Source organism: Dermacentor albipictus, chromosome 7, assembly GCF_038994185.2.
Source record: "Dermacentor albipictus isolate Rhodes 1998 colony chromosome 7, USDA_Dalb.pri_finalv2, whole genome shotgun sequence".
In the NCBI taxonomy this organism is placed as follows: Eukaryota; Metazoa; Arthropoda; class Arachnida; order Ixodida; family Ixodidae; genus Dermacentor; species Dermacentor albipictus.
In genome coordinates, this window is record NC_091827.1 from 38,835,375 (window position 1) to 38,979,065 (window position 143,691).

The 143,691-nt window shown below is 47.1% G+C and overlaps 4 protein-coding genes and 1 long non-coding RNA gene across 25 annotated transcripts in view; 3 read left to right on the top strand and 2 right to left on the bottom strand.

The window, feature by feature from the left end:
• The first annotated feature begins 5,942 nt into the window (after positions 1 to 5,942).
• On the top strand, positions 5,943 to 106,271 carry LOC135905663 (uncharacterized). Of its 16 annotated transcripts, XM_065436614.2 has the most exons (11): positions 6,710 to 6,762; positions 10,625 to 10,712; positions 67,869 to 67,966; positions 68,302 to 68,692; positions 70,517 to 70,799; positions 73,691 to 73,808; positions 79,535 to 79,809; positions 80,836 to 81,110; positions 85,489 to 85,581; positions 88,358 to 88,632; positions 105,910 to 106,270. In XM_065436614.2, exons 7-11 carry the CDS (start codon positions 79,799 to 79,801, stop codon positions 106,141 to 106,143), a joined length of 888 nt encoding a protein of 295 aa, XP_065292686.1. In that variant the 5' UTR covers positions 6,710 to 6,762; positions 10,625 to 10,712; positions 67,869 to 67,966; positions 68,302 to 68,692; positions 70,517 to 70,799; positions 73,691 to 73,808; positions 79,535 to 79,798; the 3' UTR covers positions 106,144 to 106,270. The 16 variants fall into 16 exon arrangements, 14 of the variants coding, with proteins under 14 accessions (XP_070378018.1, XP_070378025.1, XP_065292686.1 ...); XM_070521919.1 differs by lacking the exons at positions 80,836 to 81,110; positions 88,358 to 88,632; positions 105,910 to 106,270 and adding exons at positions 52,767 to 55,051; positions 55,102 to 56,626 and having other exon boundaries at positions 85,489 to 88,338; XM_070521918.1 differs by lacking the exons at positions 6,710 to 6,762; positions 80,836 to 81,110; positions 88,358 to 88,632; positions 105,910 to 106,270 and adding exons at positions 6,770 to 7,252; positions 52,767 to 55,051; positions 55,102 to 56,626 and having other exon boundaries at positions 85,489 to 88,338.
• On the bottom strand, positions 35,402 to 46,083 carry LOC135905662 (uncharacterized). 4 transcript variants are annotated; one of them, XR_011507385.1, is made up of 9 exons: positions 44,847 to 46,083; positions 43,852 to 44,193; positions 41,907 to 43,197; positions 40,912 to 41,253; positions 39,916 to 40,257; positions 38,920 to 39,261; positions 37,314 to 37,490; positions 36,983 to 37,239; positions 35,402 to 35,643 (listed from the first exon to the last, which is right to left on the bottom strand). XR_011507385.1 is itself a non-coding variant. In XM_070521915.1 (9 exons), the coding sequence occupies exons 4-9, from the start codon at positions 42,096 to 42,098 to the stop codon at positions 37,126 to 37,128; spliced, it is 1,509 nt and encodes a 502-aa protein (XP_070378016.1). In that variant the 5' UTR covers positions 42,099 to 43,197; positions 43,852 to 44,193; positions 44,847 to 45,135; positions 45,796 to 46,083; the 3' UTR covers positions 35,402 to 37,125. The 4 variants fall into 4 exon arrangements, 3 of the variants coding, with proteins under 3 accessions (XP_070378016.1, XP_070378015.1, XP_070378017.1); XM_070521915.1 differs by having other exon boundaries at positions 35,402 to 37,239; positions 44,847 to 45,135; positions 45,796 to 46,083; XM_070521914.1 differs by having other exon boundaries at positions 35,402 to 37,239; positions 41,907 to 42,195; positions 42,856 to 43,197.
• LOC135905664 (uncharacterized) lies at positions 46,117 to 50,713 on the bottom strand. Of its 3 annotated transcripts, none has more exons than XR_011507135.1 (3): positions 50,630 to 50,713; positions 47,740 to 49,969; positions 46,117 to 47,079 (listed from the first exon to the last, which is right to left on the bottom strand). It is a non-coding gene; the product is annotated as an uncharacterized lncRNA (long non-coding RNA). The 3 variants fall into 3 exon arrangements; XR_010565443.2 differs by lacking the exon at positions 50,630 to 50,713 and having other exon boundaries at positions 47,740 to 49,020; positions 49,681 to 50,617; XR_011507136.1 differs by lacking the exon at positions 50,630 to 50,713 and having other exon boundaries at positions 47,740 to 48,081; positions 48,735 to 50,617.
• Positions 106,272 to 110,621: 4,350 nt separating the features above from the next.
• Positions 110,622 to 115,923, top strand: LOC135905661 (alpha-ketoglutarate-dependent dioxygenase alkB homolog 4). The gene has a single exon (XM_065436608.2). It carries the CDS (start codon positions 111,273 to 111,275, stop codon positions 112,242 to 112,244), a length of 972 nt encoding a protein of 323 aa, XP_065292680.1. The 5' UTR covers positions 110,622 to 111,272; the 3' UTR covers positions 112,245 to 115,923.
• An 11,804-nt stretch (positions 115,924 to 127,727) lies between these two features.
• The window catches only part of LOC135905660 (protein phosphatase 1 regulatory subunit 37-like), a 431,344-nt gene continuing 415,380 nt past the window's right edge, over positions 127,728 to 143,691 (top strand). Inside the window, exon 1 of the mRNA XM_065436606.2 lies at positions 127,728 to 128,984. Coding sequence (XP_065292678.1) covers positions 128,747 to 128,984 — 238 coding nt within the window. The 5' untranslated portion in view covers positions 127,728 to 128,746. The remainder of the gene's footprint in view (positions 128,985 to 143,691) is intronic.

Sequence of the window (143,691 nt, forward strand, 5' to 3'; positions counted from 1 at the left end):
AGGTTCATTATGCCCTTCTCACAAGGTCTGATTTCGCTTGCTTGCATACGCCCTTTGCTTTTGCAAGGCGATTTCGCAAATGTAAAGTCGCAAAAAATATCGCACCATGTGAATCTGCGCCTCTGGTGCCAGCAGCCGAAACTCGATCGTGTATCGTTTATGAATTAGCGCTCGCCAGCAATAAAATTCCTCGGCATAAACTATTGCTCATCACACGTGCCAGTGTTATCCTGAGCATGCTAAATGATAAAGCTACAATAAGCAGTCGTCTAATCAGCACAGTCGTGAAAAATGTACTTTATATGTTGAGCAGCTGACCCGACCATAAGCGCTGGCCTCGCACAAGCTGCAAAACGCGCACGTGTAGCACGATTCGCAATACAAACCCTTCTCACAAATATGATGACAGAAGCTGACTTGCTTTACTCTCCTCACAGCTGCGATCTATTTCTTTTGCCGTTCTAGTTCGTAAGGCCTGCCAGTGGCGTAGCTAGGTCGTCTGGCACTTTAGTCTGGCATAAAACCCCTTAAACTTCGTAAAGTAGCGACACTCTCCTCCTCCGCCTTCACTCCTCCTTGTTCCTCCTCTCCTAAATTTCACGCTCCCTCCTCGACCGTGGCGCCGCCTCCACTGCTCGAGCGTAGCAACGGTGCCAGCATGCGATCCTCGCCACTCCGTAGACGCCTCACGAGCAAAAATGGCGCTGGTGCACGGCGCGAGGGCCCACGTGATGCTATTAGGCCAATAGCGACGCGACGTCGGCCTAGGCCAGAGCGCGCGAGGAGGAGGCGGTATTCTTCAAAGCGTGGCAGTACTTTACGAAGTTTAAAGGGCTTTAGTCTGGCAGCCGGGGCCCATAGGTATTCGTCACCCCTCACCCCCCGGGTGTAGCCAGGAAGGCAAGGATATCGAAAGTTTCCGGGGAGTGGGGGGAAAGTGATGTTTCAGCACCAGCGCAGCTGCCTTGGAGCCCCCCCCCCCCACCCCTCCCTCCTTTTCGCTTTCGTTTTCAGAGATAGCTAGTGTAGCAGGTATACAGGCTGTTTTACTTTCTGCACCAAACAATTAACACTGTGTTGCACTGGTGTGTTGCACTGGGTGTTGCACTGATAACTTGTGATAAGCCGCATAAGCGCATTTGTACATCTGCTGTTAGGCTGTATAAGGCTTGGCAGCCAATACAGATAAAGCTTTAATTAGCGACTTTAGAGGCAATATATTGCATTTGCAAAATTGAAGCCCGGCAGTCATATATGTTACCCAACAAAAACTTCACAAAAATCGACGTAGGTACTACGGCGTGCAGTATTTTGGCTGTCGTCAGGCCAACCCAAGCGAAAATTAAATTAATTAGCCGTGTCAGGGACTTTGATCTCTCCACCCTATCAGAAAACGCCGCCTGCTTCCTTGCTGCGCGGGCGCCAATGCTATGACAATCACGAGTTCTGTTCATTATGATCCATAAAGCCTTTTTTATTAGCTGCTATTGGCGAACGTGCTCATCCGAGCTGCGGTACCGCCACAAAATTGGAAACGGAAAAGAGCACGCTCCGCGTCCCTTCCTGGTGTCACCACGCAAAAAACGAGAAGGCCGCGATGAAGCCCGTGCCAACGAAAGCTTGTTTGTCTGCAATGGAGAGGAGATCGACGTCACTGGTGTACTATTTCATATTTCTTTCGGTACTGCTCGAGTTACTGTATATGCTACCCTACCTTTGGTGGCATACAGTAACTTTAGGTAATGCAATACGGGGACGCCCTCAGTGCCAACGTACTGCAGGCTCTACCAAGACGATTTTGTTCAGAGAAGTTTTTGTTGAGTTAGTAATATGACTTTGGGTCCTCAATTCCCCAATTGCAATGTTCCCTCTATAATTGCTTATTCAGCAGTCATTTAAGATATCCTTATTAGTTATCGGCAATATTTTTCACGATACCGAGTTCCTAGTGGTCACTGACACATATCCTGGTAGAATATCGGGAGATATCCTCACAAAATTCCCCTTTTTGAAAAAATCAGTGCAGCTGAAACAGGACACTGCATTTCTGACACGAAGTCACACAACAATAGGAGGAGGTGGAAGAGGAGGAAAAGAAGGAAGGAAAGGTAGCAAAGTTAACCCGACGCAGGTCCGGTTTGCTACCCTACACCTGCAGGAGAAGGGGTTTAAGGGGAGACAAGGAGAGGAAGAGATAAGGTACTATCAGTGTGAATACGTGTGGTTGTCCATACCTTAACGCCTATAATCGGTCACTGAGGCCGGTAGATTTCATGAAACGTAGCAATGCCCGCGTCGTTTTGTAAGCCTGCGACGCGTGGGGCCAGGGTTCTCTGAAAATAGTCTACTATCTAATCGGTTTAACAACTCTCCGAAGAACGTCGCGTTCGACCTCATAGAGGCTACAAAAACGCAACACGAGCTCGATCGTTTCTTCACATTTGCACGAGACACAAATCGGTGTCTCGGTCATTCCAACAAGGAATGAGTAGGCTTTCGTAAAAGTCACCCCTAACCGGAGGCTGCTCAGTAAAGTTGCATCACGGCCGGAGAAGGTCGATGGAATCTGCAGTTTCTATGTAGGATATCCAGGCGGTGGAGACGGTGGTTGGAGAAAATCGGGGTGTTCCACCAAGTTTCAGTCTTGATTTGAGCACGTAAACGACCCCTCGCAGCGTTTGTCCTTGATAATGGTATAGGAAGTATCAGGGTGTCTTCGTGGACTGAGTGGCATCATCAGCAAGGTCATTTCTTACCAAGTAGGTTATAAAGTCCTTGTTTCCGACGTTTCCGACGATGCCACAGTGTCCCGGAAGCCATTGGAAGATGATGTCATGTCCCGTTATGAGGGCTTGATGGAGAACCTCTCTGGTCTCAAACACTAGTTTTTCATGGGTCTTTCGTCGTAAGGCTGACTGCAGACTGTGAAAGGCTGCATTGGAGTCGCAAAAAAAACGACCCACTTTCGAGGTTTGGCTTTTGTGATGCATTTAACAGCGGCACGTAGAGCGGCAAGTTGTTGCCATAGAAGTCGTTATATGGGACACTTTGAATGTGATTGTAGTAAGGCCGGGATGATAACGCCTGTGAAGCTGTTGGCTGTGACAGATCAATCGGTGTAAATGTGCGTTCTTTAATTGTTGCTATGCCTGCGAACTGACGTAGAGCCACTGTTGATTGACGGGTATTCTTCGTAATTTCCGGAATCCTGAGGCATACTTGTGGCTGTCGTAGACACCAGAAGGGTAACAGTGCATGGTCTTGCTGCTGGTGTAGTTCCGACGGAAGGTAGCCTTGATGTGTTGCAACAAGTTTAGAAAATGGGGCTTCCTTGTGCAGTCAAAGCAGCAATATAGTGACTGGGTAGGCGAATGTCGAATGTGTGCTCTAAGGTCATTCGTTATATACATTGGAACCAAGTAGTCTCTAGCAATCCTCAGTGGCGCAGCAACAGGGGGGGCCGGGGGCCCCGGGTGCACGGGACAAGGAGGGGGGGGGGGGTTGTCATATACGTCTGAAGACACCCGAAAATTGTCGATATCCTCTCCTTCCTCGACTACACCCGAGGGGGGGGGGGGTGACAGAAGAGCTAAGGGCCCCGGGTGCCAGACGACCTAGCTACGCCACTGGCAATCATGATTGTTGCGTGAATGGAGGGGCATCGTGGTAGTCCAAGACATATGTCCGTAGAGGCTGGCCTTGCAAAATTTCGAGGGTACGAATGTTTGTTTTACATGTGTTTGCCAAAACCGGCAAGATGTACCCTAAAAATCCCAGAAACAGCGCTCTGTGCAACCGCAACCATCGAGCGTCTGCGAGCGCCGTTGATGGCAGCGCCGCGACAGCGAAGCATGGCTGCTCCGGACACGGTCGCTGCGGCTTCGGAACTTTTGACCAAGACTGTACCTACGTTGGATTGAGAGCTACAGAGAATTTACGAGAAACTGGAGGCTGAATTTTTTTTTTCGTGTTGCCGCGACGCGTAGATGGACGGACGTCGACAAACGCCGCAGAGTATAGCTACATACAACTTCGCTATAAAATGGCAATAAATTCCTTCGTTTCACAACGAAGCTGTTTATGGCTACGCTTCCGTGCATTTTTCGTCTGCGTGTGCAAAAATGGCTTTGGCTTAGCTAAGGTTAAGCCCAGGATGCGAAGCATACTAGCCTTTATTTTAGTTGTTGAACCACTGTTTAGCCTGGTGAACTGCTGTTGCTTGGCTATATTTGGTTCGGCTAGACGAAGAAACAACTCATGCGTTACTCTGCTTCGCCTTCAAGAGTGGAACGCGACAGCGTTCCACTCTTGAAGCACTATCCCAAAGATAGTGTAACACCGGGCCGACCAGCGGCGGAGGTTAAGCAGGCTTCAAGCACTCCGCCAACCTTGGGTCCAAATAGAGCACGTATCAGTCATTAAGCTATAATAAAAATGGCTGTGGCTTAGGTAAGGTTAAGCCCAGGATGCGAAGCATACTAGCCTTTATTTTAGTTATTGAACCACTGTTTAGCCTGGTGAACTGCTGTTGCTTGGCTATATTTGGTTCGGCTAGACGAAGAAACAACTCATGCAATACTGCTTCGCCTTCAAGAGTGGAACGCGACAGCGTTCCCGTCGACCCGCCAAGGGGTGTAAGACAATGGGCTACAGGGCAGCGACTACGCGCCCCGCATTGGACGCGGTGAGCGTCGAGCAAAGCAGCGTTCGGCGCGGCAACGAAATGTGCGCCTGAGCAAGAGACGCACGCCGTAGAAACAGCTCGTTTCTAAGGCAACACCGCATTCACTAGAGGCGCTTTTATACCGCTTTGAAGCATCGTACTCGTGGCTCAGTGGTAGCGTCTCCGTCCCACACTCCGGAGACCCTGGTTCGATTCCCACCCAGCCCGTCTTGCAAGAGTTGAGCCAAAGCCACTTCTCCTCTGTCGTGACGTCACGGTGTCACGTGGTTTCATGGCGACACCGCCGCGCCTGAGGAGCTGGGTTGAGCCCTCGTAATATGCTTCGCATAAAACATAAACTACGCTTTGACCTACGTCGGCCATGTCTACGTTCGCACCGCTCTCCTTTTATCAGCGTTCCAAACGCTTGCGTGTCTACTTTCATTTCCTTCCCCTCTCTCTTGGTGGTGGCCCTAGTCGGGACGGCGTGAATATATACAAAGATCACAGTAAATGAGTTCGCCCATCCCTGTATCACGCCCAAATTTATGCTGATGCCAATTCCAATTTCATGTTGGCCACCCCAACCCTTTTTGTAAAGACATATATGTATTCATGTGGGAAATGCGTCAAGTTTTTTGGCGTTACAGACACGATTTGGTACCTTTATTCGAAATTCTATCACCTCTGTGTGGCATGCTGAACAACTTTGCAGGTCATCCTCCCACAGAGTGGAATGGTTCATTTTAAATACGAAGCATTTCTTGGCGACAATTTGCCACTTCGACAGTGTCCATCTAGCCGGCTACATCTTGGTTCTCTCATGGTCGTTTCGTTAACTTGGGTACCAAAATTGGCATAGTAGAGAGAGAGAGAGCAAATGATAAATGAAAGGTAGGGAGGTTAATCAGGACTGAGCCTGGTTGGCATAGTAATATGACAAGGATCATGACATGTTTGTCATGTAGGTCATATGAAACAGCCGCCTACGTCTTGGTGCTGTATGGTCATGCCGTTAACTTCGTCACTTGCAAGTTTGTACACGTGCTAGATTTGTACCAAGGCCACTGTCACTGAAGGAATATTTAGCGCCAGCAAACAAGGACGGAAGGGAGACGAAACCACAATGCGTCTTCCTTCTGTCCTTGTTCACTGGCGCTATAAATATGCTTTCAGTTTACCAACACGCCCAACAAATGGCAACACACTGTCACTGTCGTTTTTTTCACTGTCGCCTTTTAAGTGTGAGCTCGTATCAGTGCTGTGGAGGGACTACGTTGAAAAGACTGAGTAAGTCTCCTGTCACTACGGCAAAGTTGACGTCGGCGATCACGAACGCCCGTCTGTGCAAGCGCCAGAGTCCGACGTCTAGCATTATTAACCAGCGTCCATACGATGCGATAGCAGTGTTATTCACTGCGTGGATGTGGACTTGCTGCGTTGGTGATCTGCGGCTTTGGCGGGAACAGCCAAAGCCACTTAGAAAAAAAAAAATGTGGCTTTGGAACAGCTCGGCTCCGGTGTCGAGTGTTGCGACAAACGCCAGCCGCGTCGCAGCAACGCAAAGATGATGATGATAGTGGACTAAAGGAAGGAAAGACCTCTCGTTCTACAACCCGTGAGGGAGCACGGCCAATGGCACGGCGGAGCGTCGAGAACTCTCGCCTCACATCACACGTGTGCAGAACAAACGCTCAAGTCCACCAATCGCAGTCGCGGCGCTGTCTCGCGCCGCGTTCGATGCAACGATGGTTCTGTGTTCTATGGCCGGCCACGAAGCGTTCGATCCGCGTTTGATGAAACGCTAGCGCGCGTTCGATGTAGCGTCGACGAGGAGGTGGGTGCCGGCGGTCGACTATAAATAGGCGGCTTGCACGAGGGCCCATGTCGCACTCCGCCGTTAGCTACTGGCCGGTGCGTTTCCCATCCACGAACCTGCGTGCAACGACTTGCCTGTTAGCGAAAGCGGCGGTGGTTCCAGCACAACTGCCGTGGCGAGTCTCAAGGTGCGCTGCGGGACTGTGAAGGCGATTGGTGAAGGCCATGGTGAAGGCGAATGGTTGGTGATCACCGTCGCCAGCGTCTCCAGTGCCCTGCAGGTAAGGCGGTCGACTGTTTCTTGGTCTCCTAGCATGTCCTAGCTCTGAAACTCCCGCCGCCGCGATAGGTAGGGGCGCCGCAGACGAGCAGTCGCACATGCGGTCAGCGATCGAGTACTGCAAGCCGATCGAGACTCGATCGTCTCGTCGGCACCCGCTATTGCGTACCATGTCTGTGTACTGTGGGAGGCGTTGCAAGAACAGCTCGCGTAAAATTGGGAGCTGGCTCTCTTTTACACACCCAGTAACTGACGCAACCGCCGAGAAGCTGTTGGAGCCTACTCTGTTGCGATCGCTCGAGGCGCTGCAGGACCGTGTGTTCGTCGTATGTCGTGACATAGCCGCTAGCAAGTCGTCTATGGCATATCGGCGATGCCGGAGGGTTTGCGACGACGACGTGCGAGTACTTTGCCGTCTGTAAAGTGATGCACCGGAGCTGAAAACGGGCCTCTACATGCATAAAGCAAACTCGGGGATCCTAGGAAAGCTGGTAAGCTGAATCTCTGCAGCGATGACAGGAGACGCAATTGTGGCGTCGTCTCTGTCAGTAGGGGTAGGAGTAGCGTCGTTCGTGGCTAGTGTTCGAAAATGGAACGCAATCAAAACATAAACGAACGTTTAAAGCTTAAGAAAGAACTACGCGCGGAATTATGGCGTCTATTATAGTTAGTGTACTAGCTCATTGTCAATATATCTTACCTACGAAGGTGAAACTACAAATATACCACGCCATTTCTCTTTCTCGCATAAGTTACTGCAGTTTAGTTTGGGCTACAACATCAAAAGCTAATATATGAAAACTTTAAAAGTTACAGAAGAAAGTCATAAGGAATGTAGCTAATCTAGATTACCTCTCCTCAACGCAACTTATGTGTTGGGATTATAACATTATTAAAGTAGAAAACGTGTGTTTTTCGCATTCTGCGATGCTGTTACTTCTGTTCTGATTCTTTTAAACAATTTATTAAAGATACTGCACATCTAACTACCATGGTTACTTCAAGATCAAGAAGCACTTATATCTGGCTTGTTCAAAGATTTTGCAATAATTCTAAATTCCAAACGTTGTAATACAATTTGACAGTAATTCTCAATAAATACAGCCATGTAAGCAACTTCTCACTAAAAGAACTGCGGTTCTTTTTTGTAAATATTAAATAATTTTGCCGTCATGAGACATCGAAAAATTTCTTTTTTTCTGCTTTCACGTTTCTGACTTTATTATACCTTGTATAAACCAATATACATAGCAAGAAAATCAACATTGTATAAGCATTTCATTTCTATGATATTTCGTTCTTTTGGATCATGTACTGACATATGTCATTTCTTATTTCATTTATTTAGTGTATTTGTATTAGGAAATGGTAGAAAAAACATCATTTTACAGTATTATGTATTATAGTTTTTAGTTATTCTTGTTGTTGTCCCAACTGCCTTCTAATACCCGTGCCACATGAGCGAGGTTAATGCCATCAAAAGTGTAAGACCTTAAGTTTTTCAATGCCATTATATTTCGGTCACTGCCCACGTGCATACATTAAATGTCGAGATGGCAATACCTGCAGTGAAACGCTTAGGCTTGCTTGCCAATCGCAATACAACAAAAACAGCTATTTGGAGAGCAAATGTTTAAGAAATGGCGTGAGAAACATTAACAGGCTTATTTTATGTGGTTTACTTCAGGAATGCCATTGTTGCACCCAGCTGTAAACTGTTTGAAGCCGAAGCTAGCTGAACGGCCGGTAGATAGCTTAGATCAAAATTGGGAAAATGATGTGTTCACAGCTTCAAAGCTTTCAAGCAGCGATCCTGAAGACTTCGACCATGTGCTCCACTTTGTAGCAGCGTATGTGCTTCTTCAAGCCAAACATCGTCGAGGAATTCGAAGGCTTCAGTACGTGGCCAACAAGGCAAGGAGTCGCCGCTGTGCAATCGAACAGCTTCTCCTGACTAACGCGCTCAGGATTAGTGCTGTAGCCGTGCATAGTGGCAAGATTGCCTACTAATTTCTACGAAAATAAAGAGGTCCTTTTAAATAGAGTGAGGAATATATTAGTTGCTTTTATCTACAAGTTTGTTTAATATCGTCGGAATGTGGTCACCACGACCACAGCACGGACATTGGAAATGAGAGTATGCATTCGATGGGTGAGTTGTAATTAATTATAAGAATGCACTACGCCACGAAAAAAGAGATTTCTTTAAAAAGAAAGTAAGCAATATATTGATTGTTCTTAACTGATAATTTGTTTAGTCTCGTCAGAATATGGAGACATTGGGAAAGAGACTACGCATTTGGTGGCCAAGTGAGTTAATGACAACACACTATGTAGCGATTGGCGTTAATCTTTAATCCCACTAAGCATGTCCATGTGGCACACTGCGAATGCCATTAAAGTTTAAGGAATCGGCAAGTTATGTCATTTTGGTGCCCGTGTGGCACAGGTATAAAGCATTCATTGGCCTAGTCGAGCTGCCCATAACAGCTTTTAGCCAATGAACCTCTCCAAAATATTTTCTTTTGGTGAAATAAAATTTGATTAATTGATTGATTGATTGATTGATTGATTGATTGATTGATTGATTGATTCATGTCCTGGGTCACACCAGTTGGGTGCTCGGTTTAACGGAGGGAAACAATACATGTTTTGACAGTGGTAGCTGTGGTGGCCCTGTCGGACAACCACTTTGGTTTGAGCAGGAGGCAATGACCCGTCATTGCAGTGACAATGAAGTGATAGAGAAATGCTACGAAAGCATGACCAACCTTTGCAGCAATATCGTTCATTCCCCGCTGCGAGGGAGTGAGTAAATTATGACTCAAGTGTTCACAAAAGCATTGTCTCATGTCTACATCAAATTGCTTACCATGCTGAAAAACTTTCGCAGGGAACTTTTAATGCCGGAATAGACCTCCCCGTGTGTCGGTTTAAGACTACTTGGCTTAATCAGTTGTTTGTAATTCTGATGTAATGTATTGCAGTATGTATAGTTTTAATATTTAATATTGTGCTAAAGTATCACTGGTAGAAAAATTTTTGTAGTTTTTCCACCATGCCAAATTGGAAGAGTTCTTTCTCTCGGACATGAAGCCGAGGATAAGGTGGAGCCTCTGTAATCGACTTGACACCGTAATAACAGCATAACAAAGGAATGGACATAGAAAAATCGGTTTGAAGATAACTTGCCACAGTGAAATTCCAATCAGCTATAGAAAACAACGGCTAGCTATACACTGAGTCTGCCAACCGTTGATTTAACGAAGAACAAATTGCACTTTTGAGTGACTCATGGGGTAATGAGGGCGGGTGGGTTTAGCGCGAACTCATCCATTGCCTGTACCATTTTAGTGTTGTTTTGGTGAGGTAAGTCCTTTCTCGTCCTACTAAAATATAATATGTTAGGTGTGCCTTTAATATAAGGTGCTCGACAATAACAGCCAGATGGAGGTTTCCAATTTTGTGTCATGCCATTTGTATCTGCATATTAATTTATGCACTCTGGAGGTTGTCTAATACAATAAAACCAACCTGACTGTACAAATAATTATAGGCTATTTGAATCACGGAATTCAGATATCTGCGCTGCGCAGAAGTATTAATGTCCTGTTTTCCTACATTCCTACATTGACCCCCTTACTTTCTGGACCTACTACAGGTGCCTCGTCTTATTCTCGGTTGCTCACTCAAAGCAAATGCTAAAGCTTAACTGTGGCCTGTTTGCTTGTTCCCTTTATTTGTTGGGAGTCAACTTTGTGCTTAAACTCTCAAAATTTCGAATAGTGCTTTACTAGAGAGGGTGTATCCTAACATGCATGTCGTCGTAACGTAAGCATTTATAACTTTCTCTGCTTTGCCAGCCATGATGTTGGAGTCTCTCCTCCAGGACATGGAGGCGACAAGGATCCTGGTGGTGTTATCCCTCCCGGCCTCGCAAACTTCTACACGGTCAGTGCTTCCTTAACTAAAAAAAAAGAAAGAAAAAACATGGCTAAGTGTTTATAAGCCCGTTTGTGTCCTGGTATGAAGCTTGCCAGTGCCGTCAGCACACTGGCTGAGCTTGCAAAGAGGGGATCAGCTAGCGGAGTGATGCGAAGTACGACTGTTGTTGTGCGTCGGTGCCGTTGCGATCCTTTTCCTGGAAAGAGATGGAGAAAGAACACAATTTATTAAAGTACAGCCTCAAATGCAGAACTGTTGTATTGAGTGTCATGGCCTATGCGGTCTCGCCCTGAAAACCTTTCTCAGATAAAGAACATTGGCTAAGAGTTAGTGCAAACAATAAAATCTAGATCTTGAGCACGCACCTTCTTGAATAAAACTGATTGCATACGAAGGTGCATTATTAGGCATGGAGACAAACATGTGGCACATTTTGTAATTTATTGCACTGGTACTGTGAACAAAATTTAAATTAACATAAAAATGAGAAACACTCCAAATTTGCTTGGTGTCAAGGTTTCACAAAAGAATGACAGACACAGTTGCAAAGTATTAAAAGCTTTGCAACTGTCCATCCACATTCACCGGCGCCATCAGTATTTCGCTGTCATCTTGGCCATTTGTCCACAGTGACGCTTAAGTTCTAGGCAGTTTGTAGATACGATGCAGGAACACTTCTAATATAATGTCGTTTTCGTGTGAAAAATGAGCAGGCAGACCTAAATTTAGAACTCGGATCTGCTCTTTAGTTGTGCTCACACAGTTAGTCGTCTGGAAGCTTTTTAAACACTTGCACCAACCTCTCGATGGTGACATTCCTGTCAGTTTGCAAGTTCACAAACTTGTAAAAGAAAGCTTGCACCTTCTAAGTCTGTCATTTTTTTCTCTGCAAACGCTTTTACCATGTCGCAGTCTTGCAGTTTTCCAGCTGCCGAATGTGTCCGACTGAAACTGATCTGAGGCATTTGTAGAACTAAAGAATTTGCAGGGCGTATTTGACTATTAGGGTGCTAGCTCCGTGTGTGATCCATTCTAGAATGCTTACCTTACACTGTTTTTTGTTTTACTCTTTTTACTATTCATGATACTGCCACCAAGTGATAGCCTGCTACACTAAGGAGTTGTGTCTCCATCTTGTCCGTCTTGCAGTGTCCTGTTAATTTTAAGTGTTTATTTCTATATGATGTTGCATTGTCATAAGGTTGAGGTGATGTCACGCTTGATTCTAACTTTTTGAATGCTACATATTATTTAGACACCTAATACACTTTTCAATAGTTTGCCTGACTTTCTCTTCCCATCACATAAGCGGTTTACTCTTTCCACTTCAATTTTCTAGCCGAGTTTCTCATATGTCTAGCTGTATGACATCTACCAGCTCCTTGGAATCCATGACTGCCGTAGAAAGTGCATTTATTTATTTATTTTTCTAGGCTTTCGGCCATATCAGCTAAATACTTTTTATTGGTTTTGGTTATTATGCCACTGTTGCCTTCTGTCTTATGTTGGCATACTTGTCAAAGATTAAGGTGACGTGTGGAGGTTGAACAATCACAGGCTGGTGTCTGTGACTAAATAAAAACTGCAGGGGCAAATAAGAAAGGCGCAAAATTACAACATGCAAACAGTCTCTGCTTAAGCAGGCATGTCCATGGAGCGCTGCCAGGAACCATTAACACAATGGCTGGCTGGCTACAATAAATTACAGTGGCTTGTTTTTCCGGCGCCGCGTCATCAGATTGGCGACACCGCATGACCGAGTCCAGCCATGCCATTGTCACAGCAGCGACTCGTCCAAGACTGAGTGTGAGAGGGCCTAACATATACCGACTGGTGTACCGCGGGTGTAGGTGTAATACAAAAGGTTTATGGGCCGAGGGGCTCAACACACAGTGAGGAGAGTGTGGAGCACACACATTGTCTTTATCTCATTCGGCTTCTTGTCGCATATGAAACTTAGATCTCAACAAAACAATACGTACAACACTTGGACATATAAGAGAAGGCTCCGTTCACCCATCCTAACCGTCCGTGCATACACGATATAGTTCGCTATCCTACGTCTCCATTTTCACTTGATAGGCAACTATCACATGCCCAGTCTTGTGGCGGTGCATTCACGGTACAAAGGCTCTGTACGGGTATGTCGACTGCCCACGCCCTGGCACCAGGTAGGCACGGCTACTCCTCTGTGCGCTCGAGGGTTGTGGCAGACGAAATGCTCCGCTGGCTTTTGCCAGCGCAATTGTGCCGAAGGCAGTGCTGGCAGCCTGAGGCGGGACCACAGGCGTGGCCAATAGGGTAGACCGTCAGCCACCGGAGCCGTTCTCTGGTCCCGTGGTACCTGGACAGCTGCCCAAGCGGACCGTCAGCCATTCGTGTATGTGCTGAGACAGCTTAAACGCGAGGCTTGCCGTCCGAAGCGATCGTGCATTATAATATGTTGGCATGATCCCCCTCTTCACAAGCTTTTTATGTGCAGAATGAAATAGTAAAAGTGGCTTACTTGCCCTAGCTTCATAACATCAGAAGGTTTTGTTATCGGTGAGCACAAATATGATTCCAAGGAATCTAATCCTCCCATCACATGGCGTTTCAAAGGTCACTTCTAGTGGGTTAAGACAGTCACGAATAGCGGTAAAAATGGGAGCACATTCATTAGTAAAACAAGCGGATGTACAGTCAGTAAGAACTAAAAGGTCGTCAACATATCTGAAAACTTTTACAACCTTAGATTTGTGAAGGCGCTCTGACAGGTCTCTGTCCAGTTTGGCTAAAAGCACATTACCTAGCAATGGTGCTAGGCAAGAACCCATACATACTCCGTTTTTGCAGATACAGGGTACCTTTGTTTTCGATAAACGTAGACCACAAATAAAACCTAAGCAATTCTAAAAAATTCTCAATGGATGTACCTGCTTCCGTAATAAACCTAATGGCACCATATGTATCGATGCAACTGTCAATACAGGTTAATAATTCTGATTGTGGCAGAGAATAATAGAGGTCTTTAACATCTGCGGAGAAGGCCTTGTGCGCACACTTCCAGTAGCTAAATGTGGGGCCATTAGCAGTTTTTTCCTGATTTGGGAGGTCAACGAACGGTATATTGAGGTGACTTTGATACAATATTTTTATGGTTTCCCTTATTTTTTGTCTGTAGTCGCAGCCTGCGAGTGTTATTTACGCGATCATGTTTTAATTCAGCGCATGCATAGAAATGAATATAGTGTCACATAGTATCGACGGTGAAAAAAATCGCGACCCTTCCAGATTGAACAGCGAAGCTGTGTTAGTTACACCGAGTTCAAGTGGTATTGGTGTTACAGCATGCAAATCAATTTAGGTAAGCAGTGTATATTGTGAATATTTTGTTTCACCATTATTTCACCTCATTTTTGCTTTTGTGTGCTTCGCGTGGTGAGCATGCTTTTGAAGTGCTTTTTCTTGCGGTTCTCCTAGCGTTTCTTTTTTTGTTTGTTTTTTCACGTGAGGCAGATCCTACGACAATGAGCCCGTTCACGAGCCAACTCTCACTGTAGGCAGCTTCTTCCTCATGAGTATGCACTACTCGTGGTCTTCCAATAGTTTTAGCTGGGATGGAGTGTGCGGAACCACTAATCCAAAGCTCCGTATATTGGTCACAAGGCCCACCATTGGAGATGCGGACACTGCAATCTTTTTGTCGATTGGTTGGATTGGTCTGACGATTGATGTGGCTGCCGGCACTCCTTGTGCCAGCAAGAAGTGGCGGCAGCCTCGCGCATCGTGTATCGATCGCTGGGCACTGTTCTGTGGCTGGAAACCACCAGCATAACATTAGTTTCTTTTGCGGCAGTGTGCAATCAATCGTCGACAAATTCGCTGCTGATCTGGCTCGATCGCCGAAAATGCACCGTGAGACAACCATTTAAGATTTGCATACATAAAGGTCTATTCGATTCAGCCAAGTTTCTCTGCACCTATTCACGGTGCGCTGCGCCTGGACCCTAGATTCCCCGAGGTGCAGCGGTGCACCCTGCACCCCCATGCTCGTTTGAACGGGGTGCAAAGCAAGGTGCCGCCACGGTGCAGTGCACCCTTGAACCTTGCAGCGAATGGGTGCAGCCCGGCACACCATAACTGGCACATGGGTACCCCCTGCACCTTTTCGTTTGTAACGCCGTTTACCTTTTTCTGAATCGAACAAACCTTAAAATAGCATTCTCACAGAGAGAAAGGGGTGACTCCAACCCCTTTCCCCCGGTTGAGCTCTTCTTTCCCTCTCCCACTAGGTCACGTGGCCCCTTCTTAGCGAAGTCCGACAACGATGGCACAGTGTCCGCATAAACAGCTTCTCTGTAAAAACACAGCAGCAAAACTATCAATAGCCTAACTAACCTATTATTGTGCAAACCTCTGCTCACGAAATCAAGTTACACTCAAACCACAACGATAGTGGTGAACAGGAGTGGCGCTTGTTGAAATCTGATCAACAGATCAAGCACGTTGGCTTTTATACATCACTCGTGGAAGGTTCTAGTGCAATCGCTCATGCCCATGTAGTTTGCAGAAACTACTATACAAGTCATGTCGCACATGCTATCTGATAATACAAGGTTCAGCGAGGACGTACACAACACGTAGTATGAACTATAACATTCGCGTATGCAGGCGCGTCTTGCGCCAAGCGATAGTGTTTAACATTAGTTGTAGCCGATGAACAGCGGTCACCGTGAGAGAAAGACGAACGAGCACACGTGCCATTCGCAACCGCAAGTCGAGTCGGTAACGGAATTACACAGCTCCCGCTGTGCCTAGCCTACAGCCAGTACCATATTTGAGTTGCGAAGAGGCACAAGAAAAAAAAATAATGCTACTAAGGGCCTTGCCTTCACGAGTCACTGCCTTCACGATCACAACCATAAAGTCCATGTCCCTCACCAAAACACTGCAACACACTTGCACTCTTTCCTGCCCGAAACCAGCCTCGACTGGAACAATCTTCCCGCCTCATTAGTTAACATTACCAACTGTGACCATTTTTGTGAAGCTCTTTCCAGCGAAATTTAACGCATTCCAACATTTTTTTTCTTCTCTATGTTGGTTGGAAACTTCATCTTTACTGTCTCAATCGGTTGCAATGGTACGTTCTTGCCGTAATAATTGTACAAGCCGTGCATGACAGTGTGAATTTTTGTTATTAGAAATTACATTCATTCCCATTTTTCGAAATTTTTGATTGTGTATGTGCAAATAACTGAACTTATGTTGAATGATTGACCCCCTCCTCTCTATAATGCTTGTATGCCTTGAGGGTACAATAAACAAATCAATAAATAAATAAACAAGCCTAAAAAAAAAAAAAACTTGCACACTGAAACAGCCTCCATCAGTAACTGCACGAACGCGACAATCCGAAACGTTAACCGACGTTCATGCCGCACAAATCATGCAACATGATTTCCAGAAAAGTAGGAACCCTTCAATCATGTAATAAAATCACTTACCGAACCGAAATAAAGCAACGTTGTTGCTGCGGTTCTTGCAAACACGATCCGATGCCTTCCACTCGAAAGCTCGTATCACTTTAGGTAAGCGGTCAGCGCGCACTGACCGCCGCCACCATTGCCAAAAGCTTAAAAATTGGCAAAAAGAAAAAAAAAAGGAGCACGAAGCGGCTTCGTTGCATGTGGCGCCACCTTCGCTGCTGGCGCTTGAAGGAAGGAAGAAAAGAAACTTCATTTTTCAAAAGAAAAGTTAGTCCAGGGCTCCACTGGTGCGAGCCATGCCTCCCACTCACTGCCTACTTAACATAAGTAAATGTGCGGTTATGTATGGGCTAGTAATATGTGAAGGCCTTTGCAGGCACTCCCATGTGATACGTTGTAGTGTCGGTCTGTTAGAACACCATGGACAGACGTCTAGAAAACTAGTTGGGTTTATTTTGCTGAGTTGATGCAGGTTGGGGAAGCTGCTTCTTTGAATGCATCGCCAGTCCCTACTCTGCTTTCTGTGAAGGGTCTTGTGTGGATGACCGTACTCTCTGCGTTCCTCCCGCTGTTGTAGAAGAATGTTACGAGTGCTCGGAAGAAGTCCCGCACTCTGCTCGGCCGCAGCTCGGTTGTTGAATCCTCTAGCTATACGGTCTGCCGCAATGTTACCCTCCAAGCCCTTGTGAGCCGGACACCAAATAATGTTGTGTTCTGTCAAGGTTTGTACAACAATTCTGCGTACCATTTTGGGTATCATCCCTTTGAGATACAGGCGACATGCTGTCTGCTAGTCGGAGAATATGACTGCCGATTTGTTTTTGTTTCGCGTCTGCAAAGGCCATGGCTATTGCAGCTGCTTCGGCCGCATTCGTGGACCGAGTTACAACTGTGGTCGTTATGACACTGAGCACTTGCTGGTGAACAAGTTGGTTATTCATGATACATGAACCACGTAAGCCTACGTGATCGCCTTGTGTTTCCTTCCTTCGTCCGTTGTTTTATTTGGTGCCTTCGTTGTAATCGATATGACACGTTTTTGAGTGACTGCTAGCATGTGAGTCTCTCTACTGGCTCTGCTAGCGTCTGTGTAGTACCCGGTAGAACCTTTCCCAAAACGATTCCGCAGGGTTGCAGCTCGTGCTCGTCTTCTACCTGCATAGTACATCGGGTGCATATTCTTTGGTATCAATGCCACCGTGATATGAGATCTCGTGTCCCTGTCCAGTAACACTGTATCTCATCGCCGTATAGCGGTTGTGGCATGAAGCCCAGCTTTTCTAGAAGTGCATGTCCCTGGTTTGTTGAGCAGAGCTGCTCTCCTTGAGCTATGAGGACAGCGCTCGTGTATTCTTCAAAGGTGCTGTAGATGCCTATTTTCCCAACTTCAACGCTTAGCCTCCCCGAAAATGCTAACAACGATGTTAGCATTTCGGGGAGGCTAAGCGTTGCCTTGAAGGCTTTCCTTATAATTGTATTAGCTTGTTTCATCTCCTGGTTTGTTAGTGCTTCGTATGGGAGCGTTAAAAAAAAATTAAATTATGGGGTTTTACGTGCCAAAACCACTTTCTGATTATGAGGCACGCCGTAGTGGAGGACTCCGGAAATTTCGACCACCTGGGGTTCTTTAACGTGCACCTAAATCTAAGTACACGGGTGTTTTCGCATTTCGCCCCCATCGAAATGCGAACCATAGCCACTGAGCAACCACGGCGGGTGGTATTTGAGTGTGTACGTATCCCTGCTAATTATAAAGGCATGGACCAGCCTGATCGTTTCTACTTCAGTTAACCCATCTTTACTGCTGAATATGCTTCTTATCGTACGGGCTACGTTTCCTGCGATTGCTCTCAACTTTTGGATGGTGGGTGTGGTGCCTCCATTCTGTTGTACTCACATTCCCAGAATGTGCAGTATTTTCACCTCCCTGACGGAACGTTCATCCAGATGTATCGTTATTGGTACAATATCGTTTTTTCTCATGTATTTAGCTCTAATTTTGATCAGCTCGGTCTTCTCAGGGGAACATTTCATCCCTGCTCCGTCCGTGAAAGCCAGTATCTTGTCCAGTGCTCTCTGGAGTGTGTCCTGTTTTTCTGCGTATGACCCTCTTCGTGTCCAAAGGGTTATGTCGTCCACGTAAATAGGGACGCCTAAATCTGGGTCCTGCTGTAGTTCAATGGCGAACTTACGCATGCCCACATTGAAGAGGATAGGAGAAAGTATAGCTCCTTGCGGGGTGCCTCTATTTGGGAGGTTGAAAGTGTCGGACCGAGTCGATCGCAAACCTATTGTCGTGGTTCGGTACGTCGGCAAGGACCTAACGTACGCGTATATGTGGCGACCACAGTTTACGGACTCCAGGCCTTCCATGATCGAGTCATGGGAGATTGTATCAAAAGCTTTCTTGATATCAAGCGCCAGTATAAAATTATCACTCGAGCCTCTGATCGGGTGCAGGACATCATACTTCAGAAGGAGGAACACGTCCTGAACTGATGCGTGTGGCCTGAAGCCGAACATGTTGCTGAGTAGAAGAAGTTTTTCCATCTCTACATAGTTGGACACTCTGGTTAAGATCACTTTTATGCGAAGCATATTACGAGAGCTCAACCCAGCTCCTCAGGCGCGGCGGTGTCGCCTTCAATACCACGTGACACCGTGACGTCACGACAGAGGAGAAGTGGCTTTGGCTCAACTCTTGCAAGATGGGCTGGGTGGGAATCGAACCAGGGTCTCCGGAGTGTGAGACGCAGACGCTACCACTGAGCCACGAGTATTTTTTTTTTATTACGATGCTTCAAAGCGGTACAAAAGCGCCTCTAGTGAATGCGGTGTTGCCTTAGAAACGAGCTGTTTCTAAGGCTCAGGCGTGCGTCGCTTGCTCAGGCGCACATTTCGTTGCCGCGCCGAACGCTTGGTTGCTCGACGCTCACCGCGTCCAACGCGGGGCGCGTAGTCGCTGCGCCGTAGCCCATTGTCTTACGCCCTTTGGCGGGTCGACGGGAACGCTGTCGCGTTCTACTCTTGAAGGCGAAGCAGAGTAACGCACGAGTTGTTTCTTCGTCTAGCCGAACCAAATATAGCCAAGCAACAGCAGTTCACCAGGCTAAACAGTGGTTCAACAACTAAAATAAAGGCTAGTATGCTTCGCATCCTGGGCTTAACCTTAGCTAAGCCACAGCCATTTTTTTCAAACAACTTTCCCACGCGTGATATCAGCGAAATCGGTCTTAGGTTCTGAATGTCCCTGGATTTACCTGGCTTGGGTATTAGGGTGATATTGGACTCATTCCATTCTATTGGGAGTTCTCCGCCCTTGCATTATTGCAAGGGCGGAGAATTATTACCTCCGCATTATTGGTAATGGCCTTCGCATTGGTAACCTGCCAATAGCCAGAGCAGAGATCTAGAGATGAGAAGTATTCAACAGCTTGCAGACAGTCAAGAGCATCGTTGATCCGAGGCTGCGATAATCGATACAAAACCGAATACTGCCATCTTTTTTACACACTAGAACGACAGGTGACGACCAAGGGCTTTGAGAAGGCTGAATGACACCATGCTGCAGCATGTCGTCCACTTGTTCTGTGATAACTTGGTGCTCTTCTGCGGCAACGCGATACACACGCTGTCAAAAGGGGGCAAGGGAACCTTGTCGATAGCATGAGAGACACGTGTCGTGCGACCCAAGGATGGTTCATTGCAGTCGAACGAAGAAACGGTCATTCAGTAGAGTAAGAAGTTGGGTGCGATGAGACGGCGGAAGGTTTGCGGTGATGGCGTTGTCGAAAACTGCCGAAGGCAGTGTTGATGAGATGGAAGTTATGGCATTCAGATGTAAACAGGTGGCGCCATCGTCAACGCCAAGGTCTTCAATACACGTGACAGCTTGCATGAATCCTAAGGTCTCACTGCACGCTATGGTCTCTGGATACTGGTGCGGATTCAGATGGGGATCAAAGCAGATTCAGACCTAACAGCGAGGACGGCGAATGGAGAAATAAGTCCTTGCGGTGAGCAAGCATGTCAGATTGCATAAGCGCCACAGTTGAATCATGCACGACAGTACATGACAAGGTTACAAGCACCAACGTCTCTTGAGGTATATCAGTACCGTTAGCCACGAAGACTTTGCGAACACTGAGGTCGGCGCCGACCGATGGCGAGTCATAGCAGCAAGTAGTCAACATAGGAGAGCGGTGCTGTCAAAAGAGCTGGCGGGCGAATGGGGGCAAGTGTGTCAGATATTTGGGCACGGATGGCTTGTTGCACTGCCGGAGACAGTGTTGGGGCAGGTTCCTGGCTCGGAAGGAGCAGCGACAGCTGGCGGGCCACTTCCTCACGAATGAAATTCTTGAGCTAAAGGACGAGAGCAGAAGGATTAGTATGGCGAGTGGCAAGTGCAATGGCTGAGACCAAGTCAGCCTGTGGGACGTTTTGGCAGGCGATGTTACGTTGGCGGCGCAATTCGTAGAAACTCTGACACATGTTGAAGAGTACGGCGACGCTGGTTGGGCTCTTGGCCAGCAGCATTGGAAACTCGTTATCAATACCCTTCAGAATATGGTTGATGTTCTCGTCCTCCGCCATAGTTGGATTAACACGCCTGCAAAGATCCAAGACGTCCTCGATATAGCTGGGGAAAGTTTCGCCCAGTTGCTGTGCTCGCTGGCGTAGACGCTGTTTGGCACGTAACGTGCGGACAGTGAGGCACCAACCACGCCGGTCAAATGTGTCTTGAATGTGGACCAACTCGAAATGTCAGATTCGTAATTCTTAAAGCAAAAATTTGTGAAGTCAGCAAGGTAAAAGATGACATCATTCAGTTCACACTGGTTGTCCCACTTATTGTGAGTGCTTACGTGTTCATAGGAAGACAGCCAGTCTTCCACGTCATGTTCTCCGGTCCCGCAAGAGATGGCTACGTCGCGCTGACGGAGAGCGACAGGGGCAGCCATTGGTGCAGTCGGTGCGGAGGTCGCATCAGTCATGGTGTTGGTGGGCAACGTACAATTGCAAAGCTCCAGGGTGACTTGAGGGATTCCAGCAATCTCCACCAAATTTAATGGTGTTTAATTAAAACTGAGAAGCACCAAATCAACAGCAGCCTAGCAGCAATGAACAGCCCGAGCTCTCATGCAAATCGCAGCACAGATCGTCATCTCCGAGCTGCTATCGGAAACGCGAGGTGCGTCTGCTTCATTACAGTAGTAAAGAATTTGCAGGGTGTACTTGACAAGTAAGGGTGGTAGCTCCGTGAACTATGCATTTTAGAATGCTTTCCGTACCTTGTTTTTTGCTTTATTCGTTTTACTATATGTGATACTACCACCAAGGTAGTATGCGATACTAACAAGTGATAGCCTGCTACATTAAGGAGTTCTGTCTCCATCTTGTCTGTCTTGCAGTGGCATGTTAATTTTAAGTTTTTATTTCTATATGGTGTGGCCTTCTCACAAGGTCCAGGTGGTTTCATGCTTGATTCTAACTTTTTGAATTCTTTATATTATTTAGACACCTAATTACATTTTTCTATAGTTTGCCTGACTTACTTGTTCCATCACATAAGTGGTTTATGCTTTCCACTCCAATTTTCTTGCCCCATTTTTCATACCTCTGTCTGCGTGACATCTACCAGCTCCTTGGAATCCATGACTGCTGTAGAAAGAGCATTTATTTATTTTTCTAGGCTTTCAGCCATATCAGCTGAACAACTTTTTTTTTCATTTTTAAATATTATGCCGCTGTTGCTTTCCGTCTTGCATCAGCATAGTTCCCAAAGTTTAAGGTGACGTGTGGAGGTGGAAGAATCGCAAGCCGGTGTTCGTGGCTAAAGAGAAGCCACAAGCGCAAGTATTACTGGAACGAAATTACAGCATGCGCGCAATCTCTACTTAAGCAGGGTTTCGACCATATTGAGCCATATAGGCCATATGTTCCATATAGCGCTACCAGGAACCATCAACACAGTGGCTGGCTGGCTAGAATAAATTCCGGTGGCTCATTTTTCCAGCACCGCATCATCAGATTGGTGACACCACATGACTGAGTCAAGCCATGCCAGTGTCATAGCAGCGACCCGACCAAGACCTGAGTGTGAGGGCGTCACACATACTGACTTGCGTACCGCAGATGTCTCTTCTTTGCTACGAACGTCAATCTTCAAGGTTTTCTCAATGTGAGATGACACGAAAGGGGCCTTCATAGGAAGGAGTCAATGGTGGCTTGACAGTCGTGTCGCAGAGAGACGTGCATGGTTGTGTCCATTGTCAGGAAACTAAACACGGGCTACCTGCGTGCGATATGTGAGGCTGTGCGGTCGAGAAGCCTGACCATGCCGTTGCTCTGCGGGTGGTAAGCAGTGGTGTTATGAAGGCACGTGCCAAAACCCTGCCAGAGCAGAAAAAAGTGAGTTCTCGAATCGTCGGCCTCGGTGAGTACTTATGCACGAAGGGCAACCGTAGGAACCCACGTAGGAACGAAATACTCACGCTCCCTGCGCTAACGACATTACGATCTGGCCAACCCAGGGATCCGACGAGGCCAACCAGGATACTCTCAATCAAGCTGTTCATGTCGCGTAAAACTATGCAGTCGAAGGCAGCCTTTCCTGTGCAGCTGGAAAATCCAAATTGCTCGTTGTGCACAGGCGGCGCTGCAGAGCCGACGAATCCCCTAATATTTCCCTCTTTTTACATGGCACTCCTATCCCTCACGTAGCTAGACTCCGTAGCTTGGGCCTCCACATTCCGTCTGATGGCAAAACCACGCACACTACCATCCTTCTAGGTCAGCAGATAGCACAAGTTACACATATGATAAATCGCATCACTAATCATAGAAGGGGCCTTTGTGAGAAAGATGTCCTCCACATAGTACAGGCTCTGATAATCAGCCAGCTCACCTATCACCTCCCTTATCATAATCTTGGCCTCATTCAGACTCGGAAGATGGAGGCACTTCTACGGGAGGCAGTGAAGGCGGCTCTGGGGCTGCCTCCACATGCTTCCAAACAACGGCTTCTTCTGCTTGGTATCCACAACACCGTAGGCGAGCTTCTCGAGGCTCATCGCAATGGTCGGTTCCAATGTCTCAGGCACAACCGTCAGTGCTGTGCTAGTCTGTCATTTTGGCTACCCTGTCCTTTAGGTACCACACACATCCCAAAACATTGCGTCGCTCCTGCTTTACGCGCTAGCTTCCAGGTAGCTCCAATTCCATGCAATATGCATCCTGAGCAACCCGCCGGCCGTAGACGCACCCGAACTCAGGCCCTGGCACGCATTGTTGGAGATGGCACCACAATGACACCAATTTTGTACACTCACGCGGCCCGCCACTCAGGGAAGTGTGCCATGTGTTCAGCTGCAATTCACAACACAGAAGCGGTTAGTATGTTTACCAGAGTTCCTAGAATGGATAGCTGCTCGGCAGAGGAGGGAGATATCGCCTTGGGCATTGTCTTCGCCTCAACCATTCCCGCACATGACATCGCCGTCACCGTAGTGACGGACTCTGAGCCTGCGTCTGGATCTTCGTGCAAGGACTTGTGCTGCACGCACACACGCACACACACACACACCGAATCTTCTCCTGTGTGCCCTCTACTGCGTTATGCGTGTGCTTATCGTCTGGACTCCTGGACACGCCTCTCTCCATGGTAATGAACGCGTTAATGCGGTAGCTCGAGGCCTGACCGGCAGGGCACCATCGGAAGAGCTGTCCAACCCAGACGACGCACCGGCAGAGCTCCTACACTACACTGCGACACTCGAGTACTACCCCCAAGGTTTGTCATAACTATCCCTCGTCAGTCTGATTAATAGGGCAGATGCCACTGCCTGGCAACTGCAGACAAATTCCTTTCCTTGTCTTCACATGCCACATATATTTCATCCCAGCCTATGCCTTTCCTATTGCCCCTACAGTGAGGCCAAACCCACGGCGTACCACTTCTTGTGGGATTGCCCTAGCCCTTCTGCTGTTGTGGGAGTCTGCGCTGCTCAGTACAAGCTGGCAGGAACAGCAACTACTGATTCAGTGGGCTCGCGAAGTAGCACATGGCAATGGAGCCTTGGACTGATGACGGTCCCACTCAACGAGGAAAACTTCCTACTTGTTTACCAAATAGCAGTTCATTCTCTCTCTCTTCCGCCACTGCTTCGGCCATGATGTCTTGTAGCGGCATCGCCATAAGCCATCTTGAGTACCAGTAGACATATGTGATGAGGTACCTGAAACCTTGGCACAGTGGAAGACACCCCACCAAGTATAAGTGTACGTGATTGAAACGTCTATCTGGTGGGTGAACCGGCTGCACTGCTGAACGCATGTGCCAGGTCACTTTCACGGCTTGGCAGGCATGGTAGCTTCTTCCCTGGCTTTGAACATCTTCGTTGATCCCTGGCCAGAGGAAGCAGTCTCTGATAAGCCTCTTGTGTCGCTCTGATGCCGGGACAGCTTAGCCCGTACAGCGAAGCGAATGTTGGCCGCCGAAACTGATAGCACGAACGAGCGAGGAGCTGCGTGCGATGTGTCGCACATGACCAATGTTGTTGTGTAGGGAAGGGGCACCTCTGCAAGCTGGAGCAGCGAGTCTTTTTTCCGAAATGAATGCAGCTCGGGGTCGCTTTGCTGGGCGGAGCTTGGCTGCATCTTTCGTTAAAATATTGCATGCTCTCTCATTCGATCACTGATGCAGTGGCCCATTTGCCCAATGTAGCACTTGCCATAGCTGAGCAGAATCAGGTAAACCACTGCAGTGGAGCAATGCACGTAAAGTTTAACATGCTGTACTTTACACCTGTTCGTAGTGCCACCAATGATTCGGGCTCAGAGATAGGCCAGCTTGTTCGGGGTAGAGAAGACAACAGGTACTCCATTCCTGTTCACCACCTTCTTGAGATTTTCGCCAACCCTGTGGAAGTACAGGACCACTTGTGTCTATTTTGGAGCGCTACGCTCCAGTTCATCGCGCTCTTTAGGCTTTTCGTTGCCTTTCAGCTTCTGGAGCAAAGTTCCCCCACTGAAGTCAACACCAACCGAGGGTTGGTGGCTTTTAAAAGCCGCTCAATCTCATTGTCAAAACTCGTCTTGATCCAATGGCGACACGATTTCTTAAGTGCAGACCCCAAGCAGGTTGTTGCAATCCCTTGTTTTACAATTTTCGAGTGGGCAGAATTGTATACTGGTAACAGTTCTTTTTTAGCACGTGGTGAATAGTGCCAACAAACATGTCTTAAAAGCTTCATATTTAAATCTAAAAACTGCAGCATGTTCTCAACCGGAATCTCTATGGGTAAAAGACAGGCCCTTGCCGTGAAGTTTAAAAAAGCTCTCCACCGTCATGAATTGCTTCCGAAAAGCGGACTTTGCCGGGGATATCAGTGATGCGGAGTATCGCGAAGCTACTGCCGATGGAGCCATTACAGAACTTTGGTCTACGGTGCGTGTTGATGACGGTGACGCAGAGGGGCTTCAAGAATTCTTGCACGCCGACAATGCAGTCGCGACAAACGAAGAATTGACTGACGAGGCGATCGTTGCAGCAGTCACCGGCGCGGAAGACGATGACATCATTGACGACGAAGATGAACCGGAACCTGTACAAGTTGTGTCTCAACAGGAGGCCTCAAGAATTATTGATTCCCTGCGGGACTTAATTTTTGCAAAAAACCTTTCGCTCGGGCATGTTCAACATTTGGATGCCCTCCAGAAAGACATCGGCAAGATTGCCGCGAAGCAGTCGAAACTCGCCGATTACGGGTTTGTTTCAGCAAAGAAGTGAGAAGTGCAAGCTATTTTGCCCTCATTAAATGCTCTTAGGTATTCATGTTTTCTTTGTTTTTTTTGGGGGGGAGGGGGGGGGGGCTAAGGGATTTTCAAGCTGAGAGGCAGCCGCGGCAACCTTCTCGTATTGTTTACAAGGCCCCTTTCGGGACCACCAAAACGATGCCTCGGCAGGGCTGGCATGTCACTTGCCGTCTGTGACCCCTCTTTGCAGTTGTTATGCTTTTTTTCGTGCAACCCATTTATAACAATTATCGGTTATAACAATGAAATTTTCATGGCACTTGAACATTGTTATAAGTGGACTCGACTGTATCCGCATGCAACCAACCGTGCCTTGTAGCGCTCTAGGTCACCATTTTCGTCGTACTTCTTGCGGAACACCCACTTGCATTTTACGACTTGTCCATCTTTCAGTCTGGCACTAGCTCCCCATGTATTGAAGCTTCGGGGCTGTCCAGTTCACTCTGTATAGCTGCTTTTCATTCCTCCTTGTCTTGTGGAGATAAGGCTTCGTGTAGAGTTTCTGGATCTCTTTGGCTGTTTTGCTTGGCTATGCAGCAGCCGTGACATTCACTTTGACATGGTTTCTTGTTTGCTAGTCTTTCCCACCATCTTAGTGCCTGTGTACCACTATCTGTCACACTGGACAGTCACTGCATAGCTCCTTTGTCCTGTGTAGTTGCCTCGTCTTCATCAGCTGATGAGCCAACTTCTTCAGCATAGTTGTAATCAGTATCATTATGATCTGAACTGCCAACATCATGTGGCTTGCTCAAGCTTTCAACTTGTAACGTTATTGTGCAATAAGTGTTGCTATGTGCTTCAGTCTTGTTACTTGCAATTTGGGTAAGCTTGACATAAAAATTGTAACAGCACAAACAAATGCAACCACAAAGTAACAAGGGCGAGACACAAGCGCTGACTGTCAACTAAAAGTTAGTTGACAGTCAACGCTTGTGTCTTGTCCTTGTTACTTTGTGGTGGCATTTGTTTGCGCTGTTACAATTCTTATGTCAAGTATGCATCAACTCGCCCAGAAAGAAGTTTTAATTGGGTAAGCTTGCATGGGAAGAACTCTTCTTCAAATGTAACGTCCCGACTTACAAAGAAGTGATCTTCCTTCTGGTTCCACAGCTTGTACCCCTTCACTCCCTCCGGGTAGCCGACCAGTATGCACTCTTCTGCTTTCGGGTCCAACTTGCTCCCCTTGCACCGTCTATTTCGCACACTCCATGCTCTGCACCAGAACACTCTTAAGTGGTCCAATTTCACTTCTCCCCCTGTCCGCAGATCTGGTGACTCTCCTCCAACCGCCTTCAATGGGCACTTGTTTCTGATATGCCTTGCAGTGACGACGGGGTCAGCCCAGAGCCTTTCTGGTGACACCTGATTCAAAGAGAAGGCACCTTGTCATGTCAAGCAATGTTTGGTTCATTCTCTCTGCGACTCCATTCTGCTCAGGCGTGCCAGGAAGGGTCAGCTGTTGCCTTATGCCATGCTTGGCCAGGTACATTGAACTCTTGCTTCTGTACTCTCCTCCATTGTCACTACGCAAGGTCTTCACCTTTGTGTTGTGCAGATTTTCTGCCATGCGTGAGTACTTTTCAAACTTCGGAAGCACTTCGCTTTTGGCCTTCATGGGGTACACCGCAGTATATCTTGAGTAGTTGTCTGCGAAGGTTACGAAGTAACTGGAGCCCCGTTTAGTCGTTGGTGTGATCTTTCCAACCTGATCTGAATGCTCCGGTGGAATCTTAGCCCGTGTTGCCTCGCCCTTTGGGAAATTGGGTTTGCCTTAGCTTTCACATTTCACATGTGTCACATTTGTCCTTCACAGGGTCTTCAATAGCTCTGCACAGGCGTCGAACAGCATCCTGGTTAAGGTGGCCTAGTTGTCTGCTACATGCTCTTTTGTCTTTGCCATCTTCGTCAACATTATTTCTTTGACATAATACAGTCTTCCTTCTTGAGTTGCAGTAAGGATCAGCTCACCAGTGTCCTTTGTAACTTCGGCTTTGCCCCCGGTGAACATCACTTGCAAACCTCACTCTTCAATTCTTCCGACTGATAGTAGGTTGCCATTCAAGTCGGGCACATAAAGGACATATAGCATGATGAATGACCCACCGCACTCTTCAGATAGTTGAATCTGAACCCTTCCTTTCCCCATGACACTCATGGATTCTTTGTTTGCAGTTTCTACTCCTGACTCGCATGACTTGAAGTCGGTGACCTTCGCCTTGTGTGATGTCATGTGATCTGCAGCACCGCTATCAAGATGCCACACATGAGGAGGCGCTGTTCTCACATTTTTGGTAGGGTGCCTTGATGCGCACGCCTTCTCGGAGGGTGGAGTCATTCTGTGAAGGGGTCAGTGCCGCCTTCCGACCGCCGGCTGCCATTGCACTCCCCACATTTCGTTATGGTCGTTTGAGAGAGACATGTGCACGCTGTTTTCTGGTCCGAAATGCCCGGGTGTTGCGTGCCCCAGTGCACGAACCACTCATGAAACGATTTCCTAAAAAATCGAAAAGACGACTGCTCTGATCTGGTTAAGGTCAAGCGTGACAAGTGGCAACCCACGGACCGGTCGTGTGTGTGCAGCGTAAGTTATGCCATTTCTGCATTCGTAGTTATTCGTTCGTTTGTGTGCTTTTTCCCATAGCGTGTTCGTCTTGTATTCTTGATATCTGGCACATATGCATGCGTGTGTAACTCATTTATTTCTGATAACACAAAATGATTTCTTTTTAACCGCTTGTTGCACACCGGCTGCAAGAGCGTCAAAATGTACAGTACGCGTACGTTGTGCACTCTTTGTGACCGGCGCCTTGTACAATTTGATTTTGTAATAAGCTGGAAGAGCATACGCATGGCGCAGTAGAAGGTAAAGTGAGCTTTAAGCTTGCCTTTCACGTAATCACATACAGATCGTGTTGACATGTTTTCCCGGCGTTATTCTTGTGCCGCTGTCCAACTCGGCAGTACTTGGTGTCTGTGCATGTGTGTGTTCATGCGTGTGTTAGTGTCACATGGATTCTCTGGAACACATGCTGATATCAAGTTATGCAAGAGTAAGGCTACACATTCACCTTCGCCAGCTCGAAGCTGCGAGAATTAGTGGGCATGGAAGAAAGACATGTGCTGCAGTTAATTTGCAGTGAGTTGTAGCACTTGTTGTTTTTGAAATCCTTAATGTTCTCGACCAAATAAACAACCTATCACATCGAAAATTGCTATCTATTGAACGCACTTTTTCTCAGTGTTGAGAAGCTGTATGGTTACTTTATTTTAGCAGCATCGATGACCGATTTATAGCAATTACCAGTTGACAATATATTCGTGCAGAAAATATGCTAAACAGGGCTTTATAGTCAATTACTACGTGAGAGTCGTGATTTAGTGCTATATAAGCCAAATGTAAGGCACCAAATAATCTGGTATGCATTCAATATTTTGTTTACCCTCATCGGCATATTTACAGTAAAGTAAAAGTATTCAAAACAAAATTATATATAACTATGGAAGCACTGCTACACAGAATACGGCCACAAAATAAATAAAACGTTCAATGAAAGCGCATCCCATATACTTAAGCTAAACATAAAAATGCGCCAGAAATGGTTAATTTAGTAGTATTAGTATGTAATATCCCACAGAACAAATATAAATTACGTTTTGAACTACAATGAAGCAATAAAAGCGGCCCGGACGTATAGGCTTCGTAGTTATCGCGCTCGACTGCTGATCCTGAGGATGTGGGAGCCACCCAGCCGTGGCGGCCAAGTTTCTATAGAGGTTTCTATAGAGTTTCTATAGAGTTCAGTATCGGTGCATGTTAATAAAACATCAGGTGGTCGAAATATCCGATGCCCTCTCCCACGGATCCATCACACCCGATGCTACAAAATCACAAAGAAAGGTCGTGGATGGGATATTGGTTGAAATATGTGATGTTAAAAAATTCGCAAATGTCAGCACAGGTAACACAGACACAAACAGGTAAGACAGACAGGTAACACAGACACAAATGAAAAGCTGCCACATTCAAACAAGATTTAAAAGTAGGGTGTGCGATGACAATTATTTTTTTGTCCCGTGGCAGCACGCGGTTTGTTGAACAAATTCTGGTTTCAGCTGGCAGCCAAACAGTCTTTGCGCTTTGGTTAAAGGCACGAAACTCACACACAGACACAGCAAAAGACGGCGGGACTTGTGCCCGTGTATGTTTCGTGCCCTTAACCAAGGTGAACAGTCACCAGCTAGCCCAACAAGACGTTCTTTAAGGTCTGCGCGGCTGGCGTGGACGGCAGTTTTCTGCTGCCAGCAAGTCCAGTTGGAAATTCCGCTTTAAAAATAAAAATGACAGCATATTAAATTGATACCTTCACAATGCTGATGCGAAAATTTCGTGTTCTCGACATATCATTAAAGCAGCACACGCTATCAAAGCGAACTGTACATGCAGCTGTGTGATGGCCGTTGACTGCCTACGGAGAAGGCATCGTAATGGCAGACACTGTAGCAGACGATGCGGTTGTCTTCACCCTGCGTGGTGGCGGAGGGGAGCGCGTGCATCGAGGCACCTGTATTTTTGGCACATAAAGCTATCTGTGTTGCAATCTTTGCCTGTGACGAGTTTCTCTTCTTCTGGTCATCCCCTTCATCTTGAAACTGGTCACAGTCTCTGGCTTTATGACCAGTTTTGCCACAAGCAAAGCATCGCACCTTCTTTTGCATACTTGAGGTGCATTGAAGAAACTTCTCGTCCTTTTTGACAGTGAGTTGATGATGCACCTTCTCATTGAGTTGCTTGCTCGCAGTCCTTAATCTAGCTTTAGTGATCAGGGCCCTTGTTTGACTCTCTTCGTCACGACGCGGCTTTCTCTTTTCTTTGATCAGCAGCCTTGTCTTCACTGCTTTGGTCGTGAGGGTTTGTTCGTCTTGCTCCAAATTCAGAATGAGCGGTTCGTATGTGTCGGGAAGCCCCATTAGCATCACTAATGCAACCTCTCTGTAAATGCAGTGAGACACTGATGGTGCCAACGAATGTGGATAGACAGTTAGAAAGCTTTTATTACTTCGCAACAGTGTTGTCATTATTTGTGACAAACATGAACATGAACGTTTTATTTTATTTATTTGACAACTTCCTATGTAGCACCATTAATCTTCCTAGGTAATCTTGCATCGACTCGCCTCTATTTTTGAAAAAATTGCGGATCAGCTGGAGTATTGCATATGCAAGAACCTAAACTTTGAGTGCATTTCCTGCAGCGCATTCCAGGTTTCTTTTGCAGTTTTGCAAGCCCCGATGTCATCCAGGTAGTTGCCCTCGACGATAAGGAACAGAAAGGCCAGGGCCTTGTTTTCAGTCTGCTTTTCTCGCTCGTTCATTTCTCTATTCAAGAATCCAGGGTTGATCGCTTCCCAGCATGCCTTCTGTACGAGAGCTGCTCTTGCCCTTATCGACCATGTGTGATAGTTATCTGATGACAACTTCGGCATTCTATACTTGTCTAATGCCGACATGTTCACTGATCCTCGAACACAAGAGGGACAATGCACTTCTTTTTCGCAGCTGTTTCTCAATTAGCGTACGTGAAAACTATTTGTCGGTCACTTCTTCCGGAAAAATTTCGCCACCAGTATCCACTGAAAAGATTTTGTCAGTCACTTCTTCCTGACAGTTTTGCCGTACTCATGCCAGACGTGTCCAAGTGCCTTCCGTACACATCCAACATGGAGCCTGCAGCAACGCCGGTGTTGTGTGACGGTCCATCTTTCTCATGAAAAAATATGCACTTCTCACGTTTCTTCACGGGCAGACACCGCTTGTCAGTCACTTCTTCCCGACAGTTTCACGATGCTCACGCCTGTCTAAACTTCTGAAGACATCGGCATGACGTAGTGAAGGCGGTGTAGCTTGACGTTTTCTGCTTCAACGTGGTCGCACTTTTTCATCACTCAACCAAGGCAATCTGTCTTTCTTTCGAAAAGTGGTTGATGCGTCGTTCTGGGCCCATAACCTGTGTTGGTTTTGTTAAGTACGCAGGGTGGCCAGATTTTTATGGTCACGGATTGAGTGGATTTGGCACAAAGCCAATGATACGACACACAATTGTCAAGCCTCCGTTTTGTTTAATAGCACAGGGAAAAATAAATTAGAGGGAGAAAACAAGAGTGCCTTTGAAAAAAATTTGGAGGATGCTTAAGCTTCGCCTTTAAGGGCAGAATTCGACAGCGTTCAAAGACCATTTACTGCTTTTAATGTTTCCCGGCAGCTGCAGGTTATGTAACTGTAACATTTATCGGGAAACGCTGGCTGCGAACACTATGCACGAAGGCAAGCTTCCTGGTAGAAACACGGCCTCTTGCGTGGATCGATCTCCTGTTATTGTTTCGCACTTTTAATATTTCAGTCTGAGTAGAGCTAACATAAAGGGCTTGCACTGTCAATGTTTTTTCTCATTACATTTGTTTGTGGGCTGCCCTTCTCAAAATTCCAAGGAATAACTTTGTAAAGAATGAAAGACAAGGTATGAGCAACTTTGGTGGTAGACAATTGGTTACAGGGATTTCAGGGATTTTTCGCTCATGGCCAACGTCGCCGACACCGACTTTTCTGTGATACGAGCTCCATAACGCTTTTGCGTTAAAACGTGAAATGGCGACGGCGCATCAAAGGATAATGCCGCCATCTCGTGACTGGCCATTACATTACTGACAAAGGTTGCCTGTGGCACTTTCTCGTGCCGCCTCGCCCACCTTGACGAGCTCGGTGCTACTATTATAAAGAAAGCCCACCGTGAAGTGGCGGTCAGCCACCGCGGTAGGCAGTAGGCCACTGTATGTTGCCTGGCATGTCACTCACTGCTAAGGTAAGCGCATTGGCTGAGCCGGCCAAGATGGCGTCGTCCAAGGGTGTGCAGTAAAGCACAACCTTTGTGAGCTTGCGCCTTGTTGACTTGGTTGATGACGAGAAACTTTGTTGACTTTGTTTGATGTCAAGAGATCTAGAAAGAACACTATTAAAGCACAGCCTCAAATATAGAACTACTGTTTTGGAAGTGTCATTGCCTATGCAATGTCGCCCTGAAGCACTTTTTCAAATAAAAAAAAAACATTAGCTAAGAGTTAGTGCAAATACAAATCTTGAGCACCCACTTTCTTCACACATGCTCGTTACATACGAAGGTGAATTATCAGGCATGGAGATGAACATGAAGAGCATTTTCTAATTTATTACGCTGGTACTGTGAAAAAAATTTAACATAAATATGAGAGACATTCTTCTTTATGCCATTGTTTCACAAAAGAATGACAAACACTGTTGCGAAGTATGAAAAGCTTTCTAACTGCCCATCCACATTTGTTGGCGCCATCAGTATCTCACTGTTGTCTTGTTAGGCATTTATCCACAGTGCACACTTACGTTTGAGGCAGAACTCGGATCCGCTATCTACTTAGTTTGCTCACGAAGTTAGTCTGGAAGCTTTTTAAGCACTTGCATCAATATCTTAATAGCAAAATACCTGTCACTTCACATCTTCACAAACTCATCAAAGAAAGCTTGCGCTTCTTAGATTTTTCCTTCCTCTGTGACGCTTCTTGCGACGGTTCTTGAAGTGGATAGAAACTCATCACTGTATACTTTTTGCTTATGTGACTTAAGATAACTAGCATTCAAAGGACGTCGAAAGAAGTTGAAGTAAGAAATAGAATAGAATACCATAACACCTGAGCTTTTCTAACAGTGCCAAGGGACAGATGATGCCGAATGCCTCCTTTATATCGAGAAAAATTCCGATAACAATCATTTGATGGGTAAGTGCAGAGTTAATAGTTTGTGGAGTCGGGACAGCAGTAGATCGGGAGCTTCGTGGGACAAAACCGTGCTGCTCATGCAAATGGTGTTAATTTTGCTGAGGAAACCATTCAGTTGTTGCACGAATAATTTTTTGAAGTTATTGTTTATAATGCTTAAATGGATCTAGGCCTGTAGCTACTGGGATCATTGAGGTTGCCGCCTCTGTATGCAGGATAGGGATTGGTGCTTAACGAATGGGTAAATAAATGGCATTGTGGAGTACTCAAAGTATCTGAATGATCTTTCAGTACCTTAGCTAGTATGCCGTCAATTCCTGTAGCTTTCTTCACCTGTAGCCTACCTACAGCAGACTCTTGTGTTACGATCTGAAAACCAGACCTCTTTTCATTCCTTTCGACATCAATGGTGGGCTGTGCAGCACTAAATTGTTGCGTAACATTTTCACCAACAGTAGGAAAGTAATGATTAAAACCATTAGTAAGGCTAGTTATATTGTCTAGATGATTTTTTCTTACCGAATCCCGTGATTTCAATTACAATCTGCCATATTTGTTTTGTATCGCAACAAGTAATAAGACCAGTATAATCTGCCTTTTTGGATTTACGCATCTTTCTGATGGACTGATTTCTGTAATACGTAAATAGCTTTAGTCATATGTGTTGTTCCAGCTTATTGTACTAGTGGTTGTAGTAGTAGTAGTCTCTTCTTCAGCAGTGCAAGAATAGCCAGAGTTATCCAAGGACATATGGCATGGTCATATTTATGTTCTGTGCACGTATAACTGTCCAATTGCATCGGTGATGCTGCGAATAATTTTTTCACATTTTACTTGAACATCGTCATTATACAGTGCTTCCAACAAGGTGCATTTCACAAGGGTACATATTTGCAAATGGTTAACTCGCATGCGATATGTCAGGCTCTAGTTTTGAGCAGGATGCAAGTATAATCGTGGCAAGAAAAGTGGGGCAGTGATCAGCAATGGCGAAATCGTAAACTCCAGCTTTTCCAGAATTTAAGGACTGCAAAAGGAACACGTAATCGTGACATTGTTCTTTTGATAGATGAATATTAAAATAACCACACACACTATTGGAACCATTGAATTTTTCATTGCAGATATAAAATCAACGCATGAGTGTTGGGGGTGGTATGCACCAAACATGACGTGACAATCAAGGGTTGCAAAAGTGAAAAAGTGTTTTTCAGCAGGTCGTTGAGTGCTGGAGATGTCCATTAGGCATTGAAAATATAGCGCCTTCCTGATAAACAGAGCTACTCCACCGCAACGTGTCGCATGCACTGTGACAGTAATACGTATTCAGATATATTACTGTGATTATCTTTTCTTACCTATGTTTCCGTTATTGCAATGATGTCGTACTTAAACCAACATTGTGACAGGTAAATCAGCAGTTGGCCAAATTTTTCTTTATGCTGCGGTTATTACACTCAAATAATGGTACATTTTCATGTTTGCGCCATGCTTTTTTACCTCTGCATCGCTAATGATTTCACTCAGTTATTGTACTAGGCCCAGTCAGCTTGAGTAAAGCAACAGCGGACCGAGGACGACGCCAGAGCCCAAGAGGTCGTATCAGACTTTTATTTTAAAAATTTAACACCAGTTGTTTGGGCTGCCACGCTCACGGCGAACTCCGCGGCCAGGATCCTGGCCGTTACTAGTTCTGACGGGAACTTTATCTTTAATTTTGCTAGAAGTTTTCGAACAAAGTCTTGGCAGTTGTTGCTCAACAGATTGTAACTGCCAAGGTCCTTCATTTGGTCCATGGCTGCATTCACATTTCTTCTGGTGATTTGGTAGTGTCCTGCTACCACCTGCAAAGAAAGAACAAGAGAGTGCGTGATTCAACATTGCGTTTGTACTTTTAGGAAAATCACAGAAGCTACTACAGTCATATCGAATGCAACATGTAGTGAATTAAGATGCCTGGATTATTTCATCAAAAGTGAGGTTATGCTTCAGTACCTCCTAAAGGCGATCTTGTTCGCCTTGATCCTGTAATTTTGCCGAGTTGACGCGCCATTGTACAGGAATGCACAATCTACACTCAATTGCGAATGTTGGCAAAATTTCAAGTACAAATCTAGGGACGTCGTCGGAGTAGCTGGGCTGTAATTATGGCAGCAATCCGTCTCCATATCAATAAGCATTGCTATTCCTACCCAACAAGAAAACCCGTCCATCACGTAAGATGAAATGCTATGAAGAAGTTAATGTATAAAAAATTCACCTATGATTATCATACCCCCTAATGCGAAATTTATGCGCAGCTTAATTATTGAATTTGGTCAGAACAGCAGGACGCTCTCTCCATGGCGGATGCTGAGCTTCTGCTCGTGCCGCTTGTTTAGCAGCAGCGGTAGCATTCTCTAGCGCATGCACACTGATTCGCCGCCACGGAGCATGCCTCCCGTGGCACTCCCCCTTCCTTCTCACCCTTTGGCCATACTCTTTTCCTCCACTTTCCTCCTAGCGCTTGAGCTGCGGGTTTCATCGGTGAATTCAATTGTTGCTCCGTTTTCGCGCTTGTAAACCTTCTAGAAAATAAAAATATACTCTGTCGAACTGCTAATACAACTTTTCCCATTTATTTCTCCTTTAGCTACTTATAGGCGACAGTTCAAATGTCTTGCTATGCCCATGCACACAGAATTAGCCATATGGAATCAAAGGAATGGTTTGGTTCGCATTTCCGCGATTTGAGATTGAAGCACATGAAGCTTTGCCGACGGCTCTCGTTTCTGAATGTCGCAAGGCATTCGGGCGCTGTCTGGGTCACTCGGATGCCAAGGCCTATGGAGAGCTTTGAAGGAAGCTCGATTCACTTTTCGCCACTAGGCATTCGAGTAGAAAGACGGCGGCCTTTGTGCAGCTCAGGGTGCGTGGCCATTTAACCGAAAAACAAGAGCAAACCAACTATGAACACGGTAGCTCGGAATTGCAAAGAAAGAAAGACACCAACATGCACTGAAAAGGAAAGTTTGGAGAGCTGCTTCGTCCCGTCGGTGACCCATATTGTGACCCATATTGGGTCACCGTCTGAGGGGAAAAAAAAGAGGGAGAAAGAAAAGCATGTCCAATAATTTACCTCCATAAATGGAACTAGAAAGCTACACATGGAAACAAGCGGCACTTGCATGCCTGCACGAATACCTGCACGTTCGCCGCCATTATCTGGGAATCTCGTTGCCAGCTCCTGATCCCCTGTGGCTCCGTCACGTCCTGCCTCGCAAATCTCCACCCGGTCTGTGCTCCCTCCGTAGAAAAAGCCGGCGGCAAAGTGCCGACATGCCCGCTCATGTGACCTTGTCGGCGTTCACCGCCATTATCTGGGAATCTCGTCGCCAGCTTCTGATCCCCTGTGGCTCCGTCACGTCCTGCCTCCTAAATCTCCACCCGGTCTGTGCTCCCTCCGTAGAAAAAGCCGGCGGCAAAGTGCCGATATGCAGGCTCATGTGACCTTGTCGGCGTTCGCCGCCATTACCTGGGAATCTCGTTGCGAGCTCCTGATCCCCTGTGGCTCCGTCACGTCCTGCCTCGCAAATCTCCACCCAGTCTGTTCTCCCTCCGTAAAAGAAGCCGGCGGCAAAGTGCCGGTACGCCCGCAAATGTGACCTTGTCGGCGTTCGCCGCCATTATCTGGGAATCTCGTCGCCAGCTCCTGATAGCAAAGTACAAATAGATTATTTTATCACTGTATCCTGCAACTGCTTGTGATTGGGCCTTATAATAATCACTTGTTTTGTTTTGTAGCAATAGTCTTTTTTTTTGGCAGTGCAACCATAGCCTCAGTTATCCAAGGACGCATGGCGTGGTCTTATTTTTAATTGCATTGGTGATGCTGTAAATTATACAGTGCTGCGAACATTTTGCACAGTGCTTCGAACAAGGTTAATTTCTGCAGGGTACATACAGGGTACGTACTTGCGAATAGTTTACGCGTATGCAATTTCTCAGCATCTACTTTTGAGCAGGGTGCAAGTATGATCGTGGCAAGAAAAGCCAGGCAGTGATCAGAAATGGCCAAATCATAGGCTCCACCTTCCACATTTGTGTCGAATCAAGTGTCACAGAACATTCCAAGAAACGTGTGTGTTTGGATATAAATTTCTAGGATTGAAAGACTGCAAAAAGAACACAATCATGACATTGGTTTTTCGAAAGGTCAATGTTAAAATCACCACAGATGATTATTTGAGAATGTGAGGCTACACAAGCAACCATTGTGTTTTCCATGACGGATATAAAATCATCAACGCAAGAGTGTTGGGGGCGGTATACTACACCAAACATCACACCAGAAACAAGGGTTGGAAAAGGTGTTTCAGCAGGTTGTTGAGTGCTCGAGATGCCCATTAGGCATTGAAAATATAGCGCCTTCCTGATAAATAGAGCTACTCCACCGTAACGGGTCGCATGCACTATGACAGCATACATGACAGCATACACCAAACATCACACCACAATCAAGGGTTGAAGATCCATTAGGCATTGAAAATATAGTGCCTTCCTGATAAAAGGATTCTTTTACTATTTGGAAGTTGCGGAAATGGAGTATTAGAGTGAATATTTAGTATTAGATGGTCGATAATGCTGGATAAGTAATGGATGAAACAGGCATAATCGGGAAGATTGGTTAAGATGAAATCGAGAATGTTTAAAGCATTGGGGGTGATTTTTGTGCCTTGCGTAGCTAATCGAGTTCAAGAAAATGAAGTAGAAATATCCAAGAATTCTTTTGAATAAAAAAGTAAAATAAGTCAGGCAGATTATTGTTCCAAACTATATTAGGAAACTTAAAGTCGCCAAAAAAGAAAAGAGGTGAAGAAAACTTTGTCAAAATAGGAGCGAATTGCGTCATGACACGTAGTGTGTCCGTTGTGCGCGCCTCCACCTCCACTCTGAGAACTAGCCCAGCTGCAAGTGCATAATCGTAAACCGCATAAAGAACAAGAAAAGTATGCTTTTTAACATGCTTCGTGATATTGAGATGACCAGTCGTTTTCCTCCGTATGGAAATATTTTTCTTCACACATGTCCCCTAATCCATCACAAAATTGCGCACAGATGCTTATAGTGAAAACACGTACCTTAGATGCCACTGCCTTCAGTGCAGCGGCCTTGTTTATGGCCACTTGGGTGGCGCATGCAACATAAATGAGGAGCAGCGCTCCATGGGCCGTCGGGTGGTTGTCCGCGTCGACAACGGGGAGCGCGCTTAAGGCTACGTCCCCGATGTGGTAAACGGTCGCCTCCTCGAGTGCGCGGATCGCCGTTCCCCGCCACCCTCCACGTATGTTCCGGACAAACTTTTTAGCCTCCTGGGTGGCCATCGCCTTCAGTGCTGCGGCCACGATGAGGACTACGGTCCAACCAAAACTGCCATGGCAGTAAGAAATACATTTGGATACCGTAGGCGGCGCGACCGCAATCTGGGAACGAGAACCAAGAAAAACGTAAATAGTAAAGGAATTAAGAGACTTATTAAATAGAAAACCACGCAAAACATTGGTGTAGAGAGCAAGTTTCATGCGGCAGGTCTGACCAATGCGCCAAAAAGAAAGGCAGTGCAGAAAAATAAATACCATCACCATGTATTTATTACCACGTAATTTACAGAGGTAATAATGAAAATATTGAATTCTATTCCTGTGCAAATTCGACCAAGTGTTGTAAAACAATACTAACACAACAGTAAGCTTGACATATTCAGGTTGAAGATTGTATTAACACAGCAAGCCGGGCGAGTTGGTGACTGAACACATTCCTATGGGTGTACAGCGCAACCTGGACGAAGGACAAAACGAAGTGCATGATACGAGTGTAGACTGACAATTAGTTTCTTTTTTTCAAACAACTGACGTAGTGTGTCCGTTGTGCGCGCCTCCACCTCCACTCTGAGAACTAGCCCAGCTGCAAGTGCATAATCGTAAACCGCATAAAGAACAAGAAAAGTATGCTTTTTAACATGCTTCGTGATATTGAGATGACCAGTCGTTTTCCTCCGTATGGAAATATTTTTCTTCACACATGTCCCCTAATCCATCACAAAATTGCGCACAGATGCTTATAGTGAAAACACGTACCTTAGATGCCACTGCCTTCAGTGCAGCGGCCTTGTTTATGGCCACTTGGGTGGCGCATGCAACATAAATGAGGAGCAGCGCTCCATGGGCCGTCGGGTGGTTGTCCGCGTCGACAACGGGGAGCGCGCTTAAGGCTACGTCCCCGATGTGGTAAACGGTCGCCTCCTCGAGTGCGCGGATCGCCGTTCCCCGCCACCCTCCACGTATGTTCCGGACAAACTTTTTAGCCTCCTGGGTGGCCATCGCCTTCAGTGCTGCGGCCACGATGAGGACTACGGTCCAACCAAAACTGCCATGGCAGTAAGAAATACATTTGGATACCGTAGGCGGCGCAACCGCAATCTGGGAACGAGAACCAAGAAAAACGTAAATAGTAAAGGAATTAAGAGACTTATTAAATAGAAAACCACGCAAAACATTGGTGTAGAGAGCAAGTTTCATGCGGCAGGTCTGACCAATGCGCCAAAAAGAAAGGCAGTGCACAAAAATAAATACCATCACCATGTATTTATTACCACGTAATTTACAGAGGTAATAATGAAAATATTGAATTCTATTCCTGTGCAAATTCGACCAAGTGTTGTAAAACAATACTAACACAACGGTAAGCTTGACATATTCAGGTTGAAGATTGTATTAACACAGCAAGCCGGGCGAGTTGGTGACTGAACACATTCCTATGGGTGTACAGCGCAACCCGGACGAAGGACAAAACGAAGTGCATGATACGAGTGCAGACTGACAATTAGTTTCTTTTTTTCAAACAACTGACGTAGTGTGTCCGTTGTGCGCGCCTCCACCTCCACTCTGAGAACTAGCCCAGCTGCAAGTGCATAATCGTAAACCGCATAAAGAACAAGAAAAGTATGCTTTTTAACATGCTTCGTGATATTGAGATGACCAGTCGTTTTCCTCCGTATGGAAATATTTTTCTTCACACATGTCCCCTAATCCATCACAAAATTGCGCACAGATGCTTATAGTGAAAACACGTACCTTAGATGCCACTGCCTTCAGTGCAGCGGCCTTGTTTATGGCCACTTGGGTGGCGCATGCAACATAAATGAGGAGCAGCGCTCCATGGGCCGTCGGGTGGTTGTCTGCGTCGACAACGGGGAGCGCGCTTAAGGCTACGTCCCCGATGTGGTAAACGGTCGCCTCCTCGAGTGCGCGGATCGCCGTTCCCCGCCACCCTCCACGTATGTTCCGGACAAACTTTTTAGCCTCCTGGGTGGCCATCGCCTTCAGTGCTGCGGCCACGATGAGGACTACGGTCCAACCAAAACTGCCATGGCAGTAAGAAATACATTTGGATACCGTAGGCGCCACGACCGCAATCTGGGAACGAGAACCAAGAAAAACGTAAATAGTAAAGGAATTAAGAGACTTATTAAATAGAAAACCACGCAAAACATTGGTGTAGAGAGCAAGTTTCATGCGGCAGGTCTGACCAATGCGCCAAAAAGAAAGGCAGTGCAGAAAAATAAATACCATCACCATGTATTTATTACCACGTAATTTACAGAGGTAATAATGAAAATATTGAATTCTATTCCTGTGCAAATTCGACCAAGTGTTGTAAAACAATACTAACACAACAGTAAGCTTGACATATTCAGGTTGAAGATTGTATTAACACAGCAAGCCGGGCGAGTTGGTGACTGAACACATTCCTATGGGTGTACAGCGCAACCTGGACGAAGGACAAAACGAAGTGCATGATACGAGTGCAGACTGACAATTAGTTTCTTTTTTTCAAACAACTGACGTAGTGTGTCCGTTGTGTGTGCCTCCACCTCCAGTCTGAGAACTAGCCTAGCTGCAATACATAATCGTAAACTACATAAAGAACAAGAAAAGCATGCTTTTTAACATGCTTCGTGATATTGAGGTGACCAGTCGTTTTCCTCCGTATGGAAATATTTTTCTTCACACATGTCCCCTAATCCATCACAAAATTGCACACAGATGCTTATAGTGAAAACACGTACCTTAGATGCCACTGCTTTCAGTGCAGTGGCCTTCGTAAAGACCACGTGGCTGGAGCATACCACGTAAACCAGCAACAATACACCATGGCCAGTCAGGTAGTTGTCGGCATCTACCACGGGGAGCGCGCTCAGGGCCAGGTCCCAGATGTGGTAGTACTTCGCTGTTTCGAGTTCGTGCATCGTCGACAACATCCGCCCACATCTGCTTTTCACCTACTTCTTCAGATCCCGGGTAGCAATAGCCTTGAGTGCAGCGGCCACGAGCAGCATGGAAGTCCATCCAAAAGTGCTGTGGCCGTACGAAAGGCACTTTGAGACTGTTGGCGGCGCAACCGCGAAGAGACTTATTAAATAGAAAACCACGCAAAACATTGGTGTAGAGAGCAAGTTTCATGCGGCAGGTCTGACCAATGCGCCAAAAAGAAAGGCAGTGCAGAAAAATAAATACCATCACCATGTATTTATTACCACGTAATTTACAGAGGTAATAATGAAAATATTGAATTCTATTCCTGTGCAAATTCGACCAAGTGTTGTAAAACAATACTAACACAACAGTAAGCTTGACATATTCAGGTTGAAGATTGTATTAACACAGCAAGCCGGGCGAGTTGGTGACTGAACACATTCCTATGGGTGTACAGCGCAACCTGGACGAAGGACAAAACGAAGTGCATGATACGAGTGTAGACTGACAATTAGTTTCTTTTTTTCAAACAACTGACGTAGTGTGTCCGTTGTGCGCGCCTCCACCTCCACTCTGAGAACTAGCCCAGCTGCAAGTGCATAATCGTAAACCGCATAAAGAACAAGAAAAGTATGCTTTTTAACATGCTTCGTGATATTGAGATGACCAGTCGTTTTCCTCCGTATGGAAATATTTTTCTTCACACATGTCCCCTAATCCATCACAAAATTGCGCACAGATGCTTATAGTGAAAACACGTACCTTAGATGCCACTGCCTTCAGTGCAGCGGCCTTGTTTATGGCCACTTGGGTGGCGCATGCAACATAAATGAGGAGCAGCGCTCCATGGGCCGTCGGGTGGTTGTCCGCGTCGACAACGGGGAGCGCGCTTAAGGCTACGTCCCCGATGTGGTAAACGGTCGCCTCCTCGAGTGCGCGGATCGCCGTTCCCCGCCACCCTCCACGTATGTTCCGGACAAACTTTTTAGCCTCCTGGGTGGCCATCGCCTTCAGTGCTGCGGCCACGATGAGGACTACGGTCCAACCAAAACTGCCATGGCAGTAAGAAATACATTTGGATACCGTAGGCGGCGCAACCGCAATCTGGGAACGAGAACCAAGAAAAACGTAAATAGTAAAGGAATTAAGAGACTTATTAAATAGAAAACCACGCAAAACATTGGTGTAGAGAGCAAGTTTCATGCGGCAGGTCTGACCAATGCGCCAAAAAGAAAGGCAGTGCACAAAAATAAATACCATCACCATGTATTTATTACCACGTAATTTACAGAGGTAATAATGAAAATATTGAATTCTATTCCTGTGCAAATTCGACCAAGTGTTGTAAAACAATACTAACACAACGGTAAGCTTGACATATTCAGGTTGAAGATTGTATTAACACAGCAAGCCGGGCGAGTTGGTGACTGAACACATTCCTATGGGTGTACAGCGCAACCCGGACGAAGGACAAAACGAAGTGCATGATACGAGTGCAGACTGACAATTAGTTTCTTTTTTTCAAACAACTGACGTAGTGTGTCCGTTGTGCGCGCCTCCACCTCCACTCTGAGAACTAGCCCAGCTGCAAGTGCATAATCGTAAACCGCATAAAGAACAAGAAAAGTATGCTTTTTAACATGCTTCGTGATATTGAGATGACCAGTCGTTTTCCTCCGTATGGAAATATTTTTCTTCACACATGTCCCCTAATCCATCACAAAATTGCGCACAGATGCTTATAGTGAAAACACGTACCTTAGATGCCACTGCCTTCAGTGCAGCGGCCTTGTTTATGGCCACTTGGGTGGCGCATGCAACATAAATGAGGAGCAGCGCTCCATGGGCCGTCGGGTGGTTGTCTGCGTCGACAACGGGGAGCGCGCTTAAGGCTACGTCCCCGATGTGGTAAACGGTCGCCTCCTCGAGTGCGCGGATCGCCGTTCCCCGCCACCCTCCACGTATGTTCCGGACAAACTTTTTAGCCTCCTGGGTGGCCATCGCCTTCAGTGCTGCGGCCACGATGAGGACTACGGTCCAACCAAAACTGCCATGGCAGTAAGAAATACATTTGGATACCGTAGGCGCCACGACCGCAATCTGGGAACGAGAACCAAGAAAAACGTAAATAGTAAAGGAATTAAGAGACTTATTAAATAGAAAACCACGCAAAACATTGGTGTAGAGAGCAAGTTTCATGCGGCAGGTCTGACCAATGCGCCAAAAAGAAAGGCAGTGCAGAAAAATAAATACCATCACCATGTATTTATTACCACGTAATTTACAGAGGTAATAATGAAAATATTGAATTCTATTCCTGTGCAAATTCGACCAAGTGTTGTAAAACAATACTAACACAACAGTAAGCTTGACATATTCAGGTTGAAGATTGTATTAACACAGCAAGCCGGGCGAGTTGGTGACTGAACACATTCCTATGGGTGTACAGCGCAACCTGGACGAAGGACAAAACGAAGTGCATGATACGAGTGCAGACTGACAATTAGTTTCTTTTTTTCAAACAACTGACGTAGTGTGTCCGTTGTGTGTGCCTCCACCTCCAGTCTGAGAACTAGCCTAGCTGCAATACATAATCGTAAACTACATAAAGAACAAGAAAAGCATGCTTTTTAACATGCTTCGTGATATTGAGGTGACCAGTCGTTTTCCTCCGTATGGAAATATTTTTCTTCACACATGTCCCCTAATCCATCACAAAATTGCACACAGATGCTTATAGTGAAAACACGTACCTTAGATGCCACTGCTTTCAGTGCAGTGGCCTTCGTAAAGACCACGTGGCTGGAGCATACCACGTAAACCAGCAACAATACACCATGGCCAGTCAGGTAGTTGTCGGCATCTACCACGGGGAGCGCGCTCAGGGCCAGGTCCCAGATGTGGTAGTACTTCGCTGTTTCGAGTTCGTGCATCGTCGACAACATCCGCCCACATCTGCTTTTCACCTACTTCTTCAGATCCCGGGTAGCAATAGCCTTGAGTGCAGCGGCCACGAGCAGCATGGAAGTCCATCCAAAAGTGCTGTGGCCGTACGAAAGGCACTTTGAGACTGTTGGCGGCGCAACCGCGAAGAGACTTATTAAATAGAAAACCACGCAAAACATTGGTGTAGAGAGCAAGTTTCATGCGGCAGGTCTGACCAATGCGCCAAAAAGAAAGGCAGTGCAGAAAAATAAATACCATCACCATGTATTTATTACCACGTAATTTACAGAGGTAATAATGAAAATATTGAATTCTATTCCTGTGCAAATTCGACCAAGTGTTGTAAAACAATACTAACACAACAGTAAGCTTGACATATTCAGGTTGAAGATTGTATTAACACAGCAAGCCGGGCGAGTTGGTGACTGAACACATTCCTATGGGTGTACAGCGCAACCTGGACGAAGGACAAAACGAAGTGCATGATACGAGTGCAGACTGACAATTAGTTTCTTTTTTTCAAACAACTGACGTAGTGTGTCCGTTGTGCGCGCCTCCACCTCCACTCTGAGAACTAGCCCAGCTGCAAGTGCATAATCGTAAACCGCATAAAGAACAAGAAAAGTATGCTTTTTAACATGCTTCGTGATATTGAGATGACCAGTCGTTTTCCTCCGTATGGAAATATTTTTCTTCACACATGTCCCCTAATCCATCACAAAATTGCGCACAGATGCTTATAGTGAAAACACGTACCTTAGATGCCACTGCCTTCAGTGCAGCGGCCTTGTTTATGGCCACTTGGGTGGCGCATGCAACATAAATGAGGAGCAGCGCTCCATGGGCCGTCGGGTGGTTGTCCGCGTCGACAACGGGGAGCGCGCTTAAGGCTACGTCCCCGATGTGGTAAACGGTCGCCTCCTCGAGTGCGCGGATCGCCGTTCCCCGCCACCCTCCACGTATGTTCCGGACAAACTTTTTAGCCTCCTGGGTGGCCATCGCCTTCAGTGCTGCGGCCACGATGAGGACTACGGTCCAACCAAAACTGCCATGGCAGTAAGCAATACATTTGGATAGCGTAGGCGGCGCGACCGCAATCTGGGAACGAGAACCAAGAAAAACGTAAATAGTAAAGGAATTAAGAGACTTATTAAATAGAAAACCACGCAAAACATTGGTGTAGAGAGCAAGTTTCATGCGGCAGGTCTGACCAATGCGCCAAAAAGAAAGGCAGTGCAGAAAAATAAATACCATCACCATGTATTTATTACCACGTAATTTACAGAGGTAATAATGAAAATATTGAATTCTATTCCTGTGCAAATTCGACCAAGTGTTGTAAAACAATACTAACACAACAGTAAGCTTGACATATTCAGGTTGAAGATTGTATTAACACAGCAAGCCGGGCGAGTTGGTGACTGAACACATTCCTATGGGTGTACAGCGCAACCTGGACGAAGGACAAAACGAAGTGCATGATACGAGTGCAGACTGACAATTAGTTTCTTTTTTTCAAACAACTGACGTAGTGTGTCCGTTGTGTGTGCCTCCACCTCCAGCCTGAGAACTAGCCTAGCTGCAATACATAATCGTAAACTACATAAAGAACAAGAAAAGCATGCTTTTTAACATGCTTCGTGATATTGAGATGACCAGTCGTTTTCCTCCGTATGGAAATATTTTTCTTCACACATGTCCCCTAATCCATCACAAAATTGCACACAGATGCTTATAGTGAAAACACGTACCTTAGATGCCACTGCTTTCAGTGCAGTGGCCTTCGTAAAGACCACGTGGCTGGAGCATACCACGTAAACCAGCAACAATACACCATGGCCAGTCAGGTAGTTGTCGGCATCTACCACGGGGAGCGCGCTCAGGGCCAGGTCCCCGAGGTGGTAGTACTTCGCTGTTTCGAGTTCGTGCATCGTCGACAACATCCGCCCACATCTGCTTTTCACCTACTTCTTCAGATCCCGGGTAGCAATAGCCTTGAGTGCAGCGGCCACGAGCAGCATGGAAGTCCATCCAAAAGTGCTGTGGCCGTACGAAAGGCACTTTGAGACTGTTGGCGGCGCAACCGCGAAGAGACTTATTAAATAGAAAACCACGCAAAACATTGGTGTAGAGAGCAAGTTTCATGCGGCAGGTCTGACCAATGCGCCAAAAAGAAAGGCAGTGCAGAAAAATAAATACCATCACCATGTATTTATTACCACGTAATTTACAGAGGTAATAATGAAAATATTGAATTCTATTCCTGTGCAAATTCGACCAAGTGTTGTAAAACAATACTAACACAACAGTAAGCTTGACATATTCAGGTTGAAGATTGTATTAACACAGCAAGCCGTGCGAGTTGGTGACTAAACACATTCCTATGGGTGTACAGCGCAACCTGGACGAAGGACAAAACGAAGTGCATGATACGAGTGCAGACTGACAATTAGTTTCTTTTTTTCAAACAACTGACGTAGTGTGTCCGTTGTGCGCGCCTCCACCTCCACTCTGAGAACTAGCCCGGCTGCAAGTGCATAATCGTAAACCGCATAAAGAACAAGAAAAGTATGCTTTTTAACATGCTTCGTGATATTGAGATGACCAGTCGTTTTCCTCCGTATGGAAATATTTTTCTTCACACATGTCCCCTAATCCATCACAAAATTGCGCACAGATGCTTATAGTGAAAACACGTACCTTAGATGCCACTGCCTTCAGTGCAGCGGCCTTGTTTATGGCCACTTGGGTGGCGCATGCAACATAAATGAGGAGCAGCGCTCCATGGGCCGTCGGGTGGTTGTCCGCGTCGACAACGGGGAGCGCGCTTAAGGCTACGTCCCCGATGTGGTAAACGGTCGCCTCCTCGAGTGCGCGGATCGCCGTTCCCCGCCACCCTCCACGTATGTTCCGGACAAACTTTTTAGCCTCCTGGGTGGCCATCGCCTTCAGTGCTGCGGCCACGATGAGGACTACGGTCCAACCAAAACTGCCATGGCAGTAAGAAATACATTTGGATACCGTAGGCGGCGCGACCGCAATCTGGGAACGAGAACCAAGAAAAACGTAAATAGTAAAGGAATTAAGAGGCTTATTAAATAGAAAACCACGCAAAACATTGGTGTAGAGAGCAAGTTTCATGCGGCAGGTCTGACCAATGCGCCAAAAAGAAAGGCAGTGCAGAAAAATAAATACCATCACCATGTATTTATTACCACGTAATTTACAGAGGTAATAATGAAAATATTGAATTCTATTCCTGTGCAAATTCGACCAAGTGTTGTAAAACAATACTAACACAACAGTAAGCTTGACATATTCAGGTTGAAGATTGTATTAACACAGCAAGCCGGGCGAGTTGGTGACTGAACACATTCCTATGGGTGTACAGCGCAACCTGGACGAAGGACAAAACGAAGTGCATGATACGAGTGCAGACTGACAATTAGTTTCTTTTTTTCAAACAACTGACGTAGTGTGTCCGTTGTGTGTGCCTCCACCTCCAGTCTGAGAACTAGCCTAGCTGCAATACATAATCGTAAACTACATAAAGAACAAGAAAAGCATGCTTTTTAACATGCTTCGTGATATTGAGGTGACCAGTCGTTTTCCTCCGTATGGAAATATTTTTCTTCACACATGTCCCCTAATCCATCACAAAATTGCACACAGATGCTTATAGTGAAAACACGTACCTTAGATGCCACTGCTTTCAGTGCAGTGGCCTTCGTAAAGACCACGTGGCTGGAGCATACCACGTAAACCAGCAACAATACACCATGGCCAGTCAGGTAGTTGTCGGCATCTACCACGGGGAGCGCGCTCAGGGCCAGGTCCCAGATGTGGTAGTACTTCGCTGTTTCGAGTTCGTGCATCGTCGACAACATCCGCCCACATCTGCTTTTCACCTACTTCAGATCCCGGGTAGCAATAGCCTTGAGTGCAGCGGCCACGAGCAGCATGGAAGTCCATCCAAAAGTGCTGTGGCCGTACGAAAGGCACTTTGAGACTGTTGGCGGCGCAACCGCGAAGAGACTTATTAAATAGAAAACCACGCAAAACATTGGTGTAGAGAGCAAGTTTCATGCGGCAGGTCTGACCAATGCGCCAAAAAGAAAGGCAGTGCAGAAAAATAAATACCATCACCATGTATTTATTACCACGTAATTTACAGAGGTAATAATGAAAATATTGAATTCTATTCCTGTGCAAATTCGACCAAGTGTTGTAAAACAATACTAACACAACGGTAAGCTTGACATATTCAGGTTGAAGATTGTATTAACACAGCAAGCCGGGCGAGTTGGTGACTGAACACATTCCTATGGGTGTACAGCGCAACCCGGACGAAGGACAAAACGAAGTGCATGATACGAGTGCAGACTGACAATTAGTTTCTTTTTTTCAAACAACTGACGTAGTGTGTCCGTTGTGCGCGCCTCCACCTCCACTCTGAGAACTAGCCCAGCTGCAAGTGCATAATCGTAAACCGCATAAAGAACAAGAAAAGCATGCTTTTTAACATGCTTCGTGATATTGAGGTGACCAGTCGTTTTCCTCCGTATGGAAATATTTTTCTTCACACATGTCCCCTAATCCATCACAAAATTGCACACAGATGCTTATAGTGAAAACACGTACCTTAGATGCCACTGCTTTCAGTGCAGTGGCCTTCGTAAAGACCACGTGGCTGGAGCATACCACGTAAACCAGCAACAATACACCATGGCCAGTCAGGTAGTTGTCGGCATCTACCACGGGGAGCGCGCTCAGGGCCAGGTCCCAGATGTGGTAGTACTTCGCTGTTTCGAGTTCGTGCATCGTCGACAACATCCGCCCACATCTGCTTTTCACCTACTTCTTCAGATCCCGGGTAGCAATAGCCTTGAGTGCAGCGGCCACGAGCAGCATGGAAGTCCATCCAAAAGTGCTGTGGCCGTACGAAAGGCACTTTGAGACTGTTGGCGGCGCAACCGCGAAGAGACTTATTAAATAGAAAACCACGCAAAACATTGGTGTAGAGAGCAAGTTTCATGCGGCAGGTCTGACCAATGCGCCAAAAAGAAAGGCAGTGCAGAAAAATAAATACCATCACCATGTATTTATTACCACGTAATTTACAGAGGTAATAATGAAAATATTGAATTCTATTCCTGTGCAAATTCGACCAAGTGTTGTAAAACAATACTAACACAACAGTAAGCTTGACATATTCAGGTTGAAGATTGTATTAACACAGCAAGCCGGGCGAGTTGGTGACTGAACACATTCCTATGGGTGTACAGCGCAACCTGGACGAAGGACAAAACGAAGTGCATGATACGAGTGCAGACTGACAATTAGTTTCTTTTTTTCAAACAACTGACGTAGTGTGTCCGTTGTGCGCGCCTCCACCTACATTCTGAGAACTAGCCTAGCTGCAAGTGCATAATCGTAAACTACATAAAGAACAAGAAAAGCATGCTTTTTAACATGCTTCGTGATATTGAGATGACCAGTCGTTTTCCTCCGTATGGAAATATTTTTCTTCACACATGTCCCCTAATCCATCACAAAATTGCACACAGATGCTTATAGTGAAAACACGTACCTTATATGCCACTGCCTTCAGTGCAGTGGCCTTCGTTGAGATCACGTGGCTGGAGCATACAACATATATCAGCAGCAATGCGCCATGGCCCGTGGGGTAGTTCTCAGCATCTACCACGGGGAGCGCGCTCAGGGCCAGGTCCCCGATGTGGTAGTATTTGGCTGCCTCGAGTCCGTGAATCGTCGTTAACAACCTCCCACGCCTGCTTTTCACGTACTTCTTGAAATCCCGCGTGGCAATAGCCTTGAGCGCAGTGGCCACGAGCAGCATCGAAGTCCACCCGTAAAAGTTGTGGCCGAAGGAGATGCCAAAGTATTTTCGTCTAAAAAATTTTTTTTATCACGTCATTGCTCTTTGAAATTTCTGGAAGAAGCAAAAGTTGGTTGAAGGTAATTTTTTTTTTATTCAAGCCTGAAAGTAGGTACAATAACAAAGTTTATTTTAGAACACTGTACTGGCATCCTTCTTTCATATTACGTTATAATTGAATGAATTTTAGAATTTTCCGAATTTGTTTGGCTCAGTAAAAAAGCAAAAAAAGTTGCGTTTTCAGACATTTCTTGCATAAACTGCGTTGACTTTTGAGCTGCAATAATTTTTCTGACTTTTTGCCTCTTGCAATATTGTATGTTAAAAATAATTCCCAATTATTAAGAAATATATTTTTTGAAAAAAATACCTCCAAAGTTGGAAAAAATGACTTTTTGGTGAGATTCAGGCCACATTTAAGCATTAAGGCCCTCCAGATAAAAATATGTCAGATAGGTCAATATACGCACCGGCTTCTTAGCTTGTGATATAGAAAGTTTCATTCGAGTAAATTTTGTTTGAAGCGAAAAAAAAAATTTTTAAAGTCAGCAATCCATGTCATTAGTAGACACTGCTGAGCTCGGTCTCACTGCACGATGCGTAAGAGCCACCAGAGAATTTTTGGGCTCACATATGCACTCCGGCATTTGCCGAGCGAACGTTGACTGTGTCGGCTATGTCGCTTGACGTCAGTCTAAACACATCGTAAATGGCCTGTTTTTGTCAGTTCACCTCTTGTCATTTTTGTGGCTCGGGGAAGTGAGGTTGGCGAACACGACATCGATGTGGATGTCTTGCAAGAATAGTTAATGGCTAACTTTGCCTCCTGCAGAGCGGGAGGCAACACGGCCGCTTCTTTTCTGCTGTTCCGCACCAGAATGAAGACGGCTGTTGACCGGGCCACCGACGCTCACAGCTGGAGATTAGAGCCTGATTCAACTTGTCGGTTGCCTTCCGTTTTTTCGTTCACTCATGTTAAACTCTTCACACATGAACCTTTACAGGCAAATGAAAGACTCCATAGTATTTTCTTGATACAAACTGATTACATCCAAAGGTGCATTATCAGACACGCATACGAACATGCGGAACACTTTATAATATATTGCGCTGTGAGACGGTGGCAATTCTCGAGTCGTGAAAGAGAGACAACGCCAACGTGGCAAACTGGCCACAGTAGAATGCCAATCAGCCATAGAAAATACAACTAGCTATAGGCAGAGTTTGCCAACCATTGAGTTAACGAAAAAGCATTTTTGAACACATCGTGGAGTAATGACGGCAGGTGGGCTTAGCGCGAACATTTTAGAATTGTTTTGGTGAGGTTGTCTCCCTCAGCTTGTCCTTTCGGGTCCTACTAAAATATAATATGTCAGACATACCGTAAATCAGTGCGGTATGCATGTGCTCGACAATAACAGCCAGATGGAAGTTTCCGATTGTGTGTCATGCCAGTTGTATATGCATTTTAATTTATGCACTCTAAGGTACGTGTAATGGAATAAAATCAGCCTGACTGTACAAATAATCATGGGCTACTGGAATCGCAGAATTTAGAAATCTGCGCTTCACGAAGTATGAATGTCGTGTTTCCCTACATTGTCGATCCCCTTACTTTCTGGACAGACTACATGTGGCTCGCCATTTTCTCGGTTGCTCGCTCGAAGCAAATGCCAAAGCTTAACTGTGGCCCGTCTGTTTCGTTCCCTTCATTTGTCAGGAAGTCAAGACTGTGCTTAAACTCGCGAAGTTTCGAGTAGTGCTCCAGTAGGGAGGATGTATCCTAACGTGCGTGTCGCCATAACGTAAGCATTTCTGACCTTGACAGCATTTCCGGCCATCATCTGGGTATCTCGTCGCCAGCTCCTATAGGCGACGAGATCCCCGCTGGCAGCGTCACGTCCGGCTTCACAAACATCAACAAGATCCACACTGCCGGCATAGAAAAACCCGGCGGCGAAGTGCCTCGTCGCCAGGTCATGGCCGGGCACGGCACTCGCCGCCGCGGCAATCGAGCTGCCGGAACTGGCCAACGCCGAATCTTCCATGGGCACACAATAAACGACGACCCTCGTAGGGCGCCGCGGCCGCTTTCCTGGAAAGAGATCGAGAAAGAACGCTATTAAAAGTACAGCCTCTAATACAAAACCAGTTTTGAGAGTGTCGTTGCCTACGCGGTCTCGCCCTGAAGCACTTTTTCAAATAAAAAAAGCGTTAAGTTAGTGACCGATTACATACGAAGGTGCATTAGTATCAGACATGGAGACGGACGGAACATTTTGTAATGTATTGCGCTGGTACTGTGAAAAAAATTTAAAGTAAAATAAAAATGAGAAGCATTCTAAAATTTTCTTCATGCCAAGGTTTGACTAAAGGATGACAAACACTGCTGAGAAGTATTAAAATCTTTTTAACTGTCCATCGACATTTTCCGGTGCCATCAGTATTTCGCTGTCGTCTTGTTCGCCATTTACCCAGAATGCATGCATACGTTCGGTGCAGCTTGTACATATGACTGAGGAAGACTTCTAAAAAATATCAAAGCTCCTTTCTGAAAGAAAGATGCTGGAACGCGAAGCTTAACCTCAATGCAAACTGAATCAAAGTCAAATTCTAGAGCCAAGGACCACGCAACGAACCAAAGAAATGCAGAGCAACCTGATGCTATCCACACGTAATTTGATTGCCTACTGAGGATTGTATGTTTCGAACGTTGAAGTTGAATGAAGACACATTTCGTTAAGTTGCACAGCCTTTATTTTAGATCATGTAACCGTTGATTACACGCACACACTCACATTGTCACGCACGACCCTACACTTGCACTCGCGTACGACAGCCTCTTCTGTCATGCGCTGATACCGCGGCCTACCCATGGTGACGCCCGGGAATGTATTGCGTGACCCACGTAATTCAATGCAGATGTATACAGTTTGTCTGCGTAGTGCGGCGTGCGACCATCTTTCTGTAAAAAAAAAAAGGGCTTTGAATTTTTTTTCCAGATCTTAAGATGAGCCCGTGTTCACGTGCGCTTGCTGTCTCCGATAAGTAGGAAGCTCAGTTCATCGCGGCAGGGGCGGTGTCATGCCTAGCAGAAGCAACTTGCACTTCCAGTGAACTTTGTGCGCATGCGCTACTCTTCCCCAGCCTGTCACTTCGCGCCATTATCGGGCACTGGCCGGCCGGACAGTCGATGCAGGCGCCCTACTTCGAATGTAAACTTTAGTATTCAACGCAGATGTGCAAGTCGGCTTTCCGGCAATGCATTTACAACGCTTACGGACGGATCAGTGAGACCTAGAAAGCTTCAGTTTTAATTAAATCGTTTTCGTGCAAAAAATGAGCAGGCTAACCTACATTTAGAACTTGGATCTGCTGTCTAGTTATGCTCACGCAGTTAGTCGTCCGTAAGCTTTTAACACATTTGCATGAATCACTTGATAGCGGCATACCGGTCTATTTACAAGTTCCCAAACTCATTACAGAAACCTTCCACCTTCTAAATCGATTTTTTTTTCTATGCGAACGCTTCTATCTTGCCCCATTCTGCCAGTTTTTCAGCTGCCAAATGTGTCTCATCGAAAATGATCTTTAGTGTTTGTAGAACTAAATCATTTGTAGAGCGTACTTGACAATCAAGTATGCTAGCTCCTTTAACGATCCATTCTATGCTTTGCTTAGCCCATTTTATGGTTTATTATTTTTACTATTCCCGATAGTGCCACGAAAGTCATAGCCTGCTACACTAAGGAGTTTTCTCTCCATCTTGTCTTGCAGCGTCCTGTAATTTTAACATTGTTCATTCCTATATGATGTCGCCTTCTCATAAAATTAAGGTGGTTTAGCGCTTGATTGTAACTTTTCGAATGCTACATTTTATTTAGACACATAATTGCGCTTTTCTATAGTTTGCCTGACTTCCTTGTTCCATCACATAGGCGGTTTTTTTTTCCCACTCCAATTTTGCAACCGCGTTTGTCATACCTCTAGCGCGCATTTATTCATTTTTGTAGGCTTTGCGCTATATCAGCTAAATATTTTTTATTCGTTTTTAATTATTGTGCCGCTGTTGCTTTCAAAAGTCTTGCGTCGACATGTTTCACAAAGTTTAAGGTGACATCTGTGGATGTGGGACAATCGCAGGCTGGTGTCTATGGCGCAAGAAAAGCCACATGGGAAAATAGGACTGGTAAAAAATTCCAGCATGCAAGCAGTCCCCATCTAAGCAGGCGTGTCCATACAGCGCTACCAGGAAAGATCAATGCAACGGCTGGCTGGCTACAATAAATTCAGGCGGCTCGTATTTATGGTGCCGCGTCATCAGGTTGGTGACACCGCATGACTGAGTCCAGCCATGGCAGTGTCATAGCAGCTACTCGTCTAAGGCGGAGTGTGAGGGGGCATAATGCGCACCGACCACAGTAGCCGGGATGTATGGCCTCCGGTTATGTTACGTAAACATTCTGGCACAGCGGTTCACACAGCTGGACTGCCATTTCAACTTCAACATAATCACTGACCTACAGCCATCACTGTTAAAAAAGGCGTGAACTGTTTCTATACCACCAAAGAAATATTCTCTGAATGCTGTACGACAGAACCCTGTTAACAGCAAAAAAAACACAAAGTTTCGTTTCATCTTATCCTCTAGCTGATAGGTCTAGCCAAACCTAAAATAAAACCGTCCTAAATTAGTGCACACGCATAAAAAGAAACTATAAAATAAGAATGTAGAGCTTTTCTTTCTTTTCACAAACGCCGTTTTATTTTTCATATACCACGCATGACACGCTGTTTGAGGCACTAGTTTCATGCCCCGTGACATAAACAATATGGCTGCTCTTCGAGTCAACGCGTGTTTGCAATGCTCTGTTTCTGATTTCGAAAATCCGAAGAGGTGAGTGGTTTTCTTTTCAAGTACACTACAAGCAGTGGTCGACATACTTTTAGCACATATTTTCCGCCTGTTCATAACATAGAAGAGGACAACAATGTCGCCCGCAAAGAAAACTGAGGCGGTAATGACAAACTTTAGCAACTGCGTGTTCTGATGTTTCATGGCAGACTTGGGTATTCTGTTGAGTGGGTATTGTGTTGAGCGAGTGTTGAATGGGCTTGACGAATGCATTATAGTCTATTGTTGCCTTTCGGAATGTACTTCTTTTTGTTGTGGCTGCCAGAACAAGATATATTTTGTGACTCGGCTACAATGGTTACACCAACATGACTTTACACAACAGTTCCTTTCACAATATCACACCCACCATGATGCCTCATACACACCGTGCACAGCCATGATGTTTATGTGTGTCGCAAATGCGTGCATAAATATATGCCGTGACTTATTCGTAACAAATATTATACACAAAGATGTGCGTATTTATTTACTTCGCTTGCCTTGCTTTGAAACGGCATTTATTTTTCCTGTTATTCCTTATCTACGTACGCATGTGATACACGGAAAGCGGAAGCTTATCCCTAGCTTGGGAAATTGACTTTTCAGCTGTTATAATATCTGTGGGAAAAGCGATGTTACTTGTTTTCTGAATGTGCGCATACGGAGTTCTATTCAATACCTGTTTTCATATTTATCTGTCAAGTGTTCCGCAACGTCCTAAATTACAAATGATTTATTATAGCCACTGAGAGAAGGAGTGAACCACATTTGCCAGGAGGACCAAAATAAAAGTGAGTAAATTAAAAACAGACGCACACGAGCGCTACGTGTGACCTTTGTATTTTTGCGCTGCAGTTGAACATATTCAGGTTTGAGCTCTGTTTTGCGCTGCAGTTGAACATATTCAGGTTTGAGCACAGAGCCCAATTTTCATTTTGAGACCAGCTGCACATGTACATTAAATTTGTTTGATACATAATGATCATGTGATGCGCGATAAAGAACTCAAACATAAGAGAGGTTCGGATGAAAATGGAGGCTTACAACTGACAAACACTGGTCGAGCAAGGAATATTGGCTGCAATCAACGTTTCTTCAAGGAAAACTCCCTTCGTGAGTGCGGCAACTGCCACACGTAGAGAAGTGCCGCTTCCAAGCGTTGGCTTCAGCGACAGTCCTGGTTCGTCCATTATTCATCATCGTAGAAAATTGTATTTACACACGACACTTCTGGACAGCGGAAAAGAAAACGAATGTGTGAAGAAACGGAAAAATATGAACAGAAAACAGAACTTTCACCGATCCTGAAAATGGACACTTATTTACTACATACATCTTCTGTAAAATCAAACAGATTATATTTTTTAAGTGATAAAAAAAATTAAACAGGAAACAGAACTTTTCCTGCAATGCGAAGCGGCTAACTCTCTGTAGAACCAAATTTCTCTTACTGTAACAGATAAAGAAACTTGTTAAATTACAGAAAAATGAGAAATAGAAAGCCGATCTTTACAGAAATGGTGCGGCAAGGCGATGCCATAAATTTTCTTTTTTTTAAAGGAGAGAGAGAGAGAGAAACATTATTTTGGTTCCTTCAAGGATTTAGCGTCTCGAGGTCTCGGTCGGAAAGGAAACCTTTTTTGCAGGGTACCTTATCCTCACAAAATCCACCGTCCTCGGCGAAGCACGCCAATAGTGGCGATTCATACGGCGCCGCCGATCACATTCGTCAACATGCGTCACATGTTCTTACTATTCCATCATCTGAATGTAGCTGCAGTGACGCAGTGGTCGGAACTCAAAGTTCTACGCGGAAACGTGAAAACCCTGTCCCGAGAATGCGCCCTTTTATTCTGTTCAGCCGCATGTGTGCACGATGTCGTGTCGACTGACTGAAGAAAGTCGCTAGGCCAAGGCACGTTCCCGACCCGTAGAATGCGTGCTACCACGAGAGGTGAACGAAAGGTAACGAGAGGATTGAGCTGCTGCGGAGACAAGGGGCTGACTCGGCCTGCTGTCGATGACCGTAAAGTGCGAGCGAACGAGGCAAACGTCGATTCGAAGGTTAAGCGATTCGTGCAATAAAATGCGTTCTTTTCTCGAAGACTTGTAACGAATCGGTGGTAAATACAAAACCTGCCATTATTGTCGCTGTGTTTGATTCTCTCTCACTGCATGGAAACTTTGTGTCTGCTGTGTCTGCTGTGTGGTTATTACCGGACGTCATTGCCAACGTTTGCGATAAAGAGGTGAACACATACGATGGCCAGGTGGTGGCCGTGGTGTCTGTGTTGGCTGCGGCGCAGTGGGGGCAGGTCCAGGGCCCCAGTCGGCCGGCGGCCACCGGTCAGCTTCTGTATAAACAAAGACGTGAACGTAAAGGAAATTTAAGGAAATTCTCTCTACCGAAAAAGAGATTTTCTGTGAATGATGTATGACAGAATCCTGTCGAGAGTTAAAAAAAAAACGAAAGTTTCGGTCCTTCTTGGTCTCTATAGGCTTCAGATCGAGTCAAAACTGAAGTATAACCGTTTTAGGTTGTCGGGCACCTCCGTAAATAAGACTGAAATAAAAATGTCGAGTTTCTCCTTCTTACACGGCTCTTTTTTTCCCGGCATATACCGCGCACGACGCGTTGTTTGCGGTACTGGTTTCGTGGCCGGTGCCATAATCAAGATGGCTGCTGTTCGAGTCGAGCTGTGTCGGCACTATTCCGTTCCTGATTTCAAAAATCGGAAGAGCTGAGTGGTTTTCTTTTCAGGTACGTCACAAACGGTGCACGAGGTGTAATTTGGCACGTATTTCCTGCCTGTTCATAACATAGAAGTGGACTACAACGTGGTCTGGAAAGAAAATCTAGGCGGAAGATGACAAAGTTTAGCAACTGCGTTCTCCGACGATTCAGCGTACGTTGCGCTTTGTGAGATAACGTGAGATTTGGGTATTAAATTTAGGTTCGGCCTTGTGCAGGCCTGCCGAACCCATTATTGCCTATTGTTGCTTTTCGGAATATACGATCGCGGACAAATGAAACGGGAACAGCGGAGCGCGTGGCCGGTAGTCCAATCAGCGCCACCTGCCGGCCGCGCTCAAGTCGGGCGATGCGTGCGAGAGTACGCGTCCCACTGCGATACGTTCGACCGCAGTTTCGTGTGCGCTAGTTTTGTCATACCGCCAGAACGGCGCTCTGCTGACGTTGCCATTCCACGCGGTGTTGCCTAAAGGCAGCCCGCACATGGAAGACGAGCGTTTGCTTTGATCGCTATCAAGCGCGGCTTTTCAATCACGTACCTATTTCTGCCACCATCGCCGCCTCGCTTTCACCGGCGCTTCAAGTGCCGGAAGGCAGCACTGCTCGCGCCATTCGATTGTATAGTTTTAGGCGTCCTCTTTCACAAGAGCCACATCTTAAAGGGGCCGTGTTGCCGTGTCGGCGCTATTGTATATAACTGCAAGAACCAGTGTTCCGAAGGTCATGAAAACTCGCGCATGCCTGGTGTGTCTAAAGAAGACGGACTTCAGGTTATTGGCGTTTACCGGTACAATGTGCCGACGCGTGGCCTTGCCAGCAATAAAGGCCGCCAGCTGTGAACTGTTAATCGGATGCTGCAGGCATACCGTGACGAGCGACGGCTTGGATCGGATACTGCAGGCATACCGTGACGAGCGACGGCTTGGAAATCTATCTCGTGCACACAGACGTCGAGCCACGACCGAGGACCGGGTTCTTCAAATTGTGGAACGCGCAACTTAAGTCTCATTTTTCACATCGAGGAAAATAGCGGACGAACTTGGTGCGGATAACTGTCTGTAAAACCAAATTTCTCTTACTGTAAAAGAGAAAAAACTTGTTATTATCATTTGTTAACCCTTGCAAAGGTTCGGCTATCTGTGAAAAGTTAGCAACGAAGCGTCGAAAATATGCGCAAAGCCCTAGAAAACGGCGCAGTTCGTGTTTGTTCGAAGGTGTTGGGAACGAAGTTAAATTTAAAAAAAAAAGGAAGGAGAGCTTCACAGAAGTTGTCCGGCAGGGCACTGCCGTAAATTTTTTGTTTCTTAGGGAAACATTTTTTACAGTATAACAGCCTTACAAAATCTCTAGTCATTCACGAAGCACACCAATATTAGCGATTTATATGGCGCCATCGACCACATTCGTCGACATACGTCGACATACGCAATGTGTTCTTACTATTCCATCATCTGAATGTAGACGCAGTGGCCGGAACTCGAAGTTCTAACACGGAAACGGGAAAAACCCTGTCCTGAGAATGCGCCCTTTTATTCTGTTCAGCCGCATGTGTGCATGATGTCGTGTCGACTGACTGAAGAAAGTCGCTATGCCAAGGGCACGTTCCCGACCCGTAGAATGCGTGCTACCACGAGAAGTGAACGAAAGGGAACGAGAGGATCTGCGGAGGCGGCGGGGCTGACTTGGCCTGCTGTTCGATGACCTTAAAGTGCGAGCGAACGAGGCAAACGTCAATTCGCAGGTTAAGCGATTCGCGCAATAAAATGCGTTCTTTTCTCGAAGACTTAAGTCGTAACGAATCGGTGGGAAATACAAAACCTGCCATTATTGTCGCTGTGTTTGATTCTCTCTCACTGCATGGAAACGTTGTGTCTGCTGTGTGGTTATACCGGACGTCATTGCCAACGTTTGCGATAAAGAGGTGAACACATACGGTGGCCAGGCGGCGGCCGCGGTGTCTGTGGTGGCTGCGGCACATCGGGGGCTGGAGACGGGGCCGTGTAGACGGGCGGCCACCACGCAGCTGCTGTATAAACAGAGACGTGTTAAGGAAATTTTCTCTACCAAAAAAGAGATTTTCTGTGGATGATGTGTGACAGAATCCTGTTGAAAGTAAAAAAAAGTTTCGGGCTTCAGATTGAGTCAAAACTGAGGTATAACCGTTTCGAGTTTTTTTCCAAAGGTCCAGGGGTAGGCCTGGCATGGGTTTCGACGGAAGCGAACCAACGTGTGGCAGACAGCATCTTCTGCCTGATTCTGCTTCACCTTGTCAAAGCCGCTAATTTCAGCCACGGTATTAACGCAACCTCGGGCGAAGCAAAGCGTTCGACTTCAGATACAGACACTGCTTGATGATCTCTCTGGCTCAATCGGAGCGGAGACCTTGACAAAGTATTATTAGCCAAGACAAGCTATTTAACTAACTAACTATGTACTCACTGAAAATGATCCTCCAACCTGCGGTAGATGCGGGGAGAGGCTGACCGTCCTCCACGTCCTCCTGGAGTGTCGGGAAGCCGAATATGAAAGAAAGAAACATTTTCCCTTAGCATACCGGCAGCACATCCCCCTTCATCCTGTTATGTTACTCGGCCCAGAACCTGTATTTGACACCAACGCAGTCCTAAGTTTTCTGAAAGATGTCTTGCATGTTTTTAGCCCCATATGTTCGTAGCGGGTCCTCTCTTCAGAGGATGAGCTTTTTCGTATAGCACATGCCTCTAGGCCCTCGTGTTTCAAGGGCTCTGGCGAGGCAGCAGTGCTCTAAGTAATTTTAACATCATATCTTTTTTCTACTTGGATTTTAATGTTCATGGTATATTCGTCTTTTGTCATCGCCATAATTTTATAACAAGTTAATTTTACGCACTTTACAGCGAATATTTTTAGGCCACTTTACAGCCAAGTCACGTCTTCCATAATACATCGTCAACATTACCACTTGTCATGGCGCTTTTTGCCGGGCGCGTACTTAGCTTTGAACATGGAGCGCATTAGCCTCATTGGGAAGCGCTGAATGCGCGGAGGAAGCAAATCAAGCGGTGCTTTGCCCAGCGGCATTATGAGCGGTTTGTGGTCAGCCTCCAACTTCGAGGCCTCTGAGACACCCCTCAAACCCTTTCACCTCTCCGCTGCCTATCTATGTTAGGGCTAGGGTTTCCTTCTCGATCTGTGCGTCGTACCGAGACACTGTCGGCGATAACGACCTGGAGGCAAACGCCACTGGACGGCGCTAACCATCACTTTGCTCTTGGAACAAGACCGCGTCGAGGCCAAAGAAGAGGCATCAGTGGAAACTATTGACGGGTGCTTTGGGTCGTATTGTGCCATGCAACGATCAGAACATATCAATTCTTTGATGCTATTCAGAGCCTCTTATTGAGGTAACCCTATGTTCACTCGCGACCCTTTTGCAAAAGTCCGCGCAGCGGAGCGTTTATCCGTGACATATCATGAATAAACCTGGCTAGGTGAATTAGCCATGCTAAGAAGTCTGCGCAGCTTACGTCACAAGGTGTTTTTAGGCTTTTAAGGGCACCCGCTTTCCCCAGGAACGCTGCTTCTGTGACACCAAAGCAACACTTTGCTTTGTTTAACTTTATACCTTCATTTTCCAGCTTTTCCAATGTTTTCTCAAGACGCTCGTCATCATCTGCTTTCGTGGGACATTCGTTTCAGAATGTACTCCGGCGCCGATGTGATACAAAAAGGCCTCCTTTGAAAACAGTAAGTTCCGTACGGCGCAATGAAAATGGTCAACAGACCTTACTCAACGTAATCTGGTAAAAGCCAGAATTCGCGTCTTGCTTTAAAATATTGTTCCACTTAACAGCCCTAGCGCATCATCCACAATTGGCATAACATAACGTCCCCTAAGGACATTTCGATTTAGGTGCGTCAAATCCACGCACTAATCAGTGAAACAGCTGGGGGGTAGGATGCTCTGAAATTGTTGAAGACGCTATGCCGTCTACAAATTTACCCACTCCGAGCCGGTTCTGAGGCTTCTCTACCAAGAAGAACTGACCGCAACGAAGCAACGACAAATATTGTCTGTTTGATAATTGCCTGTTTCCAACTAATAACCTCATTGAACTATTCCCACTTGAATGAACTTGGCACGCGAGGAGTAATTGTCAACAGTACCGAGAAAGTACAAGGCATTGTCTTTCTCAAATGAAGGCAGTCCTACCTTGCTGGATGTGGAGCCCTTCTTGCGACAGACGGCGCTGAAGTGTCCCTTCACGTTGCAGTGGTAGCACTTTGCTGCCTTTGCCGGGAACGCAAATCTTGGATGCGACGCTTGGCCGCAGCACGGACACCGATGAGCTTTGCCCGCTTTGCACCCCTTTATATACCCTGACGGGCGGTGACGTCACCAGCGAGCTTGGACGCCGCAGCAGTCTTGCAACGCGGGCGGCGCTCAGTAGAACGCCGGTGCGCGTCCATGGGAGCGCTGGTCGCGTTCGATGCGTTCATCAGAGCGCTGGTGGTAGCGTTCGATGCAACGCCACAATAAGCGATAGCCACTGCTGCGTTGCACACGGAACACTCGTGGGAGATGTGCTTGATTGTCGCGTGCCTCGCATGGCACATCGCATTGTGCCAGAAGTATTAAACTGAATTTCATTGTGGGGCTGTCTATATGGGCCAAAACCGCAATAGGGTAATTAATGAGTGAGGCACGCCATAGTGGCGGACTCCGGATTGACACCGTGGTGTCCTTGAACGTGTCCCAAATTCAAGTGCACGTTCGTTTTCTATTTTGCCCCCGTCGAAATGCGCGGTTGCGCGGTCAGGATCGAATTCGCGACCTCGAGCAATGCCATAGCCGCAAAGCTACCTGGACCTTGCTGTGCGCTTTACTTAATGTGGCTCTGCTTCTGCACGCCCTGCGCAACTTCTGCAGCAAAGCACCGTGTCTCACTCAGGTCTCGCAAACATCTCTCCGCGTGTTTGTTGTCAGAACACCAGCGGAGATGCTACCGTGAAACGGCAAATATGCGGAAGCAAGGAGGGCCCGAATATGCGCAAGGACTGACGAGGGGACTGTATGGACATGGCGCCGAGGATAAGCGGAAAGGTCGACAAAGTTCCGCAGTTGAAAAACGTGAAGCAGATGCACACAACGTGTCCACCGCGAGCATGCCCCACTACGGGATCACGAGGTCCGCGTAAGGGGACAACGCCGACAATTAAGACCCTGTGGTTCAGAAGACCCCGTGCGCGGTCATCGAGTATTTTTTGTCCCTTTGTTTTCTGCACACGTCCATGCCAAGCGTGTTTACTTACTGAAGTACTATAGCGCCAAACAGACGACACAGCAGAAGAGACACGGACGTGTCGTCTGTGTCGTCTGTTTGGCGCTATTGTACTTCAGTAATGCACCAACTAGCCCAACAAAAAGTTCTGCTGGAGTGTTTACTTAGCCGGTGTAGGTTTGCATCAAATAATGCTGCCGCTAAAGCTACGATCTTTTTTGCCATGTAATATGCTAATTTGGAACTACCGCAATAACTTCGTCATTGTCAAAGATTAAGGTACGTACTTATTTGCACTGTCAGAAACGGAGGAAAGCGGAAGACAACAAACCCACCCCGCGTGCATTGTGTTCGACCGCTGACCGGCGATAGGGTCCACGCGTGATCGAGCGTGGACACGAGGCATGGTTGACAGTTTTAGTTACATAGTTGACAGGTTTTTATGTAACTAAGTATCTTCTAGAAAGTTGTTACTTTACGTGTTTAGAAATTGAAGGCCGGAAGCGCATCTGGTTTCCATTTCCTGAACAACTGACCACTCGTTTAACCAAGTTCTCGCACAAGCTTAATGTCGTCTGCTAGCGGATGGCTTTCAGGCCGTTTGCTCACGGACGCGTGAAAAGTCGCCTCCTGCTACAACACACCTAACTTTTTTTTTCTGTTAATAGCACACTAATCCGAATAACGAGCATGACATTATTGACACAATGCAATTTTTCTTGAATATTGTTCTTTATCGAAGTATAAGCGCTACGTGATAGCCGACAGTTATTTATTTGATCACTCTTAGCAATGACGGCAATAGTGCTGTTGTCCTCCGGTAACTGCATTTCGGCGTTTCAGCGATTTCGACTCAACATTGATCTTACCTGCCACGAATTGCATAGACGCGTGGAATGAACCTGTTGGTACTTGGATTAAGTTTCCTCCTGGCACGTGACATTTGTTCTCGCGCTGGGTTAGAATACGGAGGCGCTATAATTGAGTGTTGATGCGGAAGCATCAAATGGCTCATTAAGTGTAAAAGCCTGAGTCTGTCGTTTGCAACAGCGAAACGGCACCTAAATGACAATTCGCTGCAACGCCACGTCGCAAGCGCGCCTCCACAGAGCAGAGCGGTCGAAAGTTACCACGGTGGGCACGCTGTATGCATCTGCTTCTCGTTTTTGAACTGCGGGGTTTTGTCGACCATGCCCCTGCTTATCCTCGGCGCCATGTCTTTTTATACAGTCCGTCGTTTGGACACCTCCGGTACACTGTACACTGTACCTCCGGCGATGAGCTGCAGCGTGCTTCTTTCGGCAGCTGGGCTAACGGTCCTTGCGCATATTCGGGCCCCTCTTCCGTGCTTCCGCATATTTAGCGTTTCACATTAGCATCTCCGCTGGTGTTCTGACAACTAAACACGCGGAGACATAATTGTAAGACGTGAGAGCGAGACGGTGCTTTGCTGCAGAAATCTCCACTCCGACAGCTATAGCACCATTGCTACTAAGTGTGAGGAAACGATGACACAAGCTGGCAAGGCATGCATATGTATTTATGCATGCGTAATGTGCACATCTGGCATGCATGTGCATATGCCTTGGAATGCATCTACTTCTGTGCAGCAGTTTGTGCCCCATTGGAACGCGTGGGAAATCTGTGATGTCTTCCATGCATCCACCGGCAGGGACGCCCCAAGAGGCAGTGGACAAGCGCTGTTGGCGTCTCTTGGTGGCATGCCTATTTATACTGGTTACAGTGTGCTAGAATAATTCTATTTATAGTGCACTGTAATACAGGTGTCACCATGGTTAAATGAGGATAGTATGAGGGGTTCTTCAACTGTTCACTTGTCTTTCCTGCCATGTCGTCAGCCAACGGCCTGCGCCGCGATCCCCCTTGTTGTACGGCGGCGCCTCCGCCGCCGCCCGGGCCGCTGTCGACTACATAACAATTGGCGACGAAGTGAAAGTGACTTCTACTGCTGCGGGCACTACTTCCGAACCTTACCACTGCTCCATACTGCTGCTTCGGATTATACTTCTGCGATAGACGCCAGGGACTTTGGCGCTACAGAGACGCGTACCTGCACTTTCTCTACTACTGCTGCTGCGACGCGTCCAAGTTGGCCCGTGCTGTCTATGAAGGACACTACGGACTTCAGACGCTACTACGGAAACGCGTCCCTACTTCCTGCGACCGCTTCTTCGGACTTGGAACGGCTCAGACGCTACCCGGGCGCTAACCCTACTTCGAACGCTATCTGCTGCGGCGCGTTCACTCCGTCCACGGATCCCACGTGTGCCTCGTCTGCTGCGACGCTACTGCGGATACCCGGGCGTGTGCCTTCTACTGCTTCGGTCTACGGACGCTGAACGCTACGGCGCATTTCATCAATGCTCACGTGGAGCATAGACGCTGCCAAGACACAGACCGCTCCAACTACTGAAGCCAAAGACGTATACATTGCAGTCTTACTGCACCATATGCAGAGTACGCGTACTCGCACGACGACCGTGTTCGACCTACAACCATGCTTTGTGGAATTCCGCCGCCGCCCGTATTCAGAAATGCAACCTAAGTGGAAGCCCATGCTTGATTTAAATGACGCCTGGCGTGAACGCGCCCAGAGACGCCGTTTTCTTCGGCACGTTGACGATATATCGGCGGCATTTAGTTCAAGTCAATTATGGGCTTCGAGTCAAAATGCATTTCTGCATACGGTGCTGCCTTTTCTGCAGACGCCGGGTCCGCCGCCGCCCCCCCCCCCCCCCATACCGTGGTCGAAGTGGCGTCGCGCTTTCGGATGTGGAACTGGCCAGAGACACCACTCCTGATTTCGAAAAGAGGATTCTTCTAACCGCCCTGGGGGTTGAGGGCCTGCATACATAAAGCCCCTTAAACTTCGTAAAGCAGCCACACTCTCCTCCTCCGCTTTCACTCCCCCTCGTTTCTCCTCTCCTTCACGCTCCCTCCTCGACCGTGGCGCCACCTACACTGCTCGAGCGTAGCAAAGGCGCCAACATCAACACACTCTCATGTTCAAGAAATGGCCACAGAGAGCGAAAACATCGTCCGCGCGCCGCTGCTCATAAAACAAGCATAGTAGTAGTACTCAAGGAATGCCCGAGTTAGTTTCAATATCTCCCGCTAGGGGCACTGTAATAAGGGCAATTTTTTTGCTAACTTTCTCCTACAATCACCGTAGCATGTTTATTACATAATATAGGCCACAAAATTATCATTGCTAATTAGATACTGTACTTTTCATTAGTAAGTTTATTGTTTTTTGTCATTATACAAGCAACTAGCGTTCAGCATCATCAATCTTTCACGTGACCTCTGGCATGGATTTAAAATTTTTACCGGTATTTTTGAGTGCATGGCGGCACGGATTCATTCGTTCCTACACTTAGACTGGTTGCTTCTTTCTTGCTAAAACTAGTTTATTGCTCTTCGATGTCTCGCTTTATTTAACTTGGGGTCAAGTGACGTGCTTGGAAGCAGACATGTAAGCCCGAAAGCTACGTTTCGGTCGTGAGCCATACATCTGCATCGAAACGGGAATCGTATTCTGTGACTGAGGACAGCAGTACCAGTGAGTTTAATATCGCTGCCTGAATCCCTATGCAATATTGGTCTCATTAACTTACAGGCGGAGACAAGTTAACGAACTAGATGCTGCATTACATATGGGCGGTCAGGACCCTCCGTTACTGTTTCCGAAATAAACTTTTAGTTGCGAATTCACGAAAGAGAAAGCGATATTGGAACGCGCGTCACATTTTTTATCTCGTTGTAGCCCTAGCCGTGGGTGACACAGTAGCCTTATCAATGCATTTTTTTTTTCGAGTCTGCCTGCAAGTTTTTTCGACCACAGAACTGAATAACCCTTTGATAAACTGAAGCTAAAGTACTGAATTTAATGTATCAAACAGTTGCAAGCATGATAATTCACCCATATTTCGTACCTGTTGGTTCCATATGTTCTTGCTGTTCAGTTTGGTTTACCTGAGATACACAATTATCGCGCAGCAAGCCGCACCCACGTTGGGACGGACAGGCCGAGCCTGCCGCCACATCATGGGCTCTCTGGACAGCCCAGATTTGGTCCCTCGGAGCTTCGCAGTGAGGTATTCCATCTTGACTGGTCTGCTTGATCTGTGCCTCGTAATGAGGGGCGTCGCCAGAGCATATTTTCTAAGCTAGCTGAATAGCCTCCCTGAGGGCAGGTGTCGCTAGTGTACATGTCTGGATTGATCGAGTGTAGTAAAAATGGGCCACAATATCAACGTAAAATAACCAGAGGCCCTACTGTGACGTGTGGACTGGAATAATTAAAATGCGTGAAACGCGCAGCTGCGTGAAAAAAGTGTGCGAGGTGGTGCGTGGCGATGTGGCCAAAGACAATGGTATGGCACACGAGAGGAGTGCGTGGTGACATTCGTTTGCAAACGACTCTGTGAAGGAGCACGGATCGTCGCGGACCTGGTGGGACGTGTCCCAGGATGATCAAGATGGCTTGACGCCTGCCTGTTCACGGAGACAGCCTGGTCAACCCACACAGGAGCGGCTGACGGTCCAGTTGGGCAGCCATCCGGGGACCAGCGGGACGGCTGATGGACGGACGGTCAGCCCGTCAGTCAGCGACGGACCGGCGGCTGACGGTCTGTCCTGTTGGCCGTGCCTGTGGCTGTGGTCCCGCCTGAGGGCACCAGCATTGCCTTCGGCACAATTTCGCTGGCTTCTGCCAGCGAAGATTTTCACCTGCCACGACCCTCGAGCCCCCAGAGGGGTAGCCGTGCCTACTTGGTGCCAGGACGTGGGTAGCCGACGTACCCGTACAAAGTCTTCGTACCGTAAGTGCACAGCCACGAGACTGCGCATGTGAGAGTAGGCTATCAAGTGAAAACAGACACGATAGCGAACAACTATACCGCGTATGCACGGACAGTTAGGATTGGTTAACGGAACCTTCTCTTATATGCTTAAGTGTTCTATGTATTGTTTTGTTGTGTCTCTAAGTTTGATATGTGACCGGAATCTGAATGAGATAAAGACAATATCTGTGCTCCGTGCTCGCCTCACTGTGTGTTGAGCCCCTGGGCCCACAAACCTTTTCTATCACACCTATATCCGCGGTATTCCTCTCAGTGAGCGTTAGGCCCTCTCACAGTCGGTCTTGGATGAGTCGCTGCTATGACACTGGCATGGCTGGACTCGGTCATGTGGTGTCACCAATCTGATGATGCGGCTCCGGAAAGACGAGCCAGCAGAATTTATTGCAGCCAGCTAGTCATTGAGTTGAGGGTTCCTGGTAGCATGCCCCCTTAGGCGGAGACCACGCGCATGTTGTAATTTTGTGCCAGTCCTATTTGCCCCTGTGGGTTCTCTTTAGCCACAAGCACCCGCTTGCGATTCTCCCGCGTCCACACATGTGACGTTAAACTTTCGGAACTATGTCGATGCAAGACTGAAAGCAACAGCAACATTATAATTAAAAAGGAATAAAAAGTATTTAGCTGATATGGTCAAAAGCCTAGAAACATAAATAAATGCACCTTCTACAACAGTCATGGATTCCAAGGAGCTGGTAGATGTCATGTAGAGATAGACATACTCGGCTAGAAAATTGGAGTGGAAAGAGTAAACTGCTTATGTGTGATGGCCAGGCAAACTATTGAAAAACGTATTAGGTGTCTAAATAACATTCAAAAAGTTAGAATCAAGCGCGATGCCACCTCGACTCCAAGAGAATGCAACGTCATACAGAAATAGACACTGCTAAAATTAACAGGACACTGCAAGACGGACAAGATGGAGACACAATTCCTTAGTGCAGCAGGCTATCAATTGGTGGCAGTATCAGGAATAGTAAAAAGAGTCAACCAAAAAACGGGGTAAGGTAAGCATTCTAGAATGGATCGTACACGGAGCTAGCATTGTTAATTGTTAAACACGCCCTGAAAATTCCTTAGTTCTTCATGCGCCTCAGATCATTTTCAGTCGGACACATTCGGCAGCTGCAAAACTGCAAGACTGGGGCATGTTAAAAGCGTTTGCAGAGAAAAAGAATAGATTTAGAAGGCGCAAGCTTTCCTTTAGGAGTTTATGAACTTGCAAACCAACAGGCATGTTGCTATTGAGAGGATCCGAGTTCTAGATTTAGGTCTGCCTGCTCATTTTTTGCACGAAAAGGACGCTATTTTAGAAGTGGTCCTGCGTCATATCTACAAACTACCTAGAACGTAAGCGTCGCTGTGGATAAATGGCTAAGATGACAGCGAAATACTGATGGTGCCTGCAAATGTGGATGGACAGTTACAAAGCTTTTGATACTTTGCAGCAGCGTTTATCATTCTTTAGTGAAACCTTGGCATGAAGAAAATCTGGAGTGTTTCTCGTTTTTACATTAACTTAAATTTTGTGCACAGTATCAGCGCAATAAATGACAAAATGTACTGCATGTTCGTCTCCATGCCTAATAATGCACCTTTGTATGCAATCAGTCTCATTCAAGAAGGTGCGTGCCCAAGATCTAGATTTTATTGTTTGCACTAACTCTTAGCTAACGTTTTTTGTATTTGAGTAAATGCTTCAGGGCAAGACCAAATCACTCTCAACACAATATTTCTGTATTTGAGGCTGTACTTTAATACTGTTCTTTCTCGATCTCTTTCTAGGAACCACTTCAAGAAGACGCCGTACGCCAACAAAAGTGGTAATATATTGCACGCCATTGCAAGATCCGGCACTCACTTCATCGGCCAGCGTGATTTTCATGGCCGCAAGTGGCGTACCCGACCACCAGATAGCATACCGCCACTTCGCGGTGGGCTTCTTCTACCGTGAAAGCGCTAAGCTAGTGGAGGTATGCGAGGCTGGCCGAAACTGTGACGGGCAGCCCTGTGGCATTCCGCTCATGGAAACGAGATTCCGAGATCATGGCTGTGAATGCCCCACAAGGTCAGAAATGCTTACATTATGAAGATACGCACACTAGGATACATCCTCCCCACTGGAGCACTACTCGAAACTTTAGAGTTGTAGCATAAAGTTGACTCTTGACAAATGAAGGGAACGAGCAAACAGGTCGCAGTTAAGCATTTGTTCAAGTGAGCAACCGCAATTAAGGTAAGCCACATGTATGTAGTCTGTCCAGAAAGTAAGGGGATCGACAATGTAGGAAAACACAACATTCGTACTTCCGTGAAGCGCAGATATCTAAGTTTTGTGATTCGAGCAGCCCATAATTATTTGCACAGTCAGGCTGATTTTATTCCATTAAACGACTTCGACAGTGCATAAATTAAAATGCAGGTATAAATGGCATGACACAAAATCGGAAATCTCCATCTGGCTATTATTGTCGAGCACATTCGGCATACAATAAATGTACGCCTAACATATTTTAGTAGGATGTGAAAGGGTGAACTGAGGGAGACAACCTCGCTAAAACAATACTAACATGGCACTGGCAATAGCCAAGTTCGCGCCAAACCCACCTGCCATCGTCATTAACACACTACATGTTCAAAAATGCACCTTGTTCTTCGTTAATGGTTGGCAGACTCAAGGTATAGCTAGCTGTTGTATTTTCTCCAGCAGATTGGTATTTCACTGTGGCAAGTTACAACCTTTAAACCGATTTTTCCATGTCCATTCATTTGTTATGCTGTTATTACGCTGTCATGTCGATAACAGTCGAACCCGGCTATATCAAACTCGCAAGAAAACACCTATCAGTTCGATATAGAGCACAATTTGATATAAGCCTGCTAAATAATTGGATGTCATAAAAGCATATCCCATTTTTAAACTCACTTTATTGATGAAACTAGCTTAGTTTAGCATTCGCGCAGAAGCACCAGACTAGTGCCAGTGCGCCAATCACTTTGGAGAAAGTGGGCAAAGGACTGTCGTTGCTTTCCTCATTGTTCCCACTTTCACTTTTGCTCGGTACGATGTCAGCAATGTAGTCTCGTTTTCGGGCTCTCCCGTGGTCTCGAGCGACACCAGCAGAGTTCTGACTGGTGTGGTAGAAATCTGTTGCCAGCTCTGCAGGTCAGTCTTGCCTGACTGCCTGCGAAATTTAGTGGGGAAAAACACTGTCAAGTATAGCGAATGCAACGACGCCGTTTCCAAAGCGCGCAGAGTTACCAGTTCAGGAGTATAATGTGCACACGCTCCCAGCTCTCTACATTACCATAAAGTTGCTGCATCACCCACGCGCTTTCGAATTGCTTGCTTGTTGTGTGCCCTGTTCTCCAACGATATGAACCGCTTTCTTTCGCTGTGCACGCTGTGGCTGGTCCGCGCGAGATGAAGCTTTCGCTGGATCTGAAAGTGAGGTGTGTTGCATAACACTCAGGGCGCTTTCTATCACTACGCGCGATCACTGCTACGGTAGAAAATGATTGCATTGCCTTGCTTTGCATAGGGAATCTCCTGCAGCTTATGCTGCTCAAAATAGTTTTCTGAAACTGCGACACATTGCATAATGCTCGGGGCGCTTTCTGTCGCTGTGCACGATCGCTGCAATGGTAGAAAACTGTTGCATCGGTTGCAGACAACGAAATGCTTATTCGCCACTCGAGTGTCCACAGGGCTTCAAATTGTTTTTGCTGAAGCTGATATGTAAATATTTTGGACGTGCTAAGAAAATAGTGCCTTGCCTTGTAGAAGAAGAGAAGACGTGCAGCGTGACTGGTGTCCTGGACACTACAGCCACACAGTCCACACGAAGCGAAATTTTACGACGAACTTCATGCATCCGAAAAATAAGTGGCACACGATGCAGAATGTTCTCCGATTTCAGCTGCATGGAGCGAAAAAGAAGCAGACGTCGCTATGCGTTCACCGCGTCACTGCTAATGTGCATGTGTGCATGTAGGCTACATAGTGAGTGTGGCCGGAAAGCGCAAAAACATCTTAATATGTACGCAACAGACACTGTTGTTTTTCTTCAATCACTTATCATTTCATAATATCCAAATTTCAGACTGAAATCACCTAACCTACTGGCAGTGGACCAGTGCTGTCATAGCCTTTGCAGGAGGTGCAGTATGGGAACGCTGGCATGATCAAGCGTCGCGGACAAGTCCCACTCAACGCGATTGTGAACTCGCCTATAAGCGACAACGGAGCCAGCTGTGGTAGAAAATGATGAACGCGAGAGCATGAGCAGTGGCACGAACCGTTGGTGATGATGATAGTTTTTGCTCACACAGATTTATTTACAGACACAAGAAATGCACGGAACCTTAGCCGTAAGCAGCTTCGCTATAATAAGAAAAAGATCAGGTGGGGTTCCTATCCACACATTCCACGTGGAAGGAGGAGACTGTACCACTGTACTAAAAACAAGGACAAGATGGCGGCAACTTAGCAGAAAATTTGTGATGTTGTCGATCTTGTTCAGTAATCTGCCCGATTTTGGCTTGTTAAGGTGTCTTTCCATTCTCATTTTAGTGAAATTGTGCGCAGAACTCCCCTCTTTGACATAAACTGGAACCTGCGGTATATGTAGCTGCTAAAAGCGCCTTTATTTGCAAAAACCTTGGAAAATTGTTATGTTGATATTGGAAGCCGAAGAGTAGTACGACATTATAGATCATGTGAATGTCTGCTTAGCAACTCAGATGAGTTGGGATCACCTGTTGGTGGAATGTACTGTTAAGCTGCATACGCCGTAGTGGGGGACTCTAGAAATTTCCACCAACTGGGCATCAAGCACATTTTGCTTATGAAGAAATTGTCGCGCAACCATGTGTACTATTCGCCACATTCAATTTTTTTTCTTTGCTGTGCAGGTGACACGCAATGAAAGATACTGCCCATGTTTTTTTTTTTTGCAGTGGAAGATTTCGGCCTTCACAATTCACCATAAACCAGGAGGAAAATTGTTCAAATCTGCATGCCATCGACACGTCGTGCGTCAGACCAGTGCTGCTGTCTTGAAAGTCATATTACAGGGTAAGTCAGGCCCCTTGCCTATAACATGAAGCTCCTGTTGCTCTTGCCTCCACATCTCCACAAAGGTCATCTCTCCACAAATGTCTTGCGCGCTGACCGACTTAGGAATGGATCTGTGGGGGGTTTTACATACTAGAGATTCAGGGTGGACGGGGATGTACCCGTACTGAGGGATAGCAGGCCAATTTCGATCAACTGAAGTTCTTTTGAGTGTGCCAGAATTTAAATGCACGAGAATGTTTACCATGCTGCCCCCCTCAGAATGCTACTGTGGTTGATGCTCTGCAGCTGAACACTAACCCCTGGGACATTGCGGTCGGTAATAGGTCAGGACGACCTCTGACGACTGGGAACAGGTTCGTCGCATATGACGAGTAGGAACAGGTTTGTTGCAGATGACGAGTGGGAACAGGTTCGTCGCAGATGGTAACCACATAATGATAACAGCCTCAAGGACCGTGCCTGTTTGCCGTTTGAGCATTCTGCCTCTCCAGACTCTGAAATCACTCTGAAAGACAAGCGTCTGGCATTCAAGATAGCTGGCGTTCGGCGCGATATGCCTGGGTCAGCTCGCTGAACGAGTGCATGCGCTCCCGGGAAGAGCGCGACTCCGATTCCGCTGCCGCCCGGTTGATGAGACCTCGGGCATGGTCATTGGCGGCTTCGTTGCCGGGGTTCCCAGAGTGTGCAGGCGCTCAGATCAGTTCCACATCATGGGGCGGGTTTGCGAAGGTCGAGCTGAGAATGCCGAAAGCGGTCTTGTGAACTTGCCCTCGTGCAAAATTTAGGAGTGCGGTTTTTGAGTCAGTAAGGACATACCGGGCATCGACTGAGGGCGAGCACGATCGCCGCTTCTTCCGAGGATTCCGGGGTGGATGCACCAGGAAGATGGGGAGTTGCGATGGGTTCTTGTCAATGACTACAGCTGCCGCGTCTTCGCCCTTGCAGGCCACGTCACCCATACGGCGGCAGCTTCGAAACCATAGTATTTGTGGAGAGCTTTTGTGGAGGTGGCGTGGGTGTTCCGAGGGAGGGGTTTTACTATGAGCTGAGTGTGTATGGGGCGGGGAACTGGTAGGAGTGTGGCGTCGGCTGCTGGTTTGCGAATTCGGAGAGCATCTAGTATGTAACATCCTGTGATAGATTGACCTAACTGTGAGCATATTGTGCTTGTCTGTGGGCTTCTATGGGTTCATGTGTGGTGTTGTGGAGCTCATGCTCGAGAAGTTTGGTGATTTGCGTGTTAGTGGGGAGGTGTAGGGCCTCCTTTTAAGCTTTATGAAGCATAACATCTAGGGTGGCGATTTCTTCTTGTTGAAGTCGAGGATATGGGATTGTGTAGAGGAAAATGGCTGGGGAGTATGAAGGCATGAATGAGACGACACAAATCACACTGCTTCATGCGATAGTGTTTGCCGGAAACGCTGCAGACGAGGTGTGACAGTGCTTCTGTCACCCGCTTGAGTTTCCGGGTAGTGAAAGTGTTCTGGCCATTGCTCTGGATGTGAAGGCCCAGGATCCGGAGTGTGTCGACCTCCAAGATAGGGTGTCTGGCCAGAGTAACAGTGACGGGGGCCGTGGGAAGAGTACGTGGTGAGGGGTGCGTGAGAAGTATCCGAGACTTTTCCGGAGACCAATGCTTTGTGCATATTGTTGTGTGATGTTTGCTATGGTTTGTAAAGTTTCCTCTATGTCGCCATCACTGCCGTGGGTGGTCGACAGAGTGATGTAGTCTGCATAAAGGGTGTGGTGAAGGATACGGTGAAGAGCATTCGCATGCTTCGAGGATGACTAGAGACTTGGTTAGGCTAAGTTATTATTGTCAAAAATTTTCCTTCAAAAAACAAATTTTCTGGCAGCTGCCTTGCAAAAAAATTTCTGTAAAGGTCTGCATTCTGTTTTTCGTTTTCTGTTATTTAACAAGTTCTTTCTGTTTTACATTAGGAGAAATTTTGTGTTTAAAGACAGCCATTTTGCATTACAGAAAAAGTTCTCTCTTCTGTTTGTCTTGTTCTGTTACTTCACATATTTTTTCTGTTCTGCTGTACAGAAGTGTGATGCTTAAAGACAATTTTCTGTCGTGATGAATAATGGACGAGCCAAGACTGCCGCTGAAGCCAACGCCTGGAGAGGGCATTTCTCTACGTATGGGCAGTTGCCGCCCTCACGAAGAGAATTTTCGTTGTAGAAACGTTGATTGCAGTCAATGTTCCTTGTTCGACCACTGTTTATCCCTTCTAGCCTCCATTTTCATGTAAACTTCTCTCATGTTTGAGTTTTCTATTGCGCTTCATATAATAATTATAAAATATGTCATGTAAATGTGCAGCTGGTCTCAAAATGGAAATTTGACTTTGTGCTCAAAGCTGAAAATGTTCAACTGCAGCACAACAAGACAAAGGTCACACGTAGCGCTCGTGTGTGTCTCCGTTTTTACTTTACTCAGTTTTCTTGCGCTGCTGTTAAATATGGTCAGCAATTTTTCTCTCAGTGGGTGTAAGAAATAATTTGTAATTTGGGGCATTGTAGAACAGTATGAATTCTTTTATTTTACATCAGAACATCACTGGACACATAAATATGAAAACAGCTATTTAATAGAATTGCTTATGCACACATTCAGAAAACAAGCAGCATCGCTTTTCCTCCAGGTGTGACACCAGCCTGAAATTCAATCTCCCAAGCTATGAATGAGCTTATGCTTTCCATGGATCGCATGCATATGTAGAAGAAAAAGAACAGGAAAAAAAATGGCCCTTTTATTGAATACCAAGGGCTCTTTAGGTAGTATTGCGTCTTGCAAACGTTTGCCTTCATGTATTTTAAGATATCATTCTATCACAATGTATCTTTTGTGTTCTTAGTAGTACTCATTAGCCATTGCCATAATTTTTTTACATGTAGCTTTTATGCACTTTACAGAGATCGCTTTGAGGCCCCTTTACAGCTACGTCACAATAACTCATGGAATTCATCTACCCACTGCAAACTCATCAACACAGACCTGGCGCTCCTTGGTCATAATTGACCCTTGCGCCATAAAACAAATTCATTCATTGATTCAACAGGAAAAAATGCATGCCCTTTCAAAGCAAAGCAAACAAAGTAAATAAATGTGCACATCTTTGTGTATAATCGCCACCGATGGCCAAGTTAAAGAGCTCCCCCGACCTTGTCAGTAAACTTGTTTTGAATTGATCACGGCATGTATTCATGCACACATTTCCGACACACAATAACTTCAAGATGGGTGTGCAGAGTGTGCGAGGCATCATGGTAGGTGTGCATTATGTCCCAGTATTCCAGATATTGTGAAGTGCACATTTTATAGATGTGCCTATTTTTAAAATGCAGATACAATGAAATGCTTTTTTGATGTAAATAGGAACTGTTGTGTTAGGTCAGATATTGATTTAACCATCGTAGCTGAGTGGCAAATTATTTTTTTTTTCTCACAGCCACAGCAAAAACAAGTACATTCCGAAAAGCAGCAATAGACAATAATGCATTCGTGAAGCCCACACAAAACTAGAACTAAGTTTAATACCCAAACCTCATGTAATCTCACAAAATGCAACGTATGATAAAATGTCGGAACACATAGTTGCCAAACTTTTCCGCCTGAATTTTCTTTGCGGCCTAAATTGTTGTCCTCTTCTATGTTATGAAAAGGCAGAAAATATGGAATGAAAAATACGTTGTGCACTGTTTGTTACATACTTGAAAAAAAAAAAAAACACTCACCTGTTCTGATTCTCGAAATCAGAAACAGAGCAGTATTGACACGCGTTGACTCAAAGAGCTGCCATCTTGATGGGCCATCAAGGTGGCGTTTGATGGGCACGGGCCATCAAACCAGTTCCATAAACAGCACATCGTGCGTGGTAAATGCAAAAAACAGCATGTATGAAGAGCAAGAATAAACTAATATTTTATTTTATAAACCTCATGCAGGTGCAATAATTTAAAAGGGTTATATTTTTTTAGTTTTGACTCGATCTATAAGCTAGAGAACAAGAAGAACCGAAACTTTCTTCTTTTTTCTTTTAACAGGATTCTGTCATACAGCATTCACAGAAAATTTCTTTTGTGTTACATAAAATTTCCTCAAGTTTTCTTTAAGTTCACACCTTTTTTTTACAGTGACAGCTGTAGGTCAGTGATGATGTTGACGTTGAAGTGGCAGTCCAGCTGTGTGAACCACTGGGCCGGAATGTGCACGTAAAATAACCGGAAGCCCTACATTCGAGGTACTATCGTCGGTGCGCATTAGGCCCCCTCACACTCCGCCTTAGACGAGTCGCTGGATGACACTGCCATGGCTGGACTCGGTCATGCGGTGTCACCAACCTGGTGATGCGGCACCATAAATACGAGCCGCCTGAATTTATTGTAGCCAGCCAGCCGTTGCATTGATTTTTCCTGGTAGCGATGTATGGACGTGCCTGCTTGGACGGTGATCACCCCTGCGGCTTTTCTTTAGCCGTAGACACCAGCCTGCGATTTTTCAACCTGCACAGATGCTACCCTAAGCTTTGGGAAATAAGCCGTCGCAGGACTTAAAGCAACAGCGGCATAATAATTAAAAACTAATAAAAAATATTTAGCTGATAAGTCGCAATGCTTAGACTAATGAATAAATGCGCTTTCTGCAGTGCTCATAAATTGCAAGGAGCTCATAGATGTCGTGCAGCTAGAGGTATGACAAACGCGGCTACAAAATTGGAGTGGGAAGAATAAACCGCCTATGTGATGGAACAGGGAAGCCAGGCAAACTATAGAAAATCGCAATTATGTGTCTAAATATTGTGTAGCATTCAAAAAGGCTCGTCTTAGGATCTGGAAGAAAAAAATCATAGTCCCTTTCTTAAAGAAAGATAATCGCATGTCGCGCTTCCCAGACGAACTGTATATATCTGCATTGCATTACACGCGTCACGCAATGCATTCCCAGCCGTGTTACCATGGGTAGGCAGTGATATTAGCCCACGGCAGAAGAAGAGGCTGTCGTAAGCAAGCGCAAGTGTAGAGTTGTCTGTGATAGTGTGAGTGTGTGCGTGTAATCAAAGGTTACATGATCTAAACTAAAGGCTATGCAACTTAACGAAATGTGTCTTCATTCAACTTCAACGTTCGAAACACACAATCCTGAACAGGAAATCAAATCACATGTGCATATACCATCAGGTCGCTCAGAATTTTTTGGGTTCGTTGTGTGGTCCTTGGCTATAGAATTTGACTTTGATTCAGTTTGCATTAAGGGAAAGCTTGGCGTGCAGCAATCTTTTTTTCAGAAAGGAGCTTTGATATTTTTTTAGAAGTCTTCCTCTGTCCTATCTACAAGTTGTCTCGAACATAGGCGTGCATTCTGGATAAATGGCGAGCAAGACGACACCGAAATACTGATGGCACTGGTAAATGTGGATGGACATTTACAAAGTTTTTAATACTTCTCAACAGTGTTTGTCATCCTTTAGTGAAACCATGGCACAAAGAAAATTTAGAATGTTTCTCATTTTTATCATATTTTTCATTTTTTTCACAGTACCAGCGCAATACATTACAAAATGTTCCCCATGTCTGTCTCCACGTCTGATAATGCACCTTTGGATGTAATCAGTTTGTGTAGGCAATTTTGTGATCTCATAGACAATGACACCCCCAAAACAATGGTTTTGTATTTGAGGCTGTACTTTTAATAGTGTTCTTTCTCTATCTCTTTCCAGGAAAGCGGCCACGGCGCATGACCAGAGTTGTGGTATACTGCATGCCAATTGAGCAGTCACCGCTGGCCGGCTCGGCCAGCACGATGGCCATGGCGGCAAGTGCCGTGCCCGGCCATGAGCGGGCGTATAGGCACTTCGCCGCCGGCTTCTTCTACGCTGGGAGCGTAGACTGTGTCGAGATTTGCGAGGCCAGACGGGACGGTGCCACGGGGGATCTCGTCGCCTTCCGGAGCTGGCGACGAGATTCGCAGATCATGGCCGGCAATGCCGACAAGGTCAGAAATGCTTACATTATGGTGACACGCACATTAGGATACATCCTCCTTACTGGAGCACTACTCCAAACTTTGAGAGTTTAAGCACAGTGTTGACTCCCGACAAATGAAGGGAACGAACAGACGGGCCGCAGTTAAGCTTTGGCATTTGCTTCGAGCGAGCAACCGAGAGAAAAAGGCGAGCCACATGTAGTCGCGGTCCGGAAAGTATAAGGGGCCGGTCGACAATGTAGGGAAACACGACATTCATACTTCCATGAAGCGCAGATTTCTAAATTCTGTGATTCCAGTAGCCCATAATTATTTGTACAGTCAGGCTGATTTTATTCCATTACACGAACCTTAGAGTGCATAAATTAAAATGCAGATACAACTGGCATGACACAGAATCGGAAACCTCCATCTGGCTGTTATTGTCGAGCACATGCATACTGCACAGATTTAAAGTATGTCTAACATATTATTATATTTTAGTAGGACCCGAAAGGACAAACTGAGGGAGACAACCTCATCAAAACAATTCTAAAATGTTCACGCTAAGCCCACCTGCCGTCATTACCCCAAGAGGTGTTCAAAAATGCTTTTTCTTCTTCGTTAACTCAATGGTTGGCAAACTCTACCTACAGCTAGTTGTATTTTCTATAGCTGATTGGATTACATTCTACTGTGTGGCCAGTTATGATATTTAAACCGACGCGCAATATATTACAAAATGCCACATTGGCGTTGTCTCTTTTTCAGAACTCGAGAATTGCCGCCGTCTCACAGCGCAATATATTACAAAATGTTTTGCATGTTCGTATCCATGTTTGATAATGCACCTTTGCATGTAATCAGTTTGTATCAAGAAAGTATGTGCTCTACGTGCTCAACGTCGAGCTTTTATCGTTTGCATTAACTCTTAGCTAACATTTTTTTATTTGATGGAGTGCTTCAGGGCGAAATCGCGTAGGCAATGACACTCTCAAAACAGTGGTTTTGTATTTGAGGCTGTACATTTAATAGTGTTTCTCGATCTCTTTCCAGGAAAGCGGCCACGCCGCATGACGAGAGTAGTGGTGTACTGCACACCGCTAGAGCAGTCACCACTGGCCAGCTCCGCCAGCACGATGGCCACGGCGGCAAGTGCCGTGCCCGGCCATCAGCTGGCCTACAGGCACTTCGCCGCCGGGTTCTTCTACCCGGGAAGCGTGGACCGTGTGGAAGTGTGCGAGGCCGGACGAGACGCTGCCACCGGGGATCTCGTCGCCTTCAGGAGCTGGCGACGACATTCCCAGATAATGGCAGCGAACGCCGACAAGGTCGGAAATGCTTACATTAATGCGACACACACGTTAGGATACATTCTCCCTACTGGAGCACCACTCGAAACTTTGAGAGTTTAAGCACAGTGTTGACTCCCGACAAATGAAGGGAACGAACAGACGGGCTGCAGTTAAGCTTTGGCATTTGCTTCGAGCGAGCAACCGAGAAAAAGGCGAGCCACATGTAGTCGCGGTCCGGAAAGTATAAGGGGCCGGTCGACAATGTAGGGAAACACGACATTCATACTTCCGTGAAGCGCAGATTTCTAAATTCTGTGATTCCAGTAGCCCATAATTATTTGTACAGTCAGGCTGATTTTATTCCATTGCACGACCCCTAGAGTGCATAAATTAAAATGCAGATACAAATGGCGCGACACAGAATTGGCCTATAGCTAGTAGTTGCATTTTCTATGGCTGATTGGCATTTTACTGTGGCCAGTCATAATCTTCAAACCTACTCTTCTCATTTGTTACGCCGTTATTACGCTGTCAAATCGATTACATGTCAAGCCTTATCCTCAGCTTCATATCCGAGAACGGAACTTTTTCCAGTACTGATATGGTGGAAAAACTACAAAAAATTGCTACTGACGTTACTTTAGCAAACTATATATATCGCAAAGCATTACATCAGAATTACAAACAACCGATTAAGCCAGGTATTCTTAAACCGACATAGGGAGGCCTGTTCCGGCATTAAAAGTTCCATGCGAAAGCTTTTGAGCATGCTAAGCAAATTCCAGTAGACGCAAGACAATGCTTTTGTTAACACTTTAGTCAAACTTTACTCACTGCCTTGCAACGGGGAACGTACAATATCGCTGCAAAGGTCGGTCAAGCTTTCGTAGCGACCGTCCGTGACTTCGTTGTCTCCACAGTGGGAGTCATTGCCCCCTGCTCGAACCAAAGCGGCCATCCGATAGGTGCACCACCACTGCCACCACTGTCAAAACGTGCATTCCTTGCCCCCGTCGCAGAGCTTCAGCTTCCCAGCTTTCAGCTCAGGAATCTGCGAGTTTGCCTTATCCGCATGTAGAGGCCCGTTTTCAACTCCGGTGCATCACTTACTTGCACGTCGTCGCCACGCTACCCTCCGACGTTGTAGATGCCATAGACGGCTTGCTAGCGGGTATGCCACCACATACAACGACCAGAAACACACGGTCGTGCAGCGCTTCGAGCCATGGCGCCCTCCGCAAGCCTGGTCGCTCGCGTTGAGAGTGTCTCGTACGGCACTCTGCTTTCCTCCTCACCCTTTCCCCCCACTGTCATCCTCCGATTTCCTCCTCAATAAAAAAACTAAATTATGGCGGTTTCAGGTGCTAAAACTGCGATCTGATCGTGAGGTACGCTGTACTGGGGGGACTGCAGAAATTTGAACCACTTGGGTTTTTTTAACGTACACCTAAATCTAAGTACATGCGTGTTTTCAATTTCGTCTCCACCAAAACGCCGCTGCCATGGCCGGGATTCGATCCCGCGACCTCGTGCTTAGCAGCCCAATACCATAGCTACTAATCGACCACGGCTGGCTTTTCTCATGCTTCCGGTCCACCCATCTCAGTTTTAGTGCGCGCGCTCTCTTTGCTCTTGGGCGTCTTTCATCTCTTGCTGCGCCCTTTCATCCTTCGCTCGGTTTAAGAGGTGCAGAGACGCTCTACGCAGTAACGGGCGCCTAAAGCTGCGCTCGGAAAGAGCGTACAAGGCCATTCGCGAGATCATACAGGTAACGTGACCGCTACAAAACATTCACATCTGGTCGTTAGTAAAAAATTATTTCAGAAACTTATATGGAGTGCATTCGTGCAGGCATGAAAGTGCCACTTGTTTCCATGTGTAGTTTTCTAGTTCCATTTATGGAGCTAGATTGTCCGCGCATGCTTTCCTTTTCTCCCTCTTTCCCCCCCCCCCCCCCCATGGTGACTTAATATGAGTCTGAACAGACGAGACGAAGCAGCACTCCAAACTTTTCGTTTTCAGTGCATGTTGGTGTCTTTCTTTGCAATTCCGAGCCAGCGTGTTCATAGTTTTGTTTGGTCTTGTGTCTTTGGTTAAATGGTCATGCACCCTGAACTGCACAAAGGCCGCCGTCTTTCTACTAGAATGCCTTGTGGTGAAAAGCGAATCGATCTTCTTTGAAAGTTCTCCATAGGCCTCTGGCATCCGAGTGGCTGAGAAGGTGCCCGAATGCTCTGCGACATTCAGAAAGAAGAGCCGTTGGCAGAGCTGCATGTGCTTCAATTCCAAATCACATAAATGCGAACCAAACCATTCCTTTGGTTCCGTATGGCTAATTCTGTGTGCATTGGCTTAGCAAGACATTTGAACTGTCGCCTATAAGTAGCTAAAGGGAAATAAATGGGAAAAGTTGTATTAGCAGTTCGACACAGTATATTTTTATTTTCTAGAAGGTTTACAAGCGCGAAAACGGAGCAACAATTGAATTCACCGATGAAACCCGCAGCTCAAGCGCTAGGAGGAAAGTGGAGGAAAAGAGTATGGCCAAAGGGTGAGAAGGAAGGGGGAGAGAGATTCTTGTTGGGAGGAAGAATTGGGGTAAAGTGCAGCGCAGTAACTGTGTCTCAGATGAGGACACCTCAACCGCACTGCACAAGAGGGATCGGGAATGGAAGGAAGGGTGTAAGAGATGCGGCGGCGGCGGCCCGAACAACACTCGTGGGCGAGTTCGCAGCCTTCGCCACGACTAGGCGCGGTGGCTCGCCTAGTCGTGGCGAAGCAGAGCTTCCTGCGCGGCGAGAGCCGCGTCGCACATCTGTCGGACGTTGCTGTCGATGGCTGGGCACTGGTCCAGCATGGCACGCAGTGCAGCCGCGAGAGCGGCTATGAGCGCGTCCCTGGGGTCGCTGCTCGGAGCGGTTTGTGGGGCGCGTGACGGCTCAGGAGCGGCCGTCTGGGTGTTGTGGCCACGCAGGGCGTCACTGTAAGATCGGCCCTGCGGGGTGCGAGCAGGTGTCGAGGGAGAGGCTAAATGCGACTCGTGCGATGTGGCGCCGGCCAGCTCAAGCGCTTTCTTCCTCGAAAGGGGCCGCTCGGATGAAGACAACACGGCCGCCTTCCTCTCGCGCTGCCACTCTGGACAGCTCGGCTCTGTCGAAGGGTGTCGGCCACCGCAATTGACGCAGCGTGCCTTCTCCGCGGGACAGTCTCCTGTAGGATGCGACTCACCGCAGCGGAGGCAGCGGGCGTCGCGGAAACAGGTGGCGCCGGCGTGGCCGAAAACGCCGCAGCGGTCGCACTGTAGTGGTCGAGGAAGACGGGCACGGACGGTGCGCAGCTGCTTGAATAGCCGCACGCTTGGAGGCACGACACTCCCGGCGAAAGTGACGGTGACGCTGGCGCCACTCCTCGAGCATGACAGCACCGCGACGGACGCTTCCAGGTTTTCGCGCACTGTGCGAGCGTCGAAAGAAGGGTCGACCCCATGGATGAGACCCACACAGGAGTTGTTCTGTAGAGCCTTGGGGCGCACCGCCACGCCGCCGAGGTCGCACACTTCGAGGAGGGGCGCCAAGTCGGCACCGCGCATCACGTCGGCAGCCACCATATTCCGGCGGAAGTTCACGCGAACGCTTGTCACGCCTGGCACAGAGGAGAGCTGGGCAGCGATACCGTCCCGTGAGAGTGCGAGGAAAGTCGCTTTGCGCCCGATGGGACGGTAGAGGACCGTGACAGCGGTATCGCGGGCGACGCCGTCATCAACGGGTGGGGTGTGCGGCTCGAAGTCGACGAGCTGTCTGTGACGGCGTCTCCTTCTTGCGGCTTGTTTTGGCTGCACCGCTGCCGGCTGGCAGGCTTGGGCGTCCACGGCGGCCGCGAGCAGCAGCGGGGAGTTTCTCTGCATGAGCTCCCCTGTTTCCTCAGAAGCTGGGGCAGAGGTGGGTGCTCTCGGCCGGCTCTCGTCGTACGTGCGGCCGTCGGCTGGTTTGTCGTCGTCGACGGGAGCAGCCACCGCCGCCGAGCGTGAGCCCTTCTCCGCCGTAGGGGGAGTGGTCTCGGTGTTGGTGAGCGAGGGCGACGAGCAGGCTGCCGGTGACGACAGTGATGGGGAGACCGGCCGGCCACGAAACCAGTACCGCAAACAACGCGTCGTGTGCGGTAGATGCCGAAAAAAAAGCCGTGTAAGGAAAGAAGGAGAAACTGTCTTTCTTTATGGAGATGCCCGACAACTTAAAATGGTTATACTTAAGTTTTGACTCGATCTGAAGCCTATAGAGACCAAGAAGGACCGAAACTTTCGTTTTTTTTTTTTACTTTCAACAGGCTTCTGTAATACACCATTCATAGAAAATCTCTTTTTTGGTAGAGAGAATTTCCTTAAAATTCGTTTACGTTCACGTCTTTGTTTATACAGCGTCTGTCTGGTGGCCGGCGGCCGGTTGGGTCCCAGGACCTGCCACCACTGCCCCGCATCCAGCACAGGCACCTCAGCCGCCGCCTTCCGATCGTATGTGTTCACCTCTTTATCGCAAACGTTGGCAATGACGTCCGGTATAACCGCACAGCAGACACAATGTTTCCATGCAGTGAGAGAGAATCAAACACAGCGACAATAATGGCAGGTTTTGTATTTCCCACCAATTCGTTACAACTTAGTCTTCACGAAAAGAACGCAATTTATTGCGCGAATCGTTTAACCTTCGAATTGACGTTTGCCTCGTTCGCTCGCACTTTACGGTCATCGGCAGCAGGCCAAGTCAGCCCCCCGTCTCCGCAGCCGCTCAATCCTCTCGTTACCTTTCACTCACTTCTCGTGGTAGCACGCATTCTACGGGTCGCAAACGTGCCTTGGCATAGCGACTTTCTTCAGTCAGTCGACACGACATCATGTACACACGCGGCTGAACAGAATAAAAGGGCGCATTCTCAGGACAGGGTTTTCACGTTTCCGCGTAGAACTTCGAGTTCCGACCACTGCGTCACTGCAGCTACATTCAGATGATGGAATAGTAAGAACATGTGACGCATGTCGACGAGTGTGATCGGCGGCGCCGTATGAATCGCCACTATTGGCGTGCTTCGCCGAGGAGGGTGGATATTGTAAGAATAAGGTACCCTGCAAAAAATGTTTCCTTTAAAAAAAAAAAATTTATGGCATCGCCCTGCCGCACCATTTCTGTAAAGATCTCCTTTCTATTTTTTATTTTTCTGTAATTTAACAAGTTTCTTTCTCTTTTACAGTAAGAGAAATTTGGTTTTACAGAGAGTTAGCCGCTTCGCATTGCAGGAAATGTTCTGTTTGCTGTTTATATTTTTTATCATTTAAATAATATATTCTGTTTGATTTTCTCGTCGAGGTTGCATGAGGCTCTGCGGAGCTCCGCCCTCGACGACCAAACCTGGGCGACCCAGCACGCCCGCGAAGCGGCGGCGAGGCAAGCCCTCGACGTCCCTTCGTGGGAGGCTTAGGCCCGGCCATCATAATGTGCTGGTTTTACAACAAAAGTTTATTCCTTCTCCTCCTGTTTGATTTTACAGAAAATGTATGTAGTAAATAAGTGTCCATTTTGAGGATCAGTGAAAGTTTTGTTTTCTGTTCATATTTTTCCGTTTCTTCACAAATCTTTTTTTCCTTTTCCGCCGTACAGAAGTGTCGTGTGTAAATACCATTTTCTATGATGATGAATAATGGACGAACCAGGACTGTCGCTGAAGCCAACCCTTGGAAGCGGCACTTCTCTACGTGTGGGCAGCTGCCGCTCTCGCGAAGGGAATTTTCTTTCAAGAAACGTTGATTGTAGCCAACATTCCTTGCTCTACCAGTGTTTGTCGCTTCGTGCCTCCATTTTCATCCGAAGGTCTCTCAGGTTTGAGTTCATTATCGCGCGTCACATGATCATTATATATAAAACAGATTTAATCTAGATGTGCAGCTGGTCTCAAAATGAAAACTGGGCTCTGTGCCGAAAGCTGAATATGTTCAACGCAGCGCAAAAATACAAAGGTCACACGTAGCGCTCGTGTGTGTCTCCGTTTTTAATTTAATCTTTTTTTGTGCTGCTGGTAAATATGGCCCTCTCTTTTTCTATAAGTGGTTATAATAAATAACTTGTAATTTGAGACATTGTAGAACACTTTGTATCCTTTTATTTTGCACCAAAGCATCACTGGATAGATAAATATGAGAACAGGTGTTTAGTAGAACTCCATTTGCGCACGTTCACAAAACAAGCAGCATCGCTTTTCCACCAGGTGTTATAAGGGCTCAAAAGTAAATTTAACAAGCTATGGATAAGCTTTCCCTTTGAATGTGTTGCATGCCTATATATACATTAGGAATAACAGGAAAAATGCATACCTTTTCAAAGCAACGCAAGTGAATTAAAAGAATACGCACACCTTCGTGTATAATAGGCACTGATGTCCAAGTTACGGAACTCCCCCGTTCATGTCGGTAAATTTGTTAGGAATAAGTCACGGAATGTTTTAATGCAGACGTTCGCAACACATAACATCAAGATTGGTGCGCAGTGTAGTTGAGGCATCATGGTAGGTGTGCATTATGTCACAGCGTGCAGGTATTGTGAAATGTTCATTTGAGGGATGTGTGGATTTCGAAAAAGGAGATACAATCGAATGCTTTTTTGATGTAAGAAGCAACTGTTGTGTAAAGACAGATATTGGTGTGACCGTCGTAGCTGAGCGACAAAATGCATCAGGTTGCTCTGCATTTCTTGGGTTCGTTGCGTGGTCCTTGGCTCTAGAATTTGACTTTGATTCAGTTTTCATTGACGTTAAGCTTCGCGTTTCAGCATCTTTCTTTCAGAACGGAGCTTTGATATTTTTTAGAAGTCTTCCTCAGTCATATGTAGAAGCTGCACCGAACGTAGGCATGCATTCTGGATAAATGGCGAACAAGACGACAGCGAAATACTGATGGCACCGGAAAATGTGCATGGACAGTTTAATAGATTTTAATACTTCTCAGCAGTGTTTGTCATCCTTTAGTGAAACCTTGGCAAGAAGAAAATTTTAGAATGCTTCTCATTTTTATTTTACTTTAAATTTTTTTCACAGTACCAGCGCAATACATTACAAAATGTTGCGCATGTCCGTCTCCATGTCTGATAATGCACCTTCGTATGTAATCAGTCACTAACTTAACGCTTTCTTTATTTGAAAAAGTGCTTCAGGGCGAGACCGCGTAGGCAATGACAATCTCAAAACTGGTTTTGTATTAGAGGCTGTACTTTTAATAGCGTTCTTTCTCGATCTCTTTCCAGGAAAGCGGCCGCGGCGCCCTACGAGGGTCGTCGTCTATTGTGTGCCAATGGACGATTCAGCGCTGGCCAGTTCCGGCAGCTCGATGGCCGCGGCGGCGAGTGCCGTGCCCGGCCATGAGCTGGCGACGAGGCACTTCGCCGCAGGGTTTTTCTACGCCGGCAGTGTGGATCTTGTTGATGTTTGTGAAGCAGGACGGGACGCTGCCAGCGGGGATCTCGTCGCCTATAGGAGCTGGCGACGAGATACCCAAATGATGGCCGGAAATGCTGTCAAGGTCAGAAATGCTTACGTTATGGCGACACGCACGTTAGGATACATCCTCCCTACTGGAGCACTACTCGAAACTTTGCAAGTTTAAGCACAGTCTTGACTTCCTGACAAATGAAGGGACCGAAGCAGACGGGCCACAGTTAAGCTTTGGCATTTGGTTCGAGCGAGCAACCGAGAAAAAGGCGAGCCACATGTAGTCACGGTCCGGAAAGTATAAGGGGCCGGTCGACAATGTAGGGAAACACGACATTCATACTTCCGTGAAGCGCACTTTTCTAAATTCTGCGATTCCAGTAGCCCATAATTATTTGTACAGTCAGGCTCATTTTATTCCATTACACGACCCTTAGAGTGCATAAATTAAAATGCAGATACAAATGGCATGGCACAAAATTGGAAACCTCCATCTGGCTGTTATTGTCGAGCACTTACTGCACATATTAAAGGTACACCTAACATATCATACTTTAGTAGGACCGGAAAGGACGAACTGAGGGAGACAAACTCACCAGAACAATACTCAAATGGCACAGGCAATGGCTGAGTTCGCGCTAAACGCACCTGCCGTCATTATCCCACGAGCTGCTGAGAAATGTAATTTGCTCTTTGTTATATAATGGTTGGCAGACTGGGCGTATAGTGTAGGGGTTGGAGGACGGACTTCGCGGATGAAAACCCCAACTCTTGGGAGTATTTATTCTACATTATGTACAGGGAGGTGAGCGACAAGTATCAGTCGTACAGACATTACGGGCCGGCAGCAACTCGGACGCTGCGGCCCGCGGCAAGAAGTTCGAGAGAGGTGAATCAGGGAATCAGGGCATGTCCCAGAATGCTCAGGTCTCTCTGGAAGGCTTCTTATAAACCCTTCGAGCACTGCAAGTCACGTCATGTTTGACCAATGGGAGAGTCCACTCCGATGACGCCACTTTCAGCCAATGGTAGGCGCCCGTGTCGTGGTGTCACACCTGGCGGCTTGCTGCGGTCTTGCATCGCAGACTGGCAATGCACTTCGAACAAGGAGAAGGGGAGGGCTGCACCTGCTTCATTGTCGGATGCCCACCTGCTAATCCCGGCGGCGCACGAACTTGTTGGCATGTAAACTCGTTGCCTTAAACTTGTCTGCTCGGCCGCTTCTCTGGAATGCGCTTTCCTGCTTCTGCATTCCTCAATTAGCTGTGCTGCAATCCGATGTGGTCTGGGGAACTCGAAGTAATCGCAGGAACCAGCTCCATATCTAACAGCTCGTCCTCGCCCCGGTTGTTCTGAATGGCCGGTGAAATCAATTCGCTGGCCATGAGGAACGCTGATAGAAGCTGCAGGGTACTGGGGTCGAGCCACGTTTGACAACCCTCGGGATCCTGGGCCCTGGAGAACAAACGTCAAACAAACAAAACAGCACAGCGCTGCACCACGCGTAAGCGCAGGCTCTTCACCCCTGACTCGCCAGACTATTACTGAGTCAAAATCAACCCTGATCTTTTATTTCCCCAATTTCGACAAAACAGTTCCAACCACCCTTCCAAACCGCTATCCATTTCTCCCCGAATGCCGACAAGACCAGAGCACTATTGTTGTTGCAAAACAAAAGGGTCGTTGATGATGCAAACAACAAATGAAAACAGCCGAACATAACATAAGTGGCCTAACTACACGAACAGCATGTTTCCAATCTATCGCAGTGGCGTACTTATCGCACGTAATGGTGCCACTAAACAATCTGGTCAACCTCACAAGTACGTAATCACAAGTGCACCAGCCTTGTGGTCACTAAACAGAACGCGTACTTGCATTGTAGGCAAACTTTTCATTCACGCTTACTCACGTTTCTTTCCTGAAAGTCCTACAGGACACGTGACATAAACGAACAATTAAACTTGCGGGACTTACACACTCCGCAGAACCCTTAAAATAATGCGTCTTAATAACTCGTTCCACGCATACTTATCAGAGAAGTCAGAATACGGCTGCCCTAACACACACGAGCAACCCAGTCATAAAGTCTGCTTCTTTCCGTCCACACAGGACATGCGCTAATGGAACTAAGAACGCTTCTCCGTGCAAATCATGCACTCACTGAAAATCTACGCGCTTAACCTTGCAAAATTCAAAAATACTTAAAAAGAAAGAAGGTTAAATAACACACGCGCTTTACCATAGGCCTTTCGATGATAACCTTGACCTTCAGGTTACTCACACACACACACACACACAAAAAAAGCCTATCTACTTATTAATGAGCATCTCGCGAGACTACATGTTTACATAAACCTCATCTTTCAAATCTCGAGCTTCTCGAACGAAAACACAAACAAAGCTCAAACCTTACACATTGAAAGAAATCCTAGTCTCAAATCGCGAAAACTTTCCGATGCTCAAAAATAAAACAAAATAACATTTCACTTCTGCGGAAGCTCTCTTGGCTTCCCGTTCCCGATTGCTTACGACTGACTCATACTCTGAGCCGTCCTCGCGGTCGTCGTGGCTTGAAAGCTACTCTGGCTGCCGAGAGACAACAAAAGGGCTGACTAACTATCAGCTCCCCCAAGACGTTACGGTCTCCTGCCAATTTGCGTCCTCGCGCCCCGCTTTCAACACAAACTCGATTGACCGCGTCCCTACTCCCCACCTGGTCTCGTCCTGCCACCTTGCGTTTCTTCGAACTGCACGCTGAGCTGTGAAAAGAACTACGGAACGACGAGGAGCTTAACTGCCTCGTGCCCTTTGTCCGCGTCCGCGCAGAACATTCTTCGCGGTCCCCCTTTGACCGGTGGCTCGACCATTTTGGATGCGTCAACATCGTCCTAGACGACCGCACCTTCTTACTCGCGCCCTGCCCTTTTGGGTTTCTCGCCATCTTTGGCGGCGCTACATTAATTACCGACTTTCGGTCTCTACCGCGCTTCTTTTTACGGCGCTTTCTCTTTGCACTCGCCTTCATGTCGCCTTCTCGTGCCTCGTGCTGGCCGGTACACATTTCGTCGGCCCGGATCGGTCTCTTACCCGCACAGTCTGAGTGATTTACATTTAAATCTACTCTCTCTCTGCCTCGACTGGCGGACAGCCCAACCGACTCTGGCACAATGCAGCAGGCTTTACTCGAGTAAGACAACTCGCACTCTTGCGAACTGCCCTCTGCTACATTGCCCAGCGCACGCTGCGCATCGACACACAGCCCGTCGGTATCGATCGCTGTCTCACGCGCACAGTCCGAATGATTAACAGAATCATCCCTATCTAGGCTATCTAGACTGGCGGAGAGCCGCACCGATCCCTGAACAATGCAGTTGTTTTCTCGTGAGCTACGGAGCTCGCCACCCCGAGAATTACCCTCAACTGCACCGCTCACCTCGCACTTCACTTCTGCACGCACATCTGGCTCTACATGGGTGCTCGCTTCTGTCGGGTCAGAAGTGCCCTTCTCTTCGCTAGCAACCTCGCTAACATTACCAGCGACGCACACGCTCGGTAACTGTGCCAATTTGTTCGCAGCTGGCCTAGCTGTCTCCACAGTCATCTGTTGGCACAGCACCTCGTCGCTCTCTCTCACTACGGCCTTTAACGGCCTCTGTTGCCACTAAGGCATCGTTAGCAGCTAGCCTTTTCCCTTCACTTAAGAATCTGCAGCCAATCTGACAGGCACTACTCTTTTCGTCGGCTTCTGGCGAAAGTCCGCTAGATGCTTCCTCATTCTTTCGCTCTGTACTACCTACAGAATTCTCAGACAGCCGTTGTCTCTGTGCCAATACCTGATCACAATACTGTATCTCTTTGATCAGTGCTGCCTTCTCTCTCTCATACTTTTGCTCACGCTCAAGCTTACGTTGCTGATACTCCCGTTCGCGTTCATTCTCACGTACGTGACGCTGACACCTCAGAGTAAGTTCTTGAAGCTCCTGCTTCCGTTCATTCTCGCGTTCTTCACGCTGACGCTCACTCCTAAGCTCACGACGCTCTCGCAAACGTACACGACGCGCACGCTCCCGTGGCTCCTGTATCACTTCCCAAGCAAGCTCAATGCTTTTATCATCATTGCCACTATCATTAATCGCCTTTATGATAGCTGGCGTTTTCATCCGTTCGTCCGCCTCAACTCCCAAATCGTCGCACACCAACAACAAGTCTAACCTCGTCAACCTTCTAAGATCCATGGCAGCTGCCCCGACAGGTGGTTAAAACTGTTTTCCTTAATTAATTTGTGCAAACACACAATGCAACAAATTCCCGATTCCCAGAACTATCAAAATTGAACACACAACCTTTGAGTCTGGCGAATCATAAGGAAAAAAACCACGCGCTCACTTACGGTTACAGCACCCTGCCATCCGGTTCATTCGTCCGCTGTTGCCGGTTCCTCCAGACTCCCTGGGTCGAAGGCTCGCTCCTTCTTCGCTACTCCCAGTTTCTTCGGACCTCTTTCGACGAAGGCTCTCTCTTCTTCGCTCTTCCCGGTTCCTTAGGATCTCTCTCGACGAAGGTTTATCCGTAGCGCTGCCACCAGCTGATGCATTCGGAGGCGATCCTACCGCTGCCAACCAGATGTAGGGGTTGGGGGACGGGCTTCGCGGATGAAAACACAAAACTTGGTAGGATTTAATTACATATTATGTACAGGGAGGTGAGCGACAAGTATCAGTCGTACAGACATTACGGGCCGGCAGCAACTCGGACGCTGCGGCCCGCGGCAAGAAGTTCGAGAGAGGTGAATCAGGGAATCAGGGCATGTCCCAGAATGCTCAGGTCTCTCTGGAAGGCTTCTTATAAACCCTTCGAGCACTGCAAGTCACGTCATGTTTGACCAATGGGAGAGTCCACTCCGATGACGCCACTTTCAGCCAATGGTAGGCGCCCGTGTCGTGGTGTCACACCTGGCGGCTTGCTGCGGTCTTGCATCGCAGACTGGCAATGCACTTCGAACAAGGAGAAGGGGAGGGCTGCACCTGCTTCATTGTCGGATGCCCACCTGCTAATCCCGGCGGCGCACGAACTTGTTGGCATGTAAACTTGTTGCCTTAAACTTGTCTGCTCGGCCGCTTCTCTGGAATGCGCTTTCCTGCTTCTGCATTCCTCAATTAGCTGTGCTGCAATCCGATGTGGTCTGGGGAACTCGAAGTAATCGCAGGAACCAGCTCCATATCTAACAATAGCTAGCTGCTGTATTTTCTATAGACCATTTCCTCGGGCGAGGAGGATAGGGCGCGCGGAGAGCCTTTCCTCCTCTCTGGCTTGGGCGATCCGGCGCGGCGCTGCTTGAAAGTATTGCTGTCGCGTGCTGCGGAACGATTGCGAGATGTTTTAGATGGTATTTTGTGAAATTTACGCCATGTCCGTTCATATAAGGTCGTCAGGGAAGCCTTTCGGTGCACAGGTAACTACAGTAGGCGGAAATATCTTTTGGGGGCGCAAAAATGTGACGCGCTTTATTAACCCCAGTGTACGCACATGATTATCAGTCGCGGTGTGTGTATGGGTTGTGAACTATTTTGCTTATATCGGCTTTAATGCAACAAAGAAAACCGGTATCTCTGTATTAGCAGCATGAAATGGTAAATCTGCTCACTCTCTGATCGCTTGGCGTACGGAGTAAAACATAAAGCATAAGAGCGCATGCTCGTGCACGGCCAACCTAAGGCAACCCCGAAACATCTAAGCGGCAAGCGCTATCAAATATTTGTGATGCACCGCCATCGTTCTCGCGCGTTTCAAGTCTAGTAGGCTTCAAATTACCATATGTCTATGCTAGCCTTCCTGCATGAGGCCGATGGCGCTGCTTAACACAGCGATCACAGCGGTTGGTGGACCAGCACGATACATATGTAAGCTGTGCGCTTCGGCATTGCCTTTCTGGCCTGCATACAGCCATAATATATGAGGGATCGCATAAAAAGAATGCGATGCCTGTTTCTGAGGACAAAATTTTCGTAATACGTGTGAGTGCGTCGTAGAGAACCGAAGGAACACAACTGAAAAAAAATTCGGTTATCATCCTCTTTTTCGAAAAAGCAAGAGAAAACGTGCTAACGCTGCAATATTACCTCGCATAGTCACGCCGTACAACGTTTATAAATGTATAACCCTGATTCCGTATGCTTGGACTATGCGGTAACAGAACAAAGATATATGTAATCCAGTACCTACCACTGCTTAGGACACTCGCGCAGTTTGTAAAGAGTCCCTTTGCTGGACAAGCTTAATTCAGACTGTAAGGTATGCTACTATTGCTTGCCAAAACTATATTATTCAGGGGCGGAAACCTCATCCATCGAACCAAGTAGTCACGCAATGTAACCTGCAGAGAACAGTTTGAATACTTGTCAAAGTATAACATCACAGCATCCTATCGTCGTAGCAGAACCGTACCCACGCTGTTACAATCGTCGCGTATGTTTCATGGCTCCTAAACCACAGCTTAGAAATAGAGGATAATACTGCAATAAGGTCACATTAGTGATTGGAACATTCAGAAATACACAACTGATCTCCGAGGCTGATTGTAGGCTCAAATATGCGCGCACACATCGCGCTGCGTGTTCCGTACACCTCAACGCCAGAAGAAATTCCGGCCATGACGCATTAAACTGCTTCAGCACGTCTCACAGAAACGTTTACCACGTAGAAGACGCACGTCATACTAAACAGACCGCACGACCGCGAAAACAAACGCCAGAACCTACTGCCGAGCATATAGCTGCCATGCAAGAGACCGCTTTCACCCAAGCCAGTATGGCACTGCTCATATAGGAGGCGCCACTGCGTTCACAATATGGCGGCGCCTACGAAAAAACGGTCCATAGCTAATTTGCTTTCCACACTGGCAACTTATAATCTTAAACCGATTTTTCTACGTCCATTCATTTGTTACACCGTTATTATCCTGTCAAGCTTTATCCTCAGCTTAATATCGGAGAAAGGAACTCTTCCCATTATATTTAACTATGAGGTTTTACGCACCAAAGCCACTTTCTGATTGTGAGGCACGCCATAGTGTGGGACTCTGGAAATTTTAACCACCTGGGGTTCTTTAACCTGCACCTAAATCTAAGTACACGGGTGTTTTCGCATTTCACCCGCACCGAAAAGCAGCCGCCGTGGCCTTGATTCAATCCCGTGACCTCGTGCTTAGCAGCCCAACACCATAGCCACTAACAACCACGGAGCATTGCTTCCCATTATTTATATGGTGGAAAAACTACAAAAAGAATTCTACTCCCTGGAGGCAGCTGCTTCGTTGACGCGGCCCAGTATGGCAACAGCGACAATTTCACGGTAGTGTCTATCAACCACAGGGGTTCGACCGTTAACGCGGCTTCGGTACGAACCACGTCGTCGCGTGCGGCGGAGCAAGTGGTGTCAAGAATGGCGAGCTTCAAAGCAAGATTGCCACCTTGCCACCCGATTACGACAAGGGGTGCAAGACGCGCACCTCTCCCTCTCCGTCGCTGCAGCTGGGAGGCGTTCAAAGAAGCGGCCTTTGCGTTGGAATCCGCCGCCTTCCTCCAGCCCCTTCGACATTGTGACGGAACTAGTTCGGTGTGTGGACAATGATTCTAGAGTTCCCCAACGCGGAGCTGATTTGGCACGCCTGGACAAGCTGCCGTGGGGACGGCGTATTTTGCTGCGTCTCACGCTTCGGAGTGGCGCAGAACAACGAGCGACCCTCGATCAGCTCCGATAGTTTCCCGGAACGGCACCCCGCGCGGTTGCCTCTGTGTACAGAGCGCGGTTGCCTTTGTGTACGTAAACTGATCTTCAGAGCAGCTGCGAGTTGGTGATGTGTAAACGAACAGTCGCCGCGTCGTAGGAATGGCGGATCGAGTGTATAAAAACTGTGGTTGTGCGAATGCTGAGGACACACTTCTCTTGAGCAGTCATGTTAGACTGAGTCACTTCTCTCATACAGTCATGTTGGACTGTTACTCTTTTTCTCAAGCAGTCATGTTAGACTGACTTAGTTTCTGTAAATAAACCCTTTTTCCTCGTTCTCGATGAGAAGCAGTTCTTCACTTCATCAACGATCTCAGCGTAAATAAGTTGGACGACGGCATGGGCCAGCTACCTACGAATTCATGCCGTACTCCAATCTTGGCAAAGGACCACGGACGATGGGATTGAGCCCCCAATCCTGACAACTGGCTGACAGCGGTGAGATGGACTTTGCGACATGGTGCTGTATCTGCGGTGAGTGCTTGGTTTTTGCTTTGACTCTCTAGGCTTCATTTTGTGGTTGTTCTGTTTAGAACAGTAGGGAAGCTAGATTGTTGTGTGTTAGCTAGGTTGTGTTTTCCTAGCTAGATTTAGAGAGCAGAATCAATGCAGTAAAGCAGCAGTCATGGAGTTAAGGACACTGCTGAGAGACGAGTTGTTGATTGTTGGTGAGGAACTGGGCCTAGATGTACGCAAGGAAATGCTGAAATCGGAATTATTGGAGCTAATTTCCAATCAGGCCAGTGAGCAAGATATTGAAATGGGATTGGAACTTCTCAAAAAGAGAGAGAAACGGGAAAAAGAAAGAGAAGAACGAGACAGAGAAAAACGAGAGAGAGAGGAACGCGATAAAGATCGCGAGTTAAGAAAAATGCAACTTGAACTTGAAAACAGACGTTTGGAGTTGTCTCAAGGAAGTGAAGGCGCTCTGGGACGATCAAGTGAGGCAGAATCGTACCGCATGGACAGGCTATTAAAGCCATTTGAGGTCGGGACCGACATAGGCTTGTTCCTAAGCAATTTTGAAAGGACTTGCGAAAAGATGAACTTCGGCCCGAGTACATGGCCACAGCGGTTGCTGTCTATGTTGCCGTGTGAGGCGGCGGAAGTAATCGCCAGACTGAGTGTGCAGGATGCATATGATTATGCAAAAGTTAAGGCTAGTCTCCTGAAGAAATACCGCCTTTCAGCCGAAGCTTTTCGGCAAAGGTTTAGGAGCACAGGCAAGAAAGATAGCGAGGGCTATCCGGAGTTTGCATATAGCTTAAAGGCCAACCTAGTTGAGTGGCTTAAAAGCGCGGAAGCGTACGACAGCAGAGACATGATCATTGAATGCATGTGTCTAGAGCAGTTTTACAAAACCATCCCCCAAGCTGTGAAACTGTGGGTGCAAGACAGAGGTAATGTAAACACTGTGGAAAGGGCGGCTGAATTAGCCGAAGAGTACGCAACCCGTAGAAAATTGAACGCCGAGGAGGGAAACTGGGACGGTCGAAATGGACCGCGGAAACCATTTCCGTTCAAAAAGGGTGCGCAAACTAGACGATCGAGCCTGTAGACATGGCGGAAAAGCCCGCAGAAAAGAGCGAGGAGAAACTTAACGGAGAAACCGCACAAAAAGAACAGAAAAGAAAATTCGAATCTGTTAGACCAATTCGCTGTTACAAATGCCACAAACTGGGACATATAGCTGTAAACTGCGAGAAGTCTAGCGTAGTTTTTTCCTACGTGGAGGAAAAGGATGAGAATATGGAACTTTTAAGTCCATATCTCCACGACCTGCAAGTTAATGGAAAACCATGCCGAGTGCTAAGAGACAGTGCCGCCACGCTGGACATTGTCCATCCGTCTTACGTGATGGTAGATGACTTCACCGGAGAAGTAGCGTGGATAAAACAGGTTGTAGAAGACAGCGTGTGTCTGCCCATGGCCAAAGTCAAAATCAGTGGACCATTCGGGGAGCTAGAGACTGAGGCTGCAGTTTCCAAATTTTTGTCACTGCAGTATCCCTACATCTTTTCGAATCGTTCGAATCAGTTACTGCGTGACAGAGGGCTCAAACTGGGAGAGGGCATAGTACAGGCATTGACCCGAGGCCAAGCTCGTAAGATCGCGGCGCTTTCGGCTGAAATTGCTCAAGCTCCTCCAGCGGAAGCAGAAAAGGGCATAACTTCAATACCCGAATCCGAGCTAGGCCCGAGGGACAAAAGAACAGTTGAGGAGAGCCTGCCAGCTGACCAGCTCAATGAGAGCGTAGCACTAGAGTGTCAGAGTTCTAGCCTGCAGGAAGAGCAAGCAGACGCGCTCACAAGCGAGACAGGGTCGTTATTATCACCGGCCTCAAAGAACCTCGATCAACTCTTACGCGTGGATAGAGAGTCACTGGCAGCTGAGCAAAAGAATGATGAGAGCTTAGCTAAATTACGTGACACAGCTAAAGAAGGCATTGCTAGGCGCAACGTAACGATACATGAGAAAGGAGGATTGTTGTATCGGCATTACAGAGATCGAAAGGGTAAGATTTTAGATCAGTTAGTCATACCTACTAAGTATAGGGAGGACCTTTTGAGTCTTTGTCATGGAAATGGGTGGTCCGGCCACCTAGGCATAAACAAATCAAAGGAAAGATTGCTTATGGAATACTACTGGCCTGGCTGTTTCAAAGATGTAGAAAACTTTGTAAGATCATGCGACGCCTGCCAGCGTTCTGGTAAACCAGGAGAGACTTGGAAAGCTCCACTGAAGGTAGTGCCCTTAATAACAGAGCCTTTCAGACGACTTGTAATAGACACGGTAGGGCCTCTTCCAAAAACAAAATCAGGCTACAGGTACTTGTTTACCATGCTGTGTCCGGCCACCAAGTTTCCAGAAGCAATCCCTTTGAAAGAGCTCAGCTCCACCGAAGTAGTAGACGCGCTTTTGACAGTGTTTGCACGAGTTGGGTTTCCAGCCGAAATTCAGGCAGATCAAGGGTCAGTATTCACGAGCGCACTGACTTCCACATTCTTGCAAAAGTGCGGGGTAAAGTTAATACACAGTTCTGTCTATCACCCTCAGTCAAACAGTGTAGAGAGGTGGCATTCGGTGCTTAAGCGAGTTTTGCGTGCGCTCTGTTACGAGCACAAGGAGGACTGGGAGAACTGTCTGCCGGCAACTTTGTTTGCTTTGCGAACGGTTCCACATGAGGCGACAGGGTTCTCACCAGCAGAACTAGTGTATGGGAGGACACTCCGGTCTCCACTGAGAATGTTAAGAGAGATGTGGGAGGAAAGAGGGGAGAGTCCAACCGTGGTTGAATACGTGCTAAATTTACTGGAGCGGCTAAGCGCAACCCAAGAACTAGTCGGAAAGAACATGGCACTAGCTCAAAAGAACGCCAAATTCTATTACGACAAGAATGCGAGGCTTCGTACGTTTAACGCCGGAGACCAGGTAATGATCCTCAAACCTTCAAGAAAGAACAAGCTTGAAGTTCACTGGGACGGGCCCGTTAAAGTGTTGCACAAACTTTCAGATACCAACTATGCTTTGAGAATGCCCGGTCGCAGGAAGGAAGTGAGGATATATCACTGTAATTTGATGAAGCCGTATGTAGAGCGGAGCGGAGTCGTTAACTATACCGTCAAAGAGCCGGATGGCATTGGTACCAAGTTTAAGGAGTATAGGGCCACCTCCAACTCTGAAATCGGCCTAGAAGAAGTAGTAGAACACTCGGTAAGCTCGCATGCTCTAAGACCCGAGCAGCTAGATGAGCTAAAAGGGGTGTTAGGGGAATATATCGACAGATTTAGCGATCGGCCGGGTAGAACCGAACTGATAACGCATGAAATTGAGCTGACCTCTGCCGAACCAGTAAGATCAAAACCTTACAGGGTGTCTCCAAGACAGAGAGAGATTATGGAGGCAGAGATACAGCGCATGCTAGAGTTGGGAGTTATTGAGCCCGCTGAGAGTGACTACACGTCACCGCTAATACTCGTAGAAACCCCTAACAAGGACCCTCGTCCGTGTGTTGACTACAGGAAGTTAAATGCGATCACTAGGGATCAGCTGTACCCCATACCCAACATTGAGGAACGAATTGAAAGAGTTAGCGCTGCTAAATACATTTCAACTATAGATCTCGTGCGGGGGTACTGGCAAGTTCCCCTTTCAGAAAGTGCCAGCCGCTATGCCGCATTCATCTCGCCTGTAGGCACTTTTCGCCCTCTCGCACTCAGCTTCGGGCTGAAGAACGCGCCGTTTAGCTTCTCTAAGTTAATGGATATTGTCCTAAAGGACTTGCAGGAGTTCGCCTTACCTTATCTTGATGATGTGGCCATTTTTTCCGACAGCTGGGAACAACACGTATCGCACCTCAAACAGGTGTTCTCACGGTTGAGGGAAGCCGGCTTAACGATGAAAGCGGAAAAGTGTAGGTTTGGTTGTTCGCAGGTTACTTATCTGGGCCATGTTGTTGGTCAGGGCATGAGACGGCCGGCTGAGCTGAAAATAGCGACGATTGGAGATTTTTCTCAGCCGCGCACGAAAACGGACGTTCGTTCATTTTTGGGACTTGTGGGGTACTATCAACGGTACATTCCGAATTACTCGCAATTGGCAAGTCCATTAACAGACGCCCTCCGAAAGGGAGCACCGAGTAACGTACACTGGGATAAGGACAAAGAGAACGCTTTCCAAAGTCTGAAAACGCTATTGGTTTCTCGCCCTGTGCTTCGCGCGCCAGACTACACAAAGGAATTCATAGTTCAATGCGACGCAAGCGACAGAGGTATGGGTGTGGTACTTAGTCAGGTCGGCGACGATAACGAGGAGCATCCTATCCTCTACGCCAGCCGTAAACTAAATGTAAGAGAGGAAGCCTACAGCGCTTCAGAGAAGGAATGCGCTTGTTTGGTTTGGGCCGCCCGGAAGTTGTCGTGTTACTTGTACGGAGCGAAGTTCATCTTCGAGACCGACCACTGTCCTCTGACGTGGCTCAATCAAATGTCACACAAAAACGGCCGCTTGCTCCGATGGAGCCTCACTCTCCAAGAGTACAACTTCTCCGTTAGATATAAGAAGGGAAAGTTGCATAGCAATGCGGATGGTTTGAGCAGGCTAATTTGAATTCTGCGTTTGAGGGTCCCGCCTAAATTTTGGGGTTACTAGTGTTAGCTTTTCTTTAGGCGAAGAAAATCCCCTCTCATTTAGCAGAATTCCCTCCATGATTGCTGAATTGGTCAGCAGGAATTTGCTTCAGAAATTGGCATAGTGAAATGTAGCATTTTTTTTTTGTTTCTGCACTTATGTTGTTGTTGTTTTTTTTTTTTTGAAGCCTAGCGTGTCTAAAGTGAGAGCCAATGCACGTCATCTCGGCGCAGAGCCGTGTTGTGGGGTTCATATTGCAGTTGCCTGTCCTTGTTGGATGTTTTGGGGCGGTGACATCAAAGCACAAGTGGTCGCTGCGAGCCAAGACATCAATCCCCCCCTGACCAGCAGCCGTTCTCTTCCTGCCTAGCGGTTGTCAGCGCTAGACAGTCGAGACTTTCCGGCCCATGGAGGCGCTGTCAAGAATGGCGAGCTTCGAAGCAAGATTGCCACCTTGCCACCCGATTACGACAAGGGGTGCAAGACGCGCACCTCTCCCTCTCCGTCGCTGCAGCTGGGAGGCGTTCAAAGAAGCGGCCTTTGCGTTGGAATCCGCCGCCTTCCTCCAGCCCCTTCGACATTGTGACGGAACTAGTTCGGTGTGTGGACAATGATTCTAGAGTTCCCCAACGCGGAGCTGATTTGGCACGCCTGGACAAGCTGCCGTGGGGACGGCGTATTTTGCTGCATCTCACGCTTCGGAGTGGCGCAGAACAACGAGCGACCCTCGATCAGCTCCGATAGTTTCCCGGAACGGCACCCCGCGCGGTTGCCTCTGTGTACAGAGCGCGGTTGCCTTTGTGTACGTAAACTGATATTCAGAGCAGCTGCGAGTTGGTGATGTGTAAACGAACAGTCGCCGCGTCGTAGGAACGGCGGATCGAGTGTATAAAAACTGTGGTTGTGCGAATGCTGAGGACACACTTCTCTTGAGCAGTCATGTTAGACTGAGTCACTTCTCTCATACAGTCATGTTGGACTGTTACTCTTTTTCTCAAGCAGTCATGTTAGACTGACTTAGTTTCTGTAAATAAACCCTTTTTCCTCGTTCTCGATGAGAAGCAGTTCTTCACTTCATCAACGATCTCAGCGTAAATAAGTTGGACGACGGCATGGGCCAGCTACCTACGAATTCATGCCGTACTCCAATCTTGGCAAAGGACCACGGACGATGGGATTGAGCCCCCAATCCTGACAGTGGCCATTGCCTTGGCCCTCCTGGATGACGGACACGCCAATATCTTCAGCGACTCCAGGGCAGCCATCCGCGCCTTCAGCGTCGACGCCGTGTGTAAGGAAGCCTGTCGCATCCTCGACGGCAAAAGCATCACCACCCACACTCTCACGTGGTTCCCCGCTCACATGGGATCCATCGCGGGAGGCCCCACAAACCTCAACGAGCTGGCCCACTCCAAGGCGCGAGGTCTCACTTTCCGCGACCATGGAGAACTCCAACGCCGGCCCGCAGCGGTGGAGAATAGAGATCAACCGACCACATATAACGAAATTGCGCAGCACTTTTATCTCGGCAGAAGAGAGTTTCCCCTTCCACACAAGAAGTTAAATAGAGCGCAGGCATTGACCCTCAGATTACTGCAAACAGGCTCATATCCCAGTCCGGCTTTATTCCACAAAATTTATCCCGACACCTATGCCACTAGTTCTTGCAGTCATTGCAATGACATCGCTAGCCTAGATCATATGCTCTGGCGTTGCCCCTCGTTACGAGGCACAGAAGAAATCAATGAAGACAAGTGGCTCTCCGCTATCAAGAGCCCTGATGCCGGGGTGCAACTATGGGCTGTCCAGAGGGCCCACGATGCGGCGGTCGGGCAAGGCCTGACTGTCCCAACGTGGGAGCGGCCCGCAGCGCGCTGAGTCGCGTACCTCAGGGACCTTATTAAAGTTTCGCATCCATCCATCCAATCAATGACACTTTCGCACAAGAAGGTTAAATATTGAAACTATGCGTACTGCAATAGATTATATTAGAATTACGAACAACCTATTAAGCTAGGTAGTCTTAAACCCACACAAAGGAAGGTCTCTGCTGTCGTTAAAAGTTCCCTGCCAAAGTTTATGAGCATGCTAAGCAAATTGCAGTAGACGCGCGACAATGCTTGTGCGAACACTTGAGTCATAATTTACTCACTCCTTTGCAGCGGGGAATGTAAAATATCGTTACAAAGGTCGATTATGCTTTTTTAGCGACCGTCAGTCACTTCGTTGTCCCCGCAGTGGGGGTCATTGCCTCCTGCTTGAACCGAAGCAGCTGTCCGACAGGGGCACCACCACTGCCACCACTGTCAAAACGTATATTCCTTGCTTCCGTTAAACCGAACTCCCAACAAGTGGTGAGTCGGGTCATATACGTTTTATTTTGGAACACTAGCCATAAACGACGCTGTTCCTCCTGCTGAGTGTGACGACGCCATAAATACGTCTCCTGTCATCGTCGCAGAGCTTCAGCTTCCCAGCTTTCGGCCCAGGAATCCTCGAGTTTGCTTTATGAAAGTAGAAGTCCGTTTTTAACTCCTTGTGCATGTAGTCACTGCGCCAACCTCCGACATCGCCGATGCCTTAGACAAATTCCTAGCGGGTATGCCACTGCACACGACGACCAGAAAAAAATTATGGGGTTTTACGTGCCAAAACCACTTTCTGATTATGAGGCGCGACGTAGTGGAGGACTCGGAAATTTCGACCACCTGGGGTTCTTTAACGTGCACCTAAATCTAAGCACACGGGTGTGTTTGCATTTCGCCCCCATCGAAATGTGCGGCTCGAAGTCGACGAGCCGTCGGTGACGGCGTCTCCTTCTTGCGGCTTGTTTTGGCTGCACCGCTGCCGGCTGGCAGGCTTGGGCGTCCACGGCGGCCGCGAGCAGCAGCGGGGAGTTTCTCTGCATGAGCTCCCACGTTTACTCAGAAGCTGGGGCAGAGGTAGGCGCTCTCGGCCGGCTCTCGCCGTACATGCGGCCGTCGGCTGGTTTGTCGTCGTCGACGGGAGCAGCCACCGCCGCCGAGCGTGAGCCCTTCTCCGCCGTAGGGGGAGTGGTCTCGGTGTTGGTGAGCGGGGGCGACGAGCAGGCTGCAGGTGACGACAGTGATGGGGAGACCGGCCGGACAGGACTTGCCTCGGGCGAAGTGGTCGTGTCCGTGCGGGAGGACGCAGTGTCGGAGCCAATCATGCTTGCGGTTGGCAAGAAGAAGGTGCCGGCTCTGTCGTCGGTGTCGCCGGTCGACGGGCAGCTGGCACTGTCGTCGGTGGAGGCAGCCGAAGTGGGGGCCTCCGCGGTGGTGTCCGTTGAAGCAGACGGCGCGGCGTGGTGGTCGCTGGCGGTGGTTTTCGGTGCATCAATGGGAAATGCACGTAAGTGTATCCAGCGCAGATGGTGCGCGCGTGGGTGGTGTCGCGCTCACTGGAGGAGGCGTACATGACGGCGCGGAGCTCGTCGAGTCCGCCGAGAGCGCATGTATCGTGCGAGCTTTAAGCCCCCGCTTCCAGCGTAAGGTGGCAGGCGATCTGCCGGAGCGTGACTGCCGGCCACGTGGGTTGAGCTGCTGGGCTCGTCTGGACGCCGAGCCATCAGTGCAGTCGGGAGATTGCTTCGTCGGCCTCTTCCTCTGCTGCTTCTTCGGAGGGCCTGCAGGGTCTGTCGTGCGAGCCCTGAAAAGGGCTGCGCTCGTAAGCGCGGTCGAAGGCGGAGACGTACGCGCGCAAGAAGTGGCGGGCGAGCCGTAGTCGTCGGAGCGAGGGGCGATGCGACCGCTCGCTTCGAGTGTCCGGGAGCGTCAGAAGGAAGGGGGAGTGCCACGGGAGGCATGCTCCGTGGCGGCGAACCAGTGTGCATGCGCTAGAGAATGCTACCGCTGCTGCTACTAAACAAGCGGCACGAGCAGAAGCTCAGCATCCGCCACGGAGAGAGCGTCCTGCCATTCTGACCAAATTCTATACCTCAATTAACGTGAATTCTAAACACCTAATCAGCTGCGCGTAAATTTCGCTTTAGGGAGTATGATAATCGTAGGTGAATTTTTTTATACATTAACTTCTTCATAGCAATTCGTATTACGTGATGGACGGGTTTTCTTCCTGGGTAGGAATAGCAATGCTTATTAATATGGAGACGGATTGCTGCCATAATTACAGCCCAGCTACTCCGACGACGTCCCTAGATTTGTACTTGAAATTTTGGCAACATTCGCAATTGAGTGTAGATTGTGCATTCCTGTACAATGCCGCGTCAACTCGGCAAAATTACAGGATCAAGGCGAACAAGATCGCCTTTAGGAGGTACTGAAGCATAACCTCGCTTTTGATGAAATAATCCAGGCATCTTAATTCACTACATGTTTCATTCGATATGACTGTAGTAGCTTGTGTGATTTTCCTAAAAATACAAACGCAATGTTGAATCACGCACTCTCTTGTTCTTTCTTTGCAGGTGGTGGCGGGACAGTACCCAATAACCAGAAGAAATGTGAATGCAGCCATGGACCAAATGAAGGACCTTGGCAGTTACAATCTGTTGAGCAACAACTGCCAAGACTTTGTTCGAAAACTTCTAGCAAAATTAAAGATAAAGTTCCCTTCGGAACTAGTAACGGCCAGGATCCTGGCCGCGGAGATCGCTGTCAGCGTGGCAGCACAAACAACTGGCGCTAAATTTTTAAAATAAAAGTCTGATACGACCTCTTGGGCTCTGGCGTTGTCCTCGGTCCGCTGTTGCTTTACTCAAGCTGACTGGGCCTAGTACAATAACTGAGTGAAATCATTAGCGATGCAGAGGTAAAAAAGCATGGCGCAAACATGAAAATGTACCATTATTTGAGTGTAATAACCGCAGCATAAAGAAAAATTTGGCCAACTGCTGATTTACCTGTCACAATGTTGGTTTAAGTACGACATCATTGCAATAACGGAAACATAGGTAAGAAAAGATAATCACAGTAATATATCTGAATACGTATTACTGTCACAGTGCATGCGACACGTTGCGGTGGAGTAGCTCTGTTTATAAGGAAGGCACTATATTTTCAATGCCTAATGGATCTTCAACCCTTGATTGTGGTGTGATGTTTGGTGTATGCTGTCATGTATGCTGTCACAGTGCATGCGACCCGTTGCAGTGGAGTAGCTCTATTTATAATCAGGAAGGCGCTATATTTTCAATGCCTAATGGGCATCTCGAGCACTCAACGACCTGCTGAAACACCTTTTTCAACCCTTGTTTCTGGTGTCATGTTTGGTGTAGTATACCGCCCCCAACACTCTTGCGTTGATGATCTTATATCCATCATGGAAAACACAATGGTTGCTTGTGTAGCCTCACATTCTCAAATAATGATCTGTGGTGATTTTAACATTGACCTTTCGAAAGAGCAATGCCATGATTGTGTTCCTTTTGCAGTCTTTCAATCCTAGAAATGTTATACCCAAACACACACGTTTCTTGGAATGTTCTGTGACACTTATTGGTCACATACTGTGCAGTCTCGACACAAATGTGGAAGCTGGAGCCTACGATTTTGCCATTTCTGATCACTGCCTGGCTTTTCTTGCCACGATCATACTTGCATCCTGCTCAAAAGTAGATCCTGAGAAATTGCATTGGCGTTAACTATTCGCAAGTACGTACCCTGCAGAAATAAGCCTTGTTCGAAGCACTGTATAATGACAATGTCCAAGTAGAATGTGAAAACTTTATTTACAGCATCACCAATGTAATTAAAAATAAGACTACGCCATGCGTCCTTGGTAACTGAGGCTATGGTTGCACTGCCAAAAAAAGAATATTGCTACAAAAAGAAAACAAATGATTATTTATAAGGCCCAATCACATGCAGTTGCAGGACACGGTGATAAAATAATCTAGACAACATACCTGGCCTTACTAATGGTTTTAATCATTATACTTTGCTACTGTTGGTGAAAGTGTTACGCAAGAATTTAGAGCTGCACGGCCGACCATTGATGTCGAAAGGAATGAAAAATTTAGTTTTCAGATCATAACAATAGGTGACGTCTGTTGTAGGTAGGCTACAGGTGATGAAAACTACCGGAATCGACGGCGCACAAGCCAAGGTACTGAAAATAATATGCATAGTTTGAGTACTCCACTCTGCCATTTATTTACCCATTCGTTAATGGCCACTCCCTATCCAGTATACAAAAGCGGCAGCCACAACACTCCCGGTAGCTACTGGTCAATATCCATTTTAAGCATTATAAAAAATATTTTCAAGAAATTATTCACGCTACATCTGAGGAACTTCCTTAGTAAAAATAACGTCGTTTGAATGAGCAGCAGAGTTTTGTCCAAGGAAAGTCCTTATCTACTGCTGTCCTGACTAGCACAAGCTATGAACTCTGCTCTTAACTATCAAATGATTGTTATCAGAATTTTCGTCGATATATAGAAGGCATTTAGTAACATCTATCACTCGGCACTGTTACAAAAGCTCAGCAAGTGCTATGGTATTGTTGGTGGCTCTGACGACTTGTTTTGTAGTTATCTTAAACCACGAAGGCAAAAAGTAAAAAAGCGATGGGCTGCTAACCGCATCAAGAAAGGCCACGTGGTGTGCCGCAAATGTTGGTTTTGGGTCCCAATTTGTTCTGTTTATTTGTTAGATTTCCCGACAGTGTTGCAGTCAAAAGCTTTAATGTATGCAGACGATACTGCGATATTATTCACTGGACGTACACAAGAACAATAAACAGACTTGTTTGGCGATCCCTTCTTTACTTGGGTCTCATTTAAAGGGACCCTGAAACGATTTTGGCGATTTTCTACAAACGTACTGAGTCGTTAGAGTAGGTTCTTCTGATCATTAATTGATGCATCTAAGCGCTCTGCGTAAAGCGTGTAATTTATTATAAGGTTTTAAAAATACACATCGCTGCCGATCGCAGCGCACTGCTCGGCGGAATTTTAAGCCGCCCCTACCCATATGATGCAAATAACCCATATTACGTCACATGGGCGAGCTATCTGATTGGCTGACCAGGGCGCGTGGTCGATAATTTTTCCAACTTTATGGTGAACAAATGATGCTCGTAATAGTTGGAATGTTAGTTACTTTGTTTTTGTAAAAAGAAAATAACTTAAAGAGAATACACAAGAATAGTTTTTTAGTACACTTCAGCACTTCCGGCACACAGCAAGTGTCGTCTGCTTGTGTTACAACGTACTCCATTTTGACGAGAGCTCCGCGGTCAGAGTCGGTCTTAGTCTTTTCGCGAGCACTATGATTCGACTTTGTTGCCTTGTGGACTGCAAACCTATCGACCTGCAAACCGCGAGTCCAGTATTAGGGCAAACGCAAGCGCAAGGGGACAGGGTCTGGCCGCTTGACTGTGCCGGGATGAGCCACGAGATGAGCAGAAGGGCAAATGTGAACGGTCTGCACGGTGCAGCCACCTGGTGGCACAGAGCTCAACCATACACAGTAGCAGCAACGAAGTGTATTCTTTACTGCTGGTGTGTATGTTTCGCAGGAGTGTAATCATCAACACGTTGATTTATAAATGTTTAAAATGCTTTACACTTGGTTAGAGCAATATTAGCGCTTTGTTTGACTGGTTAAGCGCTGCGCCAGCAAGTGTCTGGACCGTGCAGACCGATCAGGCTGCTCACGTACGTCTACGCTAAAGTTCCTTCATCAGCTTGAGTTTATGCCTCCAGTCATTTGCCGAAATGACCAGCTTGCCTGTTTTTAGCGGAGTACCGGACACGTACGGCGCTACGACAGAATGCTCGCAACGCACGCTGCTTCGATAGCTCTCGGTCGACGGCCAAGCGGCTAGCGGAGAGGTCTCGCGCGGGAGGGGGCGTGCTCCTAAACAACCGGAAGTGAACGATGTGACGTCGCATCATGACGCTAAACCAGTGAAGGCGGAGCTTAGCGCCGCTCGCTCGGCGAGCGAGTTGAGGAGGAAAAGCATAGCTAGGGAGGAGGGTAACTTCTAATCGCTTGCAGCTCCATTAATACGTAACGCTTCACTTAAATTGTGGTGCGAATGTTCTACTTAAGCTGTACCCTACGCGCCTACAAAATTTGTCCGAACCGTTTCAGGGGCCCTTTAACAAAGGGAAACTGTATAGTAGCGCACATGGGCCTTGCAAGAGGCAAGATGCTTTGCCTTATCTAGGGGGGCCCTTGTTGATACATTATGTGCCTTTTTAGCATTCATTTGTCCGTCCTAAATGTGTTGTCCTTGTCTGTTGTTCTGTATTACTGCTTCATGCCACACTTGCAATAACATGAATAGAATGGGCAGAACATGTAATGCGGAGGGAAGATAACTGATGGTCATTAAGGGGTAACGAACTGGATTCCAAGGGAAGGAAAGCATAGCAGGGGACGGCAGACAGTTAGGTGGGCGGATGAGATTAAGAAGTTTGCAGGGACTACATGGCCACAATTAGTAAATGACCGGGGTAGTTGGAGAAGTATGGGAGAGGCCTTTGCCCTGCAGTGGGCGTAACCAGGCTGATGATGATGAATGGAATACCATCTAGGCCATTCTGCCACCCCTCTTTGAATGCCATCCTTTGAAGGTAATGTCGCTGAGTAGAACAACCTATCGGCGTCGCACCTACTCTTTGCAATGCAGAACAGTGTCGGTGCTGCAATTGGCTCCTAGCACGTTATTGCCATTTACACGTATGTGACGCGCGTATTTACACGTATGTGCGACTGGCCATTGTCATATTCATGTAAATGTGGCTACTAAAACAAACTTTCGTTCACTCAGGGCCTTTGAAAGGCATAATTTGGTTATCCAGGCCAGACGGTTTCTGGGCTTGAGTTTTGTTGTAGGAGCATTATGACAGCTCACCTTAAAGGTATGCTAGAAGGAAACGCTTAATCAAAAGTATTCTTTCAGAACTCTCGTTTCTTCTTGATTTTGCGGTAAAGGGTTGATTACATTCGGGAAAAAAAACGAAGGCTAAACTTCTACTTTCGAATTTCGCGCCACAACCTCTGCGTCGTACGTAAGTGTGATGCGATTCATTTAAATGCATTTTCTCGCATTGAGCCGTTGTGGCGCAGTAAAAGATCTTGAAGCTTTTCAAGTTCACTCTTTGGTTCATTTAGTATACGATGTAGGCTCTCTTTACTGATAAAGTAGTTATGACATCGAGGCTATAACTAGTACGCGAGCTTCAAGGTGCCGTTTCCACTCGCATTTCCTTCTTGCTTCCTTTCTGGTTTTTCAGTCCACCTTTCACGGTAAGATTTCAGCTTCTCTTGGTATCCTAGAAAGCTAATATAGAAGTACAGACCTATATTTTTCCTCTTTAGTTTAAGAATTCTTAGAAGAACCGTTTCTGTATTCAAGCTACAGGTAAAGCGAGCGTGATCGGGCCAACCTGTATGCCTTGCTTTTATTAATAAATTATTGCTCCTATTCCATGCACATCGCCAGAAAGCGGTTTCCTTCTATGCATATTGATATTCTCTAAAGTGCGCTCGTCACAACGGAGTAAATACGAAAAGAGAAAACTAGAAGGAAGGTAAAGCAGCTGCGCGATGTGCGTTGAATTTTGTAATTGTTTCTTGCACCACGGCCCAACCTAGAGAAACAAGAACACGCGCGCTTTGACAGGCGCGTTGTGTTTATACTGTCGCCTCGGCAACGTGACCGGAAATCCGCACCGCCGCCTAGCGTGGTTGGTTTGTCCGGAAACGGTAAAGAATGAAAGCAATCAATATGGCGGCGCCCAGCACCTTGCTTTCTTGAACCGTATGGCGTGCCCCCCGACTCTACCGGAGTAGCTTTTTTTCTTGCGCCTCGACGATGGAACCCAAGTGTTCCTGCAAGGGCGTGAGAACGTGTCTCGCTTGCGAGCAAGTCAAAGAACCCAGCAAACACGCCATATCCAAACGAAAGGTGCGACATCCGTTCACCTTTTGCACCGACTGCAGACTGTGTTGGCCGGGATGGATAGACAACAGTGAATCGACGGAAAGTACTCAGAACAGCCACGACGGATACTCCCCTCCGCTCAAGGTGCCGGGCATCGAGGTCTACGAAGAGTTCCTGACGCGCGACGAAGAGGCGATCCTCGTCGACGGCATCGACGCCCACGAATGGGTCGGATCTCAGTCGGGTCGCCTCAAGCAAGACTTCGGGCCCCGCGTCAACTTCAAGAAGAAACGCGTCAGGGCCGGCGAGTTCGGGGGCCTACCGGCCTACTACACGAGCGTCGAGCAGAAGATGAGCCGCTGCCCCGTCGTGTCCGACTTCGAGGCGGTCGAGCTGTGCAACCTCGACTACAGCCCCAAACGCGGCTCGTGCATCGACCCGCACTACGACGACTGGTGGCTCTGGGGTCACCGGCTCGTCACCTTTAACCTCTTGTCCGACACGGTGCTGACCCTGTCGCGCCCCGAGCAGCACTGGATGCTCACCGACGAAGACCTGATCGACGAGCCGTCGGCGCCTGCCGCCGACTATTGCCCGCAGCCGTCGGTGACCGTCGCGCACGACAGGGGCGTCTGCAAGTCGTGGAGCGAAGACTTCAAGGACTCCGTGTCGGTGCGGACTCCGCCCCGCCTGTGTGCCGTGCAGGTCGCGCTGCCGCGCCGGTCGATGCTGGTGTTGTACGGCGACGCGCGGTACAAGTGGCACCACTCGATCCTCAGGGACGACGTGACGAGTCGTCGGGTCGCCATGACGGTGCGAGAGCTGTCGGAGGAATTTCTCGAAGGCGGCGCCTCGTGCGATTTCGGCGCCGAGCTGCTCGAAATCGCGAAGTTGCGCGTGTGAAGGTGTGCGCTTTTTTTTTTTTTTCCACGCAGCGTGACGTTTGTTGGCGTTGGTTCGTTGCTTGCCGTGCTTGCAAGGTTTTGAGTGAGGCGGCGTCTCTGTATAACTTGGGCTGCTCGTTTTAGTATTAGCGGGGCCAAGGCGTGACCCTACGTTTCATAGATCGGGTAAATGCATCTAGTCCGTGCCATTGTTAAAAGCCTTTTAACCTGAAGTATTCTGTTGCTTATAACTTTTTTTCTTGGATTGCCTGCTTCGCTCAGACGAGCTCGAGAGAGCAAAGACAAGAACGGCAGGGAGGTCAACAAGACAAGCACCCGGTTTGCTACCGTACACTGTGGGGTGGGGGAAGGGGAATAAAAAGAGGAAAAAAAGGGAGAGAGTGAGCACTGAGTGCGTGTGGGAGGATGCACAGGAACACTATGAACGGTCTCTTATGTCAGTGCAATTCAAGTATTGTCCTAGTGCACAAATCACTTTCGGTGCCAGTGACGGGTGTGGGCATGGTCCGAGTATCGTTGGCAGTCAGCAGGGCGTCGATCATAGCAATGGCCTTGGTGATGGCCCTCCAGACAAATTCACGCTTGGTGCGAAGTTGCTCCATTGGCGGAACTTGAGGGCCAGATGCCAGGGCCGGTTTCGGCGCCACTTGAAATGTAGCAAACGACGACGGGGATTAGACTCGGACGTCTGACTCATTCGTCAACTGGCAGCAACTGAGCGATAGGATAGGATAGTATAGGATGTCCTTCTAGGATGGCACATACCCACTGTGGGGGATTGGCTAAGATTTGGATAGTAGTACAAAGATTCGGTTAATACAGAAATTCATGAAACGTCAAGAGGAAATAGTTAAAAATAGCAGCTGAAGAATTTAAGAAAATCACCTTGGCACAGCTATAAATTCCTCCGCAGCTGAGCAAACATCCCTGTGGTAGTTTCCAAGAGAGGAGGCTCCTAGAGAAAGAATATTTAGAATTGAAAAATTTAAACCAAGTTGCCTGGATGAAAATTACGTATGGTCTCATCTGCACAGACTGGGCAAGAGGGGAGGGTGCCAAACCAGCCTTGTGAGGATAAATCTTTAATTCTGGTGTTCAATAGTGTAACGGGGTGAAAATTACTTCACTTTTTCTGGTGTGAAAATAATTTTTGTGCCAGAGGAATAGAAGGTGTCTATATTCTGAAAATTTTGCTATAGCTGGGTTCAAAAACTGAGCGGGCAGTGCCTGCGGTCACCACTCGTGCTCGACGCACCTTTATTTGCCACAAGCCAGATCTCAGTGTTTGGGTCTGTTTCTTTACAGCCTGGATTAGACTGTTCAAGTGAACGCCATAAGCTGCGAAACAGTTATGGTGGAGAAATGTGACAGGTTCCTACTTGTTGCTGGGGCTAATTGATTCCTGCTTTTCATGGTGTAATGGGATGCGAGTCAACATACAGTGAGAACAGAAAACAGAGTCACTTGGCTCTGTTGTGGGACTGTTGAGTGGTGCTCTTTCCTGTCCTGGTCATACATGATTTTGTTTCACATCCTATTACATTACTACATCATAACCAGCTATGAGATAATTTTTGGCCATTGTGGTTGTGTAGTGACATTGTTTCAGTGACAAACACCTATTAGCAGATATGTGTAGTAGGAGCATACATAGTAACATTACTGCGTAATTTCTAAATTGCAAGTATTGAAATTACTTTCACAAACTGAGTTTCTTCAAAACATGCAGCTTAGTAGCATGTATAAGAGCACACATTGACGACATCATATGCAATTGGAGCACAACAAATGCTTCTGCAGTGCCTTGACTATATTGAACTAGTAGAGATTAGAATCTTATTTATTATATATGAACATGGCCGTGCATACTAAAATTTAGTGTTGCATAGTAGAAATGACCCTTGGTACCATAAAAGCCCCGTATATTAGCAGAAATGTGTGCAAATGAGGCCAAGGAGCATGAAGTCATTCGGGGTTGGAAACCATATCAAGCCTTAAGGATTTGCAACATTTGTTCTCCTAGAGCTGAAACAGTTATGTATCAAGCCTATCAAGTTAACAGTCTTGTATAGGTGTGCTATCTGAAAGCTTTGCATTCAATTCATTTGATGACAAAAGCGAGCTTGTGCAAGCTCGCTTTGCACTAAACACTCTCTTTAAAAAATTAGCGGCAACTATACAAACACGAATGAAGCAGAAAATAATGCACAACTTGCACGGTTTGCGTTCAGAACTGAAAGTCATAAGACTCACAAAAAGAAAGCTTTGCCATGTTCTTTCACAGAGGCAGGGTCATCATCAGCTGCAGTGATCATGTGATTATCCCGAACGTGCTCAAACATTTGGAGATTTAACACCTTACAAACATGTTATGTGCTTAGGTACCAAAGTATAGGTTGGTTTGTTAGCCGAGCGTGTTTGATTTCTGTTGGTGCATAGTTTGTTGCGGTAAGCGTGGAGTAACCTGAAGGGTAATCTGGAGGCTAATCTGTAATGCAACATTTATTTACTTTTTCTTCCACCTTGTATTGCCACATTCCAGCGGCTTAAGTCAGAGAACGTTGTATAGACTTCTCACATAATGCCTACAACCCTGTGCGCACACTGGTTTCCTGTCACCATTGTGAAGGGCAGATGTGTGGGCGAGCACAGAATGCAAATAGAAAGTTTGTGAGCCATGTGGGCTCTGCTACAGACCATGTGAACCGTATTTCACACTAATGGTAACATTTAAGTACAGTTTAACGGAATATGTACAGTTCAAACATGGCTAATTATCCATTTTTCACTCTCGTGAGCTATAGTGCTGTCTGAGCTGCGCGTTACTCACCTGAAGCCGTGTGGGCAACAGCAGTTCCATTTCTTGATCCAAGGATAATATATGCTGGGCAGCGGTGACTCTGACATGCTGGCCTGATCATGTGGCTGAATACTCTGTAGCGCCTGCGAGACCATTTTGTATGCGCTAGATGATGGCACTAGATTGCTACACCAGTACGTAAGATATTGCAGCATGCCACGATTCTTTTTTTTTCTGTAATTTGGTTTGATGGAATCAGGAACGACGTAAGACTGCACAAAAGTTGCAGCTAAAGCTTCTTTTCATCTGTTGTCGCATAGCAATAGTCAACAATGCTTTTGCGGTGCAAGCACAGGAAGGGGCCAAGAAATATTCTATCGAGATATATCATGTTGCAAATAACCAAGCTTGCATTCAACGGAGCGTCTTATGCAGCAAACGTGTAGTATGCTGTAGCAAACTCAATGGGACCTGTGGCAGCACCTGCGCAGCCCAAACTTCCTATGTGAGTCCTGCACTCACCCGCACATCTGCCCTTCACGATGGTGGTAGGAACGCAATGTGATCACAGCGCTGACAGTTATGCAAGAGGTCTGTACTATATTGTCATTTTTTTGCGAGAGCATCTGAAATTTCCCAGAAATGTTTGGCTTTTCTTATTGGTCATGTATTGTTATGACTTGTTGGTATAGTGATGTTTTGTCATTTTGACAACAAAGTTTGTTTACTGTGATGAACTGGTAGTAAAGACGTAGTTATGGTAGTCTTGTGGTCCTGAGCAGACAGCAAGAAGCTTGGTCTTCCTTCTTGGCAAAAACATGTTAACTCTTTTGCCGCCCATGTTGTTTAAATAAAGAATAGAGAGAAACTCCCAGAACATCGATATCTTATGGCGCAGTTAAATCAGCACAGTAAAGAAAGGGAAATCATTTCAGCATAATCTTTTTGTTTGAAGTTCAGATTGAATATTTTGTCACAAGATGACTTTTGTGCACTGCTTGAAGTGCACTGTGTGAATGTACAAGAAGTTTTCAGGCATTAGAAAGAACTACGAATTTTTCAACCAGCAAATGTCACCTCCTGTATCAGCATTCATGCAGATGTAGTCGCAGAAGGCTACTAGCATCAACTCATCTCCATTGTTTTCCACGTAATACGTCTTCTTCATCAGGTGATCCTCACATTTAATGAAACAACTTCACCCCCTTACTGTCATCATCCAGTTTGCAGTGAAATTGTTAAGGCAAAAGCCTTGCATGCCTCATCGTTCACTTCTCAATGGCTCATACCCTGTAATATGCGTCCACACAGGGAAGGTACAAAAACTATCATATATGTCTCATACCTGTAAGCAAGCTAGATGGACGAGAAAGTGAATTAAGGTGGATGATAAAGAGAATTAAGCGGATGACTAAGCAAATTAACTGGATGACTCTGGCGAGTTAAAGGAAATAGAATTAAGATTGATGACTAGGCACATTGGACTAATCAAATTAAGAGCATGACGCAATAGTGCTGCGGAAACCCGCAAGGTGGAGAGAAGTAATGAATAAAGGGAAAATCGGAAATCCACCCGATCGTAGGAATTGATACAAAGGAAACCCATACGGCTGCCTCGAAAGAAAAGCCTCAGAGTTGAAGAAACATTCGTCCTGGTCCGGGACTCGAACCCGGGACCACCGCCTTTCTGGGGCAGCCGCTCTAACATCTGAGCTAACCAGGCGGCTAGCAGATGGCAGGGCGAAGGCGAATTTGTCGACAACACGAAGCAAAGGCAAGTGTTTGATGCAATAGTTCTGCAGAAACCCGCAAAGTAGAGAGAAGTAATGAATCCACCCTTTGTAGTGATTTCTACGATCGGGTCGATGTCCGATTTTCCCTTTATTCTTTAAATTAAGAGCATGGCTAAGCAAATTAAGAGGGATGACTAACTAAAGTAAACTAAGTGATTTAAGGGGGATGGCTACGCGAATTATGGGCAATGACTAAGCAAATTAAGGTGAATGTGTATGGAATGTGTCCCTCTTTAATTCATAGCATGGCAATTGGGTGTTTGCCTTCAAGTCATCTTAGGGATAACGTAAGACCCTGTGACTTCTTTTTCATGTGAATTTAAAGAAACTTGGAATCTCCACACAAACTTGCTTTGAGTGATATCATTACAAGAAGCATTTCATGATGAGGATGCTGCTGTTTTTTTTTGCCAGCTTTTCAGATTGTTTTTATTAGTTGGTGTTCTGTTTGCTGCTGCATCATCTGTGACAGAAGTGAACTAGGCAAGTATATATGCTCAGCTTCCTTTTGATGCAGAAAAATTGAATGAGTGAATGACTACAGCATTTATTAACACACTACTGGCTCTCTGGCCTAAGTGTGAAGAAGGGGGTATGGGGGAAAGGGAGAGAGAGGAGGGACACCGTGGGACCAGAGGGCTGATCCCGAGAACCTACAGCTTCTCTAACGAAGGGGGGTGACACCTGTTTCGTGGATGTGCCATACACTGGGACCGATGGCGAAGGTTTACATGGGGCACACTCAAAGCACAGGAAATTAAAACTGTTATTCAATGCTCATTATGCTTCAACACACATGGCAGCATTTATTCTGGTGCAGTGAGCAATCATTTCATTTCGGCACTAATAAACTTGGTATGGGGCAAAAAGTTGGAGGATAACAAAGAAGCGAAGGAGTGTGCTATGAGTGATGGGATGAAAAATGGTAGGCGTAACATTAAGGGGCACATAGCAGAAATTTCACGAATGAGAGGCCAAGAGGGTGTAACTAATATACCATTTGAGACTAAGAGGAACAAATGGAGTTGCACATGCCATGTAATGCATAGAGCAGATAACCATATGTTTATAAGAGCGACAAAATGAGTGCCAAAGGAAGCGAAGCACAGTTGAGGATGACAGAGAAATAGCTGAGGTGGTGGAATTAGGAAATTTGCAGGCCTTCAATGGAGTCGAAAGAAGCCTTCATTCTGCAGTGTAGATAACGTTGGGTTATGACGAGTGTAAAGTACACACTGTCAGACTGTTTGAAATCAGAAAGCTTGAAAACTCATTGAAGCTTCTACCTTGAGTACATGCAGTGTAGTGTGGTTGTAGCTTTACTGTTGCCCTTGCTCAATCTATGTTTGCACGTCTGTGGAACCAGCACCTTGGTACTAGAACCCCTTAACATTCCTTTACCTGTACATAATGTGGCCCAGTAAAAAGGGCTGTTGCAGAAGTGGATTAATACAAGAGTGAATAGGAATGTAAGGAATGGTACAAGTTATGCAACTGTGATGATGGTAACAGAACAGCGTAAACGATGAAAATAACCAAGAAAACATTGAAGTAATACATTTGTCATAAGCCACTGTGGATAAAAACTAATCAGTACAGTTTTTATTGTCAAAGAGCGCTGATACAAATTCACTTGGGGGAACTCATTTTCTTTTTTGCAAGAGGCATATTTTACTTGGGACATCAATTTTTTCACAAAAGTTGTTGAATGACCAAGAGAACTGAAACACGAGATCGCTAATATCAATATCCTGTAAGTTACACATAGTCAAGCATGTAAAGTGGACAAGACTGATACACAGCGCCATGCAATATGCCATTTGTGAGTAGGACTTTCATGAAACCCTCATAAGTACAGCAAAAATTTCACGTAAGCTATAAACTTGTTTATCAACTTGTCTGCTTCAGATGCCCCAACAGATGTAAAACCGCGATGGATGTTTTTGTTGCAGAATTGCGTATATCTAAATTTTGTGTATCAGCGTTTTTGGAAGGTTCCTTTTTTTTTTTACTTCGAGGGCCCTAAATATATATCGATATCCCTTGTGCAATAAACGTCCGAAGAATCGGCAAGTCCGAAAAAAACCTAATGCATCGAAAACTTAAATTGCCACAGCAACGTCTGAAGTAGTTTTGAAGGCCTGCCAGTACATTTACTAGGCGTCTCGATACTTGCACTGTGACAGGAAACGGCGGTAGCGCGTGTATAATTAAGTAACATATACATGTCCCTTGACAGTGGCTCCTTCACACACTTGATATGCTTGACCGCAATACATTGTGTATGCTTCACCGCGTAGCAACGCTCTGTTGCGGCGAAGCTGACTTTTGGGAACCGGCATTATGTAACGCTTTCTAGACCATTGCCGTGCTTCAAAGCCATCGGCGAGGATGGCGAAGGCGGAGTCGCGGCCATTGCTGACAGCATCGAATCCGTTTAATGAAAAACATGGCACTGAACTGCAGGAGGCTTGGTAGCGAACGTCGAAGCAGCTAGGGCTAGCGTTGCGGGCTGCACGACCACGCACCAAACACCATGTGGCCAAACAAATGGCTACAGTGGCCATGATTCGATACGGCTGCAAGAAGATCGGCATGCGAGAGTGCTGGTTCGAGGCTGCGAGTTAATCAGAATAATGGCGGTTACGGCTTCGATTAATGCCGTTTCAAACCAACGCTTTATTTCGAACCTGCAGTCACGCCAAAATGTCCGAAAAATCGGATGGAGAAAGGCTTCAGTCCGAAATTTCAGAGGTACGTACTCATACATTGGTCTTATAGGATACGTGTCGCGAAGGTGTCCGAATTCTCGGGCATGTCCGAAGAATCGTTCGTTGACTGCATATTGAATTCGTCCACATCGGATGCTCTGACATGTGGGGCTCATTTTACAAAGCTGCAGTATTACCTGCTTTTGGTGCAGAGTTACGGATTTTTAAACTTTGTACGTCACATTCTTTTGAACAGATTTTCGGCGGTGTTTGTAAAAAGCTATGAGACCTTATATCAGAATTTTATTTCCTGAGTTTGGCACAATTTATCGTCTTATTTTAAATGCAGCAAATTTCGTTCAAATCGGTTCAGCAGTTGTCTAACGAGAGCATTTATGTATTCTATATTGTATGAATAGATAAGTAGGGCTTGGCCCCGAGCTAAAGCCTCCTAGCTCTTAAACGTATCCATATGGGCAAAATAATGGATAGCGTTAGCATTATTGCGGAACTGTGAGCTTTAATATTTGTGAAGGTCCTGAAGACGCAACATCGAAACATGGAGGGTACGCTTCAGAGCACGCTGGCAGCGATAGAGAGGTCACGTAACGTTGCAAATAAGCTTTAATGTGCATAATTAAGCGTGTGCATTGTTACTTATTGCTTTTCCTCTAAAGATGCCTTGAACGATCTCTTCCATGACTTTGTAGCACTGACGGGAATCTTTGGACAGACAAGGTCAATGATGCCGCGATTTTCTTATGCAGACGGTATGCCAATACAAACGGCGAATACCAGAGTTTTGTTTAATTCTAGCTGGCCATTTCCTTGTTCAAGCTTGCTTGCTTAACGTGTTTCTTATTTTAAATACGGTCACCCCTTGGTGTTGACCATATGGATGAAAGGGGTGGGGTGTAACGATTATGGGCTTTGGTGTCAGCGCAGTTGTACGTATGTGCAATGAGAGCGTCTGCTGTCGCCCTCGTGTTATCCTGCACTTATATAAGGCAAAAAAATAATAAAAGAAACTTCCAGGATGTTATTTTTAAAATGAGGACGTATACTGTGAGTGGGGTTCTGACTTCTGCAAAGTAGCAGAGTGGGTTTGTTGGTATGGCATCTTGATCTGAGTTTCTTTAGCGCGAACAAGACTGGACACAAGAAGACATACGTGGCGCTAACATAAAGAGACCCGATGCACTAGAGATAAAGTTGACAAGAGTAGCTGACCAGATGGCCCTTGCGCCAATAAACACCACACATTCATTCATAGCTGACCATAGGGCGTTGTGTGTCCTGTGTGTCTTCTTGTGTCCAGTCCTATTCGCGATGAAAAACTAGGGTCTGACTTATTAAGTTTCCCGTTTCATATTGTTTCAAGGTGTACGGGACAATTAAGTTCAGTGGAAACCCGCGAGGTGGTGCAATTTTTGGGAGAGGGGAAAATTGTCATCACCTACTAGCCTAAATGTTCGTACTTTTTTTCATGGTAAATTGATGCGAAGTTGGGAGGGGGAGGGGCGATAATTACGCAGGGATATTTTCTGAGGGAACGTCCAAGGTGCTAAATAGAAAAAAAAATGAGTGGCTGCAAATTGGGGGAGGGGAGGTATCACGCCAGCTATTGTGAGCTCAAAGAAAAAAAAATACTTTCGACCACTAATTACCTCTGTAATAAGAGCACAGGTTAGTGGGTTCTAAACAAGCAGCAACTATACAGAGCCCCTTCATTTGCTTAACTAGTTGCTAAACGCCACAATTTGTAAAAGTCATCAGGTTACCTGGCGAAATTGTGCACGTGTTAATTATCTGCATTTTTTTGCGCGCTATGGCGAGACAGGTTCGGAAAAAAAAATGAAACGGCGGTAACCTCGACTCGGCTGCCAGGCGCAGTCACCGGCCGGAACGAGTAGACGACAGTTGCTGCAGCAGTTTTCGAATGTGTGATGATTACTCGGGAGAAGACAAAAAAAGTTTCGGCAGAACCCATCTAGTTAGCTGACGGTGAAAGTTGACGTTAATGCGATTAGCATTGATGCAAAGTGTAGTGACACACCGTATCGCCAACGCCAAAAACTCGCCACTCACGAGGCGTGTATACAGCGGGGTTCCTCTCTCGCGCTTCAAACTGGACAAGTTGCGCCATCTGGCGACGCCGCCGCGAAGTCCGCGCGTGGCGCGTGTGTGAATGTATACCCGGACAAGATTGTCTAAATATATATGACGCTAGTTTAATTCCTACCAGCACTGGATACATTTTAAGAATCTTTTATTTTTGTCATAAAAGATAGCGGCAGATATCCAGTGCTATATATGCATACTCACCGATGAGTGACATATACCACTGGAGAGCGACATACACTGGGGCTCAACCTGTGTCCGATGGTTCGTTTCGAACGCGGTGATCCAAGTAGGCAGGAAAATTGCTGTAAAAGACGCAGGTATATGTTTAGCTAGACAGATAGCCCGTGGAAAGTGTGTGAAGTATTCTATGAATAGTAATCGCAACAAAAGACTAATTTTTAAAGCGAATAGCTTTCTTTGCCCATTTCTCGTGGTTGGTCGGGGGTCGATGATCGAACTCGGTAAAGAGAATTTTCGTTTGGGCTATTCACTTACATTGACACTATCGTCGATAGTTTCTGCACATTTTTTTTTTTTGATGGCCAAGGGGGGCCTGCGAGCATTATGCAAGTAACTACGGTACACACTTACAGTATACATTCGTCCACGATGGTTTACGGCACACGGTAGTTGTGAAAAAAAAAGACTATTGCCGCAAAGCCTGGGCACATATAGCCTCGACTTCAAAGTTTCAGTATGTGGCGTCCTGTGCTACGTACGCAGCGATCTATGAAATTATATATAGTCGTGGCTCAACAGCTCCAGAAATTCAGGTTTCTCACTTAACCTGTGCTCCGCAAACTTTTGGGACCTGCTGTACGTACGGTGCATACACACGCAGGTCTGTATGTAGCATTTGATGGCATCCGTGATTCGTCGCGCTTAGCGCACGCCTTATGATTTCCCACAATATTCACTGTTAATTTAATTATGGTGTTTTACGTGCCAAAACCACCTTCTGATTATGAGGCACGCCGTAGTGGAAGACTCCGGAAATTTCGACCAACTGGGGATCTTTAACGTGCACCTAAATGTAAGTACACGGGTGTTTTCGCATTGCGCCTCCATCGAAATGCGGCCCCTATGGCCGGGATTCGATCCCGCGACCTCGTGCTCAGCAGCCTAACACCATCTCAGCGGGTACAGCACCTCAGCGGGTACAATAACCACTGTATGAAGCTCTATGACGGCTGCCACTCAAGCTACAGCCGCGGACCGGATAGGGAAAGGTTCATTGAACCCGACACGAGGAGTGGGGATTGGGGGGGGGGGGGGGAGGGGTGGAGGCTGTCGACAAATAACGTTACGCGCGGCGAGGCTTTTTACGCCGACAGCCAGGAAAACGTGCTGACCTGGCGATGGGCCACTCACAACAGAGCCGCAACAGCGTTGCGTTATTTTTTTGTGCTTCCCGTCTAGGTGGAATACAAAGAAAGGTGCGCGATAACGAACTCCAGACGATAATCGGCGGCGGCTCGCCGCGCCTGTTTACGTCATCGGCCACTTCCACCGAAATATCGCGCGTTCTGAATGCAATATATTTTTATCTTTTATGCGAACCATTCTTTGCCTCAATCCTTGACATTTTGCGGTAGGTAGGTATAGGTTCCGTTCTTGTCTTCCTTTAATAAAAGAGAAAATAGCGTGTGACATATGGTGGAATCGAACGTCTGCTGTCCAGCACAGCAACCCTGCAGTGCTCAAACTAGGCCACAGTTATTTCTTTTTCCTTTATTGCCTTTTTTTTCTGAACAATTACACTGTTAATGTGCATCAGCCTTTTTTCCCCTTATATTCTTGTTTTGTTTTTTGCTGACACGTAACTTCCTGAGCACTACCAAACCATAAAACAGGGTGATCCACTCTGGCGGATCGGGCTGGTTCCTGAACACCTCCCTAACACGATGGCGATTATTGTTGTGGTACAAGATAAACCCCAAAGGGTGTAAATTTTATGCGAAGCATATTACTAGAGCTCAACCCAGCTCCTCAGGCGCGGCGGTGTCGCCTTCAATACCACGTGACACCGTGACGTCACGACAGAGGAGAAATGGGGCTCCAACTCGCGCCGTCGCTCGCGGCGTCGCGGTGGTATATAAGCAGCTGCGCTTGCCTCTGCTAGACACTCACGAGGTGAGATGCCTCCTGGAGACAGAGCTGCTCGTTGGAATGAGAAGCGAAGGTTGCGGCGTGCTACAGAGACTGATTTTCTAGGTGGCTTTGGCCATAGAGTTTCCTACAAAATTACTAGAGGAAACTCTGGCGCTAGTGTCTACGTGAGCTACAATGGGAGCGGTTGTCCCAGCATGGGAAGTACATGGATTTGCCTAAACTTCGTCCTTTTGGCTTCAAACAGCTTTGTGACTTCGTAAACTCGTCATTTTTCTAAGAGTGTTAGATAAATTTACACCCTTTTGGGCTTATCTTGTCCTACAACGATAATCATCTGTGTTGCCCGCGTTTCCTTTCTTTAACCCGGTGAGCCCGGTACTTCCCAGTCACGAACGGCATGCGCGTTATCAGTGTGACGCAGTATTCTCGACAGGAAAGCAGCGACTGCCGAGTTTTCAAGAAAGGAAACGCGAGCAAGGCAGATGATTATTGTTGTGGAACAAATATACACCCCAAAGGGTGCAACCGTTTTAAGTGTACACTCTAAACGTAAGTCCCGAAGTCTGCGAATACCGTCTGGCCTCGGTGGGGACTGTGAAGCCTGTGCGGAAGTGTGTGTGTGTGTAAGCCCTCGCACTTTTATAAAAGGCGGCTCGGCTACGATGACTGGTCGAACGTTTCCCTCACCTAGGGATCTAGGGAGGACAGAGTGTTTATAAACAGCTGCTGTGCGGCTGCTCAGTGTACTTTCTCTCGCAGTCATGCTAGACTGATGAACTGCAACGTCCTTATGTAGATACTGTAAATAAACCCATATTCCTCGTTCTCGATGAGAAGCAGCCCTTCCCTTCAACAACGTCCTCAGCGTGGATAAGTTGGACGACGGCATGGGCCAGCTACCGTCTAATTCATGCCCGACTCCAATCTTGACAAGTGGTTACGAGCGGTGGGATTGACCTCCCAATCCTTACTCGGCTGATATTGGCTACACAGTTTCAGAAGGTGGCATATCGCGGCGCTGGGTAGCACACTACTGGTACCTGCTCATGCAAGTCATCAATCTCCTTCTCAACTTTCGCGTCCGGCCAACTATCGCCGTATCGTGCGCGCGCGCTTCGCTACGCGCACACAACCTCGCGCGCTGCGTACATGGGTGGTTGCGGACGCTGTAGGGGTTGAAGGACGGACTTCGGGATGAAAACAAAACTGGGAGGGTTTATTTCGCATTATATACAGAGAGGTGAGACGTCAATGAACAGTTGTACAGTCATTACGGGCTGGCAGCAACTCGGACGCTGCGGCCCGCGGCAAGAAGTTCGAGAGAGGTGAAACAGGGAATGCTCCAGAATGCTCAGGTCTCTCTGGAAGGCTTCTTATAAACCCTTCGAGCACTGGAAGTCGCGTCATGTTCGACCAATGGGAGAGTCCGCTCAGATGACGCCATTTTCAGCCAATAGTAGGTGCCCGTGCGATGGTGTCATACCCGGCGAAGAGAGTCGGCGCTTGGTCCTCCTCTCTTGATCACTTGATCCCCCTGCGATCTTGCCTTGCAGACTGGCAATGCGCTTCTTCCAAGGAGGAGAAGGGGAGGGGGGTGCTCATGCTCCATTGTCCTAGGATCCACCTGCTCCCGGTGCTACGGCCGCGCAGCGGTAGCAAATGTCTTCTTCAAAGGCGAAGGGGGATGATTGGGCTCCATTGTCCGAGGCCCCCTTCTAATCCCGGCGGCCTACGAACTTGTTTGCGAGTGTCCTGCCTCAGGAATGTGGCACCTCTGCTTCTGCATTCTTCAATTAGCTGTGCTGCGATTCGAAGTGGTTTGGGGAACTCGAAGTAGCCTCAGGAAACGGCGCCATATCTAACAACGCCCAACCAAAACTGCCTAATAACGGCATGAGTCTTGCTTGCATTGACTTTCTTGAAAACTCTGCGCTTTACTCTACTTTTCTGTCAGGAATGTTATATCACGCTGATAACACGCATGTCGTTCGTGACCTGGAAGTACCGGGCACGCAGCGATAAAGACAAGCAATATAGATGATGATAGTTGTTTGGATACTGTCAGGATTGGGGGCTCAGTCCCATCGCTCGTGATCCGTTGTCAAGATTGGAGTCCGGCATGAATTCGAAGGTAGCTGGCCCATGCCGTCGTCCAACTTATCCACGCTGAGGACGTTGATGAAGGGAAGGACAGCTTCTCATCGAGAACGAGGAATAGGGGTTTATTTACCGTATTTACATGCAGTTAATCAGTCTAGCATGACTGCGAGAGAAAGTACGTCGGTCTAACACGACTGCTTGAGAGAGTGTCTCAGTCCAACATGACTGCTTAAGAAAAGTGTGTCGAGCATCCGCACAACAGCAGTCTTTAAACACTCGGTCCTCCCGCGATACAAGGTGACGCGAACGTTCGTTTAGTCATCGTAAACTAGCCGCCTCTCCGCGGGACGGTTTACACACACACATGCACACACACGTGTTCACGGTCCGAAACCGACACCACACGAATTTCGTAGAACTCGGAGCCGACCCGGGTAGCACATTGTCTTGCGTCTTGGTCGGTGCGTGGGAAGGAGCCTTCGTCGGCGTTCCCGCGGCAACTCCCCCACCCGTAGCAGATCAGGTCCGCATTGTCGTGTTGCGCACAAAGCCTGCTTCGTTGAACTCCTTCAGTCACAACGCATCCTAGCTGAAGCGACGGAGAGTGGAGGATGCGCGTATTGTTACCGACACAAAGTCGACTTAGTCACGCCGTGGCTAGAGGTTTCCGGCGGCATTCCAAGATGAGGTTACCACCGCTGGCGTATGGCTGGCAAACTTGCACTCTAGCTGCCCGTTCTTGACAATACGAGATAACCTGCAAAGGGTGCAAGCTTTTTTTAGAGTGCAGCGCACTTAATCTCTCGCCTGTAGGAATTTAACAGTACGGCATGCATTGTTTTTAAAACCTATTATTGTAAGAACGCGCTGGATAGTTTTATCGCCCACATACTTAAGTAATGGTATTTTACGAAAAAAAAAATTCTTGCAGGACAACGTATCCAACAGCATCACGGGAACAAAGGGACGGCACGCATCGTTTTGTAACGCATTTCTTTGCCTACTCAGAACCATCGCTCCCATTGCAGTGTGTTTAACAGCAATTGTAAGCACTGGTTTAACGAGAAAGTCATTAATACGGGGCTCATTTCTGTAACGTATCCTCAGGGAAGAAATACACTGCAGCAAAATGACTGTTTGGGTGGTTCTCAATTATGCTCAACAGCGCCAATGAGTGTGGACAATGTTTCTTGCTCCAAGCATGCATGAACTATGTACCACGCTCTTTGCATTCCGTTCTCCTGCACTGGTTTTTGCTTGAAGATAACGCATGACGTTGGCTATGATCGAAAACCACACCAGAACGCCGCGAAGACATTCCCACGCTGTGTCTCCGAAACAGCGGGCGCAATCTTGGAGGCCACGCTCACACTACTACGGCCCAAACTACGGCCCTCGCGCAGAAATTCGTGCGAACGCAATCGTGTAGGCCACGCTCACTCACTAATACGGCTCTCGCTAACTGTAAACCACTACAACGAATCAAGTTAGGCAATGTTTTCGCCAGAAACGACGAGCTTTTGTTTTCCCATTAGTCCCCCAGCATTATTTAAAGAAAACCAATTCAGCTGTGAGTGGGCTTCAGCTCTAAAATAGTATCGTTCAAGGTAAGCTCTGACATCACTTGCGCTTGTCTTAGGAAACTGCGGGGGTTGCCACTCCAGCAACCTGTTCCTTTAAAAAACCTCCTCGACTGTCGTGCCGAGATTTGTGCGAAGCAATCACGGAGGCTACGTTCGCGCAACCTCTATCGTCTCCCCTTTTCAGTCCAGGTGGCGCCACGTCAGCAAGGACGAAGCGCTAGGCGAATCACCAGCGCGCGCCGCGCCGGCGCGGTAGCCGCAAGCTGCCGTCGTCGCTGCGACAGGGGCGCAGCGGGCGTACGCGCCGATCACCCGCTGAAGTGAAGAGCGTCGCAGCGAATCGTTTATCAACGCGGGGAGAGTAGGCAGAAAGAAGCCCTTCCCGCGCTCTGCGGTGCTTCCATCGCTCGGCGGCTGCTGCTACTTCTACGGTCGAAGGGCGACCGGACCGAGCTTCTCTCGTCGCTGTTGGCGTGCGTCTTGTGCTCGACGCTAGCGGAAAAGCGGTGGCGGCCAGGCGGGCACACTTGACGGACAAGTTCGTCCCTGCGTGCCCTTCTCAAACAACGTGCGCTCGCGTTTTACCGTGTGGTGGCGGTGGTCGAAGCGGCGCGTCGTTTTAACGGTACCCGCCGCCGTCGCGCGTGTGTGGTGTGGTGTGATCCGCTGGTGCTTCCGTTTGCGTGCGCGTGCGTGCATGTGTGTGTGTCGTTAAAGAATCACTGCTGCTGCTGCGGCGGCGAAGGCCGCGGCCGCGGCACATTTGTGTGTGTTTTTTTGTTTACGATCCCCTGGATGACCGTGCTCCCACTTTCGCCGTAAGCTCCGGCGGAACGCCCCAAAGGAAGGAAAGTCGAAAGATCGCTCGACTCGGCTACTGCGGTGCGCCGGAGACTACGACAGCTACGACGACGGACGATCTTCTGGCCGTCGGTTACCACGGGCGTCGCCTGTGCTCGCGGGCTTTCTCCGTTTCGGGCGTGTTGACAAAACGCCAGATACACGCGGCCGTGCTGCTGCTTGCGGCTACGCAAGTGGATCACCTACCACGATAGTACCTACTACGACTCGGCGTTCGTTGTTGCTACAGCTGACGGCAAAGTGAGCGCGCAGGTGTGCGAACGTGGTGGTGTTTTCTGTGTTTATTTGAATAGCGCCATGCATTACCGCCCGCAGTATCGCGTTGTTCGGCGGCGGTGAAAGAGAGAGAGAAGAGTCCGCTTGGGAGTTCGGTGTCGGCGTGTCGGATTGGTCCTCGTCCGTCGCGTCGGATCGGCATGAGCGTGTTCTTCACGAGCATGGAGGACGTTTCGATGGAGCCCCGATCGCTCTCCGCGGGTTGCGAGAAGTCCGCCTCGGCGCCGACCACTCCGACCGAAACTACGAGACTGCAGGCGCACGGAGTCGCGCTTTCCTCGGCGCTCAAGCGCCGAAGCAAGGGACACCGGGTCAACTTCCCGACGGACGACTGCATCGTCACCGGCTACGTCGAGCCGCCGAACCCATGGAGTAACGGTGAGTGGATCTCGCGCGTGCCTGAAGAAAGATCGCGCGACGCGGATATCCTGCGACACGATCGCGTCGATTTCAGTTCATTCGACAATTTCGCTTGCAATACATCAGATGCGATTTCCTTATTGGTAAGTCACAGGGTACCCCTGAGCTTGTATACTCTCGGGCGCACTCCCGTACGGGAACATGATCATAAATAAGTTGTATCATACGGCCACAGAATATAATAAGTACCATTATTTACAATCGCAAAGTAAGCCTCGTGGTTTCGTTGTAGTTTCCAAGTTTGGCCTGGCACCCTTTCGTGGTTGAGGTATGCCCTTAGTCAAAATACGAACGTTTGGGGATTAGTCGTTAGATGTACTCGCAAGTGACCTCTGAACTCGGGTCTGCTCTAAAGGGGGCCAAACATTTCTTGCAAAGCGAACATGTCGTACATTCAGATTCGAGGGAGTCGTGCGCTTGTGTACAGGGCCATTGTCCTGGACATTGTCGCACGCGTCCAGGATCATTGTCATACGTGTCTAGGATCGTCGTCATACGTGACCAGGACTGTTGGCATACGTGTACAAACCCCACGGAGATTTTTTTTTTTCGAGCCCATTATAGTATCTGCGGAAGAGAAAGTTTATCCAACCTGTTCATCGTCTTTCGTAAGTTTGTAACCGAAGCTACAGGATGCGTCGCGACCGACTGCTTGCCGCCGTGCTGCTAAGCTTCGCTGATAAACCAACATGTTTGCGAAGATATGAGTTCACTCTGGCTGTTGCGGAAACCAGATAAGCAGTTTCAACCTGCATATCTCGTAACAGCTCTTCCGTCATTCTTACCCGTCTCAGTGGCCCAAATGGCACGTATAGTATAAACAACGATATGCGTAACCAGCTTGAATCTGAACGCGGCACAGGGGTATCATGTCTTTTCCAAGTCGGTGCTTGTTACCGACCAGGTTTGTTACGAACGTGAAAAACCCATCTTTTTTTGTTTCAAGCATCACAGTTATATGGAGAAGGTATCACTTCCGTGTTCGCGTTGAAAGCAACTCCTCATGTTTCTTTGTCGTAAAAACCGTTGTTACTGGCCTAAACACACAGACGATAGTGCATTAACGTGGCGTGGTAGGTTTTGGTGGTTTACACGCTGGATTTTCACATCGACTCGCGGTATTCTTAAACGCACTTCGCGAGTACTTTTCATCGTCTGCGACGACGCTACTGTCTAGATAAAATTAGTATCAAATTCTCACGATGGCTGTCGGTCAAGGATATGATTAAACCGTTTGCGCATAGTTCTGCATGCATCCGACTTCATCGCTTCCGAGTTAACCTCCAATCGGATTGCAGGCAATGGTTATGGGACGCATTCTCGGACGATAACTTTCGATCGTTACTACATATCCCTCTCGCATTACGTTATAATGCTCAACCGGCCGGGCAATCGGCTCTTCCTGTTTTGCTCAACCAACCGATAAGCGCGTATTGAAAGCGATATCGCCGGAAGTTGACCGTCTGAACCAGGTTTTGCCGTGCGATAGATTGCATCGATGTTAATCACGGTCGTCTGCTATGTATGGAGGCTCCTCCACTATGTTTATAATGTCACGGGGCATCGATGTTATTCACGGTCGTCTGCTTCGTGCGGAGGTTCCTCCACTATGTTTATAATGTCACAATGTGTGCCCTCGTGTACGTACGATGCTCACAAGCACCTCAAATGTCACATGTGGGTCAGAAGGGCGCGTTACTATACGAAGCAGCGTGGATTGTTTCCGAGGTGTTTTCCCCAGGCCCACGCCGGCGTGGTACTTCCGTTGTTGTTGCGCTTGCTGTTACGTCACGCGTATCGGTGCACATCGCTTGCCCCCGCAGCAGTGTAGACAGGTGTTGCCGGTTTATGTCTCGTATATATAAACAACAACAAAAGTACGCACTTCAGCGCCGACATCAAAATGGCTTTCGGCTCCGAATTTCGACTGCAAGTCGGAGCGGGCAGGAAGAGCCGGTCGATACTGAGTCAGCTGGTTATATGCGGAAGAGGCCGGGGTGCGCAGACCGCTTCGCCGGTGCCTGTTCAGCTTCCGTCACGCTTAATCCAAACACGCCTGCCTGCTGGAGTGCGGTTTTCTTTCTCTTCTTCTTCTTCTTTTTTTTTTTTTGCTGCTGCTGCTGCTGCGGAGGTCTGGATATTTCTGGTTTGTGTTATGGTTGGGGGGGGGACTCGTATTCTGTGTACGCTGCTTCAAAGCAGCATGAACCAAATCTTTAAGAGAATCTGTTTTTACTACGAAAAGTTTTGCACCGAAAGTGTTCAATACAAGTCTGACGGTTACTTTGATGGATTGCATAGCCCCGTAGCCTTATATTTAGGACCTCTAGAAGAAAAACAAAACAAAAATAAACAAGGAAAGCAAGAAAGTAAGAACGACAGAAAGCTGAGCTAGTCGGTAAGGTTTCCTTATGCAAAAAAGAGGTGAGGCGTGCAGACAGGACACAAGAGTAGAGAAGTGGAGAAGTGGATAGCGCGAACTTCTCTACTCTTGTCCTGTCTGCACGCCTCACCTCTTTTTTGCATAACAAGAAAGTAAAATGTAGCCGGGCGCAAATTTAGTATAGGTTGACAAATGAAACATGTTTGTAGCCACCAACCGGTTGGTTCGTGACCTTCAAGTACTCAACAAACTTTACTTCGGAACGGCTTTCCTTTATTTTTTCCTTCTCTTTGAGGTCTTTCGTCGCTCATAAGTGTTTATAAAGTTGTCAGCTGTAAGAAAAGATCGCGTTCAAAATGATGAAGGGCTGAACACGTGTCGTCCATGTTTATTGGGAAAATTTTGATAAAGAAAAAAAAACAACTCTAGAATGTTATTGTGAAGGCTAACCGTTTATGGTGTCTTTGTGAAGCAGGATACGTATTATTTTATTCTTCCGAAGCAGCAAAGAATGAATAAAAATATCGGCATCCCACATAGTATCATTAAAAAGGTAGCAATAACCGCCGTGGTAGATTTTAATCTAGATATCGGTTGTTAGTTTCGTGCGCATTTTTGAGTGAACAAGAAAAAATTTCATCGAAGGGGTCCTGTCGGCTGTAGGTTTCCAAATGCCTGCTAGCATTTCTAAAACGCAGACTTTGCAGTTTGCGCCCCCCCTTTTTTTTCTTTCTTTTTTTAAACTTCAAAACGCTTTTTGCCTCTCGTCAGAATGACGCCTCCAATTCGCATCGTTATAATTTATCAAAGACCATCTGTTAGTGCTCTTAAATTGAGCAGAAATTATTTGCAGTTGATCGGCAGTCTTTGATAGCTTTGACGTTTACAGCACATGCATAACAGTGGCCTAAGAGCATTTGTATACAAAATACACATTCGCGCGACATCTGGTTAAACAAATGCGTGCAGTCGTTCTTCGCGAACAAGCTGCAAAAGTGGCCATGGTGAACTTATCGTCCGTAATTAACCGTTCGTGGTAATTAATATTCACGAGGGTAATGAACATGCACGATTGGAAGCAGCCGTTGCCTGTCAAAAAAAGGCTCAAGTTTTTGCCAGCAGAGACGGTGTAAAGGCATGGAAGTTGTCAGTCACATAAGTACAACTGTTTCCACAATCTCACGCAAAAATAGAAAAAAAAGGGAACAAAGAAAGAAGGAAAGAGAGAAAAGGAAAGAAGAGAGCAAGGTTGTAAAGAATGTTTATCTTGTGTGATCTCCGCACATTAGTTATAACTATCAAATCCTTTATTTTCTTGCCCAGTATAACCTATGATCTCCGCGGATTAGTTATATAACTATCAAATGCTTTATTTGTTTGTTTATTTATTTATCTATTTATTTATTTTGCCCAGTCACCCGCCGAGGTGACGCAGCTAGTGGTTGTGGCCTTCTGCAGCTGAGCACAGGGTTCCCGGGTTCGACTCCCGGCCTCACTGTGATGGAGGCGTGGGAAAGGGGGGTGCGGAACGCCAGAATACTCGTGCGCCTCGGGTATAGCCGAAATTAATCCGGGCATACCTCCGCGGCAGTGCGTCGTGGCTCGTTGTCGACTGTGATAGCAGCTGAAGCCTCGCTCAACTGAACTTACGCTCGGTATTAGACTTACGCTTACGAAAGCATTGAACTCCGGGGGGTGAGAAACACTGCACGAGTGAACGGTACTTTCAGTGAAGGTCTCTCTCTCACTCACCTGCACACACTCTCACTCACTCTCTCTCTCACTCACCTGCACACACTCTCACTCACTCTCTCTATATATATCTCTCACCCACACTCTCTCACTCTCTCTCTCACTCGCCTGCACACACTCTCACTCTCTCTATATATATATCTCACTCACACTCTCTCACTCACTCTCTCTATCTCTCTCACTCACTGTCTCTCCATCCTACTTTCTCTCTCTCTCGAATGAACCGTCACCCGCCTGGGAAGTCGATATATATAGAGCCCGTGATAGCATCGTGCGAAGTTGATTAGATATGGGCGGTGCCTAAAAGTTCACTTAACGCGCGCTCGGTTGCATGGAATCGTGTGCGCTGAGGTAAGCGCATATCTGACCGGTGATGCAGAGTAAAGCGTGGAGCGTTGATCGGGGGGAGGGGGGGGGGCTATTGTTTCTTTCGTTATCGAGATGATTTGTCGGGAGAAAGAGATTGTTGCTGATAAGCCTCCGCAGAGCGGTAGTCAGCTCGCTACAGTATAACGAGCGGGCGCAAATTGAAAGCCAAGTATGGGAACACCAGGAGTAAAAAAAAGGGAGGGAGAATGATATTGCGTGGGCTGGTACTACCCTAAATGAACACTGAAGACAATCCTTAAGTCAAGCTGTATTATTAAATTACGTTTTTTTTTGCATTGCCAAAGCGTGTACTCTTGTCATTCGAGAAGGTTTAATCGCCCACAAAAAAGCGCGAAAGGGGGCAAGGACGGGTACGTGGCGCCGTCGCCGGGAAGTTACCGCACTAACTCTCCGCGTGACGTCATAGATTTTGACGGCATCTAATAGGGCATACTTAGCCGTTTATATCGGTAAAGGTTGACCGCATTACTTTTGTAAAAGAAAGAAAGAAATGCTTGAAACACTCGACCGTGGACTACACGATGACCCAGAACGGAGGGCAAACGGTCAGATACAAACTTGGACGGATAGCTGGCTCTCCAGGAAAGTGCGTGAAGTTCCCCAATAATGCCAATCGCATCATTATTTGACCCAGGCACGTACCCAGGGGGGGGCCCGGGGGGGCCCGGGCCCCCCCCGAAATCAAGTGGCATACCCCCCCCCCCTCCCCGCCCACGCCACCACTCCTCACACATTCCTAAAGCGCCGCCAGATTAATGTTGAGACTTGGCAGCTGTTCATCGGTCAGCCTTATGCTGCCTTTTTCACTCCTTTTAGATGGCGGTAGTTATCGGCATTTCTTGTAATGTGAAGGACAGTTTTCTCATAGATTCCGCACCCGCGCGATTAACTCGAGATGCGCTCAGTTGTCACCATCTATTCAACCGTCACGCGCATAGCTGTTGCTTTTGTTAGTTCAACGTTCTTTGTTTAGGCTGATCCTGGGACCAGGAGAGGGATGCGGCTGTTACTCAGCTGGTATGTACTCTCATGGAACGAGTTGCGGCCGGAGAAAACACCAATTGCGTTTAACTTTTCCCTTTGCTTCATTATTTCCTTGAGTTACGGCTCGCCGCGACTGGCCGATGCCCGGAACCATATACACGTGATATGGGTTAGATAAGGTGGGAAATAAAATGATGTGAAAGAGCGTCCATCATGAAACCCTGCAATAACCCTTAAACCCATAAGCAAGATGACTGTCGCCAGTTACCTCGTCTGTTTTTCCTTAATTGTATCGCACTTTTCGTGCAAAATTGGAAACCGGAAACAAAAATCGCAAGGAGTTGAGAAATTAAGCGATCTACTAAGGGAGAGAGCCAACGCGCAACAACCAAACTGCAAGCAACAGCGAATAATAAAAATGTTAACCGTTGTTTATGAGAATATTTCTGCATCAACATCTTTTTATTTAAAAAGGAAGTAGAGAAAACGCCGCCGGAAGTGGAGAATAATTACTTGCTTTGAATGACGTTTCTACAGTTATCGGTCGAACCACCTCACGTAGCCACTTGTCTGCTGTGCTTATGTGGGTGTTTTTCTAACCTTTCTCGGTGAGCGCAGTACGTCTAGAATCGCAGAGTCCTGCGCTCTACGCGATTGTATGGGACTGGCGGCCGCAGAGCGTTACGCAATTCGCGGAACTGTCAAACTTATCCACAAGGCGAAAATAACTGATATTCGAAACTATAACATGTGAAAGACTGAAGAAGCCGTAAAAAAATGAACGCGGCCTGACATCAGTAAAAAAAAAAAACCTGGCATAGGACAAATCATGACGTATGCACTAAAAGATAAGAGGGATAATATCATAAGGAATCTCGAAGATACAGTAAAAGCAGCGGCAAAATTCTAAGCTGACCTGTATACAGTACCCAGAGGAGTCCCGATACCTCACTTAGAAACAGTAATGAACAGGATACGGAAACTCTCCTATAACTAGCGATGAAGTCAGAAGGGCCCTCTAAGACATGGAACGATGAAGAGCGGGAGGAGAAGGTGGAATAAAAGTCCATTTAATCAAACATGGAGGAGACATATTGCTTAGAAAACTGGCGGCTCTTTATACGAAGTGTATATCGGCGGCAAGGGTCCCAGAAAACTGGAAGAATGCAGACATTATACTAATCCACAAAAAAGGAGACGTTAAAGAATTGAAAAATTATAGGACCATTAGCTTGCTCCCAATATTATATAAGATATTTACCAAAATAATGTCCAATAGAATAAGGGCAACACTGGATTTTGTCAACCAAGGGAACAGGCTGGCTTCAGGAAGAGATACCTTACAATGGATCACATCCATGTCATCAATTAGGTTATCGCGAAATCTGCAGAGTACAATAAGCCTCTCTATGTGGCTTATATAGATTACGAAAATGCATATGATTCAGTAGAGATACCAGCAGTCTAGAGGCACTACGTAATCAAGGACTACAGAACGCTTACGTAAAAAGCTTGAAAAATATTGCTACATGCGTTTGGTATTCGTTTGTTTGAACGAGGTGCGTGGACGCCATCACTCCAGAAAAGAGGAGGAAGAACGAACTGGGCTCGCGCTGTGAATCTAACCGGTCAGCGCTGCAACCGTTGTTGTAAATATAATCTAAATAGTTTCTCGTCTTACTGGCTCGTCCTTCGCGTAAGAATATATACAGAGGTTCAACAACTACCTTAATTCTACACAAGAAAAGCAGGGAGATACCTATAGGGAAATGGGTCAGACAGGGAGACACAATTTCTCCAAAGCTATTCACTGCGTGCTTAGAAGAAGTCAAGCTATTAAACTGGGAAGGCTTAGGAGTAAAGATCGACGGCAAATATCTCAGCAACCTTCGGTTTGCAGATGACATTGTTCTATTCAACAACAATGCAGACGAGTTACAACAAATGATTGGAGACCTTAACAGACAGAGTGTAAGAGTGGGGCTGAATATTAATATGCAGAAGATGACGATAATGATAAATAGCCGGCCAAAGGAACAAGAGATCAGGATCGCCAGTCGGCCACTAGAGACTGTGAAGGAGTACGTTTACCTAGGTCAATTAATCACAGGGAACCCTGATCATGAGAAGGAAATTCACAAAAGAATAAAAATAGGTTGGATCGCATACGTCAGACATTGCCAGCTCCTGACTGGAAGCTTACCATTATTATTGAAAAGTAAGGTGTACAATCAGTGCATTTTGCCAGTGCTGACATATGGGGCAGAGACTTGAGAATGAGTTAAGGACCGCGCAAAGAGCGATCGAACGAAGATTGCTAGGCATAACGTTAAGAGAGAGAAAGAGAGCGCTTTGGATCAGAGAGCGAACGGGTATAGACGATATTCTAATTGACATCAAGAGGACAAAATGTAGCTGGGCAGGTCATGAAGTGCGCCGGTTAGATAACCGTTGGACCATTAGGGTTACAGAATACCAAGAGAAGGAAAACGCAATCGAGGACGACAAAACACTAAGTGGAGCGATGAAATTAGGAAATTCGCGGGCGCTAGTTGGAATCGGTTGGCGCAGGACAGGGGTAAATGGAGATAGCAGGGAGAGGCCTTCGTCCTGCAGTGGACATAAAACAGGATGATGATGATGATTATGAATATGATGATTATGATGATGATGATGATGATGATGGAGGTGGTGGGCCCCCCCCGAAAAAAAATCCTGGGTACGTGCCTGATTTGACCTACAGCAAGTTTTCGACAACTAGGCGCCGCGAGACAAGACGACAAGATCGGTGGCCCATAAAGTAGAGAAGAAACGGAAGTAACGTGGAACAGTGTACTTAGCTGCAAAATTATGTAATCATGCGCTTGTTATGGACCACGAGGCGCGAAAGGCGGAACAGGTAGTGACACTTAAGTAGCGCAAGGAACTTGAAGCGTAGTACGCCGACGTGCGGTGGCTCGAGCCGCCGGCGCACCTTTAAAGATTAATTTCATGATCGCCACAATCACCATCCTGATTCCCACGCGTTCGGTAGAGCGGATTTTGGCGCATTCTCTCTTCGGTAAGATTCAGCGGCTGCGCGTGAGTTGAACCCACCCAGCGAAAACAGAAAATGTCCGTCTGCTAAAATTGTCCGATTTGCCTTCTGCTTCGGTTTTCGATTACGTCAACCCCGCTGCGGCGGCCTGATTTGCCTTCTGCTTCGGTTTTCGATTACGTCAACCCCGCTGCGGCGGCCTGATTTGCCTTCTGCTTTGGTTTTCAATTACGTCAACCCCGCTGCGGCGGCGGTACGTGGCAAGCACTTCCGATAAGCCCCCCCACCGGCCTCTCGTCGCTCGAAGTCGTCCAACCGGCAGATGGCGTGCGACTCAGCTGTTCTCCTCGGGCGCGTGCCAAGAAAACCAGCGGTAGCGAGCGACCTTGGCGAGGGGGAAACGGCATGCCTGTGCTTCTAGAAGTGGTGGCGAGGTGAAGAGAGTGAGAGAGAGGTGGAGAGCGCTCCTTGAGAGCCGGCGTGCCCGGCAGGCACTTTCTTGGGAGACCTCCTCTGCCCCTCCCCTCCCCATGCCATCCGCCTAGCAGACTCCGCCGTCGCGGACAGCTGCTGGTCTCCCCCTTTTTCATCAGAGCGACGGCGCAAACGAGTGGATCAGGCAGGACTCGACGAAAGAAAAGCTGTGCGTTTAACGATCTGTGCTCTCACGAAGAAGGGAAAAAAAAAAGAATAGAAAGAAGGGTGCGTTGAAAGATTGCATCATAGTTTGTACACACGGCGTGCACTTGAAAGAGAACACACACGCGGAGCGAATGGGCTGCCCATGTTGAAGCGAATGGCTGGATGGGTGACCGGTAAGAGAACGAGCGAAAGGACTGGTGAAACTAATTTTACAGGTGATCGGCGGGTACTTTGTCGTTCTCGCCCTTGATCGGGCCGCGTACACCGCTGGGTGAAATGCATGTTAACAAAATTCGTTCCTGGGATAGTCGGTTCATGCTTAGGAACTGAGGGCTTGCGCGATCCTTGTCTCCTGTGTACTTAAGTAGCCGAAGTCCTCAGAATAAGATGTAGTTGCGAGTTTGCGCTTGTCCAGTGCCAGTGTGTCTATCTTCTGTCCCGTCTTAAGAGGTGCGCTTACCAGTACTCAGTTCCTACGCTAGGTGAAAGAAGCCCAGATGGTCGAAATTAATCGGGAGAGTCACTTTAAGTTAGCCAGAGTCAATTTGAAGAAATTTACCAGGGCTAACTTACTACACATTTACGCCACTAGAAAAAGAAAAAAAAGAACTCCGAAGGAGTGAGGGAGGGAAAGAGATAAGTAGAAGGCAGGGAGGTTTACCAGAATAACGTCCAGTTGGCTACCCTACACCGGGGGAACGGGAAAGGGAGAAAACAAAGATCATAGGGAGAGAGAGGAGGGAAGGAAAGAAGGAAATGGCGGCGAGTTCGCTGACGTGTGTGGCCTTACAGAAATTGCAACTCCGAAGACTCCAGAAAACACTTAAGCTGCTGCTAATGTGACTAAAAGCTACCCAAATTTAGCGACGTGTCTGGCTTAGTTACCGACACTGCTACAAAGCGTCGCGCATTCTATGCGTCGACCGGCTGTGCGGCGGGGACGATGTCTCTCGACGACGCAAAGTACTCTTCGGAGGATCGGATGGAAAAGTTTGCGTCGCTCCACTGACCTCACAAATGCGAGCGCGCGCGCGCGCCTTGTTAGCTGCTGCGTCTGAAGCATCGACCGCCAAATCCGCGAACTCCTCGTGGAGCGGAGGAGAGAGAGAGAGAGAGAGAGAGAGATAGAGAGAGAGAGGGGGACATTTATGTATCGTGACGCCTGACCCTGCACCACCGTTATGCCGGGTTCCCCAGCTGACACGGGCTGAGTTTATACATATATATAGAAGCTTTCTATGCGGACGATCGAAAGCAACATTCTCCTTTTGTGAAATGCCTATTTTGTGAACCCGTTGTAGCGCAAATGAAACAAACAAAAGAAAGAAGACCGCCATACTCACCATATCGCCATATCGTATGTTCTTTCCTTTCTTTTTTTGTTACGCGATGTATTTTTTTCCACGCTTACAAGTTTCTATTTACCATTCTTATTTAGTATACGATGTTTTTTGCTATGTTGTTTGCCTTCCTTCCTTACTTTGTGATTTGCCTCTGTATTTACTTTGCCCCTCCCCTCTGCAATGTACAACCGTACCTTGAGGGTATGATAAATAAATACATAAAAAAAATGGTTTTCGCGGTCCCCAAGTAGACAAAAGAAAAAGAAAGAGAAATGAAGATATATGAACGTACCGAACAGCGCGCTTGCCTACTGCATGTTCATCACTACTAAGGAAAAGAATAAAACAAAATTATGCAGAGACTCCACCCCACGCATACGACGCGACGTATGTTGTTTACCGCGATTGTCGAAGCAGTAGACGGTTCATTAAATGTGTGGTTTATTGGCTTTGTAATCTGTTTTGACACTTGAAACCGACTAGTATAAAACCTTTTAACCCCTATCGGTCGTTATCAACCTGATCGGACTCGATCCAACCATTATCTACGCTTATCAACCCTCATGGGTCGTTATCAAACTTATCGGTCGCGATTCGACCCTTATGAACTCTTATTGGTCGTTATCAACCTCAACCCTTTACTGCACCTTGTTGCATTTGCGCAATATTCTGATGAACGGCGATAAAAACCGAAGCAAAGTCAGTTTGGAGCTTCCTGTACACGTTGTTGCATATCCGCGACATTGGTCTGTAAAACGCGGCACCTTGTGCTGCAATCTGTGCTAATTCTTTGCATCTTCTACCAAAACAAACATGGCGGAGGCTGCGCGCGCCCATGAGCAGTGATATAGGTAAGTTTTACAAATTGTAAATGTATTTCTCCATAAGACAAAGCGCAAAAAAATATTGTTACGCTATGCTCCACATCCTTCTAACTCTGTAGGTTCAAAAAGACATTGTAATTTCGGAATAGTTTGTTCCTGGTGACAGAGCGTTGCTTTGTTGCACAAATGCAACAACGTGTACACGGTTTATTTTCTTCGGAATAGTGAAATGGCTCCGAAACGCTGGTATGGCCCAGCAATTCCTCCTTATAGTGAAGGCAGTGACTATTCAATTAGTCACGACAGCCACGAGTGTAAGTGCATTTCGATTCAATATGTGGACAAGATGTTCTCTGGTCAAATTTCCTTTTTTATTTTCAAAAGTACGCTGTGCCTCCGCACGTTGCCGTGTCACGTCGTCACGGGCACAGCTTTACGTCTGTGCTTCGATGTTCTACATTTTGACAATAACCCGAAAACACTGCATTGTTTCCTGGCTGGACGAGAATCTGCATGACGTGCTGCACGAAGTGTGGGAACCACCTGTGCTCCACAAGCATGTACAAGTGCTTCTTTTTGTTCCACACTACATCATAGGTACACCAATGATTGTCTCGTGCAAATAAGCATCTGAGTATGAATCGCGCTAAATCTATTATTTACTTTCAACTTCTTCTTTATTTGCACATTGTTGCAGATATGCAACATACCCTTATTCTGCAAATTGAAACCACATACATTCGCTGAAGTAAGCTTCCATGGGAGCACAGGTACTATTATGCTTCCGTACAACTCCATGAATAATATTTTGAGGAAACAAAAAATTGTGCAGTAAAGGGTTAAAGAACTCGATCCTACCGTTATCAACACTTATCAGTCGTTATTAACCTTATCGGAATCGATGCAACCCTTTCAAACCCTTGTCGATCCTTCTCAATAATATTGGGCTTGATCAACCCTTACCGATCCTTATCAACCTAATCAGAATTGCTCCGACAATTATAAGCCCTTATCGGATCATTACCAACCGCGATCAGACCCATATCGCCCCTCATCACTCCTTATCATCCTGATAAACTCATTGACTGCTTATCTATCTGTGTTGAGGGACAACACAGACAACGCGGCCCAGCACATTCATATATGGTTCAGATATATTCGCCTTCCGCAAGCCTTGGTGTTTAGCCCGGTGCATAAGACACTCGGCTTCTGAGCGTGACGCGTCAGCGACGGTTTTCCACAGTCAGCCGGCATAGAAATGCTTACGCATTGAAAAAAAAAAAAGGATCAAGTTTCGCTTCGAAATAAACACGCAGCCGTGTCGATCACGCAATCCCCGCTAAGCGCAGGTGGGGTTCGGTCTTCTGTTCTTAGCGCTTGTTTACTCTGCAGTGGCTTTACCAAACGTGAACTAAACTTGTCCAAGCGTCGCGTAGCTTTCTTCTTCTTTTTTTTTTTTCTCTCGGAATGTTCAAAAATAACGTACAGCGCTAAGGACAAGGACAGCGATAGACGACATACACAGCGCTGTGTATGTCGTCTATCGCTGTCCTTGTCCTTCGCGCTGTACGTTATTTTTCGATCATGAATTACCAACTAGCCCAAGCAACCACCCTAGTTCTCGGAATGTCCTTCCTCGCTCGAGCTGGGAGGCCGGTTCGGGGAACCTCAGACGGAGGAACTGCCAACCGGACGGACGACCGCGTTATCGCCCTCTTTTTTTTTTTTGTGCTGACGACGAAAGCCAGCCCTCTGACATTTCGAACTGTTCGGTGCCTTCGCGACTCTCTGGCATAGTTTCGCTTTCAATACACTCGTGCTTCCTCGCTCCCTCTATTTCGTCAAACGCCCAACGGCTACCTCGGCAGTTTTCTGTTTTGCGTTTTTACTTCAGCTTGGGTTGTGAACTGTTTGGGCAGACAGCTAAAGCTGTCATGGAGTTCAAACTCGGTGAGGTCCGTTCGCGATTGGGTGTGCGCGTTCGAATCTACGCGGCCTGATTGGGCCTGGTCGACGAGCAATCGTGATTGGTCTTCTCGTTTGCTCTCTGGCGAGGCTGTTGGGAGACGCTTCCAGCGTGAGGAGCCCCTGCGGAGATAGTTCACGCCTGAGGCACCGAGAGAGAGATGTCGCGGCAAGCGCTGCTCGTTAGGTGAGTAATTCGCCAATGTGCGAGCACACCGAAACATGTGATTCGTGTAACTAAACGTCAGATAAAACCGCACCAGGAAAAAAAAAATGTCTACGGATCTTTCTGTCTTTTTTTTCTAATTTATATTGAATTTCGTCACCGGTCATCTCAGGACGTGAACCGGAAGGGCTGCACAAGAAACACGAGTGTCACTCGATGGTCGTGCCACGAAAAAAGAAAAAAATGGCTGTGGCTTAGGTAAGGTTAAGCCCAGGATGCGAAGCATACTAGCCTTTATTTTAGTTGTTGAACCACTGTTTAGCTTGGTGAACTGCTGTTGCTTGGCTATATTTGGTTCGGCTAGACGAAGAAACAACTCATGCGTTACTCTGCTTCGCCTTGGACGCCCCGCATTGGACGCGGTGAGCGTCGAGCAACGCAGCGTTCGGCGCGGCAACGAAATGTGCGCCTGAGCAAGCGACGCACGCCTGAGCCTTAGAAACAGCTCGTTTCTAAGGCAACACCGCATTCACTAGAGGCGCTTTTGTACCGCTTTGAAGCATCGTACTCGTGGCTCAGTGGTAGCGTCTCCGTCTCACACTCCGGAGACCCTGGTTCGATTCCCACCCAGCCCATCTTGCAAGAGTTGAGCCAAAGCCACTTCTCCTCTGTCGTGACGTCACGGTGTCACGTGGTTTCAAGGCGACACCGCCGCGCCTGAGGAGCTGGATTGAGCTCTCGTAATATGCTTCGCATAAAAGAAGAAGCTTTGGATGTTGTGACGTCACACTGATGTGACATCAGTGTGGTTACGTCGCGAAATTAAAAAAAAAAATTGAACTTGTACGTTAATATTTTTGAAATGATCAACCTACGCCAAATGAACGAAAACACGGTTTTGAAGAATGCTTTATCTCTCTAAACTGATACTGTGTTTCCCTTTTAGTGTTCCTGTACATAACGTTTAAACCAATTTTGTTGTTAGTCTTTCTACTAAGCGTCAGCATCGACACGAGAGAGAAATGCCTGCAAACGTTTCTGCGCGCGTCTCCTCGTTGTACGGCGCATTATGCGGTATAGCAGCACGCGCCAGAATTACGCGCGCAAATCGTTCGCGGGCTGCGTTCTCGGCGGCGGCGGCTCGAGCAGCTGCGTTTCTCGGGAGAAACGCGGCGGGGC

What these genes read in the sequence shown, in the direction of transcription:
- LOC135905663 (XM_070521917.1), top strand. Translation starts at nt 6,720, where the DNA reads ATGGTTGGTGATCACCGTCGCCAGCGTCTCCAGTGCCCTGCAG. An exon ending in GCCTCGCAAACTTCTACACG is followed by an intron (nt 10,713 to 80,835) that starts GTCAGTGCTTCC and finishes ATCTCTTTCCAG; the next exon opens with GAAAGCGGCCACGCCGCATG. An exon ending in TGGCCGGAAATGCTGTCAAG is followed by an intron (nt 88,633 to 105,909) that starts GTCAGAAATGCT and finishes CTTTCTTTGCAG; the next exon opens with GTGGTGGCGGGACAGTACCC.
- LOC135905661 (XM_065436608.2), top strand. Translation starts at nt 111,273, where the DNA reads ATGGAACCCAAGTGTTCCTGCAAGGGCGTGAGAACGTGTCTCGCTTGC.
- LOC135905662 (XM_070521915.1), bottom strand. Translation starts at nt 42,098, where the DNA reads ATGTTGTCGACGATGCACGAACTCGAAACAGCGAAGTACTACCACATC. An exon ending in TGAAGGCAGTGGCATCTAAG is followed by an intron (nt 40,258 to 40,911) that starts GTACGTGTTTTC and finishes TCTCGTTCCCAG; the next exon opens with ATTGCGGTTGCGCCGCCTAC. An exon ending in TGAAGGCAGTGGCATCTAAG is followed by an intron (nt 39,262 to 39,915) that starts GTACGTGTTTTC and finishes TCTCGTTCCCAG; the next exon opens with ATTGCGGTCGCGCCGCCTAC.